Source organism: Ochotona curzoniae, unplaced genomic scaffold (genome assembly GCF_017591425.1).
Source record: "Ochotona curzoniae isolate NIBS_2020 unplaced genomic scaffold, NIBS_Ocur_1.0 scaffold_4953, whole genome shotgun sequence".
Classification (NCBI taxonomy): Eukaryota; Metazoa; Chordata; class Mammalia; order Lagomorpha; family Ochotonidae; genus Ochotona; species Ochotona curzoniae.
In genome coordinates, this window is record NW_024467127.1 from 4592702 (window position 1) to 4732704 (window position 140003).

The following is a 140003-nucleotide window of genomic DNA, read 5'->3' on the forward strand; positions in this document are numbered from 1 at the left end:
GGACGCGCAGGAAGTGGCGCGCGGCTCTCTGGGACCTGTAGTTGGAATTCCTCCTTGGGAACGGCGTTGCCGTTGCTAGCGGGACTGAAAGCGCTGCCTTCCGGGGGCGTCTTTCTTCCTTTTTGAAAGGACAGCTTCCGCTTTCAGGAGCTTGTTGGTGGCTCTGGGACCTTCCTCAGCTTGTTTGCAGCTCGGTCGGCGCCGTGTCTGAAGCAGCCCTTCTGCAGGGACCACTGCCTGCTCCCTTCGTCCGAACCCGTGGATGATGCTGGACCTTCGGATCCCTCGTCGCGGTCAGCTGACAGTGGGACTCTGGCCGCCAACAGCTAGCTAGAGAAGAGCACTTCTTTTTTCACCTGTGTGAAATTGTTCCTGAGTGCTGACAATTCTCACCATCATCTGTGGCGTCTTCCTCCCTGGCAAAGTTTAAGGGGAAAATATCTGGTCCTATCTAGGATAAGCTCCCAGTGACGATGATTGGAATAAAACCCGTTTCCTTTCCTTAAGACTAGAGGGAGAACATTCTTACCTTTTGCTTGGTGAGGAGGTGGAAGCAAAGAGTCCCCCCCCCCCGGAAGCAGAAATGTGCAAAAATGGGGTCTGTTATTGCTACAGATAGGTGATTTTGCTTGAGTCCTTGAGCATCAAAAGAGCCCAGAAATCCAGGCTCAGTGAGTGGAAACCCTGTTGGTAAAGACCAGGACCTCAGCCGTGAAAGTGGTTGGACAGCAGGCAGTGCGAAGGGAAGAGGGATAGTTCCGGAATTTTAACATGCAAACTGTCTGTTGCGGAACGGACAGACAATACACAGCAATGTACGGGGACCCCAGAAAGCCACCAAAGCTTCCCATCCACTTCTTGCACTTGGGAAATGGATGATTTAAGTTTGTGAGATAAGACAGACCTTCCAGATGAATCAAGAACCTTCATTACAGCCTGGAGCTCGTCCATGTAAACACAGCTATGGGAGAATTCCTCAGAGGCCCGTTGCACCAGCACGCTGTCTGTCTCTCGGGACTTCTGGTGGAGCAGCACAGATGTGGCTCTATGAGTGTCTTGGTTGCCTTGTGTGTGGTGAAGGTGCCTTCCCACTGCCCAGCCACGGCACACCTGGCCCAGGTGATGCACCCAACAGAGAACCTTGTCCCCATCCAGGATACTGAGGGCAGAGAAGAGGCAAGCTTGCAGCAATCCAACACTCTCCATTAACTGACGCCTACATGGAGACACTGAGACCTGCAGAACGTGTCAGGGATCATTGTATAGAAGGAACAGTCTGGCGCCCACTGAGCTGGAGTCGAGGGACTCAGGACACTACTTTCTACTCCTTGCTCTGGGCTTATTGTGCCTCAGTTTCCTCATGTGTCTACTGAGAGGGCTGAGTTAGATGATCTCCCTAAGCTTTGGTATTCGATGTCGGAGAAGTCTCATATCCAAGTCCTGGTCTTGGATTTTTGTGCTTGAGCCACTAGGGGGCTGTACAAGGGAAGAAATCCATGCAGTCAGCGCATTCTAAGTCTGCTGGGTGCAGAGTCTCACCAGGCCAGCCTCACAACTCAGCAGGGCACAGGCCCAGTACGCCCCATCCAGATGACTAGTAATAGTGAAAGTTGGGAGCCCCTTGAAAGCCTGTGAGTAGAGAATAAGGAATAACTAAACATCAGTACCATCATGCTTAAAGGGACCCTGCTGCCATGAAAGGAGCTAATGAATACATTCATAAGTGGAAAAACACAGGGCCATACCAGGCGATCAAGTCATCTGGTCTTACTTATGTGAACAATCAAAACAGCAAACAAAACTACACCAGGAATCTCTTAATGGCACTGTAGCTTAGCCAGTAAAACTGCCACCTGCTATGGGTGCCAGTTTGTCCCCATTGTTACATTACCAATCCAACTCTGCTAGTGTGCTGGGAAAGCCATGGAAGGTGGCCCAAGTTCTTGGGCCCTCATACTCATTTGGGAGACCTGAAACAAACTTAATTAACCTGGCGTCAAACTGGCCCAGCTCTGGCTGTTGCAACCAACTGAGCCAGCAAATAGAATATCTTTCTGTCTTTCCCTCTGTCTCTATGCAACTCTGCCTTTCACGTGAATAAATAGATCTATAAAATTTTTAAAATCGTTCATGGAGGAAAGAGCTCTTTCCAACAAGGGTTTAGAAGCCAAAAGTCACAACATAAAAGATTAAAAATATTTGACAAAGTGACATTTAAAAGATAAGGACAAATATATGTTCTCTCTGATATAAGGCAACCTTCTTGTAAATATAAGATAAGTAGTTATACAGCAAACATTTTTTTTTCACAGATGAACGGTAGCGTGGATACCAGCATACTGAGAAGTGAAGCTCTGTGCAGTATGCATCTCTACTCATGAAGAGGACTCCCAATAAAACTGTTAAATATACCTTGACAGTAGAATACTAGACTTTCTATTATTGTCTATACCTACAATCAGGATACACTTAAATAGAAAGATGGGCTTCCAACTTGCTGAAGGATTGTACTATTGTAATAGGGGGAAGTAATAGGGAGGGATGAGGGGATTGAAAGGAGAATCCCTATGCCTGCAGAACCATATCATGAAAAAAATTTTTTTTAATTTAGAAGACTTTCAAAAACTAAACCAGATATGCATTAATAAAAAGGAATTATGCAATTCATATCACAGGTCTAGGGCTGATTTCTTAGAAGTCATTGAGAAGACTAGTCGCTCTGGAACAATGGACACAAGGCATGAAAATTCACGGGAGAGAAAATGCTAATGGCTCTAGGGTAAATAGGCTACATCAAAAAGTTCGTGGAGATGGAGCTGATTTTGCTGAAAAGCTTTTTGAAACTGCATTTGTTTTCTTTTTTTTCACATTTTATTATTATTGCTACCATTTTATGATACAGTTCCATATTCCCTTATCCCCTCCCCAATTTCCTCCCCCCCACCTAGTTCCTTTATATCATTACTAACATTTAGTTCGTTCTTCATACTCAATCATATTTCCATCTTTGCGGGCATGGACAATGGCAGAGAGTCCAGAATCCTATTTGTCAAGATATAATATAAACAGTTTCACTGTTAAGTCCATCTTTGTCTGGAAACAGAAATGCATACTACAATGCATCCTCACATCTGGATGTTAGTCTCCATTACATAACTACTGTACATTCCCTTAAATGAAAAATCATGATACAAAATCAACAATAGAAAGAAAAATAGAAATTTACAATGCCATGAAGTTAAATGACATGTTACTAGATATGACAGTCTCCATTACACAACTACTATACATTCCCTTAAATGAAGAGCCACAAAACAAAATCAACATACAGGAGAAAAAAGAAATTAACAACACCAAGAAGTTAAACAACATGCTATTAAATGACTAACGTGTAGCTGAAGAAGTGAAAATCAAGAACCTTCTTGAAGAAAATGATGCCACTGCATGATCTACGAGTCATTGAATGATTTAATCAGAAGAAAGTGTTTTGAAGAGATAAAACCAACAGAAAACAACAAAATCCATGTGATAGAGTTTCTGCTGATCTTTGTTGGAGTGGGTCTCCTCCTGACAATAAACAGATGGGTTTTGTTTTTAATCCAGTCTACTAACCTATGATGTTTGATTGAGCTTAAGCCATTTACAGAGTTAAATATACATAGGTGGTACTTTGATCCTGTCATTTTAGGAATGGGTTGTTCGTTGGTTTAGTCTTCTGTTGCCTTTTTGCTGGGATGTTCTTCCCATTTGCCTTTGGTTTTGGTAGTTGCTATTCCTCTTCTCTGTCAAGAGAACATCTTGAAGTATCCTTTGTAGGGCAGGTTTGAAAGAGACAAATTTTTTTTAGCTTTTCTTTACTCTGGAAGAATTTCATTTCATTTTCAAAGACAAAAGAAAGCTTTGCTGGGTATGTTATCCTAGGCCGACAATTTTTTTCTTTTAGAATCTGGAATATGTCACTCCATTCTCTTCTTGCCTGTAGAGTTTCCTGTGAGAGATCTCCTGTGAGCTTAATTGGCATTCCTTTATATGTCAATTGGGTTTTTTCACGTGCACATTTAAGGATCGTTTCCTTATGTTCAATTGAAGAGAGCTTGATTGGCATATGTCTTGGTGAAGATCACTTTTGATCAAGCCTGTTGGGAGTTCTGTGCCCCTCCTGGATCTTGTTTCCCAATTATTTCTCCAGCTTAGGGAAATTTTCCTTGATTATTTCATTAAATACATTTGCAAATTCAGCTTCTCTTTCTGCACCTTCCGGAACTCCCATAACTCTTACATTTGGCCTCTTAATAGTGTCTTTCAATTCTTGAATACTTTTTTTGGCCTGATCCAGCTCTGCTTCCAGCTTCTTGTTTGCTTCCCCCTGATGACAGGAGATATCTGCCAATTCTGAGATTTTTTCTTCTGCTTGCTTCATTCTATTTTGGAGACTCTCCACTGTACTTTTCATTTGCTCTACTGTGTTCTTAATTTCTGATATTCCAGCCTTGATTTGCTTTACTGCTTCCTTAAATTCTTTGAACTCTTGCATGAGCTTCTCATTTTTGACCAGAATCTTTAAAATGAGTCTTACGGATTCTGTGTCCCCCATTTTCTCGATGTCTTCCTCAGTTAACTCTGAGGTTGTCAAAGGGTTTTGCTCCTTTGCAGGGGAGTGCTCAGTAATATTCATTGTGCCTTTGCTCTTGATCATTGTACTTCTGGTTAGCAGAGTCTTCTTCTTGGGGCAGGTTTCTAAGCTGTGTCACCCACAGGTCTACAATGCGATTTTACTTATTGCAGTTGGTACACAACTTTTTGCTTGCAGCCACTTGTGCTACAACCTCCGGTGAGTTCTAGGCCTGGATTCTTATGTCAGATATCCACCGTGGTCTCCACAGCCCCAGCTCTTGGCTCACCACTCTCCACCTCCAGTGATACCGTGCTGAGGCTGTACCGTTGTCTCTACAACCTTTCTCCCTCTTCTGGTTGGAGTGGGTTCCAGGGTTAGAGACACCAGGTGTTCTATATAATTAGGTTGTTGGTGGCGCTGATCTTGTTGGAACCTGTTGGACGTTAGGTCTGGGTGCCACACGGACCTATTTTGACAGGTATGATGCCACAATCAGTATTATTTTCCTGTGGGACCTCAGCGAGTTCCCATGAGCTCAGCACATGCGCAGTTCACTGTTGTCCCCTGTAGTCCCAAAGCTATTGCCACAGTGCACAAAATGGCGCCTGATGTGCTACCACTACAGTTCTTGATCTGCCGGCTGTCAGATCCAAGGGCTACCCAGACCTGCCCCGGATGGAACCCATAGAATGCTATGTTGTTGCAGTTCACCGAGTCAGAAATGAGCTCACTCCCCGCTCAGAGCATGCTCTGTCCTTTCCCTTGCCCTTGCCTCCTTAGGCAAAATGGCATATAGGATGCAACCATCCCAGGTGGTGCCTTAACCTGCCCGCTTAAGTTTCTTTTTAATAGCACATTAGACTTATTTTTGCCCAGGGTATATCTTTTGTTTGATTCTATGTAGTTTTGTCATTGTGGAGATTAATTTCCTGTGTCACCCTGACCAAGTGAAGGGAGAGGTGGAAAGCAGGTCAAGCTGAAGACTGGCATGTGCCTGAGAAGACTAGCTGTGGAAGATCCATCCCTGGGGTAGAACAGGCCCTTTCCAAGTGCCTGGGAACACAGAGAGAACACATCCAGAAGGGAAACTAGCTGCTTCTCCAGGAGCTGGTGTAGATTCTTTTAGAATGCTAGTCTCTAAGACTCACCCCAGAGGCCTCAACCATTATGCCATCAGCTGCCCTTGTTCTGAGACCCTCAGCCTTGGACTGAGCCACGCCACCTGCATCCCAGGGTCTTCATCCTGTGGACAGCCTGTCATGGGACTTGTCAGCCTCCAACATCACGTGATCTGATTTCCCTACAAAATCCATTCTTATTTATCCATACACACGTCCTGTTATTTCAGTCTCCCAGGAGACGCCTAACAAATGCAGTCAAGTTATGGTAGACCAAGTTGCCTTTACAGCCTCCTGACAGATTGAGCCCTGGTCTGACACTTGGGAGGTGTCAGCTTCTACGACATGAAAGGCCCCCCAGGCAAATGGGCCATGCTGGGCTGGCAGCTACAGAGCCAGACTCTGGGCAGCTGTGTATTGTGGATGCGTTTCCTGCCAGGGTGCAGCATAAGGCGCTTGCCATGGATGGCTGCACATATCTTGAACTTTCCAGTCTTCATAATTGTAAGCCAAAGGAAACCTCTTTTCTCTATCCGATGTCTCAGATATTTTGTTATAGTAATGTAAAACAGACTAAGAAAAGCCCATGAGGGTGGCTAAAGTAGTGTCTTTCGGGTTTAGGTTTTGCTTTTTTCCCCCACATTTAGCTCTTTTGAATTAAGTCCAGCTCCCAAAGGAGAATTGTGAAATTCTCTAAGAACAGTCAAGTGAAGTGGATATCGTGGTAAAGCTGCTTCTTGGGACAATGACGTCCGATATCGGAGTGCCTGGTTCAAGGCTCAGCTGTGCTCCTGATTCCATCTTCCTGCTGATGCACACCTTGAGAGGCAGGGTGCTCAAGTACTTGAGTCCCCCCCACCTCTGCAGGAGATCCAGAGAGAGTTCTTGAAGCAACCTGGGAAGACAATGATGTCAAGAGCAGGTTAAGGAGAAGCAACAATGGGAGAGAAATCTCTAATTATTGGTACTATGCAGAAATAAGTTTTGTTTTCAAATGCAACTTAAAGAAGCAGTGACTGTCTATGGACTGCTTGACCCTGTTGTAGGGCTCTGGTTAATACACACATCCCAGCACCAAGAATACATCCTGCCCTGCCCTGCTGGCTTGGAGCTGGCATGTAGCTGCCTCGCTCAGCAGGCATGGGGATAGCTCCTCCATACTTCTCAGATTCTAGAAGAAAGAGGGTTGACTTTGCCGCTCCCTGCCCACAGAGGGGCTGTGGTTTCTTTGAATAGAAAGCTAACATTCTGAAACAGTCTTGGTTAAGACAGTGTGATTATTAAAAGTTCACTCATTAGGGCCCAGCACGGTGGCCTAGCTGCTAAAGTCCTTGCCTTGAATGTGCCAGGATCCCATATGGGCGCTGGTTCTAATCCCGGCAGCTCCACTTCCCATCCAGCTCCCTGCTTGTGGCCTGGGAAAGCAGTCGAGGATGGCCCAAAGCCTTGGGACCCTGCATCCATGTGGGAGACCCGGAATAGCTCCTATTCCTGGCTTTGGATCGGCATAGCACCGGCCGTTGTGGTCACTTGGGGAATGAATCATCGGACAGAAAATATTTCTCTCTGTCTCTTCTTCTTTCTATATATATCCGACTTTGCAATAAAAATAAATAAATCTTTTTTTAAAAAAAGTTCGCTCATTGTCCAAGCGTATCTGAGTCCTGCCTCTGTTATTTACTAGCTGTGTGACCTTGAACAAGTTGCCTAATCTAGCTGTGCTTCAACTCTTTCATCTTTTAATTGAGCATAACAGAAATATTTTTCTAGAGTTCCTATAAGGACTAAGTACATGCATTTATGCATGCATGCACACTTACACACACACACACACACACACACATATATATGGGTCTTTAAAAAGCTCTTGGAAGAATGGACTTAGAATAGAAATCTTCCATGAATTTTTGGAAGCCCTCAGTTCACATTAGGGTTGGGACTGGAGGCTCTCTGGGCTGGGCTAGACAGTACAACCTGCCAGCATGAGCTGGAACTGGGGGCAGGCCAGGCCAAGCCAGACTGTAGCACCAGCCAGTGAATGCCAAAGTGAGGGGGGCCATGCCAGACTGGTCTATAACATCCACTGGCATATGTATACCTAGGCCGGGAGCCAGGGGAGAAGAATGGGAAGTGAGCCCAGTGAGGAGGCTCCCCTGCTGGGCTACTGTTCCCACCAGTGAGCATGAGAGCTGGGACTAGGGTGTCAGACCAGACTGGGCAGGGCTAAAAGCCTATTGGCCTGCATATAAGCTGGGTTATGGGGAGATCCAGGCTGGGCTAAGTGAATGTATCCACTGGAGTATGCATGAGCCAGAGTAAATGTAGGCTGGTTGAACTTTGCTGCAGCATCAGCTAGTAGGTGCTGGGACTGGGGGCAAGTCCTGTCAGGCTAGACCACTGAACCACCTGGAAAGTGCAAAATAGTAGGGAAATTGTGAGCACCCCCTCTGTAATGCTACACTTCCTACCAGTGAGCATATGAACTAGGGCTAGGGGCAAGCCTGGCTGGACAGGCAGTGGCAGCCACTAGCATGAGGGTGGGCTGGATAATAAGGTCAGTTGGGCTGAGCTAGGCTGCAGTACCCACTGATGTGTATAATAGCTGATTGGGATGCAGAACGGACTGGACCAGTCTGTTGCACATACTGGCAAGCACAGGCACCAGGGCTGGGAACAGGCCTAGTAGGGATTATTGGGGGTTGCTCTGACTAGGCTGTAGTTCTCACAGGTGTGCATGAGGGTTGAGTATGTGGTGGGCAAGGTTAGGCTGGGCCACAGCATTAACTGGTTTGAGTACAGGATGGGGCTGGGGATGGAACTGATCAGGTGACTGCAACCACCAGTGTGTGTGTAGAGTCAGATATGACTGATGGACTGAGCCAGATCCCACACTGGCTGGCACACACAAGAGTTAGGTCTGGGGTCACCTTAATTGATGTTTCTCTGGGGACTTCTGCAACTGGACCACTGTAGTCAGAACTCCAATCACTGTGAAAATCACAGGATCTGTGGTCTGACTATGGAGTGCCTATGTCAGAACTGGGTCTCCTTGATTGCTGAAGCCTGTGTAGCAGACAGTATGCTCAGATGCTCATGGGGGACATGACAACTAGTTCATTGAAGCCTACAGAGGACATCTAGTACCATGAAAGGCAAAACAAATTGGACAGCCCTCCCAGTCAAGCTTTGACAGTGAGTATCTGGACAAATTGAGACTCTGAGGTGGACTATGTCAGCCAAAGGACCTTGGAAAGATTTCCTCAACCTTAGGAGCAACTGAATCAACAGCATTTCAGAACTATTGAAACCACTTGAGCAGTACCCTCAGAATATGCTCTACTTGGGGACTCTGGGATGATATCAAGTGGTAGCCCTCATTTCCGGGTACTGATGTGGTTGGGTTGCTGGGTGCTACCCTCTTTCCTTCTCTCCCACTTTCCCCGGATACGGGAAGAAAAAAGGAGATGGGAGGCACCTGTCTCATCCACTTTTCCTATTCCCCAACTCCGCCCACCTCAATTGGTGGTCCACATGGGCATGCATCTTTTCTTTTATTATGTTTTTTTTTTTATTGGAAAGGCAGATATACAGAGAGGAGAGAGAGATAGGAAGATCTTCCGTCCGATCTTCCGTCCGATGATTCACTCCCCAAGTGAGCGCAACGGTCGATGCTATGCTGATCCGAAGCCAGGAGCCTCTTCCGGGTCTCCCACGCGGGTGCAGGGTCCCAAAGCTTTGGGCCGTCCTAGACTGCTTTCCCGGGCCACAGGCAGGGAGCTGAAAGGGAAGTGGGGCTGCCGGGATTAGAACCGGCGCCCATATGGGATCCCGGGCGTGCTAGGCGAGGACCTTAACCACTTGCGCCACTGCGCCGGGCCCGGCATGCATCTTTTCAACTATGTAAACATCAAAATAAAATGAATTTATTATTTAAAAAAATTTTTTTAGCATTTTTACTTAATTTGAAAGAAAGAAGAAATAATTCTCCCATTAGCTGATTCACACTCTGAATGCAAGCAGCAGAAAGGGTTGAGCCAGGCCAAAGCTTGGAACTTGGAGCTCCATTCCATACTCCAACATGGGTAGCAGGAATTGAAATACTTGAGCCGTCATCTGCTGCCTCCCAGGGTGCTGTCAGCAGGAAGCTGGAGTGAGAGCAGAGAAGCCATAGCCTGAACCCAGGCCTGTGACCCAGGATGTAGGCATCCCATATAGTGCCCTCATCACCAGGCTGAGCACTCACCCCAATCATCACTACCGTGAAGAATATGGTTTTTTTTAAAGATTTATTTTTTATTATTATTTTGTTATTGGAAAGGCAGATGTACAGAGAGGAGAGACAGAGAGGAAGATCTTCCATCCGATGATTCACTCCCCAAGTGAGCGCAACGGGTCGATACTACGCCGATCCGAAGCCAGGAGCCTCTTCCAGGTCTCCCACGCGGGTGCAGGTTCCCAAAGCTTTGGGCCATCCTCGACTGCTTTCCCAGGCCACAAGCAGGGAGCTAGAAGGGAAGAGGGGCTGCCGGGATTAGAACCGGCGCCCATATGGGATCCCGGGCGTGCAAGGCGAGGACCTTTAACCACTTGCGCCACCGCGCCGGGCCCAAGAATATGTTTTTATTCTAGCACCTGATTCATACTATCTATTTTTCCATTGCTAAAACAAAATACTGAAGCCAGTTACTTTATAAAGAAAGGGATTAATTTGGCTCCAAGTGTTAGGGGTTCAAGAGCCTGGCACCAGCATCAGCTAAGCTCACCGTGGCCGGCATCACAGCCAGCACAAAACAGAAAATACTGTGCTCATGGTGACACAGTGAACCAGAGAACATGCAAAGCGTTCAGCTTTGTGTTTTTTAACATCCTTCTCTAGAGAACTCACTCCAGGTCCTAGGAGAAGGACCATAACACATTCCAAGAGCAGCACCTGCAGAGACCAAACAGCTCCCCCAGAGGCGCCACTGCTCTGAACAGGAAAGCTTCAACTCATGAACTCCCGGAGGGAGACAAACCTATCCAGAGACCATAGCACAGCCTGTCTCAATACACTCCCAGGTAATCAGGAAGGGTCACTTTGAAAACGGTTTACACATCAAGAGACAAATTGTGTGTGTGAACCACAAGTGTTGTGGGTGAGGCTGGAGGGAGCTGGTCAGGGTACACTTCCTGGGATGGGGTGTTTAGGACTCTGGTACACAAAGGACAAAGGCAGATGAAGACAGGACAGGGATCATGTACAGCCATGGTAGATTTTAAGTCCTACCATGTAATCCTATTATTGTTACAGCAGCAACAAAACAAGCACCGTTGATTTTCTGCCTTGTCAGTGGGCAGCAGGGTCAGCCTATGCAGGAGGTGTGGTCACTCAGGGACCACACCACACCACACACAAGGTTTCTTCCATCTCTGCCCTTGTAGGGGACTTCAAAATGCACTACTGGCTCTCCTGCATGCCCAGAGCAGATGGGAGAGGAATGAGGGTACTGGATGGCCCTGGGTGGGAGTGGAGGGCTTTACCACAGACTCTCCTCCTGTGGCCACTGCTAGCTGGGAGTGAAGCTGGCAAGAGTAGCCCAGCTAGAGGGTTCAGAAGGAGAGGAGCGTGACATTGGTACACACTTCAGACAGGGCAAAGAATTCATCCCAGCTCATCTTCTCATGGAGATGGAGCTCTTGACAACACGAATCTGTGCTGCCCACCCTCAGCCTTTCCTGAGACCAGGCCTGCTTTGCCATCCTTGTCACAATCAGCGTCACTGACATCATTCACCAGGTCCGATGAGTTGCCACATGACCAAGTTTTCCTGGTTGTTCAGTCTCCGGGACAATCAGATTAATCATCAGGGTGCTATTAACCCTGGTCACGGGACAGGGGTCCCCTGTTTATGGCCAGCAAGCTGGGTTTAAAGCCCAGGGTCCAAAACTCAACTTACTAGCCTGGATGGCTCTCCAGGGAAAAAAAAAAAAAAAGGACTTGTTTTCTTGTACCTCCTACTGCTGGGCCAGACCTGGCCAGACCTCGGTGCAGGCCCTGCCAGAGAGGAGCCCTGTCTGCCCTGATGCTGTGGACACCTCCTTATCCCATCAGGACTTTGGACCAAGGTCCACCCAGTCCAGGAATGGTTCTGTCACAGCTGTTGACCAGGGATGAAGTTCCTGGGCTTGTATGATGACATGGTCCTTCCTTGGTGTTGCTGGGAACAAAGACCATCTAGAAAGCTCCAACCCAGCAGTGGCTGCCCTGCACCCTCCCTCTGAAACATATATGATTGCCATTTCAAGGATGGTCAAGGCCAGGGTCACCCCTCTCAGAGAGGCATCTCTTATGGGCTTTGCTGGTTTCTTCTTTCTCCAAGCTTTGCCTGCACCTGGGCCTATGTCCTACACACTTCAGTTCTCCAGCTGGGGGTAATTTTATCCTCCAGGAGACACTTAATGAAGGAGTCTGGAGACATCTCGATTTTGACACTTCTTGGGGAAAGTAAGGAAAGGGGAACATATAGTGGTAGACGCTGGGAGTTCTGCTAAATATATCCTACAGTCCACAAGATGTACTCATCCATTCTCCCTCTCTCCCAGCCCCCAATAAAAAATAATCCAAGTCTGGCATGTTGACTCAACTGGCTAATCCTCCACCTCAAGTGCCAGATTCCCATATGGGTACTGGTTCATGTCCTGGATGCCACTTCCTTCCATCCCTGCTTATGGACTAGGAAAACAGTGAAGGATGGTCCAAAGCCTGCATGGGAGACCTGGAGGAGGCACCTGGCTTCTGCCTTCTGGTTTCAGAAAGGCTCAGCTCCAGTCATTGCTGCCACTTGGGGAGTGAACCAGAGGATGGAATATCTTTATCTCTCCTTCTCCTTGTAACTCAAGTCTTAAAGGAAAATAAAATTATTTTCTTACTTGAAAGGTAGAGAGAGGAGAGAGAAAGTGAGGAGAGAGAGAATGAGAGAGAGATCTTCTATCTGCTGGCTTACTCCCTAAATGACTGAGTGCTGGGGGTGGGCCTGCCAGAAGCCAGGAGTCTGGACCTCTAAATAGGCTTCCCACATGAGTGGCAGGGGCCCAGGCACTAGGACCATCTTCTGCTGACGTCCCAGCTTGTTAGCAGGGAGCTGAATTTGACGGAGGAGAAAGGATCAGGACAAGCAAGTTGGGGAAACCTTGTCTCTGAAACCAGGGTGCCAAGTCTATAGTTGGGGAGGGGGAAGACGGAGCTGAATCCATCAGAGGTTGGTGCGACATAACTCGGGGCAATAAGCACAGACATCGAAATAGGTAGACCTTGGTGCAAACGTTATTGCTGCCACTTTGGACTGGTGACACAGTGTCACTGGTTCCTTCTGGTAAGCAAGAATAAAGAGCCCTTGTTTGCAGCATTTTTTGATGAGGATGGAGTGATAAGAGGGCGCAGCATGGACAACGCACCCATTAACTGCAAGCTCTTTTGGAGTTGGGGCATTCTGATTTGTTTTAACCTAGAGCTCAAAGCCAATGGCCATGCTAGTTTGTAGGGTTAATGGATAACACAGTTGCTGTAGGCTGGCCCAGAAGGTAATGTTCCTCTGAAACAAAGTGTCTTGAGGTTGCTAGGGGACGTGTTGGCAGAGTTGGAGAGAGGTATTTGCTATTTTATATTTCACTTGCTGTGGCCATGCGGCTGTGGGCTGGGTCACCTGATAGGATTTATCCAATGGATACATTTGCAGCTCAGAAGTACACTTTAAAGGCTGGCAGAACATTCTTGTCTTGGGGAGAGGGCCCAGCTTGGACTCCAGGGCAAACAGGAAGATTGTGCCATGCCTGCCCCCATCCCCTCTTCTCCCAAAAGAACTCTCAGCCTCTTTTTGTGCCCTGTCTACACACACACACACACACACACACACACACACACACACACAGAGCAGGCATGTCCCCACCATTATATGCACACCTGTGGCTGGTTGGGAGGGCTTGTCTATTTGAGAGGGAGTGCAAATAAACCCAGCCATGACTGTTTCAGCAAGTTCTTTTCTGAAAAATTCCTGTAATAACAAGATGTAAGCCAAGATGTGAGCACAGATTTGTTCATTGCAGTATCATGTAGGGTTGAAAAGGACTGGACACTTCCTGATGTCCACCAAATAAAGACAGGTTTACAAATGATGGCGCCCCTGTAGATGGTTTTGCTGTCTTTGGAGACTGATGGCAAGGCTAGTGTTGTGCAGCAGGCTAAGACACCGCCTGCAACCCAGCATCGCATGTGAGTGCTGGTTCAAACCCTGAATGATTGGCTTCTCATCCAGCTTCCCATTTATGTGCCAAATAGGAAGCCCCTACCTCCCATGTAGGAGACCCAGACGGAGTTCCTGGAGTTTTGGTTTGGTCATTGTAGTTGTTTGGGGGGTGAACCAACAGATGGAAGATTTCTCTCTCTCTCTTTTTTTTCTCTCTCTCTCTCTTTCTCATAAATAAGTCCCAACTCCTGGGAAAAGTAGCAACTCCAACTAGTTTTAGTTTTGCTGAAAGTGGCTCATAAGGGGGCTTCCCTGGTCTTTCTTCCCTCACTCCCAGGGGCTTCCTGTTCTGGTCTAGCCCTTCTCTGGGAACCACACTTCCCTTTGAAGCCATCCGTGTTGGCTTCGCTCAAGCCCAAGCATCAGCCCCGTCCACTCCCAGAGCCTCTAATTGCTCAGATGGCCTTTGGTTATGTCTCAAGGTCTGCTGTGACTTCAGGCATCTCCTATGTGTGTCTTCCTTTCTACTCACACACTCAGCACCAAAAACTGTGACTAGGCACCACCCAATTAATTATGCATTGGCACCAAGCCGTGTCCACTCCTGTTCCATGCTGCCACCAGGCACCTGAAGCCAGGTAAGGGGCTCGAGGCAGACAGAGTCTGACTGCACAGCTGGGGGCTCAATGCCATAGGACCACTCCTACTACATACACCTGGCAGGAGCCATAGGTTGCCACCCATGCCTCTCCCTGCCTGGCTGTGAACCAGGGCCTTGAACACAACTGCTGCCTTGAACTATGGCCAAACTGTGACAGCACTCCGGGAAGCACTTGAGTCTGCCCCGTGGTGCAGAGCAGCCACGCGAAGGGAGGCAGAGGGCGAGGCAGCCCCTAAGGTATCTCTCAGGATGTTACATGTCATCTCAGAGTACTGCATCCCAGGTCCTGCTCCTCTGCTTCCGATCCAGCTTCCTGCTAGTGTGCAGCCTGAGAGGTAGCAAGTGGCAGCTCAAGTGCCTGGGTTCCTACTTCCCGTGTGGGAGACCTTGATGGAGCTCCTGCCTTCTGGCTTTGGTATAGGCTTTTACAGGCATTTGGGGAATGATCTGTCTGTCTGTCTGTCTCTCTCTCTCTCTCTCTTATTCTCTCTCCCATTCAAATAGAATGGAAATAAATTTTAAAATTAGAAAAAAACACATTGTACACAATATATACATACAATTTAAAAATACCCAAACAGCTCATTATACTAGGGGTTGCTATCTGGGAGTCACCTCCATGGCTCACCCCAGCTGTTATCAGATAGACCCTTTAGTCCCCTTTTGGGTGATTCTAGAGGTTTTGGCAACTCTTTGAAAGGGAACAGGGCCAAACACATGAGCCTCCTGTTTGAATTCAGCTGCTGGCAGGTGAGTGTGTGGTAGGGCACAACTTCTGCCCAGGGCTCCCTCTGGGTGCTTGGGACACCTGGGAAGATTCTGCATTCTTGGGGTGATCAACTGAGTGTCATCCCGGAATCGGGCTGATGGCCAGAAGCAAACGTGCGCAGGGCACACCCTGACAATCTCCAGGGCAGGCAGCCTCTGCGGCCAGCGGGGCTGGGAATGAATGTGCCCAGAGCCCGAGTTCAAAGTCCTAGAATTAATTACGTGGGCCCAGAGCACTCAGCCATTTCCTTCTGGGCCTTCCGCCTCTTCCTCTGCTCCTTACCCTGCACACACTCAGAACCTCAGTGCAGAGCCTCCCTCCTGATCCGGCTCCTACAAGTTCTCTTCGGTGGACGACGGCCGGGGGCCTTAACTGACCCCCATCTCCGTCCTAGCAAGGTAAGGGAGCACTGGCAGCTGGGTGTGTGTGTGTGTGTGTGTGTGTGTATGTGTGTGTGTGTGTGTGTGTGTGTCTGCCAGTGGGAAAAGGCTCATCTTACAGGTTGCTAGGTGGGCACAAGTTAGGGTTAGGGTGTGATGCCAGAAACCCAGAAACAAATGGTGTTGGAAACAGGTGCTCTGCAGGGGTTTGGTGCATTGGCCTTCAGGGATGAGTTTGTGGGGCCAAGGAGAAAGAAGAAGGAGGAGAAAGAGGAGGGAAAACGGTGCAGTGGGAGTGAAGGGGTTCACCTGGTGTACAGGCTGCCCCTAGTCTCAGCCTGCCCACAGATGGGGGGGCCTCACCTTGTCCTGGGGCAGCAAAGGATCAGCCCAGGACTCCTGCCAGACATGAGCCGTGAGCCCCGGCTTACCTGCCTTGCATATCCTAGACAATTGCACACAGTCATCTCTGAGATTCCTAGAGGCCAGGCCTGAGCCAGCACTGAGGGTTCCCCCAAAAGTGCTGCTGGCACAGAGTACATACTGACAGCATCTCATAGAGGAGCAGGAAGAGATCTGGGGCCCTGGTCAAGAGGCACTGGCCTCAGCAACAGGTATCGGGACCCCTGAATTCTGTCGGGGGTTTCAGGTGGGAGAACCGGAGCTCTGGAGCCGCGCAGGTGTTTGGGGCAGTGGGAGGCCTGTCACCCTGTACTGCGGTCACACCCCTCAGAGGGCAGTGTGTTCCTTAGACTGTGGCCTCTAGGGACAGGTGGCCTGGCTGGGACTGATGATTCCTGGATTTGATCGATGACCTTCACTTTGACCATGAATTTCCTTTCTAACTCCATTCACATAACAAGTCACACAGGAAGGGGCAGCAGGAGTCACTGCACGGCTTTCACCCAAGGGAGAAAGCCCTGCTCAAGGTCACTGGATCCCACAGTGCTTTGAGTGCACGGCTGGGTCTCTTTGGGACTATGTTGTCCCTCTCCAGCCTCCAGGCAGGCCTTGGCACACACACACACACACACACACACACACACACACACACACACACACACGTACGTGCTGAAAGATTGGATGGAATAGCTGATGGCCTAAGTAAAGGCTAGAAGTGAAGCTGTGGTGGCCTTGGTGTCGGTCACACTCTCCAAGGGCAAGGTGGGGCTGAAAGGGAACAGTGACCAGGGCAGACCTCAGGGTTCGGTCGGGAGAGGCAAGAACCCCAGGCGGGCCGGGAGGGCATGGCTGGATGGCTTGGTTATGGTGGTCATCATCATCTTCTTTCTGTTGTTCTGGCAAAATCCATGAGACAGGGTCCTTTGTAAAGACGTTTCCTTTAGCTCACAGTTCTTCATCTTTATGTTTAATTCTGGTTTCTTTTCAAACTTATATTTATTTTATTTGGAAGGCAAAGTTACAGAGAAATAGAGAGAAAGGTCGTCCATCTACTGATTCATTCCCCAAATGGCTACTACAGCAGGGACTTGGCCTAGCTGAAGCCAAGAACCTCTTCTAGGTCTCCCACATGGCTACAGGGACCCAAGGGCTTGAGCCATCCTCCTCTGCTTTCCCAGATCATCAACATGGAGTTGAATGGAAAGTGGAGCAGCCAGGACATGAACTGGCACCTAAATGGAATGCTGGTGCTTGCAGGTAGAAGATTAATCAATTGAGCCATTGAGTCAGCCACTCTCTCCTTCCTTCTACCCCTGCCAATTCCATTCTCTCCAACCGTGTGTTGCAGAAGCCAGGACTAAGGCATCTGACCCTTCTCACAGTTCCCACAGTCCTAGAGGCTGCCAATTCAAGGCCAAGGTGTCAACACGATTGGGTTTCCTGCGGGGCCTCTCTCCTTGCCTTGCACATGCTGCCTGCACATGGTCAGCCCCTGTGCATGCCAGAGACCAAGTCCTCTGTTCCTAGAAGGACATCAGTCCTGTTGGATCAGCTCCAACCTAATGACATTGCTTTGACTTAATTACACTTTTTTTAAAAAAATTATTTTTAATGATGCTTACATAGTTGAGAAGGATGAATGTCCATGTGGACCACCAATTAGTGTGGGAAGAGTTGAAGATTAGAGGAAAGTGGATGAGACCATTGTTTCCAAATTTTCCTCTTCTTCTTCCCATGTCTGGGAAGAACAGGAGGCGGAAAGGGAAGAAAAAGGGAGAAGAAGCACCCAGTATCCCAACCACATCAGTACCTGGGATGGGGAACGGCCATCCAATGGCATCCCAGGGTCCTCAATGTGGAGCATGCTCCAAGGGTTCTTTCCAAGTGGTTTTGATAGTTCTGAAATGCAGTCGATCTCACTGATCCAAGGATGAGGAAACCCTTTCAAGGTCCATTGGTTGACATAGTCAACCTTAGAGTCTCCATTCACCCGGATATTTGCTGTCAAATTTGGCTGGGGTAGTTGTCCAATTTGTTCTGCTCACCATCTTCTGCTACGATACCAGATGTCCTCTGCAGGCCCCAATGGACTGCCATTTCCTCCATGCATGTGGGCATGCCATCTACTGCTCCATCTTAGCCACTGAGGAGGCCCAACTCTGACACATGCACTCCATGACCAAACCACAGATCCTGCAATTCTCCCCATGGTTGGAGTTCTGAGTCCAGCAGACTTAACCGTGTCTTTAAAGACATCTGGCCTAGTGGCGATTACATTAGTGTGCTGCAGTGAAGAGCCTTGGTTTGAGAACACACGATGTCCCCTGACGCTGTCTTCCTGCTAATGCAAACATTGGGAGATGGTGGAACGGCTCCCCAGCATTTACCTGGGAGGCCCAGATTGGGTTCCTGAGTCCTAGCTTTGGCCCTGTCCCACGACATGATCCATTGGCTTCCCAGACTGAGCAAACTTACTTAGAGAGAGTAAGGAGGAAGCCCCTGGTGTCAGAGGGCCAATTCCATCACACTTAGTTTATGTTATTGATTAGAAGTATATCCCAAAGCTGGAGACATGGTGTAGTGGGCTAAGCATCTGCCTGCAATGTTGACATCCCATATGGACATTAGTTCAAGTCCTGGCTACTACACTTCCAATCAAGCTGCCTGCTTAGGCCTGAGAAAACAATGGAGGATGGCCCAAGTGCTTAGGCTCATGTACCCATGTGGGATACTCAGAAGAATCTCCTGGCCACTGTGGCCATTTGAGGAGTGAACCAGTTGATGGAACACCTTTCTCTCTCTCTCTCTCTCTCTCTCTCTCTCTCTCTCTCTAACTCTGCCTTTCAAATAAGAATAAAAATAAATCTTTAAAAAAAAGGAGGAATTTCTGAGTCCACACTCCACCTAGGACTTTGTCTCCATCTTGTGAGGAGAGGTATGCCCAAGATTTTGTGGGGATATTTTAAAGCATACTAGTAGCAGATAAGACAAGGTCTGGGCAGAAGGAGCTGGAGACAATCAGTGTGGCTGTCAGGGAGTCCCTTCCCTGGGCTGTCATCCGAGCAGGCAGAGACACGGGGGAGTCATGGAGCTGCCAGCTGGGACGATTCCTTTCTTTCCAGTGGCGCAGCCCACAGTGTTCTGTGGAGTACAACAGGCTCAAGGAAAGCTCCCCAAGTATTTGTGAAGGCTGGAGAGACACACACCACGCTCAGCCCTGGGGTTGGGGCTTTGTGAGGGAACAGCAGGTGTCATTTACAGAGAAGAGGAAGTACTGACAGGAGAGTGATAGGCCAAAGGGTCACACACGGCTTGCACCCATCGCACTCAGTTCCCGTATTCTGAATGTGGGCATGAAACAGAACACTTTTGTTGGAATAAAGCATGGGAGGCAATTTCTGGGCTGGTTGGGGAAAGCACCTGAGGTTGGGGTACAGAGACAGACTGGGAACAGTGGGAAGATCATGCGTTCGTAGAGAGAGAGCAGTTCCTTTTGTGGGATGTGGCCGGACAAGAAGGGGCAGTGGGAACCCAGGGCCAACAGAGCGCAACTGTGCTGGGTCTGGGAGGATCAGGGTAAGCCCACCATGTGGGCACAGAGAACACCGGCATCTGAGAGGAGCAGCCATCTGGGGACCATGCCAGGACAGGGTGACTTGGGGGGCACCTGTAACAGGTTAGGGTTAGGGTTAGGCAATAGCATAGGGAGAAACACATGAGCTCCCTAGAAGCCACAAGCCATGGGAAAAAGAGGGCAGAGGATGGCTGGGCTGGAGAAACAAGCGGCTGGAAGTAACAGACAAAACAATAGCTCTCTGTGTCTCCCACTCGCTCATCCCTGAGCCACATCAGCTGAAAAGAGGGGCTGGCTACCTGGAAAGCCAGGGCTTGTTTCAAGTCCACATGTTTACACAGATTCTTCTCAAAAGTTATTGCTGACTTACCTGAGACAGTGACACTGACAGAGAGAGCTCCCATCTCCTGGTTCACTCTCCAGATGTCTTCAATAGCCAGAGCTGAACAGGGACTAAAGCTGAAGCTGGGAGCTGGGACTTGAATCTGTATTTCCCATGTGAGTAGCAGGAACCCAACAACCTGAGCTGTCACTGCCTTATCCCAGGATCTGCATGAGCAGGAAGCTGGAATTGGGAGTGCAGGTGGTATTGAACCCGACTGCCTGCTGATGCACTTGGGCTCAGGCTCCTAACCACCAGGATAGAGACCTGGCCATTGCGGCCATAGGATAAGTGAGTGGGCAGTGAGAAGAGCTCTTTCTCTCTCTCTCCCTCTCCCCTGTCCTATGTCAGTCAACATTCAGAATAAGCAAATAAAATTTTTTTTAAGTCATGGAAAATATATGCCATCATGGATTTACTTTGCATCCAAGCAAAACTCTTTTAACTCAATGTCCTACCCATTTTCTGAAGGAGTGGCATGTGAGGTGAGGAAGCACCCACCTTTTGGGATGCTGCAAAGTTCTGATACAGAGAGTGATACATCTGCAACTATGGCGGCTGCTTACCTGAGCTCTGGCCAGGGTGTATGCAAATAAGTGGTTCTCGGGGGTATGTCTGATCTACTATATTTGGGCTTGTGGGTGCCAAGGAAGCCCAGGGCTGAGGGCAAAACGGATGCCCAGGGAAGGTTAGAGAGGATGAAGAAGCTGAGCACGTGACCAAGGCATCCTTCCCTTGGGAGTCAGGCCCCGGGCCAGGCACTGGGTTGATGAGTCAGTCCAGCCCAGCCCCACCCAGTCAGCGCACTTGAGGCTCTGACTTCTGAGCTGTCTCTCTTTCTCTCTGTGCAGGTGGCATCCCAGAGCTGCTGACCCAGGATGTCCACATTCAGACTGGTAAGAATGGACAGGATTTGGGGACTTTCCAACATGGAGTGAAGTCACTGCCAAAGGCAGGAACCCTACAAGGAAAAGACCAGGGACAAAGGACAGATTCTATCATCCAGGGAAGACAAGTCTGGCCAGTGAACACGTGTCTGCCATGGGCCCTGGCAGAGGAGACACACACACATGCACTAACACACACACATCCAAACACACATACACACACACCAAGCACACAGACACACATGCACACACATACACACACATAGGAATCCATCACTCACACTCGGGGATTAAGAGCGCCAGTTTCTCAGAGCTCTCCCAGAGAAAACAGAAATGAAGCAGTCTCCACATTATGCTGCTGTCACTCGGCATAGCCCCTTATGTCCTGGTGGCCAACAGACGGCTCCTAAGACAGTGCTGCCTTAACTTATTGCATTAACAGGTGCAATGAGCTGCCCCAGCTTGAGAGGTCAGGACAGTTGACAGACAGGAGTTCAGGGACTCAGGGACCCCAGAGGAGAGCCCCCAACTCAGCCTGAGCAACCCCTCTACCCTCCATTCTTCTTGGACCGCCTATTATCATACACGTCCAGGACTGCCCCGCAAAATGCTCCTCTCCCGTGCAAAGCTACATAGCAGCCCAGTTGCTGCACCCACACTGCCAGGAGGAGCCCTGTGTTCACCCAAGAGCCTGGGACTTCCCCGAGGTCACATTATTTGATGTGCAGGGGCTGGTGTCATGGAAGACTCCAGAGAGGATGGCTTAAATGGCAGACACATCTCACACATTCCCAGGCAACAAGGGGGTTCTGGTGTCTGTACCCAGCTGGGTTCTTGTTCCATGCTGATGAAGAATGGAGAACACAGACAGGAAGAAGTGAGGCCAAAGCAGGTTTATTTATTTATTTATTTATTTATTTATTTATTGTTATTATTTTCTTATTGGAAAGGCGGATATACAGAGAGGAGAGACAGAGAGGAAGATCTTCCATCCAATGATTCACTCCCCAAGCGAGCGCAACGGCGATGCTATGCCGATCCGAAGCCAAGAGCCTCTTCCGGGTCTCCCATGTGGGTGCAGGGTCCCAAGGCTTTGGGCCATCCTCGACTGCTTTCCCAGGCCACAGGCAGGGAGCTGGAAGGGAAGCGGGGCTGCCGGGATAGAACCGGCGCCCATATGGGATCCCGGGCGTGCAAGGCGAGGACCTTAGCCACTTGTGCCACCGCGCCGGGCCCAAAGCAGGTTTATTGATAAAGAAAAGTTGGAAAGGACTTTCAGCACCTCTGAAACAGTCCTCTGGCTCACTTCCTTACCCAGTTCCACAAAGAATCTGCTTCGATTGGCTGGCTAAGATGTAAGACAACAGTCAATCAGGAGGCAGGGCAGCTGCTACTAGCTTCTGGCTGGCACTGCTGCACAGAGGGTCTCAGGCAGTAAGCCAAGACATGGGTAGGTATCTTTAGCCAGGTGCCCTTTTTGTGCTTCTGCCAGCTTGCTAGCATCCATGTACTCTCTGAGAACCAAGCCCTTGTGGGTGCCCAGCAAGATACAGCTTTTCATCCTGTCTACCTGCCCAGTTACAGCCCTTTCTGTCTTTCCTCTCACAGAGAAGTTTGCCTGAAGGTCAAGACAGATGAGCCATGATGAACAATCCTAAGAGGTCCCATTGCTTGGGGACCAGCCTGTAGGGGGAGTCACCCAGAGGAAGGCTTTGTTTGGGTGTGGCAAGCAAAGGGGCTGTCGGAAGGTTCCAGAAGGAGCTGCAGAAGGCTGGGCATTTCTAGGAGTGGGTCCAGGATGCAGAGGGCAGAACACAAACAACACACATCTTCTTGCACTATGAACTTGGAATGTGACTCAGGCTAGTGCCTTATCGCCTGGAGTTCAATGTGGCAGGTGCATTTTTTCTGGAGGACAAGCTCCAGTGAATAAGCTGGTTCAGACCATCTGGCTTCCCTTTGGCTCATGTCCACACTCTTGGTTACAAGGTCGGGACTGGCACCTGTCTTCCTGGCTGGCACATGTCTGTCATGTGGGTCTTTCTGATGTGTGGGGACAGAAGCAAGGAAGTCAGAGAGTGAAGGATAGACTCTGTCTCTTAAAAAATTCATTTTATTTATTTGAAAGGCACAATTACACAGAGAGAGAGAGGTCTTCCATCTGTTGGTCTCCCTCCACACAATGGCTGCAATGGCCAAGGTTGGGCCAATCCAAACCCAGGAACCTTGACCATCTTCTAGGTCTCCCATGAAAGTGCAGGGGCCCAAGCACTTTAGGCATCTTCTATTGCCTGTTCCAGGTACATTAGCAGGGAGCTGGATTGAAAGTGTAGCAGCTGAGTCTTAAACTAGCCCGCATATAGAAAGGATACTGATGTCCAGGCAGAGTCTTAACCTACTATGCCACAGATGGCAGTTTTACCCACTGCGTCATAACTCCAGCCTGGGATTACTTGTTAAAGCAATAGTATTTGGGGTAATAGTATATCGGGCTAAATATCACTCATAAGGTTGATGTCATTAAATCCTGTTTACTTCTGAAATGTGACTGCCAAAAGATTCTAAAGCTACACGTGTGGCTCATTCTGTAGGTGGATGGATCACCATTCATTTAGTCAGCACAGCAGCAGCAAGCAGAGCTACAGCACCACAAATTTTTTTTTTAAGATTTATTTATTTTTATTAGAAAAGCAGATTTACAAAGAAAGATATTCCATCTGCTGGTTCACCCCCCAAGCAGCTGCAACAGCCAGAGCTGAGCTAATGCAAAACCAGGAGCCAGGAATCTCTTCCAAGTCTCCCGCATGGGTGCAGGAGCTCAAGGCTTTCAACCGTCCTCCACTGTTTTCCCAGGCCACAAGCAGGGAGCTGGATGGGAAACGGAGCAGCTGGGATACAAAGTGGCACCCATGCACGATGGTGGCATGGCAGGTAAAGGATTTGCCAATTGAGCCATCATACCAGCTCCCACAAATGGTTTCTAATCTGGGTTTTTAGGAGTTTCAATAATGGTAGCCCTAATAAAGTAACTACCCAGCAGATAATCTATGAGCCACAAGGGCCTGCCTGGTTGTCATAGAAACAGATAACCGTGTAGAATATAGTACACATTATATGACCTGTAGGCCTAGACTTTGTATGTTCCAATAACAATCCATCTCTCACCAGTTTATGAGACAGTCCAACGGTCAGGCACCCAGGAAGGCCAGGGGCCCTCGGTTTCTATGCCAGCACATGGGGGATGCCTGCTGTGGTCACACGATGGACCTGACCTGGGGTTCAGACCCCAGACACCATGGCTGGGGATTTCTTATGTCTGCTGCAAGCACAGGGCCACCATTTAGCCCTAAGTGAGAGGAGAGAAGGTCATGGCCATGCGGATCCCAGAGCTACCCACCAGTAGGCACTAGTGTGACAGCACCTGGGGGCAGGGCCAGAGAGTGGAGAGCTGACTCTGTCCCGTGTTTGGATTTCCGGGTAGTTAGCAGTTTGTGACTCCCACTACCTTCTCTCCAGCATCAGGAATTCCTTGTCACCCAGGCCCACGGGGCTCAAGGGCTCTATGCCCTTTGGCCCTCCCAGCTCTACGCAGACTTGCCCTTTCTGCAAGCCTGAAACAGCCTTCGTGTCTTGTCTTCCTCCTGCTCTCCATGATTCAGCTGGCTTTGCAGTTACCTTTTTCTACCACTTCGAAAAGTTCATGGCAATGCAATCATGAGCTCAGTTGATCTGGGGGCAGATCCAGTAGCACAGCTGGTAGGACCATCCATTGATACATCCCACTCCACGAGCCCTTTGATTTAACTCTTCTGGCTGCTGCTGGACTAAGCCTTCCTCAATCAATCTGGAAATTCTCTCTCTCTCTCTCTCTCTCTCTCTCTCTCTCTCTCTCTCTCTCTTTCTCTTTCTCTTCCTCCTACCACTGGCTGATGCTCCCCACCTGCCTTTGACTCGTTATTTTGCTTTGGTGTTCAGCCAGCTGTCAGCACAGTCCGCTAAGTCGTCACCAGTTCTCACCCTGGTCCCGGAGCTGCTGTGTGTCTGAGGGTCCTCGTGCGCTCCTGCTCTGTACACTGCATCTTGTAGCAGCTGTGCCTTGCTCTGCTTTCTGCCTTCACTTTTAGTAAGTTGCACAGACGCATGATTCAAATCATCAGGTCCCACTTCCCTAGAGGTGACACCTGTTAGCACTTCTAGTGGATTCCTTTGCTGTTTCCTTGTGTGTCTCTAAAAACTCATCTCTTAAAAAACAAAACAAAACAAAACAAAAAAACAAAAAAAAACCCTCCTGTTTTACTTTGAGGCATTATCTGACATCAGCTCCTTGCTAATTGTTAAAGGATTTATCCCCAGCCCAACCCCAGTACTCCCTCTGTTGGTATCTGTTCTTTCATCCTACCAAGATGTTAAAAAGATCTATTTGAAAAGCAGAGATACAGAGAGAGATCTTCCATCTGTTGGTTCACTCTCCACATAACCAAAACATCTGGGGCTGGGCCACGCTGAAGCTAGGAACCAGGAGCTTGTTCCAAATCCCCCATGTGGGTGCAGGGGCCCAAGCAATTGGGCCATCTTCCATTACTTTTCCAAGAGCACTCACGGGGAGCTGGATGGGAAATGGAGCAGCTGGGACTTGAACCAGCACCCACATGGGATGCCAGTACCACACACAGTGGCTAAACCCATCTAGCGCCGGCCCCTACATCCTGCTTTTGCTCAGGGCCACAGGTAGGGTGTAGCTGATAAGAGTGCGGTACACTCATCCCCGTGTCTTCCTTTGCTGACTTTGGAACTGCCCTTTGCCCTGGTTTACTGATGTTGCTTACATGTGTCACTGCTTGAACCTGCAGCTTCCTCCCTTCCAAAGTTCCCAGTGGTTAGGAGTAATGTGAATTTCATCTTTAGGATGAAACTGCCCTCAGGTGGGGTGACATGCGCCATGCCTGGGCTCACCTGTCACCTGCAGGTGCCCATCAGTGTCACCTTGGACTTAACTTCCCTCCATGGACTCCGGGCCTTGCTCAGGGCCGGGAGCCCTGGGAGACCATTGTCCTGTCTCTGTCCTCCAGGGTGACCATGTGTGGCTGGATTCACCCTCCACCAACAAGGTCGGCGTGGCCATCGGCGGCGTCATCAAAGAGACTAAGCCAGGCAAGCTTCTGGTTGAAGATGACGAGGGCAAGGTCAGTGTTATGCACCCCTTGAACCTTACCCCTGTCCCCTTCTCCTACCTCCTGCCCTTCTCTGGGGCTGCTGGGCCAGGGTAGGGGTAGGCGGTCTCTGTGGTGGAATCTAGTCATGGTGGGCATTGCATGTACATTCTGAGGTATGCTTGGGGCCATGGGAGACCAGGACCAGGCAAACAGGAAGGAAGAGGAGTGAGAAGGCAGAAGGCTGGTGTGCAAAGGAGGTGAGGGGAGAGGGGTGAGAGAGGTGTTTGGAGAGGTGGAACCATGCAGATGAGAGGTGGCAGCTCAAGAACACTAGCACGGCATGCCCATTCATTGGGTAAGCAAGGTGAGCCCAGGGTGGGAGAGGGCTGTTGGAGCAGCTGGTGTCCAGGGAGTCACTTAAGTCCTCCTCTGACAGCCCTCCTTTCCTTCCCAGCCAGGAGCTACAAGACAAGGCATGTGCAGACTTGGCCTCTGTGGAGAAGGTTCTAGACTGTGATCTGGCATTGCCACTTCTGGAAGCCAATAAAATCATCACCATATCTGTTATTTGCATTCATTTTAACTGACATATTTGTATTTGAACCACCTACGAGGTCCTAAACCTGACTTCTGGATATAAGCCCCTCCACTGAGCACTGACCTGCCACAGGTGTCCCTTAGTCCTAGCCACAGGCTGAATCGGGCAGGATCAGCCCCAGGCCAACTGACATGTGGCCCCGCAATCTCTGTTGCTGCTGAAAACTTGAGGGAGAGGGTGACCCCTTTGTAAGCCGTCCCTCAAGGGCGCCTGCCTGCCCTTGTCGTTCCAGGAGCACTGGATCCGAATGGAGGAGCTTGGGGTCCTCAGCCCCATGCACCCCAGCTCCGTCGAGGGTGTGGAGGACATGATCCGCTTGGGAGACCTCAACGAGGCAGGCATGGTGCACAACCTGCTCATCCGCTACCAGCAGCACAAGATATATGTGAGTGTCAAGAGTCTGGAATCAGCTCCGCCGCAGACACGTCCAATCCCAGGCCCCATCCCCAGGCCTTTCACAGTCTCTGCCCCCCTAGCCCCATGTGCCTGCAGTAGGTGCTCTGCGTGAGGTCTCTTCTCACAAGGAGTGGCTGAGCAGCAGGGCAGAGTGGACACGAGAGGCCACCCATAGGGACAGCCTGCCCCTTCCTGGGCACGTTGTAGGGACAGAGCTACCAGATAGAACACTTCCCCATCCACTGACAAGAGGGCCCTCCTCCCCCTATCCGGCCCCACAGCACTCTGACCCCAAGCAGGTGTGGCCTGGGGGGAAGTGGGGAGGAGTCCCTGCCTGCCCCGGCCAATTGTCTGGTCAGCCTGGATAATCAACTCAAGTTGTGGGGTGAGGTGGGGGAGGAGGGGTAATCCTAAACAAAGGGGCGGGCTGCGAGGGAGAAACCGACGGTCCCTGGGCGGGACTCCCTCCCGTGTGGGCGGAGCTCCTGGAACTGATGCTGACCGGATACTGACTGATGGGTCTCCAGCAAGCAGAAGCACACGGCTTGGATTCTGGGGATCCGCACTCCTGCTGAATGCCCTGTCTTCCCCAAAGAGCTCAGCATCTCCCAGGCCCAGGATCAGAGCCCGTCTCTTCTCCTGAGGACCAGGCAGGGCAGCGCAGGACAGGACAGGGTGGGGCAGCCAGCACTAACCTCCTCCATTTCTTTTCCCAGACCTACACAGGCTCTATCCTAGTGGCCGTGAACCCATTCCAGGTGCTTCCCCTGTACACCCTGGAGCAAGTGCAGCTGTACTACAACCGCCATGTGGGCGAGCTGCCCCCTCACATCTTTGCCATTGCCAACAGCTGCTACTTCAACATGAAGAAGAATAAGCAGGACCAGGGCTGCGTCATCAGGTGGGCTCACCCCGCCACACACACACACACACACACCAGCCTTGGGTTCCACCCCTGAAACCTCTCCAGACCAGCGCACCTGACAGGTCCTTGTCACTTAGGGCCCTCCCTTCTTCGTTTAAAGACAGCGAGAGCAAGAGAGAGAGATCTTCTGTCTGCAGGTTCACGCTCCCAGTGTCCACAAGGGCCAGTGCTGGACCAGGCAAAGCTAGGATTCAGGTCTCCCATGTGTGTGCAGGGGCCCAAACACTTGGGTCATCCTCATCTGCTTTCACAGGCGCATTAGCGGGGAGCTGGATCAGAAGTAGAGCACCCTGGACATGACCCACATGAGATGTGACATGGCAGGCAGTGACCCTATCTGCTACACCACAATACTGGCCCTTTAGGGGCCTCCTTACTCCTCTGGAGTACCCTTCCCAATGCTCTTGGAGCTACTCAGGCTTGATAACTGCTGCGGCTGCACCCCCAATGACAATCCCTCAGATGCTTTTCTGCTTCACAACCTGAGTTGTCACCGAATGGCCTGGGCTCCAGTAAATGTCTCCTGAGTGCAGGGAGGAAGGATGGAGACAACTTCTTTAACTGTGGGGCACTGGTCATGCACTCCAGGGAATAGAGGTCAAGTTGGGGTGAGGTCTCAGAAAAAAATAATCTCAGGGGGTTGGTGTGGTGGTGTAGTATGCTAAACCGCTGCCTATAGTATCAGCATCCCATATGGGCGCCAATTCATGTCCTGGCTGCTCCACTTCCCACCCAACTTTTTGCCCCTGGCCTGGGAAAGCAGCATAGGATGGCTCAAGTATTTGGACACTGCCACACACATGGAAGCTCCAGAAGAAGTTCCTGGCTCCTGCCTTTGGATGAGCTCAGCTTTGGTTGTTGCAACCATTTGGGGAGTAAGCCAGTGGATGAAAGATCTTTCTCTTTGTACTTGCAAGGGGGAGAATTAGCCCACTGGCTCGTAAGCTGATCTTTGAATTCCATTTCCTATAGACTTTCTGAGATCTGCTTGTAATTCGCCAGGCACTGTGCATGGAAAGAGCCGGTTCTGTCCGGCAGAGCAGCCCATAGCTGCGGATAAGCACCACCAATGCCTTGTAAGACAGGGGTGGCCCTGCAGGGGAAACTCTGTGCAAATACACAGCCATCCCAGCCTGGGGAATAGGCGCCTCTGAAACCAAGGCCAGAGAGCAAGCCTGGTGGGCATTGGCAGGGGCCTGGAGGAAGTTGGGGGTGGGTATTGTTCTGCGATCTCACATCCTGCCCACATCTTGATAGTGGCGAGTCTGGGGCTGGGAAGACTGAGACCACCAAACTCATCCTGCAGTTTCTGGCCACCGTAAGCGGCCAGCATTCGTGGATCGAGCAGCAAGTCCTGGAGGCCAACCCAATCCTGGAAGGTGAGTGAGTGGTCACCCTCATCATCCTCGGTTCCTCGGATGGGAACTTCCTGTCGGAAGCATTCATGGGGATGGATGGGATGGGATGGACCACAGCAGGTGCCTCATGGTACCCAAAGGAGAAGTCCTGATGAATTCAGAAGCTGATATTACATATCCGTTCCACTGGACTATGGGTAATATTCCTTTTCAAAAAACATTTTATTTGAAAGGTATCACTAAAGAGAAAAGGAGAGACAGAGAGAGGTCTTCCATCTGCTGGTTCATTCCCCAAATGACCATAATAGCCAATGCGGGGCTGCTCTGAAGCCGGGAGCCAGGAACTTCTGCTGGGTCTCTCACATGAGTGGCAGGGGCCCAAGCAGGCAGGGGCCATTCTCCACTGCTTCCCCATACACGTTGACAGGGAGCTGAATCGGAAGTGGAGCAGCCAGAACTCAAACCAGGGCCCTGAAAAGGCATGTGGTCACCCTAGGCGGCGGCCTTACTCACTGTGCCACAGTGCCAGTCCCAGCAGCCCTCAACCATATATCAACAGGATAAGCTGTATTGTTCAATGACTGACAGCCTTGGGCTAGGTCACCAGGCTTTGGGACCACCCCAGAGACCAAGCCTGGGGGCCCAAAGTTAAGTTCCCCATGATACAACCTGAAAGAGCTCCACGGTAGCTTGGCGCAGACCTCATCAGGTCTGCATGGCGTCTTGCCCTCTGTCGTCCTATGCCCTCCCCTTGCATTCTTTTCTGGCCTCCCAGGCTGAGGCTTGGCTTGCACATCCCTTTTCCCACAACCCACAATTGGGCGAATTTCGACAAGCTTGTTATGTGATCATAAAACCCTCCCATCACCCCTAAACCTCTACACGCTCCTTTGTAGTGGTCCCTTCTTCCCCAGCCCAGCCCCGGCAGCCACTCACCTCGTCATGGGGGGTCACTCCCATTTTCTTCATGAGTGACTTTTCATGAACTTACTTCTGTTCTGTGTTCATCTCTGGTGAAGTATCTGTCTCAACCTTCCACCTCCTTATTAAAATTGCATGTATTGGAGAGTCAGATAGACTGAGCGGGCAAGCTCCTACCAGCTGGGTCACTCCCCAGAGGGCCTGCAAGGACCAGGTCTAGACCCTTCACCAAAGCCAGGAGCTGGGAAAGCATTGCAGGCCTCCCATCTGGGCAGCAGACACTTGCCTGAGCCATCACCACTGGCCCCCGGAGCTCTGTGTTAGCAGGAAGCTGTGGTGGAAAGCTGGAGCCGGGCATTACTCCAGCATTCACAAGATCTGTGTCCTTGCAAATATTTCATCCTAGATTGCAGCCCGTGTCTTCTCTCTCTTCACAGTGTCTTATACAAGCAGGACAGAGGTTTAACATTTTGATCGAGTTTGGTTCGGTATCATTTTCTTTAATGATGTTTCCAAACTGCGTCCCACTCACGCTGGGCCATAATATCGGTCTGTGGGAAGGAGTGAAAACAGCTGAAAACAGCCCCCCTTCGTTGCAGTCAGTCCAATCCTAGCAGTTTATGTGTGCACCTGTGTCCTGTATGGTTGAGCTGAACAACTGAGACCCTGGAAGGAGTAAGAGTTGAACTGGGAAGGGGTTATACCCCTAGGGTGTGCAGGCTCTGAGGGACCACAAGCACACACAAGATTAAGGCCAGAGGCAGCTTGGAACAGACACTCATGCAGGACAGTTGTTTCCAACAAGACAGTGACAATTCCAAGGTCCTGGGGCATGGCTGCAGTCAGGTTATCTAGTAGAGGCCATGGGCCAAGCAGGTGGCCCCTGCATCTTACGGGCTGCCCTAGGGAGCTCCAGTTTGGACTTTCCCTGGCAGAAATTCTTGTCCCTGGCCTGTGACAGCCTATACAACCATAGATCAGAGATCATACACCTCCTGGCTCTCTTTACCCGATGTCTTGGGTAGACTTTGGCCTTAACATTTGCACAACAGTTTGTCCTGGGTGGGAGTTCTCCTGCCACAGATCACCACATGAACACTTGCAGCCACAGCTCTTTGGAGCACACTGGGGATCACACTGGTCCCCAAAACACCTCCTGATCTGAATGCGTCCTCTGAACCCAAGCCTGGGCCGGCTCTTGCCCTGTGCCGGCAGACTCACCGCTTCTGCTTCCTTCCAGCCTCTGGCTCTTCTTTCTGAAAGGCAAAGCTTCCAGGCCTGGCTCCCGAGGCTCTGCAACTGCAACCTCCTCCTACTCTCCTCCCATGGTCCCAACCTAGGGCCGGATGTCTCATGGTCCTAACCGCTGGGTGTCTGCCTGCGCTCAACCTTCCTCTGGATGCCCTCGGCAGCTGTTCTAGCTCCCTGCCTGAAGCTGTAACAAAGCACCTGGAGACCCAGACAACCTAGAAAGAAAAGGTTCTCACTGCACTCACAGTTCTGGAGCCCACGCTCTGCTCTGCTTCTCTCCCCAGCACGCTCCTATGACAGCCAGAGCACCTGCTGGTCTGAGGGCAGATGGCTCCAGTCCCCACCCCACCACGGTCCCTCCCCCAGTCCTTGCACACACATATGCACCACTTCAGGTTTTGGGGGACTGGTTTTCTAGCATGTGAATTTAGTTGGGCGGGGGGGCGCACGTTCACAATACAGCAGCTGCCACCACTGCTATCCCAGAATGCAGCCCTACCCAGGTTCTGACCACCTCCTCTGAGAAGCCCTCCCAGATGACTGCACTGAGAGTTCATTTTCTCTCTTCTTTCCTCTTGGCTCCTACCATTGCCACTGCCCGGCTGTCCTCAGCCTTTGGCAACGCCAAGACCATCCGCAATGACAACTCGAGCCGCTTTGGGAAGTACATCGACATCTATTTCAACGCCAGTGGGGTCATCGAGGGGGCACGCATCGAGCAGTTCCTCTTGGAGAAGTCTCGGGTCTGCCGCCAGGTGAGCCCCAACTCACATGCCTGTGGTATGTGGTCAGGGCTTCCAAGAGAAACCACCTCCCAGGGGCATACCCAGCTCTCTGCAAAACAATAGGGTCTCCTCCATTTTCAATGTTTCATCAATACATTTTTTTTCCCCCAAAGATTCGATCTATTTACTTGAGAAGACAATCTTGTCTCAAATGGCTGTCATGAGCCTGGAACTCCCTCTTGGTCTCCACAGAGATGACAGGGGCCCAAGCACTTGGCCCATCCTGTGCTGCTCTCTCCGGGTGTATAAGCAGGCACTAAATGGGAAGTGGAGCAGCTGGGACTTGAACCGGGATTCTAATATGAGATGCCCACATCCTGAGCTGTGGCTTCACTTGCTGTACCACCATATCAGCTCCATTCATCAGTTTTCTTCCTGCATTAGTGCCCATCACCTCCCCTAAAATTAACTCAGGCTGGGTCAGTCCCCACCTGATGGCAAAATGTCTCCACAGTGCCACAGCGGGGTCACCTGTATGACCAGTGTCCAGAAGGCCAGTGGCCAGGAACTACCATGCCCTGTGGTCCCTGCTTTCTCTCGGGGCCCTATGCTCAGAGAGCCCTGTGCTGGGGTGATCATTTTGTGACTGCCTCACCCCAACTCCCAGGCTGTGGGTGTGGCTTCAGGTCACGGCAGCTTCAGAGATACCAAAGCAGACTGAGAAGCAGGGGCTGTGGGACATAGGTCCGGCTGGCCCTGAGGTTTGTGCCTGAGCCGCCCCTGGATGGGAAAGCTTGGACAGGTGGCTAGATGGCAGACAACGGGAGCCCCTTGGGAACCACCTCCCACTTACAGGCTGCAGAAGAACGGAATTACCACATCTTCTACTCCATGCTGATGGGCATGGGCGCCGAGGAGAAGCATCTGCTGGGCCTGGGGACGCCCTCTGAGTACCACTACCTGACCATGGTAAGCCAGATCCGTGTCTTTCTCAGTCGGGTCCCTTCCCTCCCCATCTCCTGCAAGCCCCTGCTAGAAAACACTCTGTGGTCTGCTCCATCCCCAGCCTCACTTCCCTCCAGCCCAGGGGAACTGCTGTCTCCTGAACCCATGGGCAGCACAACACAAGCGGCCTTCCTTCCTGTTCCCTAGCTCTCAGCCATCTCTCCCACATGAGCCTCTGTCCTGTGGACACTGTCCCATCCTCTCCTCCTCTCAGGGGTCCCCTGTCACCAGACAAACTTGGCCTTCGATCTTGCATCCTCCTGAGGCAGTGACAGCGGGAATCTAAGAGTATCACACTGCCCATGGCCATTGTCTCTGGTGTAGGGCCAAGTCCCTAGGCATGACATACTAGTCTCTAGCAGATCTGATTCTGAGCCATCTTTCCACCGTGCACTCCCACCCCAGCCTCCCAGCAGGCCTCTTCCCATTGGCCCTGCTGCTCTGAAGCATGGCCCTCCTCCAGGAGGCCCCTCTCACGCCTGGTCCCATTGAGGTCAGCCCTGGTCATTTGCCCTCACACCTATAAGGGTGCTCAGGAGCTCCCTGTCCGCCCCTCCTATGTGCTCAGCAATAGGCTTGCTCTTTCCTGAATTCCCAGAAAGAAGCACTAGGAAAGTGTTCATCTAACCACGAGCCCTCAGCATTCCCCACAAGTGAGGCAGGTTTGGTAACGGGTGCCTGGCGGGGGCTCAGAGAGGCCAGACAGCGGTTGAGTGCCAGCACTAGGGACAATGCCCAGCCATGCTGCATCTGTGGTTGTACCTCTCCAAGTTCCTTTAGGTGTCTTGTGAGCTTGGTCTTCCTCATGGGTCTGTGCTGTGTGAGCTGGCTCCAGGATGGGAGAGGTGGGGCATAAGTGACCACCTGTCCTACAGGGCAACTGCACCTCCTGCGAAGGGCTGGATGATGCCAAGGACTACGCCCATGTCCGCTCTGCCATGAAGATCCTCCTGTTCTCTGACTCTGAGAACTGGGACCTGAGCAAGCTGCTGGCGGCCATTCTCCATCTGGGGAACGTGGAGTTCATGGGTAATGCTGCTTCTGCCCAGGCTGCACCCCCAGGGAGGCAGCAGGGGTGCTGAGAGAGGAGGAGGAGGAGGAAGTCTCTGGGGGCTGTCACCGCAGGCAGGACCCCCAAAGTCGTTTGGTCCAGCCTGGTTCTGGAAATACTTCTGAAGATATTTGCGTTTGGAGACCTCATGGGGTTATGAGGAAGATGCCTAAGTTTAGGATCCCCCAAAAGTGGAAACCCCAGCCAATACACCCATTACTTTTAGCCAGGACCCAGTCCCAGTAACCAAGCCCATGCATGAACTTGCAAACTAGTGTGTAAACCTAAAGTTGCCCTGGGGAATAAGGTACCAGACTCATCAGCACTCTAAGCACCCAACAAGTCACTGGAAATTTTGGGAAGAAAATGCCAGCGACCCAGATTGCAGATGATTCCTTCAGCAATTTTACAAATACAATATGCACCATGCCGCTAGAAATAAACAGGAACAAGAAAACCAGACACCGTGATCCAGAACCTGCAGAAATAACAAACAATAGAAATAGGTAACACAAAGATGTCAGATGTGGAGATTGTTAGACCCAGGCAACAGAGCAGCTCTGCCTGCTGTGTGCAAAGAAAGAAAAAGCCATGCTTGAACGTGTCATAGACACGGACCTGGAGACTAGGAAAAGTAGTGGTCCGTGTCACAAGGGAACCACATAGACATTCAAAGACTAAAAAGAAAAACCCAAATCAAGATGTCAATGAGTGGGTGTAGCAGTCAACTTCAAAAGCGTTAAGGGGGAAAAATGTCGGGAGAAACTGTGAGCTCAGCTTGGAGATACCCAGAGTGCAATGAGAAGGGGCAACAGACTGCGAGTGGAGTCCCAAGGGGAGCGAGAAGGAGAGTGAGTCAGAAGCACTCTTCAATGAGCTCTTGACTGATTCATGAACCAAGTCACAGCACAGATGGGAGCGGACGGACTCCGCATAAGCTTCAGGAGTGAAGGGGTGTCTGCAAGCCAGCAGCCACAGCTGGGGTGACCTGTCCATTAGCCACACCCGGCACTTTCACCAGGGGAAGGCAGGTGCCAGACGTTCCAGGTATCACAGCACCCAAGAGTGCTGGACACCCGGCATGGAAGGACGGAAGCTGGCAGACGACGGCTGGTGGCGTGCTCACACTCAGGCAGTGTTTCTCAACAGGTGGAGTTCAGTTGAGAGAAAATCCAGGTTGGAAATGAGGAGGAAGGGCAAGTGCAGAACGTGATTGCCACAGATGTTGGGAGGGTGGTTGCCCTGAGCACAGGGAAAGAGAACCAGAGGGAGGACCCTCCTAAGAAGCCCTTGGTAGACAGAGGGGACGGTGGTCTGTGACAGTCACTCACAACCAACATGCCTGTGACTGGTGGACAGTAGGGACATCAGCCACCCCTGAGAGAGGACCCTGGGAGAGACAGACATGGGGGGGTGGGTGCAGCTGCCACAGGCCCAGGCCGTCCTGGGACTCTTGGTTCCCATCACTCCAGCCTCTTTTCCCACACTGACTGCTGATTTTCTCTGTAGCCGCGGTGTTCGAGAACTTGGATTCCTCTGATGTGATGGACACACCTGGCTTTCCCATGGTGATGAAGTTACTGGAGGTAAAGCGGGTCCTGGGGACCCATGCTGGAAGGACAGTCTACCCCCAATGCCTGGCTCTGAGCTGGACCCTGTGTCCTAATGTGCCCAGCAGACACTCACCCAGGGAGCAGGAAGTGGGGCTGGACCACAGGGGAATGAGGCAGCAGGGCTGTGTGTTCTGGGTCTTCCTGTACTCAGCACCCTCATGCTACACATGTTCATCCCTAACCTCCCAACCTGGGCACTCACCCAAAGCCCGAGAGGGTGACCCCACCCTGAGCCCTTGTCCTCTGGCAACCCCTGTGAGTTGTGCTGTTCTGAGAAATGGTAAGTGCTGTGGTCAGTAGCTCAGATCCCAGCTCCCATGGAGGCAGGGCAGCTGGTCCTGGACAGGGACTCACTTCCGTTCGGGGAACATTGCCCATTTTGCTGTCGCTGTTCTTCGTTAAGGTCAAAGGCCCTGTCTTAGTCTCCTTTCGGCTGCTGAGACACAAACCCCAAATCCAGTCATGTGCACAGAGTGGGCTTTGGTGGCTCATAGTTCTGGGGGCTGGGAGGTGTGAGTATTGGATGCCAGCATCTAGTGAGGATCTGTTGGCTGTGTCTTGGCCTGACAGAAGGCGCCCTGTGGGGAGACTGAGCTTCTTTTAAAAAAAAAAAACAAAACTGCCAATCCCACCACAAGGCCCACCTTCCAGATTTCATCCTATCCTAATCCCCTCCTCACCCAAGGTTCTACCACCTAAAGCATCACCAGGTGAATTTGGTGGGCACATTCAAGCAGGTCCTCAGACACCTCAGGAGTGCTTCCAGCTCCATTTCCTCGTGTGATGGGGTGAAGCCTGGCCCAGGAGACCTGCACACTCAGAGTCCTCCTTCCCATACCCCACCCCTGTACCTCAGCACTTCCAGGACCCTAGCCTTGGCACCCGGTCCACCCTCTGGTCCAGGGCTTTGGGCACTATAGAGGACTGAGCAGAAGCAGGCAGGATGCAGCCACACCTGCCTTCCCAGGTACAGCACCAGGCGCTCCGGGAGTGCCTGATCAAGCACACCATCCTCATCCGGGGAGAGTACGTCTCCAGGCCCTTGAACATCGCCCAGGCGGCAGACCGCAGGGATGCCTTCGCCAAGGTACGCATCTGCCGCAGCCCCACTTCCTGCTCCCTGGGTGAGATCACTCGCAGGTCCTGACCCCAATGGCTTCCTAGCCTCTGTGGCCAGGTGAACCTCAAAGCCTGGGGGCCTCCCCCGTGTCCTCCCCACACAGGCCATCTACGGGCACCTCTTCCTGTGGGTTGTCAAGAAGATCAACACCGCCATCTACCCACCTCCCTCCCAAGACCCCAAGCATGTCCGGAGATCCATCGGCCTGCTGGACATATTCGGCTTTGAAAACTTCCAAAGCAATAGGTAGGAGAGCATCCGTCCACTTGTTCTCCTAGTGCGAAAGGTGACGGAGCAAGCTGGAGGGTAGCTGCCCTGGGGGCTGGAAGCGGCATGCCAGGGGAGACCTGTGAGCAGGTCCAGGTCTCTGTGAGATGCCCGTGTGCCGGAGCACCTACAAAAGGCCGGGAGGCTCCCCAAGAGATTGAGATCCCAGAACGTGTCACCCCTCTTGAGCCACAGTGAGTTGTCACAGGGGGTCAGAGTGACTGTGGATTCAGCAGCTGTTGCTTTGTGCAGGAGCTGTCATAGGCGATAAGGAGAGCCGGTTGGGGGTTGTGGGGTACGGTGAGCAGGTGCAGCTCTGACTCCAGATTCTAGCACGCTGGACAGAAAACTGAAGATCTGGATCCACGAGGCAAGTCCCAAACAGCTGCCAGATGTGGCTGTGATGACAGCTGGGGAGTGGAGGTGTGGACAAGGTGGATAACAGGTAGTCTCTAGGTGGCAAACCCCTAAGGAGGAAGTGAGGGTCAGAGCCATGACAACAGGAAATGTTTTCATGCAATCCTACTCACCCAAAGGTCTTGATGGGGACACAACTTGAGCACACTGGGGTCCAGGAAGCAACGACCTCAAGGTACTGTGAGGGCGGGCCAAGGGGCTGGCCCCACCTTGGGGTGGCCCCTACCCAAAATCTGGTCAGGTGCAGTGTGCCCTAGGAGGGGGTTAAGAAGGCCCTGTTGGAGAGCCAGCATGGTGGAAACTCAGCCATTCCTTACATAAACATGTGTGTTGTTAGCCTCTCAACCTCCCAGGGCCAGCTCCCGCTGCTCATCAGTAGGGCTGGGGTAGGGCAGGCAGAACACAGCCCAGTGTCCTGGAGAGTTCTAAGGCCCAGTGGACACACGCAGCCTTGTGATCCGTAGATACTAACAAGAGACAGCTGGGCAAGAGAAACACACTTATGGACACTTGGGAGCTGGATGGGGGTTGGTTCCCAGGGACCTGGTTGTCACCTCCAACTGGGCTTGAGTGGGGGCTGGTGCTGGCAGAAAGTATGCAAGGTGCTGGAGGTGACCCTCGCTGGGTCTGTGACCTGGGCAGGGAGAGCACAGAGGACTTTGGTCCATCAGAAGGAGTGCCCAAGAGAGACCTGAGTGTGATCAGAACCAAGGAAAGGTGTCTGGAAGGCAGGAGGAGCCAGTAGTGCTCAGAGCTCCACGGAGAGTCCGGAACAGCCAGAGCTGAGCAAAGACAGAAGGAAGGTGGGTAGGTGGAGGGAGATTGCTGCAAGATCAAGATCAGGAGGTCAAGTTCAGGAGGGGAGTGGGGTTGGGTCTTGCAGCCCTGATGAATGGAAATCAAATTTGCACAGCAGGATGCTCCCTCTAGGGGTGATGTGGGGGATGACATGAAAGGCGAGGCCGGAGTCTCAGTGGGCTCAGGCAGCCTGGGTTGGAGGCAAAGTGAAAAGCAACCAGTAGCTGGGGGTGCTGAGGTAGAGACTGCGTCAGGCCAGCTTTGGCCTGGGGAGGAGGGATGGCGACAAGCCCGGCCCCTTGGCTTCCGACCTGAGTCATATCCAAGGCAGAAGGCCAAGAGGAGGTCCAGGTTGGAGGGCTGGAGATAGGGGCTGCAGGGGCAGGGATCATGCGTGGATGAGGCAGCCCAGCAGCCCCACCCTGAGTTCCCAGAAGCTCCATACCTAGGCCATGCACTATAGGATGGACAGCAGCTGTTCACACACAGCAGGCCCCACGAGGCTGGCCTGGGCCTGCTGGTCGGTAGGGGGAGCTTCTGGGGCTCATAAGAAGCTCTAGGTGGGGAACTGGTCATTGGCTGAGCTTTTGCTTTTCTTGCCAGGCAGAGAGGAGGGTAGAGAGTGGGAGGAGGCATGTGGAGAAGCATGGGCACCAGTGTGCACCTGGGCTGCATGCACGGGTGGGTAAACAGGTGTGGGGCTGTGTGCAGACCGCTGCGGGCTCTAGGGCCCCCTCCAGGATAACAGGCACCAGGCTGACTCCTGTCCATCCCCGGGCGATAACGTTGCCTTCGCAGCTTCGAGCAGCTCTGCATCAACCTGGCCAATGAGCACTTGCAGCAGTTCTTCGTGCAGCACGTGTTCACCATGGAGCAGGAGGAATACCGCATAGAGAACATCACCTGGGACCACATCCACTACACTGACAACAGGCCCACCCTGGACCTCCTGGCCCTCAAACCCATGAGTGTCATCTCCCTCCTGGATGAAGAGAGCCGCTTCCCGCAGGTGCCAGCCCGCGCGGGTAGTGGTGGTGGAGGGGCCTGCTCTGCACCTGCACAGGCACTCCGGGCATGCTCAGAGGGCTTACACCCCCCGCTCCCCACCCCCACACTGGGAGGGAGCAGCTGGGACCTCAGCACACACACGGGTGGTGTCTGGATTGTTCCAGGGCACAGACCTGACCATGCTGCAGAAGCTGACTAGCATCCATGCCAACAACAAGGCCTTCCTGCATCCCAAGAACATCCACGACGCCAGGTTCGGCATCGCCCACTTCGCCGGCGAGGTGTACTACCAAGCCGAAGGTGAGTACTGCTCTGCCTACACCGTTCCCCGTGCCGGCGTCAGTACCGGGGAGACCAGGCAGACGAGGCTGAGAGGTGGGGGCCGTTCCTCGCTAACGAACAGCGTGTGGCAGCTTTCCTTGGCCAGAGCAGGTGGACCGGGACAGCCGTTTCCGTTTCCCTTTTATTTTTCCTTTTTGGCAGTCACTTTATTGAGCAAGCTACAAGGGTACCTGAGAAAGGTCCAGGAAACATGGAATGTAAACACTTAAATCTATTCTGGTGCAAGACAGATGATTTGAAAGCCCTGTAGTGTTTAGCCCACGGATTCTCCATGAACTTTTTAAAGACACATAGCCCCTGACCGAAGCATAGATTTCAAAATGTTTTGCACCTAAATAAAATCTTTTTTTAAAAAAAGATTTATTTATTTATTGGAAAGTCAGATATACAGAGAGGAGGAGAGACAGAGAGGAACATCTTCTGTCCACTGATTCACTCCCCAAGTGAGCACAACAGCCGATGCTATGCCGATCCAAAGCCAGGAGCCAGGAACTTCTTCCTGGTCTCCCACACGGGTGCAGGGTCCCAAGGCTTTGGGCCGTCCTTGACTGCTTTCCCAGGCCACAAGCAGGGAGCTGGATGGGAAGTGGAGCTGCCGGGATTAGAACCCGGGCGCGTTCAAGGTGGGGACTTTAGCCGCTAGGCCATGCCGCCGGGCCAAAATAAAATCTTTTAATTCCAATATTTTTCTCTCCATGGACTTTTGGAAGTCGCTTCCTTTGTTTTTGTTTTTGTGGAAGTCGCTTCTTACAATTCACGCAGTGTGCACCTGTTCCAGGTGGGCAGTTCACTCAGTGGCTTTTAGAATAATCACAGTTATCCCAATGACTGCTAGTTTTAGGACCTAGAGTCTCCCCTGAGAGGTCACGCTCCACTCTCCCCGAGCACTAAGCACCAAGCAGTTTCTATCATTGTGGAGTTGCTCCTTCTGGACAGTCCACATCAAGGGCCTCCTGTCCATTGTGGTCTGTGCGACAGGGACCTTTCCCGCAGTATGAAGTGTTCGAGGTGTGGTCACACGTGTCAAGACCTAGCTCCTTTTTCTTGTGGAATCCTGAGCTCTTGTGTGGTTACAGCGTATTCTGTTCATCCCTTCATCCACGGATGGGTGACAGCCTGGCTCCGCTTCTTTGGGCCACTGGGACACTGCTGCTACCCCTGGGTGTGTGAACACCTGTTCCTGCTTCCTGGTCTTGTGGGCAAGGGCAATGTCAAGAGTGTTATCATGGTGTATGTCCATCAACAACATAAAAGACTTCCAATATCTCTCCACTCCCACAAGGCATATTCTTGGTCTTTTATTATTATTATTATTATTATTATTATTATTATAGCTACTTCCTGGTACATTTGAAGTTGTATTTCAATCTGATATTTTTTAAATATTTATTTATTTTTATTGCAAAGTCAGATATACAGAGAGGAGAAAGACAGAGAGGAAGATTTTCTGTCCACTGATTCACTCCCCAAATGGCTACAATGGCTGGTGTTGAGCCGATCTGAAGCCAGGAGCCAGGAGCTTCTTCCTGGTCTCCCACGAGGGTGCAGGGTCCCAAGCCTTTGGGCCGTCCTCAAATACTTTCCCAGGCCACAGGCAGGGAGCTGGATGGGAAGTGGAGCAACTATGGTATGAACTAGCACCCATATGGGATCCCAACATGTACAAGGTGAGGACTTTGGCCACTAGGTTACTGTGCTGGCCCCTCAATCTGATTTTGAGCTGCATTTCCTGGGTAACTAAAATGTTGAAGGACTTTTTTAAAAATATTTTTTTAATGGAAAAGGCAGATTTTACCAATAGAAGAAGAGACAGAGAGAAAGATTTTCCATCTGTTGGTTCACTCCACAAATGTTCGCAATGGCCAGAGCTAAGCCAATCCAAAGCCAGGAGCCAGGAGCTTCTAGGTCTCCCATGCAAGTGCAGGGTTCTAAGGCTTTGGGCCATCCTTCACTGGTGGGCACAAGCACGGATCTGGGTGGGAAGCAGAGCAACCAGGATATGAAGTGGTACCCATTGGGGTGCTGGTCCTGCAGGTGGAGGACTAGTCAGTTGAGCTATTCAGTGTGCCTGTTGAGGGACTTACCATGTGCATGTTGGGTCATTTGTCTTCTTCAGAGAAACTTCTGTGCAAAACCCTTTGCCCATTTTTTCTTTTCATTTTGAAAATGAGGAGACACACAGAGATAGAAAAATAGAGTGCTTCCATCTGCTGGTTCACCCCTTAAACGCCCACAACCACCAGGGCTGAGCACAGAGCCAGCGTCAGGAGCTGAGCATGCCGTCTGATCCTCCCAGGGTCTACACTGGCAGGGGCCTGGACTCGGGAGCTGGAGCTGGGACGTGAATCCAGGCACTCCCATAAGGTCGCAGGTGCCCTGACCAGCATCTCACCTGCTAGGCCAGGTCCTGCATCTTCTGTGTTTTAATGTGCTGTCATTTTGTTGTTGACTTATAAGAATTCTTTATGTATTCTGGATACAAGGACCTTACTAGGTAATTTTTTTTTCATTCCAAGCTCTGGTTTTGTTTGTTTGGTGTTTTGTTTTTTCATATTCCTGCTGGGATCCTTGAAAGTGCAGCTTTTCATTTCAGAGAAGTTAAACTCATTCTATTCCCTTTCATTGCTTGTGTCATGGCCGAGAGTACACTGTCAGACCCGAGGTGGTGAAGGCTTGCCCCTGTGTTTTCATCGTAAGAATTGAGTCATTTCATCTCTCGTGTCCAAGTCTTTGATCCCTCTTGAGGGTTTTTTGGGTTGCTTTGTTTTGTTTTGTTTGCCCCTGTCGAGGTGAAGTCTGTTGTGGTCTGCACTAGAAGAATCAAGGTGGTCAGCACACGGGTGTGTTCAGGTGGAGGAGCAAGGTGTTGTATAGCTGTGGGCAGGGAGGCTGCTGTCCCAGGCAGTGCTCTGAGGCTGGAGTGTAGGAAGGAGACAGAATGCTGTCTGTTTAGGCAGAGGCTGGGACCCAGGGATGAGCAGGGCTGATAGGGGAGAGGTCAGTTGAGGGCGGTTAGGGGAACATTTCCGTAGGAGCAGTGGAACGTGAAAGTGGCTCCCTCACAGTCCCTGCTAGATCCTACTTCTTCAGAAAGGCAGGGTCAGGGCAGGTATTGAGGTGCAGCAAGGGGAGCGAGCACATGGGGCCCCCAACTCTGAGTGGCAATTCAAGTCTCGGCTGTTCTGTTTCTCATCCATCTCCATGCTAACGTGCCTGGGAAAGCAGCAGAGGATGGCTCAAGTTCTCAGAACCGTGTGCCCATGTGGGAAACCCTGATGGAGTTCCAGGCTCCTTGCTGCTTTGGCCTGGTTCAGCCACCAGCTACTGTGGCCAACTGGGGAGTGAACCAGCAGATGGGAGATTCTCCATTGCTCTCTGTTGATCTTTCAAGTAACTAAAAAAAACAAAATCTTAAGAAAAGAAAAAAGAGGAAGGATGGCCACTGAACACAGAGAAGACACTGAGCTCATCCCCTAACTCCCAAGAATAGTTCAAGGTCAATTTATATGTTTAAAAGATCGTTTATTGAGTTCTTTATTTAATAGATTTGTTTGAGAGGCAGAGGGACAGGGAGCTCCTATATGCTGGTTCACTTTCCAAATGCCGTCACTGGCTGAGACTGCAAGGATGGAGCTGGGAGCCAGGAACTCCATCCATGTCTCCCATGTGAGTGGCAGGGCCCCCATCACTTGAGCCATCACCTCTCAGGATTTGCATTAGCAGGAAGCCGAATCAGGAACCGGAGGCAGGCATTGAACCCAGGGAAGCCAGGGTGGGACAGGGACATCTTAATTGCTTGGTCACACACACATATACACACCAACTTGTATTTTTTTTTTAAGATTTATTTTTATTGGAAAAGCAGATATACAGAAAGATCTTTCAACCTCTGATTCACTCCCAAGCAGCTGCAGTGGCCGGAGCTGAACCAATCCAAAGCCAGGGGCCGAACTTCCTTCAGGTCTCCCATGTGGGCACGGGGTCCCAAGGCTTTGAGTCGTCCTTCATTTCTCTCCCAGGCCACAAGGCAGCTGGATGGGAAGTAGAGCATCTGGGGCATGAACTGGTGCCCCTATGGGATCCCAGTGGATGCAAAGTGAGGATCTTAGCCACTGGGATATTGCGCTGGGCCCCTGTATTCTTCGAAGTAACACAAAATCTTCAGGTGTGCTAACGTTCCAGCAGCTTCTTGCTGGGTTCTTGTCACATCCTAGTCCCATGCGTCAATGCTGAGCACCTGTTGTGTGCTCCACCTCCTCTGACCGAGGATGGTCCCTTCCCAGGCTCTCTCTTCTCCATGTCCCCATGAGGCATCCTCTGCATGACTGTTCTAATCTCTCCTTACAAAGACACTGGCCATGGACCTGGACCAATACCTCAATGACTATAGATCCTCAACTTGCAAGTGCTGGGATCACAAAGGGGTACTGGTTCATGTGTTGGCTGCTCCACTTCCCATCCAGCTCCTTGCTTGCAATCTGGGAAAGTAGTGGAGGACGGCCCAAAGCCTTGGGACTCTGCACCTGCGTGGGAGAGCCAGAAGAAGCTCCTGGTTTCTGGCTATGGAATGTATTGGCTCAGCTCTGGCCATTGCAGCTACTTGGGGAGTGAACCAGCAGATGAAAGATCTTTTTCTCTGTCTCTCCTTCTCTCCATAAATCTGATCTGTCTTTCCAATAAAAACTTAAAAATATTTAAGAAATTAAAAAAAAATCTTTAAGAAATAAGAGAAAGGATACTGGTTATGACTGACTTCAGGCCACCCTGTTGACTTTGTTATACAGCCATCAGATGCAAAACTCCAAAAATGGGGTGGAATGGGGAGAGGAAGCTATGGCCCAGCAATCCGCTCCCCCACTGCAAGAGGCCTGGTCTTCAGGCCTCCCCAGCCAAGGCCCCAGAGGCAGAAGAATATCCAAAGTTTAGGCTACCAGGTTGCAGCATGGGCAGAGTTGGAGGGTTGAGAATTTAGATGGGAGAAACCATGTGGTGGGGAGTCATGCCTGGCTGGGGCGGGGGGTTGAGGGGCCTCCTCTGGACCTGACTGTCCCCATAGGTGGTGGGGATGGGCCAGCTCGGCCAGAGACCCAGCCCTGCCGTCCCCATAGGCTTCCTGGAGAAGAATCGAGACATACTGAGCAAAGACATCCTGACTCTGGTCTACTCCTCCAAAAACAATTTCCTCCGGGAGATTTTCAACCTGGAGTCGGCCGAGACCAAGCGGGGCCAGAGCACCATCCGACAGGCAAATCCCAAGAGCCAGTCCTTCAAGGTGGGCTTCCAGGTGCACACCCTCCCCGCCACACACCCAGCCCACGTCTCCTGGGTTTCTCAGTCCTGGCCCAAGGGCGCCAGGGAAGACTGACTTTGCATACCCCAAGACCCCAGCGCACAGGCGAGATCCTGCCTGCAGGAGACTTGTGCTGCTGCCCTCTGCAGCGGGTCCTTACTGTGCTGTGAGTCAGCCATGCCTCCAGCCCCACTCAGGCCCCATGCATTTGCCCACAGTCCACGGACTCCACCAAGAGGCCCTCCACCCTGGCTGGCCAGTTCAAGCAATCCCTGGACCAGCTGATGAAAATCCTGACCAGCTGCCAGCCCTACTTCATCCGCTGCATCAAGCCCAATGAGTACAAGAAGCCTCTGGTAAGGGGACAGGGGGAGACTGGGACACAGTGGTGGGTGACCATTCTGGTGGCATCGCGGGCAGAGTCACTTCCTTCCCCAGGGCTTGGCCAGCCCCAGAGCCATCATGTGCCCCATGTGACAGAGGAGGCTAGGTAGCCGCTGACCTGCATGTTGTCCTCAGAGCCCTTCTCTGCGAGCTGGGCCAGGCTTCAGCCTTCTCAGAGTCTTGGTTTTCTCCTCCCAAAGTATAATTCTTGTCTGCAGTGGTGCAGCAAGGGTGGGGTGTGACACACCACATCTCCCAGGTATGAACTGTGCTTGGCAGTAGCAGCAGGCGGCACTGGTACCTCAGAGGCTGGAACCACATCTGGGTGCCCGACACCTGTGGCAACACAGCCAGTGCCAACCAGCTGGATGTGGCGAAGGCATGTGAGCCCGGGAGTCTTGTCTCAGGAGCCTGAGAATCGCATCAGAAACTGCAAATACAGCAGCTAGGAAGTCAAAGGCAGGCTAGCCTAATGAGCAAAAGAGGCACACTTGGCTCATGGTTGCCTTTCCTTTTTTTAAAGATTTACGAATCTATCTGAAAGGCAGAGAGGGAGAGAATCTTCCATCTTCTGGTTCATTTCCCAAATAGCAAAGGAATCCAGAGCTTTATCCAGGTCTCCCATGTGGTGTGGTAGGAGCCTAAGTCCCTGGGCCATCTTCCACTGCCTTCTCGGGCGCATTAGCAGGAAGCTGGATTGGAAGCAGAGTGGTCAAGACTTGAACCAATGCTCTGATATGGGGTGCAGGGGTCACAGCCACTGACTTGACTGGCTGAGCCATGCTAGACCCAAAGCCCAATTCTCTGGAAGTTTACAATGCAGCTGACTCGGGTGATTCAGCCGCAGCTGACGCATCCTTGCTGGTAGGTCCTTAAGGACCCGCGTGCAATGGCATACAGCAAGAGACAGGAAGTGTCTGTCCATGTCTGCCATTGTATGACTCTCCTTGCCACCAGCCTTTCATCCAAGATGCCCCAACCCTAACCTGATTCAGTTTTGTCACCTCCCGGAGCCAACCTCCATTTCCACCCTGTGAGTAACAAGATATGGGTGACTCAAAAGCATCCTGTAAGCAACTGAGAATGACAGAACACGGAATTGTGTTCTTAATACGTTATAATAAAGTACTATTAATAAAGTGCTACTAATAAGTTATTGGTAAATTATTATTAGATGATTAATTAATTAATGTTCATAAATGAAGCACCTCTGAAAAAGCTAAAACACGATGAGATTGGGGTCATCCTGTGAAATGTGTCTTTCCTTGGAGTACAACAGGCCTATTGCTTAGTGGCTGGGCCACTGTCCTCACTGTCCCTAGGACCCTCAGGACACACCCACACCTCTGGAGCCCCAGGTACAGGTGGAGGCTCCAGTTCTGGGAGTGGCCCTAGCTGCTGGCAGCTACCCTGATGTTGTGTGGTGCCAGGCTGCAGGGCTCAGGGTTGAGCCCCAATTTAGCCATGCAGGAGCATGAACTTGGGCCTTTGGATCCTTGTCCTTAAACCAGAGCCAAATGCCCCCCTGCCACGTGGGGCTGTTCCAGCACAGATTTTGTAAATGGCAGCCGAGTTCTTGTTGCCACGTGGCTGGCACCCACGACTCAGCCTCCAGGGGCCACTGCTGAGCCCTGAAGCCCCATGGGGCAGCCTCAGGCCCTCCAAGCTGGCCCAGCTCAGCTCCCGAACAGCTCTGCTACCTAGAATCAGCCAAGCCAGAGAGGGGCTCAGGGGACAGGAATAGAGAGGGGCTCAGGGGACAGGAATGTTCTCTGCCACCCAGGAGCCTTCTTTTAAAAAAAAAAAAAAAAGATTTATTTATTTTTATTGGAAAGGCAGATTTACAGAGAGGAAAGGCAGAGAGAAAGATCTTCCATCTGCTGGTTCACCCCCCAAATAGCCGAAACAGCCAGAGCTGAGCTGATCCAAAGCCAGGAGCCAGGAGCTTCTTCCTGGTCTCTCGCGTGTGTGCAGGGTCCCAAGGATCTAGGCCATCCTCTGCTTTCCCGTGCCAAAAATAGGGAACTGGATGGGAAGTGGAGCATCTGAGACACAAATTGGCATCCATACGGGACCAGGAGCTTGGAGGTGGGGAATTAGCCAATCCAACCACTGTGCTGGCCCAACGAACCTTATTTCTAAGTTCCCCTGTGGTGTGGGAGAGACTACCCTCTCTGGGCAGCACCATACTTGGTACAGGCAAGCAGTGCTTAGAAACCTGTGATAGAGCCTGGGTAGGAAGCGACGGGCACACACATGCGTGACTGGCGATGATGGGAATACGCGTTCCTCAGGCTGGGCGTGCTACACCACCGGCTTTGCTCTCTGCCTCAAACTCTGGGACTTCCCGCCAGCTTACAGGACCCTCCTCACAAATGTCTTGGAAATGCCCTACTTCTTCCCAATGGGACCCTGGGCGGAGGGCAGCCGGGTCAGTGCACCCTATCTTGTCCCCAGCTTTTCGATCGCGAGCTGTGCCTGCAGCAGCTGCGCTACTCCGGCATGATGGAAACTGTGCGTATCCGCAAGTCTGGCTTCCCAGTTCGCTACGCCTTCGAGGAGTTCTCACAGAGGTTCCGGGTGCTGCTGCCCAGCGCTGAGCGCCTGCAGGTGCGTAGTCAGGGTCCCCACCGCCTGCCCTGGCCATGCCCCCACCATGCTACGTCACGCCCTCACCATCTTCAGCCGCGGCCCCTTCACACACCAGCCACACTGCCTCCTCGACTCCCAACCTGTGTGGATTAGCCCTGGACCAAGTGCGCACTTGGCTTGGAGGCCCCCGGGTCTCCTCCGAGACCTACGCCCTGAGCACGCTCCTCCCCCATCCCTGGACCCAGGCGCACCTTGAACTTTGCGCAAAGACATGAGAGCCTTGGATGGCAAGGCCCACGGCGGGAGGGTGGGATCCGGGAGATGCTGGAGGAGCTCCCCGTGTACCCTTAGCGTGCCCTCATCATGTCTGTCCTTGGCAGCTAAAGGACAAGTTCCGCCAGATGACACTGCGCATCGTTGAGGCATATCTGGAAGATGACAAGGAATGGAAAATGGGAAAGACCAAGATTTTCTTAAAGGTGAGTCCTCCAGAGCCGGCGGGGACTGACCTACCTGAAGCGAGTAGGGATGGCCAGACAAGGCATCCACTCCCTGCTCCCGGATGGAGCTGCTGAGCACATGCTCCGCCCTTGGGCACCACCCTTTCCCAGGTGAAGAGAAAGTGAGGCTGGATCTAGGGAGCCCAGGGGAGACCCAGGCCAGCAGGGTTTCCCCAAGAGGGGCTTCTGGGGTCCTGCTAGATGCCATAGCCAGCAGGGGTAGGACGTGCAGTCAGTGTGGGCAGTTGGTAGAAGAGCGGGGAGAGGAGAGGGTGTGCCTGTGTCCCTCCCTGTCCTGGCTGCTCCTGGAGGCCAAAGACAAGGACTGTCCACCTCTGCATCCTAGAAGACAAACTGCCTTTGGCCTGCAGGGGGCAGGCCTGAGCCTATCCCTGCCGCCAGGGCTGATCAGGCAAGGTGGGGAAAATCAACGGCAGGTGGGTACCGTGGGAGTCCGTGGGAGGATATTACAGCAGCTCCTGATTCTGAACCACGTCAGGGTGGATTGAGGGAAGTGTTTATCCTGTATATCCTCCTTGAGGGGCTCCCAGGAGACGGGCAGGGCATTGTGGCTGCAGATGAGGCTGAAGTCATTACAAGACACCTTGTTCCCTACCCAGGATCACCAAGACACGCTACTGGAAATCCAGAGGGGCAAGGCTCTGGACAGAGCGGCCGTGAGCATCCAGAGAGTCATGCGGGGCTACAGACACAGGTACTAGCCCTGGCCCAACCCCCAGCCGCCACCCCCACTGTGTGTTCCTGCCTGGAAGTACCTGAGCCACCAAGTCTCCCAAGGCCCTCCTGAGCAGGGCCACAGTGGCCGGAAGTGTCTAGTACATTCTGGGTCAGAAGTGGGAGTTTCGGGAACAGCATGAGCCACTGAGCCCACAAGCCACAGGAGCCAGGCAGAGGGTGGCCTGTGCGCAGCTGTGCAGTAACCTTGCCTGGGTCTGCTCAGTTTGTGAGGCAGACCTCCTGACCTTGCCTGAGGTCCTCCTAGTCAACAAGCAGTCTCCCCGCTGCTCCCCCATCAGCCTGTGAGTTGGTAGCAGACACCCTCTGCACCAGTGGCTCCATCAGATTCCATGAGCTAATGTCAGAGTTCGTGCAGCTGTGCTCCAGGAGGGCTCCAGGGAAACCAGCTCCCATGATACACTGCTCAGAACACAGTAACTGTCAAGCCACGCATGTCAGCCCTGCCAGTACCTGAGTCAGTCACGGCCATTTGCTCCCTGTGGAATGATCCTCCTCCTCTCCCTCCTCCTCCTTTTTAACATTTATTTCTTTTACTTGGAAGTTAGTGTTACATAGAGAGAGAGGGAGAGACAGCAATCTTCCATTTGCTAGTTCCTTCCCTAAATGGGTGCAATGGCCAGGGTTAGGCTAGGCTGAAGCCAGAAACCAGGAGCGTGTTCTGGGGTGCACAGGAGCCCAAGCACTCAGGACATCCTCCAGCACTTTCCCGGGTCATAAGTAAAGAGCCGGATTGGAAATGGAGCAGCCAGGATCCAAGCTGGCATCCGTATGGGATGCTGGTGCCACAGGCATGCTGAACCACAGCACCAGCCCCTCCGTTTCTACTTGTATTGCTCTTGGTTCCTTTTCTTCCTTCTTGCTTCGTCCAGCTTTGGGCGCATCTCCCCCTTCTTTTTGGGAGTTTGAATGATTACTTCAGACCTTTTCCTCTGTTCTGATGTAAACAGATATCCATCTCCCTCTTGGTGCCGCTGTAGCTGTCTTTCACAGATTGCAACATGCTGTGGCTTGTGTTCATTTTTTAAATTCTCCTGGGAGGTATTTACAGGTACATGGTTTGGATTCCAAGAGCCTGGAGCTTTTGCTGTTATCCTGTTGCTAATTTCTAGCTTCATCCCATTCTGGTCAGACATCGTGGGTAGTTGAGGTTTCACTTATGGGCTAAGACATGGAGGACGTCCTAAGGGTTCTTGGGAAGAATATGTATTCTGCTGTTCCATCAGTCATAACTGTTGGTTGAGAACAGTGTTGAGTTCTGTGTTCTTGTTCTTTGTCTAATGAAGTGTTGCATCTGGGCTGAGAGAGTGGTGTTGAGGTCTCCAGCTGTTGTTGGGTTTGCCTGTGTTTAGCTGTCAGCTTTGCCTTTGCATGTTTTCAGTGCTGCTGTCTGGTGCCTGCACATTGAGCACTGCTGTCTCTTCTTGGAGGGTTTAACCTTTCATCATCATGTGATGTCCCTGTCTGTCTCATGCTGTTTTCCTACTCTGAAATCTACTTCATCTGTTACTGATAGAGCCCTTCCTGTTTTCTTTTTGTTACTCTTTGCGTAACAAATACTTTCCATCCTTTTACCTTCAACCTTGCTATTATCGGTATGAATCAGGTGAGTTTTCCATAGTATGTGGTTGGATCACAGTCTTCAATTCATGTTGACAATCTTGCTCTTTTCATTGCAGTACCTAGGCCTTTTACATTTAGTGTAATTGTGCATGTGTTAGAGCTGGACAGTTTGAATAATGTTGTGTTGTGGAACTGTGCATTGTAGGGTGTGCAGCAGAAAACCTGGCCTGCATTCACTCCCTCTCCCACTCCCTCCATCTTTGATGACAACCCAAATGTCCCCACACCTTGCCAAATGTACCCCAAAGAGCAGTTACCAACAGTCGGGAACCTCTAGTGTAAATATTGGAAAGGAGACAGTTATCTTTGTTCTTAGAGTATTCCATTGCTTGCTTTGGTTACCTGTTAGAATCTCGGGGGAGTTTGTGCGTGTGTGTGTGTGTGTGTGTGTGTGGTGTGTGTGTACATTCTAGACCCAGCAGCAAACATTCTAACTCCCCCACACACCCACAAAATTGGTTTGTATGTATTTGAAAGGCACAGTGATAGAGAAAGAAAGAGAGAGAGAAAGAGAGAACTTCCATTCACTGATCCACTCCCCAGATAGCCAAATCTCCCACCTGGGTGACAGAAACCCAAGTGCTGGAACCATCTTCTTCTTCAGGTGCATCAGCAGGGAGCTGGGTTGGAAGCAGAGCAGAGTACTTAAACCAGTACTCTGATGCAGGATGCTGGTGGTTTAGCCCACTGTCCACAAGTTCTGACTTCATTGGAAAGGCATCAATAAATACTGAAGTTTTCCAGATGATTTTGATATAGTTGTAATTGTTCTTTAAGCCTAAGAAAACTTGAAAACTGATTGGAAATGGCAAGAAAACACAGTGCAGCCTACAATAGCACCACACCCATCTGCACCAAGCTGACCTGGAGGCATGTGCCTCGCCAGGGTCCAGCCCCAGGTTCTCCACTGCGTCCCAGCCCTGAGTGGGTGGCCAGAGGAAAGGAACTGCTTGTTTCCACCAGCGTTTTGTTGGTCCCACCCTAGGGTTCCTCTCTCGTTTGCCTTCCCCCTTCCAGGAAGGAGTTCCTGAAGCAGAGACAGTCGGCTGTGGTGCTGCAGGCTGCATGGCGAGGCTACTGCAGCAGGAAGAATTTCAAGCTGGTGAGAGCTGGGTCCAGGGGACCCCTGCACAAGAGACGAGTGGCCTCCCAGATGCTCTCCTAGAGGTGTCCTCGGGAATCCATGGGCGCCCCCTTCTCTGTGTCGAGCACCACCTCTTGCTTCTCTTCCCCACTGGCTGCTCAGCAAGTCTCTGTAGCCATGACCTCCACCTTGAAAAATAAGCCCAGTCAGTGGAGCTGGCACAGATTCCACACACTGTGCAAACCTCCAACAGGTTGACTGAACTGACCAGGAGGCATGGCAAGCAGGGCCTCTGGAGTCCAATGGCCTGTGTGAAGTGTAGGCCAGTTCTGTCTATTCATGGTCCCTGGAAAACCATCATATTGCTCATGCTAGTAGACAGGTGCTGATTCAGCACTTGTTTGCAGGGTGGGCTCGATTTCATTGATGACGGTGAGGGAGGGTTGGAGCCAGCCCTTTCCCAAACAGCAGGTGACTGTCACGGTCGTCCCGTGGGGAAGGGACTTGTCCCTATGTGTGAGCCCGGCTCCATCTTGCCTCCATAGATCCTCCTGGGCTTCGAACGCCTGCAGGCCATTGCCCGTAGCCACCTGCTGACCAGGCAGTTCCAGGCCTTGCGACAGAAGATGGTGCAGCTGCAGGCCCGCTGCAGGGGCTATCTGGTGCGCCAGCAAGTGCAGGCCAAGAAGAAGGCAGTGGTCATCATCCAGGCACATGCCAGGGGCATGGCTGCCCGCCGGAACTTCCAGCGCCAGAAGGTAGGTGATTGCCCTGGAATGTGCCTCTGGCTGGAGTGCAGCAGGGTATGAACAAACAGGAGGCAGGACAGTTTCTCAGCAGAAATGGTTTGGTACCCTAAAGGGCACAGAAAACCTAAACCACATGAGAGAAAGGGAGACCACAGTTCCCAGGAAGAGAGCAAGGGTGCTGGAGTGCGTGTGAGTGCTCAGGGGGCAGAGACATGCCAAGGGCAGCCATGCAGGGCCTGGGAGATGAAAGGCAGGGACCAGTGCGTTGGCACCCAGGATGCGCTGCTGCATAGGTGGTACCCGAGACTCCACTGCATCCCCATGTACATGGCTCCAGATGCAGAGGTGATAAGGCAGGGGCCTGGTGTAGCATGATGAGATCTTAGGGCTGCGCAATGAAATGGCACCGGGAAGAGCATGTGTCAGAGAATCAGACAGGGAAGCCCTCAGCACCTCTGCCTCAAGTCAGCCCTGCCTGGCTTCAAGACAGCGAGTGCAGGTCCCAGGACTCTCCCACCCTCTGAATGAAGAGGGAGCCTGCATGGTGGTTTGCAGCTGGATTCTGGGGTCCCTCCAACGCTGATTACTAGCTAGCCACCATAGCTGGCAGAGATTGCTATTCAACAGGACAATCCACTGATGGGGACAAAAGTGCAGGATGAGGTGCACTTGGCCCCCGGGAGGGGCTGGCTGTGGAAGAAGAATAGACTGGGCCTATTGGTACCCTGCCCTGTGTATGTGTGTGTGTATGTGTGCAGGGCCTGGTGGTCACCCCAACTGGGAAGCCCAAGAATCGAAGCCTTCCCCCTGCCAAGAAGCGTGCATCCATCTATGACACTGTCACCGACACCGAGATGGTAGAGCAGCTGTTTGGCTTCCTCCCTGCCATGATCGGGGGCCAGGAGGGTCCAGCCCCACTACGCTTCGAGGTAAGCACAGTCCCAAGCTGAGGTTGGAGGACTACCGAGGAGGAAGGCAGACAGCCACGTTTCTAGTCCCTGGGTGTGTGGATGGGGGAGGGCCACCTTGAACAGGAGCCATGCACCTGACAGCTGACTAGACAGACACTCCCCAGGCCCCACATCCCCAAGGGCTGCCCCCCACCTACCCATCAGCAACACAGGATAGCCTGGCTGGAATGTGCAAGGACCACTGATCTCTGCCCACCTAGGACCTGGAACCCAAAACCCAGAACAAGAGCCAGGCCCAGAAGCTGCCTGAGATTGACCTGGATGCAGTCCCCATGCTGGAGGAGCCCAAGGAAGATGAGGACGGCCTGGCCGAGTACAGCTTCCCCAAGTTCGCAGCCACTTACTTCCAGAAATCAGCCAGCCACACATACATCCAACGGCCACTCCGCTACCCGCTGCTCTACCATGAGAGTGACACTGACTGCCAGGTGCCGTGCACGTGGTTCTCTGGTGGCTCAAGCCCCAGAGTGGTGCAGGGCCAGACGGAGTGAGGAAGGGGGGCTGGGGCTGCTGTGGACCCTGTGGCAGGGAGCTGGGCTCCATCCAGCTGCCTCCTCCATGTCACCTTCCAGGCTGCGCTGGCCGTGTGGACCATCATCCTGAGGTTCATGGGCGATCTCCCGGAGCCCATGCTCTACGCCAGGAGCAGCCTGCACGGTGGCTCCATGTTGCGGCAGATCCATGATGCCCTGGCCGTGGATGGCAGTTTGCGGGCTTCACCACATGCTGCATCCTCCCTGGTGAGCACCTTGCTCTCCCCACTTCTGCTACCATCTGGGAAGCTGCGCAGGAAGGAGAGGATGGTCCAGACCCCTCTCTTGGGCTGTCACCATGCACAGTCTTTCATAGGGAGTGCCCTGGGCTCTGACTCAAACTGAAGTGAAATATATCTAATGAGAATCACAAATAACCATTAAGACAGTAGCTGTGCGCCCCTGCTTCTCCTGTAGTGGCACTCCGGGGCCCCCATGGACTGTCCTTTGCACCGTGTATGGCAGGATGGGGTGGAGAAGTCCTGCAGGGTAGGAACCGTTGTGTTTAGCTGTAGCCCAAGATGTGGAGAAGCAGAGCTATCCCCCGCTGCACCCCAGTGGACACCTCTGTGGGAGCTGGGCTTGGAATGCATTCTGCGGAACTGACCATGTTGTCTCTGCTCTCCAATAGAAGCCAAATTCCCACTCGTTTCTTCTTCTTTTTAAGATTTGTTTATTTGAAAGAATTACACAGAGTAAGGAGGAACAAACAACAGAGAGAGAGAGAGAGATTTTCTATCTGTTGCTTCACTCCCTAGATGTCTGCAACAGCCAGGGCTGGGCCAGGCAGAGAGGGAAAGATAGAGAAAAAGATCTTGCACGCATCTACTGGGTTCAACCCCCAGGTGGCTGCAGTGGCAGAGCTGGGCTGAGCTGAGCTGAGCTGAGCTAGAGCCACCAGCTGGGAGCAGGGGGACTATTGCTTGAAGGGACTCTAGGAGGAAAGAGACTGGGGGAAGGCAGACCGGGCCTCCTAGAGATGGGATCTTGCGTCTTTGTTCCTGTGCATATTGTCAAGGGACCACAGTTCCCAAAGCAGGAGGCCACGCAAGTACCACCTGCCCCTGCTGAGCTGGCCAGCTGGTGCATTTCACAGCCAGTCCCAGTGCCACAAATCAACCTCCCCCAGCCAGCAGCAGGTGCCCAGCTCTGGATCCAGGCTACTCCCCACCCAAGCCCATTCTCACTCCAAGTCCTTGATTCATCAGCAAATTCTTACCGTCACAATGAGGCTTAACATCTGCCTGGGAAGCCCAGCAGACCCCCTTCCCTCCCCACCAGCTTTTGCAAATCAACCCAGGAAAAGAGTGGATAAGACAGGGAGCCTGCCAAGATGGGAGCTGGTCCCAGCCCAGGTGCATGGGGACCAGCATCCTTAAGACTCCACCCACACTCACCAAAGCCTCTGGAACTGTCTCCCCATCACTCTGGCAGGGTCACAGGGACAAAGGAACAAAAGACATATCCTCCATGAAGCTGAAACGCTCCTCCCGCATCACGAGCCAGGTGAGCCAGGGCCAGGGCACCTAGCTCGGGGCTATAGCCTCACTCCCCATACCCCAGTTTCCTCCTCCAGGGCAGACAGGAAGAGTCAAGGATCCTGACCATTGCCTTTGGGCCTCCAGGTGGCCAGCCAGTTGAACACTGGGGAAGATGCCTTGGACCCTGACGGCCCCATCTCAGACAGACCCATGTCCAACCTGGAGAAGGTGCACTTCATCGTGGCCTACGCCATCCTGAAGCCCGACCTCAGGTCAGTCCCCACGGTCACAGCCTGCCTCCACCCCAGAAATCTCTCTTCAGCCCGCTGCCCGCCTCGGGCCATAGATTGAGGATTGCTCCAGAACAAGCTTTAGCACTGAACCCTGGAAGTAGAGCAGGCTCCTAGTTTGTATTGTATGTATTCTGCCCCTGTACCATTCACTTTAGGAGAGTTTTGTCTTCATCAGCACTGGCATGCATTCTCTCTCATCTGTCTCACTCTGTTCCTTCAAACTCTAACAAAATCTGTGTGATACTCTTCATTTTTCCTGTTTGCTCTCCTCTTCTCTAGGTGGAGTCATTCCTCCTGATCTTTCAGTCTCCCCAATTTTACGGTTTCAGGTACCATATTTTTCAGTCCCAGAGTTTGCCCCTGCATCTTTTGCATATTTGATTCTCTACCAAGATTTTTGATCTGTTCATTCCCTGTCAGCATGATTTTCTTTATGTCTTCAGAGTTCCAACAGTTTTTCAAGTCTTTTGTACAAAGCTAACATGTGCATCTTTGGGGCCAATCACTATCTCTCCTCTTTAAAAATGATGGTGTGCTCCTGGTTGCTTAAAAGTATAACATTCTTGGGCTGTATTCCAGACATCGTGGTTGATATGTCTGCGCCCAATGCACAGAGCGCAAGAGCCCAGAGCAGCATCCAGGAGTCAGGGGTTGATGGGGCAGCTGATGGGGTTTGGAGATGAAGGAATGAGAGGGCCCAGGCTGGCTCTGGGCATCTGGTTAGGAGTGACCAGTTGATGACAATGCACACAGACCATGGGAAGAGGAGATACAGAGCCTACAGTTCTTGAGGGTCCTGTGTCCAGTGATGTGATACTAGCAGCCTGTAAAGGGCCTGAATGGTGAGATTTGATATGTTTATTTGAAAGACAGGTTAATGGGGTTGGGATAGGGAGGGAGAGACAGACAGACAGAAAAGGGAGAGAGAGAAAGATCTTCCATCTGCTGGTTCACTCTGTAAAGCTGACCAGGGCTGGGCCAGCTGAAGCCAGGAGCTTCCTCTAGGCCTCCCACTGTAAGTACAGGGTCCCGAGCACTTGGGCTTTGCCACTTTCCCAGATGCATTAGTGGGGAGCTGGATCAGAAATGGAGCAGATGGTACTCAAACCATTACTTATATGGGATGGCAGTGTCACAGATAATGGTTTAATACAACATGCCACAATGCCATACTCTGGTGGGAAGATTTGCAACACTGGAATTGGCTAATGAACGGAATCTGGGCTTCCCCACCCCGGAGGGTTGGCTAAGAAGCATAAACCACTAAGTATTAGGGCAGACACTGGCTTCTGGGTGTGGGGGCTCTGAGGGGTTACAAGCTGATGGAGGCTGGAGCCCATGAGGAAGGATCCCTTACCCAAAGGAAACAGAGAAGGCAGGTTCCCGAAGGTGGGGGTGCAGGAGCTGGCCAGGAGAGGAGGGATGGGATGCCGACAGGAGCCTTGCTCAGGAGCAAGGATCCATGAGTGGCTCCCGGGGCTAGGAGAGTCCCAGGGCTGGAAGAACTCCCCTGTAGAGGCCCCCCATCCACCCAGGGATGCCTGGCCCCAGCCTGCCTTCACAGCTCCAGCACTCTATGTCTCTCAGGGATGAGATCTACTGCCAGATCTGCAAGCAACTATCAGGGAATGCCAAGAAGAGCAGCGTGGCACGGGGCTGGATCCTGCTGAGCCTCTGCCTGGGCTGCTTCCCGCCCTCAGAGAGGTTCATGAAGGTGGGGGAAGAGGCTGGCATGGGGGCCGGGGGCCAGAGGGCAGCCACAGCAGGTGCATGCCTGGGTTCTCCTTCACATGCAGGCGGTCTGGGCTTCTCCCAGCCTCAGTCTCCTCATTTGTAAAAGAGAGCTCCGGGTATTTCTCTGAAGAGCCCTTTGGCCCCAGCTCAGTGGCACTAGGGCGAGAAGGCAAAGGGAGTGAACTGTGAGAAGGCAGGTGGCCAGTGGGGCTCCAGCCCCAGCACCTTCTTCTGGCCCTTTCAGTTCCTTTCTGGAACCGGACATGGAGGTGCAGGCCAGGAGCTTCCACAGTTCCAGGCTTCACTGCCCTAGTTCAGGACACTTTGAAAGCCTATGGGAAATTACATTGCAAGTGTACTCATGTGCAGAGAAAAAATATTTTTAAGATGTATTTATTTTTGCTGGAAATGTAGATTTATAGAGAGAAGGAGAGACAGAAAGATCTTTCATCTGCTGGGTTTGCTCCCCCTGTGGTTACAATGGCCGGAGCTAAGCCAATCCAAAGCGAGGGTCCAGGAGCTTCTTCCGGGTCTCCCACATTGGTGCAGGGTCCCAAGGCTTTGGGCCGTTCTTCACTGCTTTCCCAGGCCACAAGCAGGGAACTGGATGGGAAGTGGAGCAGCTGGGACATGACCTGGCACCCCTATGGGATCCTGATGCATGCAAGGCAAGGATTTAGCTACTAGGCTATCACACACTGGACCCAGAAAAAAAAAATGTTTTTAATTTCATGTATATGAAGGGTCTTCCAGAAATTCATGACAAATATGTGAGAGGAGTATGCATGGGCTTGACATTTTATTTTTGCTCCAAGATGAACTCAACTTTTCATTCTATCTTTCACAGAATTTTGATGCCCGCTCGTTAAAAAATATCCCTGGGAGATTTTTTTTTTTTTAGGTTTGTGTGTGTGTTCAATAGGCTGAGTCTCTCTCTCTCTCTCTCTCTCTCTCTCTCTCACACACTCACACACACACACACACACACAGAAGGAGAGAGAGAGAGGGGGAGATAAACCATACACTATTACATTCCACCAAATGGCCACAACAGCCTGGGTTGGGCCAAGCAAAAGCCAGGAGCTGGAACTCCATATGGGTCTGCCTCCTGGGTCCAAGGGCCCAAGCCCCTGGACCATCTCTGTTGCCTTTCCAGGCACATTAGCAGGGAGCTAGGCTGGAAACAGAGCAGTCAGACTTGAGCTGGCTTAGTCTAATATGCCACAGCGTTCCCCACTTAACAAACTTTGGTTCTGATGAGTAAAACATGAGATTTTAAACCATCCACCCTCCCCATAGTTGCACCACTTTGTCATCTCAACACACCTGTGTAGACTGGGGTGTCTGATGGTCAGAGAGAGAGATCTGCCTGCTGGCTTACTCCCCAAGTGCCTGCAATGGCCGGAAGCCAAGAACCAAGAACTCAACCCAGGTCTTCCACATGGTTGGCAGGAACGCAATCCCTTGAGCCATTGCTGAGCCTCCCAGGGTCCGTGTTAGCAAGAAGCTGGGGTCAGGAGCTGGAGCCAGGCATCACACCCAGGCACTGTGACTTACCCCTATACACCCACCCCTGGTTGTAACTGTCCAGATCGCCCTGGACAGAAAGGCGAATAAACCTTCACAATGAGCATCCACCCTGCCTCTTCCCCTTGTCACCACCAGTACCTGCTGAACTTCATCAGCCAAGGGCCGGTGGGCTATGGGCCTTTCTGTGCGGAACGCCTGCGCCGTACCTGTGCCAATGGAGTACGCATGGAGCCCCCCACCTACCTGGAGCTGCAGGTAGGGTCTGGCGGGGAGGGGTGGTATGGGGCTCCTGTCTGCAGGGTACTGTCTTCTGTGCTCCCCATCTCCACCATGGAGCCTTCTAGTCAGTGGTCCCTGTCCATAACCACTGGAGCTCAGTCTCCCCATTGACAAGGAGAATCCATGCCTGCTGATTGCCCTGCTGCGGCCCTTCCTCCGACCCATAAAGAGGGGGCGGTGCCCACACCTAATCTGTCCTCATCTGTGGTGGCATTGGCCTTGGGGGCAGGTGTCTCCTCTCCTTGTTTTTTGGCAGCTTTGTCACCTGCTTGTTCTCGCCATGTCTCTGGGAGAGGTCGTGCAGGACAGCTGATGGGGGAGGGGGAGGGAAGGAGCTTGCACCCAGCCCCACCGAGGCACTTGCCTCTGTTGTCCTCCCCTGGGGTTCTAGATGGGGGACCCCATTCACCCCTGTCCCTCCCAAGGTCACGGGGCACCCTTCATGACCTGGAATAAAAGGGGAGCTTGTGGCAGCTGCACGTGTCACCGCACTGTCACACAAAGGCAAAGGAGCATGGGTTCCCAAGAATGGGATCCAGAGCCCTTGAACGTGTGGGAGTCCGGCCGTGAGACCCGATCAGGCTGGGCAGCCACTGGACCAGAGGAGCAGAGCCTTCCCGTGGTCCATCCCCTCCCTCCCCCCACCAGGCTGTCAAGTCCAAGAAGCACATACCCATCAACGTCATCCTGATCAACGGAGAGAGCCTGACGGTCATGGTGGACTCGGCCTCCACGTCCCGCGAGATCTGCCAGCACATCGCCCAGAAGCAGGACCTCAGAGACTACCTGGGCTTCTCCCTCCAGGTCGCTGTGTATGACAAGGTGAGGGTCGCACCCGTGTTCCACCTGTGGCCTCTCATCCGCAGCCAGCCTGGGCACCACCTGCCCCATCTCCCTTGAGGGTGCCCATCCACATCACGTGAACTTGCACACATCCAAAGGAACAGTCACTCCAGCAGGCCTGCAGAGAAAGACCAGAGAGTTTGTTCAGTCTCTAAGATGAATGGCCAAGACAAAGGACCCAGCTAGCTTTTTATTATCTCAAGCTTGTGGAACAGCCACTTCTGTATACGTGCAGGGAGAAGCAGGCAAGGCTTTAATATATAACTAGTTGTTTGGCAAGACATTCTCAAGATGAGATACACATCTTTAATGTCTACCCGACATTCCACAGTTTCCTGGGAACTTGTCCTAGCTCACGTATTCACAAGCTCGGATGCAGGAATTCACATCTGGGTGTGGACTCTGTGTCTCAAGAATTCACCTCACTGTCCCGCTGTTCACACCTGTCCTGATCACTCCTGACTTCCTCCTCCTCATACCTGTCCATTTGCACACACCTGCTGCCCTGCTGCCCATTCACAGATGCAGCCAGAAGCTGTGCCCCTGCCTCAAACCTGCCCGTCATTCCCCAGCCAGACCCACACACAACATTGAGCATGCACATCAGCATCCCAACCTGCCTCTCTCGTGCCTTGAAAGCTGTAGATGCCTGCGCTGGAGACATCTACATCACACCTGCACCTGAGGTGCCCAAGCTGAAGGCATCCACATTGCACCTGCACATTGCACCTGACCAGGCCTCTAAACCCCAGCACCCCCGTCCACTGTATGGAATCTCTGGCCGCAGGCTGGGACCATGGCACCAGCAGACAGCACAGCACATGGCCATAGACCCACTGACCTCTTTTGGGAGGGGCTAGGCAAGGCGGAGTCTCCGTGGGGCTCAAGGGACTCAGTAATGTCCACTCTAGGCTCTGAGGGTCCTGGTCCCCCGTATGTGCACATGGTGGGAGGAGGAACATCCTCATGCAGGCGGGAGCAGGCATGGCACAGAGCAGCTGCTCACTGCTACTCCTGCTACTGCTTCTGGCCTCAGTTCTGGTCCCTGGGCTGTGGACGTGACCACCTGATGGACGCCGTGGCCCAGTGTGAGCAGCTGGCCCAGGAGAAGGGTGAGAGCCAGCGCCAGTCGCCCTGGCGCATCTACTTCCGGAAGGAGTTCTTCACACCCTGGCATGACTCCCGGGAGGACCCAGTCAGCACTAAGCTCATTTACCGCCAAGTCCTCCACGGAGTCTGGTCGGGCGAGTACGGCTTTGAGAAGGTGAGCGGGGGCCTAGCTGGGAGGGGAGGGGGCGTGAGGAGGGCTGGGGCCAAGGGCAGCAGGGGTGCAGGTCCAGGCCTTTGCTTCCTTCCAGGCCAGTTTTACAATTTTGCAGCTTTGCCCAAGTCTCTGGGGCCTAGGGTGCCAGTATCAGGCAGGGACAGCCTCCCCATCAGCCCCAGACCCCACTGATTCTCTGCAACAGAAGCACGTGCCCGAATTCCAAGTCCCATTATCCCACCCCCCGCAACTCCCACCACTGGGGCTCCCCCATGTCTGAAGGTGTGATCTACCTGCAGCTTGCTGGGGGACCAGTTCTGGGCACCTGCCTGGAAGGGACACAGGTGGGGAACAGCAGTGCTACAAGCCTCTGGCCTCCCAGAGAGAACAGACTGGCTTGCATCCCTCCACAAGTTGGGCCACTCAGGTGCCTTGCATTCTGAGCTCTTCAGGGCCACGCCTGGGTTCTACACTAAAATTCAGTCAGGGGCACAGCTTAGCCTCAGGCTTCAACTGCCCAGAGCAGGCCTGAGCTGCTCCAGCTCCCGTATGCATAACTGCCCCAGTGCTGAAGGCAGGAGCTGAGCCGCTGGATGGGCTTGCTGAAGGAAGATCAGCTCTCACACAACCCTCCCCTCTTCCCCCTCCTCTCCCCGACTGTCCTGTGTGTGCAGGAGGAAGAGCTGGTGGAGCTGCTAGCCCGCCATTGCCACGTGCAGCTGGGTCCCTCTGCGGGGAACAAGGCCATCCAGGAGCTGCTGCCTGGCTGCGTGCCCCTCAGACTGTACAGGACCAAGTCCCCTGAGAAATGGGCCAGCCTCGTCATGGCCGCCCAAGCCAAGGTCAGTCTTTAGGGGAGAGGGGCAAGGTGTGTGGAGTAAGCAGATCCATCCGTCTGCCCCCACCCCACCCCACCCCAGCGAGCTTAGGCTCCCCGGCAGATTTAGAGCCTGCTCTGCCCAGCTTCCTGTCACAGGGCAGGCCACCTACCCCTGCTCCAGAGAACTGGGACTCTGCTGGCATGTCTTGCAGCCTCTGGACATCAGGGGGCGTCAACAGCTCCTCACCCTCAGCCACACTCTCCCTCCCCCGAGACTCTCCGTGTGCCCTCGCTGGGCACAGGGGAAATCCCAGGTTGCGGCTGAAGGGCATGGACAGTCTAAACAACAGATGCCCAAGTGGCATGCATGCAGATTTCCCCAGACAGGAAACAGCTGCTAAGCCTCCCACCTCCAAGCCAGACTGTGGCCATCCACTTCAGGGCCACTTCCCCCCACCAAGAGTGGAAACAAGAGAATCAACACTGTATCCGTCCAGCTGGACATAAAGGCCCATAGGGTGTGACAGCAGGCACAATCCGGCAAATGTGCGGAAGATGTGGAATGACGAAAGTTTTTGAAACTTTAAAAAAATTATTTGAAAGGTAGATTGAGAGAGAAGAGCCAGATTGATATCTTTGTCCACTGTTTCACTTGCCAATTGTCTGCAGTGGCTAGAGCTGGGCTGCTCTGAAGCCAGGAACCAGGAGCTTCTTCTATGTTCCCCATGTGGGTGCAGGGGCTCAAGGCTTTGGCCCATTCTCTACTGCTTTACCAGGCCATAAGCAGGGAAGCCCCACTGTAGCTGGTTCGTACCAACACAGCAACAGCTGAGGCAGGAGAGGCTGCAGGCACAGCCCAGTCAGGAAGGACCAAAGGAAGAATGGAAGGTGAGGAGCTGCAGGGAGGCCCCTGAGTGGGCAGAAGAAGCAGAGAAGAAAGGTGCCCAGCGAAACACAGACTCACAAGCAGGAACCGGCAAATCCAAGGCCAATCAGGCCCGCAGCCATCACAGCCCCCTGTCCAGAGATGCCCCACAACCTCACTGCCCACAAACAGAAGGACTTCTTCCCTTCCCAGCACCACCCGCAGGTGCAGGAGGGACACACCAGGCCCCCGGAGGTGCCATACCCCACCTGCCACCACCACCACCATCGAGCAGCCCTTCCCAGGACGACCCACCAAAGCATGCCCCAGCTTGTTGGGTGGGTGAGGGAGGTACACTAAGGGTCCTCCCTCTCTCCAACAGGTGCAGGACACGCCTCAGGCGGTGCGGGAGCAGGTAGTGGATGCCGCCCGTCTGCAGTGGCCACTGCTTTTCTCTAGGCTCTTCCAGGTCATCCCGCTCTCTGGTAATGGCCCCCTAATAGGGCGAAGACAGGAAGGGGCAGGCCGGGCACCCACCAACCCTTCCCCGAGGCAGGGGCCGCAGCCCTCACTCTGATGTCCATCCTGGCCAGGTTCCCACCTCCCCAAGGCGCAGCTGGTCTTGGCAATCAATTGGAAAGGCCTGTACTTCCTGGACCAGCGTGAGAAGATACTGCTGGAACTGTCCTTCCCAGAGGTCATGAGTCTGGTCACCAACAGGTGGGCTGTCTCCTGGCAACCCTAAGTGTCCTAGGGTCTGATGCATCTGGGGAGGGAGACCTGGAAGCGATGCCGGGGTGAGGGGACCAGGCCCAGCTTGTCCAGCAGCCACTGCACCGGGGTACCCCAGTCCTGCCCCCAGGCTGCCTGTACTCCCTGAACCCTCCGTGTGTGTGGTCTTCTAGGCACTCAGTCCCTTAATAAGCTCCCGCCTTTATTTATTTATTTATTTATTTTTTTGACTGAGCGCTGGTCCCACAGAGAGTGCAGCTGCTCTTGGCACAGGGTCCTAAAGGGGCTATGTCTCTGACAACCTCTCCGCCTGGCTCTGCACCACTGGGAACTTTTCCACACCCTTGAGGAAGAAGGCTCCACCGATGCTACACCACAGTCCCTCAGCGTGGCATTTCTGGCACACACACACATGACCAGCAGGCAGTTCCAGACTCACCCAGCCACCCCTCGTGGAGGCTAAGCAGACAGTGTGCTGTGATGTCCCTACTATGCCAGCATCGTCCATCTTACAGATGGGCAAACTGAGGTACACAAAGGCTAGATGGCTCATCAGGCTCCCAGAGTGGCACATGATCTCAGCCCTTACATGTTGTACAGTAGCCAGGCAAGTCTGCCACTCCAGTGCCTGCCCAGAGCTGTCCCAACGAACAAGGGCAGGGAGCCACCTACTGCCTCCAAGCCCCCAGAGGCACCCTGAGCTCCAGCCATTACCTGTTTATCTTCCCTGGCAGGGGAGCCTGAGCCTCAGGCTTACCAGGCTCAGACCCCTGCCCCGCTGCCATTCCAGTCTGCACCTTGGCAGGGTCACCTGCTCCAAGACTGCCTGGCATTGTCGGGAGGGTTGGTGGAGGTCCATGGTCACACTGCACCCTGTGTCCCCTCAGGGAGGCCCGGGGCAGGCAGAGGCTGCTGCTGACCACCCTGCATGACGACTATGAGTTCGTATCCCCCAGCTGTGTGGCCATCGCCGAGTTGGTGGCCCTGTTTCTGGAAGGCCTCAAGGAGAGGTCCGTGTTCACCATGGCCCTGCAGGACAGGAAGGCTACAGGTGCTTGTCCGATGGGAGGGACCATTCATGGGGGGCGGTGGGGAGGGGTCTTGTGGGGATCCACCAGAGGGAGGGTATCTCAGGCAAGGTATGGCCTTTCCAGTCACTCCCTCCCTCCCACTCTGCAAAATGAGGTCCCAGACCAGCCAGAGCCAGCCTCGCCCAGGACGTGGAGTGGGAACTGGGGGAGTCCAGCCACATCAGGCCCCTTGCACCCTGTTCTAGACATGGAACTGGAGGCGCAGGGATGCAGTTCCTGTGGGTGCTTGGAACGGGCAGGTGCTAACTGGGATGCAGAGGAAAGGGCAGGGCATGAGGTTTGGGGTGCAGGGAGAAGTGCCTGCCCAGTAGGCAGGGCCTAGCATCTGGATCTATGCCTGGGTTCCCTCACCTGTGAGAAGGCAGTACCCTCCTTCCTCACTGCGCATGGAGCCCCGCTCCCTGCCCCCAGCCAACAGTTCTCGTGGTCCCTGGGCCCGCAGAGGATGCCACCCTTCTGTCCTTCAAGAAAGGAGATTTGCTGATCCTGACCAAGAAGCAGGAGCTGCTGGCCTCCGAGAGCTGGACGCTGGGCCAGAACGACAGGACTGGCAAGACGGGGCTGATGCCCACCAACTGCCTCTATATCATCCCCACACTCACCAAGCCCTCCGCGCAACTGCTGGTACCTCCCATGCTCCTTCGTTCACTCAACCCCTGGGCACCCACAGGCCAGGCCGATGGGGAGGCCAGCTGCTCTCCTGCAGATGGCCGCTGGGAACCTGGAAAGCTCAGCCAGCCCCTTAAATGTTCCGGGGGCAGGGTGGTTGATTGTTAGCCTGGCACCTCAGGAATGTTGGATAAACTGAGGCTCTATCCCACTCAGGGGCATCCTGGAGACAGACACACCCCTTCCCAGCTCTGCCTCATTGAAAGCCTGACTCCCGGACAGCCTGCCCTAGCTGCCCCTCAAATTCCAGCCAGCCTCATGCAGGGGCAGGCCTTCTACATGCACATATTGAGTGGCAACTGTATGCAAGACAGGGCAGGGGTAAAGGGGAGTGTTGAGCCAGAAAGGCCACCTTGTGGTCCCAGGGGAGGTGGTAGGCCTGGGCCTTCCCAGCCCTATGGCATGCTCCAGTGCCAGCCACAGGGAGTGGAGGAGCCCCCTGGGAAGGACTTTACGAGCAGCAGCTTCCAGAGGTCATAGGCCTGCTCGTGTCCCACAGAGCTTGCTGGCCATGTCCCCTGAGAAGCGGAAGTTGGCAGCCCGGGAGACAGGGCGCATGGAACCGCTGGCCGAGGAGCCACCTCAGGAAATGCTACACACCCTGGAAGAGTTCTCTTACACGTCCTTCAGGTACCCCTGCCCAGCCCGGACGCTCAGCCTCCCCTGGCACACCCCTGGGTCCACAGGAGGAGGGTGAGCAAGGCCTCATGCAGACCACTGTGTGACCCCACAGGGCCCCCGAGAAGGAGACGGTCGGCAGGGCCCTGCCCTCCCTGGCCCGCATGCGGGGCCACCTATGGGCCTACTCGGCTGAGCCGTTGCGACAGCCACTGCTTAAGCGCGTGCACAACAACGTGGAGCTACGGGATGCTGCCTGCCACTCCTTCCTGGATATCCTGTCCCAGGCTACCACCAGTCACACAGCCCCCAGAACCTCCTTCCCACAGCTGTCCCCCAGCAGCACCAGGCCTTGCGCAGAGCATGGCAGAGCTGGTCCAGGCCAACATGGGGCTGCGGTCAGGACTAGTGTAGGGCCAGGGGAAGGGTCAGAGTAGGCTCAGGATCAGGGGTCAGTGTGGGCTCAGGATCAGGGGTCAGTGTGGGCTCAGGGTTGGGGTTAACGTGGGACCAGGTCAAGGGGTCAGTGTGGGGCAGGGGTCAAATGTCACTGTAGGGCCAGAGTCAGGGGTCATTGTGGGGCTGGAGTCAGGGTTAGTATGTCAGCAGGGTCAGGGATAGTTCAGGGCCAGGCTCAGGGGTATGTGTATGGCTGTGGTAAAGGGTCTGTGGGATTGGGCCAGCACCAATGTGGGGCTTCGGTCAACAGTTAGTGTGGGATCAGGGTAAGGGGTCCATGTGGGGACAGGATCAGAGGTCAGTATGGGGCCAGGGTCAGGAGTCCATATGGGACCAGGATCAGAGGTCCATGTAAGACTGGCACCAAGGCCAGTGTGAAGGCCTGGTCAGGGCCCAGCCAGAGCCACCCTTGTGCCACTCTCCTTAACATGGGCACCCATCCTTAAGTACATGGGCGACTACCCCTCACGGCAGGCCTGGTCCACCCTGGAGCTCACCGACCAGATCTTCTCAGGGGCCTTGCAGGAGGTAGCCCTGCAGGACGAGGTCTACTGTCAGATCCTGAAGCAGCTGACCCACAACTCCAACAGGTCTGCCCCTCTCTGGACCAGGACCTCACCAACCACACACACCCTGGGCCAAGGGATCTTGGGCTTAACCCCTGCCCTCTGCTGACCGTGGTGGAGGAGGAGGCCAGCTCCAGACCCTCCCTCCAGGCCTTGCTGGGCCTCGGTTTCCCTCTCCCTGGGGTACCAAGCCCGGGTGGGGCTCCTGGCTCTGCTCCTCCAGGGGCTCATTCTGATGCTGTCACCACCTGTCCCCGCCACCACCACCACCAGGTACAGCGAGGAGCGTGGCTGGCAGCTGCTGTGGCTGTGCACAGGCCTCTTCCCGCCGGGTAAGGCACTGCTGCCCCACGTCCAGAAGTTTCTCGACACACGCAGGACCAAGCCTCTGGCACCCGACTGCAGCCGCCGCCTACAGAGGGTCCTGCGGTGAGACCTTGCCCCTGTGACTCCCACCAGGATCTGGCTTCACCCCTGTGTGTATCCCGGGTCGTCTGGGACATTCTGAGAACCAAGGGTCACCTCAGGCATGGTGCACGTTGGGTTGGGGGAGGTTTGGCTTTGCTCCTGGTACCTAGTTGAGGGCCCTCTCAGGGTTTGGGAGCTGGGGCAGGGCTGGGGGCCGCATCTTCAAGGTGTGTGTTCAATGCAGGACAGGGCCCCGGAAGCAGCCGCCGCACCAGGTGGAGGTGGAGGCCGCCGTGCAGAAGCTTTCCCGCATGTACCACAATGTCTTCCTCCCCAACGACACGAGCGAGGTGAGTCCCTGCCCTGCCACACCTGGTGCCCAGCCCTGTGGGGCTCCAGGGGTGAGGGGCTGTCACAGCTCACCTTCACTCCCTCCCCTGAGGTGCCCCAAGTGGCACAAGTGCAGAAGGTGAGGCCGCTGTTGGGTTGCTGGTAGGAGAAGTCACCCCAAGGTGCAACACTGGGGACAGCAACAAGTGGGCTAAAACAAGAGGAGGCTGGCGGGGAACAGGCGGCCAAGCTGAGTCCCAAGGGCTTGCCAGGGTACTGGTGGGCAGATACCAGGGTTGGAACAGAGCCTGCCCCTCTGCTGGTCCTGGAGAGGTAGGCAAAGGGCTGGCAGGAGGCAGGAGATCATCGGATCCAGCAAGCGCTGGATCTGGGGGACCTGGGTGGGAGCGGTCCTCATAGCCTCCCCAAGGCACCTGGTAGCTTTTGTGGCTTTGCAAACAGCCACGTCCCCACCGGCTGGCTACAGGGCAAGTTCAAGAGGCAAGGCCTTGGGGCAGTGAGTACTGAAGTTAACTAAGTAGAGAGACATATAAACCTCCTCTGGGCTGCACCTCAGACTGCAGCCAGGCCCTGGGCCTCACCCGCTGCCTCCCTGCACGCAGATGATGGAGGTGGGCAGCAGCAGCCGAGTGCGTGACGTGTGCGAGGCCATTGCTACCAAGCTGCAGTTCGCCTCCTGGGAAGGCTGCAGCCTCTTCATCAAGATCACAGACAAGGTGTGGCCCTGCCTGGAGCCAGGGAGGAGGGGTGAGGGCAGGGAGGGGATGGGGAATGGGCTCCAGGCCCAAGTAGACCTCAGCCTGCGGGGCCCTGGTTGGCCGCTGGACCAGACCTGAGCTGATCCATGACACTGGCCTGGGCGCCCCACCCACCCACCCACCGCCTCCCCACGGCCCACCAGGTGGTCAGCCTGAAAGAAGCAGACTTCTTCTTCGACTCCTTGAGGCAGATGTCAGACTGGGCAAAGAAGAACAGGCCCCAGAAAGAAGGTGAGGGCACTCGCGATGGATGGGTAGAGCTGCCCAGCAGGGCCACTCATTGCACACCTGGCTCTGTGTGTCCCCTGGGTCGTCAGATTGGTCAGGGACTGAGGGCCCCTGCCTGGGGACACCGCCAGCTCAGCTCAGCTTGGCGAGGGTGCAGGAACGGCCCAAGCAGTTGGATGCACTGCATAGGGCCTGACCCCTGCCCCAGGGAGGCCCAGGGGAGGGGCAATCTGAGGTGGGCAGCCCCTCTGCTGGTCCTGGAGAGGTGCCAGAGGCCAGGAGGAGAGGGGAGGAGGGCGTACAGGTGGGGGAGGCTGCAGGAGCCCGGGCGGGGGAGGGGACCTCAGGACCTGCTGGGACTGGCTCAGTGCCCACTGTTGCCCCTTGCCCAGGGGCCCCGGTGACGCTCCCCTACCAGGTGTACTTCATGCGGAAACTGTGGATCAATGTGGTCCCAGGCAAGGACATGAACGCAGACAACATCCTGCATTACCACCAGGTACCCTGGGGTGCCCACCCCCATCCCATGCCCCCACACTTGTCCCAAGAGGGGGAGGCAGCAGGGTAGCCGTGGCCACCAAGCCCCTGGAGAGCTAGGAGCCACTGAGGGCTTTCTGTGCTAGGAGCACAGCAGAGCCATGTTTGGGGACAGCACCTGCATCGTAACTGGGGGTGTGGAGGGGAAGGCCACTGGCCCCATAGCAATATCCTCCATAGCACCCCCTCGGCCTCTCCTCAGTGGGATGGGTTAGCTCCCCAGACCCCCAGTACCTGGGTACCAAGGGAGGGAGTGGGAACCAGTGGGGCAGTAGCCTGAGGCCTGGCACATACGCCCTCTCCACTCCACTCAGGAACTGCCCAAGTACCTGCGTGGGTTCCACAAGTGCTCGCAGGAAGATGCCGTAAACCTGGCGGGCCTCATCTACAAGGCACAGTTTGACAAGGACCAATCCCAGCTGGCCAGCGTTCCCAAGATCCTCAAAGAGCTGGTGCCCATGAACCTCACGCGCCTCATGTCCACAGAGGAATGGAAAAAGGTCCTGCCCGCTGGGGGTTGCACCTGAGGCTGCTACCCTTACCAGGGATCTCCCACCGCCACTGCTGCCCTGGGTCAAGGAGCACCTCGCTGGGCTTGGGGGCTGGCTGGGCAGGTGCCATGACCCTGCCCAAGCCCTCACTGGCCCTCCCCTCCCCTCCTCCAGAGCCTCCTGCTGGCCTACAACAACCACAAGAGCAAGACGGTGCAGGAGGCCAAGGTGGCCTTCCTCAAGTGGATCAGCCGCTGGCCCACCTTCGGGTCCGCCTTCTTCGAGGTGAAGGTGCGTCTCGCCCCTGCCCAGGCTGCCTCCCCAGCCAGGGTCCCTGGCACCCAGAGCCTCAGGGTGGGGCCGCCACCACGTTTGTATGTGTGTGTACATCTGCATATGTGTTTCTGTGCACTTGAATGTGCATGTGGGTGCATGGGTGTGTAAGTGTGAGCGTGCACATGTCCGTGTGTACACTCCAGGTGAGCTTTACAAGTGGCTACCTGGCCTCCTAGGCTGGGTTGTGACCAAAGCGCCCCCTCTATCTTTCCATCCCCCTTACCCCACAGCAAACCTCAGAGCCCTCCTATCCAGACATCATCCTCATCGCTATTAACCGGCGTGGTGTTCTACTGATCCACCCCAAGACCAAGGTAGCAGCCGGGTCTTGGGCAGGGCAGGGCAGGGAAGGACAGGGCAGGGCAGGGCAGGGCAGGACAGGGCAGGGCTGGGCTGGGCTGGGCTGGGTTGGGCTGGGCTGGGGCTGTGAGCTTTTACTCCCAAGCAACATACCGACCCTCCCCACCCCACTCTCCCATACACGCATGTGTGGGCCTCCGCTCTGGCCCTGCCCACCTTCCTCTCTGTCCCTAGGAGCTGCTCACCACGTACCCTTTCAACAAGATCTCCAGCTGGAGCAGTGGCAGCACCTACTTCCACATGGTGCTGGGGAGCCTAGGCCGGGGCAACCGCCTGCTGTGCGAGACCTCTCTGGTGAGCCCAGTTCCCCGCCCCCCTCCATGATCCAGCACACACACAGCCCCAGGAGACACCAGGGCCTGCATGTCTGACCCTGCCCCCCCCCAGGAGGGCTCAACTTGGGCCAGCGGAGCACCTCGAGAGAGGTCAGGTGCATTCCCAGTGCCAGCCAGGCCTGGCTGTAGGACTCCCCGGGCCGCCAGCCACTGCTGAGCACAGGAGCCTTGGGCCCGGCAGAGCAAGGCCAGGACCCCCCTTCCCCATCCCCAAGTCCAACCCCTCCCCCTCCCCCAGCCAACCCTGCAGCCATGACCTCTAACCCCAACTTGTCCCCATTCCCAGGGCTACAAGATGGACGATCTGCTGACCTCCTACGTGCAGCAGCTCACAAGTGCCATGAACAGACAGCGGGCCCCTGGGACCTCAGCCCTGGGCAGCCCATAGCCGGCAGTCCAGGTCCTGCCCTCACCCACCCCGCCATGCCCCAGCTCCCCTCGGCCCCTCTCCATTAGACACAGACCACAAAGCCCAGAGAGATACCCCCCCAACACACACCAAGAATGCATAATAAAAACTCATGGGTCCACTCAAAGGAGCGGGTTGGTGGGGTAGGGGCCTCGGTGGGCAGCACACAGGCCTGCAGTTTCTGTCCAGGGAAGCTATGGCAGCTGTGTCCTCTTGCAGCCAACTTCTTCCTCTCTCCCATCCCTCGTCTCAGGCCCAGGAGAGAGTGTTCACCAACCGTAATGTGTCTGTTCTCCCGTCCTCTTGGGACACCTGGGTGTGTAACGTGGCCAGGAGGGCCAGGCAGAAGCCCGAGGACCAAGCCAGGACTACATGATCTTGTGCTAACAGCAGCCTGTACTTGCCCCCTCCCCTGGTACAGGGCCTGGAGGCTCCGGGCTCCCCACACCTATCCCTGACCATCCACTAGTACAGCCCACGTGCGCCTGGCCATGCAGACCTGAGGCTTCCTGGTTGGCCGGTGTCCGGGTCCTGGTGACAGCCTGACCCAGACCAGGGCTAGGACCTGTCATTTGGCGTCTGTCCCCACACCCACCCAGCAGTCACCAGCATGAAGGCTGGGACTCCCTCGCACCCCCACAAACCACACAGAGCTTTGTGCTGGTATGAGTTGGCCTTCATTGTGCAAGCGTGCACCCCAATACCAGGACTGCTCAGGGCATGGAGGGAGGGGTGTCCCAGCAGGGTAAGGAGGATGCCACCCCTGACCTCATCTCCTGTTGGGCCCCACTCCCATTTAAAGCCTCAACACAGAACCTAGTATGGGGTGGAATTCCAGGAAGGCAGCAGAGTGGCCAAAGTGGCGGGAACTTGTCCCTCCAATGGCCTGAGCATGGGGACGTTAGGAGATAAGGGCACAGCGTGAGCATAAGAACCCCTGCAGGGTTGAGTGAGTAGTGGAGGGTTCGCTAAGTGGCCACCCTCAGGCTTCTGTCTGCATGGCCCTGGCCCACAGAGCCCCAGGTGCCACTTGCACAACGTGGGACCTCATAACGTGGGTGCTGGGAGGGGTCCATGGGTGGTCACAGGCTGCCCACCTCCCAGGCCCTGCCTCCTCCCCATGGGAGTTAAGGGAGGTTGGAGCAAAGGGGAAACCAGGAGAGGGATGGATAAACTGGGGGGTGGCAGTACCCAGTGACCAGAAGAGCAGGACAGGGGCGAGCTGCCTGAGGGGTCCCGATGGTGAGGGACGGATCCCAGCGGCCAGAGTGGGGGTGGTGGTAAGGAGCGGGGCCTGCAGGAGGAGGCGGGGCGATGGTGAGGGGCTGGCTCCTGCAGAGTGGGGGGCCATGGTGAGAGGCTCCACAAGCCTTCAGGCTGAGTTGAGATCCACCGCCTTGGGTTGCGCCTTGCGGGAGGTTAGCTCTGACAGCTTCTTGAGCCGCTTCTTCAGCTCCAACGGGAACTTCTCATAGCACCTCTTGCACACCGGCTTCATGTCAAACTCCACAAACTTGTTCCTGCCGACCAGGCCCAGCCTTCACACAAGCCCCTGGTGCCCCACCAACCCCGACCACAGCCAGACAGGTCCAGTCCTCTGCCCTACCCCTCCTGCAGGCCCAGCCCCACAGTTCTCCCAGGAGAGGAGCCTCAGGCCGCCCTCCCTTCCGCCATCACCCTCTGTGGCACCCAGCTGTCCCCCGACCCACAGGGGGCTGCGATGCCCCTCATTCCCCAGGTCCCCTGTGGGTGTTGCCCCTGTGTTGAGTGGAGTGGGAGAGGGCAGTCTGACTTACTTGAGCGTGAGCTTGCTGTTGCAGGTGGAGCAGCAGAAGCAGTTCACACACCAGGCCTTGTTGAGGGCCGACACCACTGTGGGGGCGGACAGGGGGCTGAGCAGGCTCTGCCTAGAGCAGCTGCCAGCCCAGCTGTGCAAAGCCATCACCAGCTGGGCCTGCAGCTGCAAGACACCCAGCCCTGAGGCAGGGCAGGAGGGCAGACAGGCAGGGGCAGGGGAGGGAGGGAGGGGCTCAGGTCTCAGAGGCCTCACCGTCTCCCTCGATCACGTGGCTGCAGTTGTAGCAGACGTCCCCAAAGAGCTGTGGACAGGGTGGGCTGTCAGAGGATGGCCTGGCCTCAGTGACCCCCTGCAGTGTGGGAGTGTCCCTGGGGAGACTCCCAGCCACCCCCTCAGCCCAGTCGCACCTGGTTGTAGTGGGTCTCGCAGTAGGCCAGGCCCTTCTTCTCATAGTGCCGGTGCCCCAGGAATGGTTTCTCACACTTGGCGCACACAAAATGCTGAGGGAGAGAGAGCATGTGGGGGATACCCCGGGAGACAGGAAGCAGGGACTCATGGCCTAGGGGGAGTGGAAGACTCCCAGCTGGGCACAGGGCTGACACTTCCCTCCTCCTCTAATGCATCCCCGTGGAGTCCAGGAGGGTGGGGAGTTGTGCAAGTTGCAACAGCCTTCAGGGTGGGGTGCTGTGAGTATGGCACTGCAGGAGGGAGAGAGGCAGGGTGCCCACTGCCTCCCACAGAACCCTCTCAAACAGGCCACCTGAGGCACAGGTCTGCACCCTGCACCATCCCCCAAGGTTTCAGACTTTGAAATCCGCTAGAATGCTGGGAGGGTGGCTGAGATGGCCTCACCATGGCCTGCAGGCTCAAGTCTCACGTGGACAGCTGGCCCATTACAGTGAAGGGGACCGCTGCTTACTGGGAGCCAGCACAGCTGGACTCCCTGACCCTGTGGCCACACGCCCACCCCCAGCTCACCTCCACGTGCCACTGCTTGCCCAGAGCGTTGACCACGCGACCCTCGATGGGCCGGCGGCAGGCCCCACAGATGGGGACGCCCATCTTGTCGTGGCATGGTAGGCAGTACAGTTCACCCTTGAGCTCCCGGGCCTCAGCCGTCAGCTCCTTCCTGGAAGACAACGCCAAGCCCCTAGCTGCCATCCCTGCCCCCACACGCCCACCACAGCCCCTGTCGTCCCTCTTGAGCCCCCTAGCAGCTCCCTCTGATCTGGGCTGCCTTGGGGTGTCCTTCCTGTGAGTGTCCCAGACAAGTCCTGGAGCAGGAAATTAGTGGAAGAAGGAAAACCCGGGTTGGGGTTGAGGGGGCAGGGGTCCCCCGAGAGGCAGGTCTTTTCTTAGCTTGTGTCTGAGATGGGCACAGAAGGGGCTGGCAGAGGGTCAGGATTGGGGCTGTGCAGGGCAGTGCCAGCACCTGTGCCTCTTGGACATGCAGTCCAGGTACCAAGCCCTCCCTGGCCCCAGAACCCTGCAGGATTCCCACTGGGACTTCTTGAGTCCCACTCTGCACCCCTTCTGCCTCATCCTGCTCACAGTTGAGTGTCCCCGCTGTCTCCTTGCCAGGTGACACGGTGGCTCTGGCACGGCCACCTACCCGCAGTGGGTGCAGCTGAAGTGGTCAGGGTGGTATGCGTCATTCTTGAACATGAGGGGCTGCTCGTCGATGACCAGGTGGCACCGCTGGCAGATGTACTTGCCCAGGCCCTTGGCTTTCTCACGGTTGTGGCACGGGCGGCACAGGTGCCTAGAAGGGTGAGGGCAGGTGCTAGAGCAAAGGGGCCCCTCCTGTGCCTTCTCCCACCCCACCCGCCTTTCTGGGGCCTGGGACCCTGGAACAGAGCCAAGCAGGGACTGACACAGAAGAACTGTCAGCTTTGATTTCTGAACACACGTGAGCCGCAAAGGATGCTGGCCCAGCAGCCAGCCATGCCCGTGCCGGGGCGGCGTGGCAGCTGAGTGTATGGGGGGTTGGGGGAAATCAGCTCAGCCCCTTGCTTCGGGGCCTGCTGGATAAAGAGGGGGCCCCAGCCTGCACAGGCGTCTTCTGTCTGTAGCACAAGTGCGGCTGTGTCACACTCAGGCCCCCCAAACCCTGAAGCAGTCGCCACAGAGTCCTTTTTGTGACATTGATTTCTGATGTTAGCCCCCTGCCTTGGGCAAGCAGCTGTGGGCTCCACTGACAGCGAGATCAACATGGTATCTGTTTCCTGGGCTGGGCGGGTTGGGGCAGGGTGGGGGGTTACTAAGATACAGGATCCCCAGAAAAGAGGCATAAAGGCCTGCATCAGTGCCACAACCCCCCACACCAGCTCCCTAATTCCCACCTGCTGCCCCAGTCTCAATGCATTCCTCTTGCCTTTGAGCCCTCCCTTACCAGTACTATCCGCCCCACCAACACACACTCTTTCTAGCCTCCCCAGAGACCCGACACTACTGGGAATCCGACACAAGAGACACACTCATAGTGCAGGTGTCCCATCACCAAGCACCAAGGATGGATCCAGGACCAAGGCCCCTGCTACCTCTGTCGGACTGCACCCCATACCACCATGAGTGTCCGATTGCCCAGCACTTGCTAAACTGCTGACAGGCTCCGGGCTATGCCCCCTGGACCATCGTGCCTCTCCGCTGCACCCCACTCTTGTGAGTGGGCAGGAGAACTGAGGGACAGTATCCAGCGCCTCCTCCCTTGGTCCCAGCTCGAAGCTCTACTGGGGAATTCCAGAACTTTTTTTTTTTTCCCCAAGTCGAGTTAGTTAGGATGGAATCCAGGAATTCCAACAATAAAAGGCACAAAGAACAGAGCCCAAGACTGAAGTCACAGCCCCAGTTCTGCCGTGACAGCATGTTTGCCTCTAAGAGGAGTCATCTCCAAGCCTCAGCCTCCTGGTCTGCAGAATGGGGTGATCACTCTATGAAAAGACAAACCCCTCCACCAGACACTTCAACACAGGCAGTCCCAAGAATCTTAGAAAGTGGGGTGCCAATTTGGCCCCCTCCCCCACACACACAACGCCCCACCTCACACAGACAAAAACAAACGTGGTCCAGGAGGAGTCCTGGGACTGGTGGCCAGTGGCCATCCCGTGCAGAGGAGGAGCTTCCTAGGCGGCGGCCAGGCTCCGGGCAAGACAGACAGCACCCCATTATGAGGCATCCTGCAGCTGGGCCCCGCGCTAGATAAAAGCAGTGATTTATCCCGCACTGCCGAACGCGGCCTCATTATACGGGGCAGGACACAAGGACCCTACAGCAAGTGTCCTGACAGAGTCCCCTCTCATGTGGCCAAATGCAATCCTCTCCCCCTCCACTCCAACCCACCCAGGCTTTGGGAGCAGGAGCCCGTTGCCATGGCAGCAGACCCCTCAATACCCCCCACCACCTCGGGAGGCAAGCATCCCCTTGTGAAATGCCCTGTTGTGTCTCCGTCTCGACCAGCCCTCGCCCACTCCCAGACTCCCAAGAACGGCCACACACTCAGCCTCTGTGCGTGCAGGCTGGGGACAAACTGGAATATTCACGGTCCCCGTGGCACCACGGGCAGCTAGAGGAGCAGCCCACCCCACACGGGACCCCTCCGGAATGAAGCGGTCTTTGAAGGTTGCAGGATCTGCAGCGTCCCTCCTCTCCTTAAATAGCCAGCCTTAGAGGCTCCAGGAGCCTGCCGCCGCTGTCGCCTGAGCCACCGTCCAGGGACTGCAGCCCACCCGCTAGCCCCCAACACCCACCCCTGCCTCCAGGAGAAGCTGGGAGAGGTAAGGGGGCAGGGCTGGGTGGGGCAGACAGACAAACAGGCAAGCAGGCATGTAGGCAGGATGCCTCTGAGCCCCATCGCTTTGGTAACAGGACAGCCTGACCCGCGTGTGTTGGCCTCAGTCTGACCTCATGGGCAATCATACAAGGAATGCAGCCCATAGTCCAGGCCACACCAATCTAGGCCACTGCCACCAGGCACCAGGAAGTGCTGGGAGGAGCAGGTGCAAGGTACCACAGCCCCTCACCAAGTCCCAAGCCCAGTCCTCTGATGACTTGATATTGCTGAGACACCCACCCCCCACTTCCAGCCCCGTGACAGTCTTAATGGAGAGCGAGCAAGGAAGCAGGCAAGGCTGGTGTCGCTAGAGGACTAGGGAGAGGCAGGGGCGAAAGTCAATCTCAGTGCTCTGGAACGGGCACTCGGGGGACCAGGAAGAGTGGAGGGAGAGACCCTAGCCAGACAGTCCAGCACCCACGTCCCTGGAAGCCAAGCCAGCACCCTTCCAGCCCCTCTAGCTCCCTGGCTCTCAGGCTGCTGCTGGGGCAGCGGGATGCTCAGGATCCCACACATCCTTGATGGGAAGGTGGCCATCTGGGGTGCATGCCATCCCCTGCACTGCAGGACCTCAGCTGACCAGACTCAAGCCCGGGTCCCAGAGGAGGAGGAGGAGGAGGAGGGCCCAGGGGCCTAGCCAGGGCTGACGTGGCCTGGGGGGAGGTGTGGCTGCCACAGGCCCAGGGTGGGGCCAGTCAGCCCTGCTCAGCTCTGCATACTTCCTCTGAGCCTCCGCTCCCACCCCAGGGGCTGAGTGCTGGGGCACCATCCTCCAGGTCCAGACACCCCCTGCGGATCCTTGGGGCAGCCCTGCAGCAGGTAGGAACGCCCGGAAGAGGGGTCACTAAGGCTGGGAGAATCACTCAAAGTCAACTCACCCCAAAACAGCTCCCAGCTGCTCAGCGCAGAACGCGGCAGAATACCCAGGTGAGGACCCTGACTCCCCAGCGCTGTGCTGGGATGTGGGGGGTGAGCAGGCAGCTGGGATGCAGGCTAAAGCCCAGTGGCTGGGGATGACCCTTCCCCATCCACAGGCCCGGGGAAAGAGGCCGCAGGCTCTTGAAGTCATCCCTTTCCTACTCAGATGCCTAAAATCATGACAGGCCGGTTTCTCCACCTGCTGGAGTGTATCTGTGCAGGTAGCTGGGTGTCTGGTAACTGAATACCAGGGCTCTGGACTCAGAACTCCATGGGGGCACTCCAAGGCAACCTCCCTGAGAGTCCATACAATCCCAAGGGAGACGTCTCCAAGGACCCTCTCCTGCGCTCCTCTCCCACCAGCACCTCTTCCCCAGGCACCAGGGAACCAAGTAACCTTTGCCACCCTGGGCAGGCCCTGGCCTTCACTGAATGCCCAGAGAAGCCCTCCTGGGTGGCTCAGTGCTGTGGTCACCACTAACAGGGTGGGAGCAGTGAGATGGCAGGCAGGGACAGAGGGGAGGGCTCAGGGGCCAATCTCCACCACACTGCTCAGGACAGTCACTAAATAGGTGTGTCGGGGGGGTGCGTCTCTGGGCCTCCCACTATCGTCTTCCTCCTCCGGGCTGGGAGCTGTCAAGCTGAGGTGCAGGATGAGGAGTGTGGTCTGATTTCTGAGCCTCCCCGTGCCAGCCCCAGACCCTGGCCTGCTCCCCAGGGAGGCAGGTGTACAGTGGGCAAGCTCCAAGCTCCTGTTCAGGGTTTTGAGTTGGCTGGAGTGGGGATGCCTTTGATGCTGAACCACCGCCCACCTCCAGAGAACATAGGGAATGCTCCTGGGGGGGTCTCTGGGGAGCCCCAAGTTTGGAGCAGCTCTGTGCAATGTGGCATTTCACTAGCCAGGACTCCCTGTGAACTGGCACTTGTCCCCCACCAGGTTTGTCTGCAGCCACAGCATGAATGGGCTCGAGGCCACCTCCTCTTCCCCCAGTCTGCCCGCCAACGCCTCTTTGGCCATCCTCGGGGAGTGCGGGCAGGAGACGCCGCTGGAGAACGTGCTGTTCGCCTGCTTCTACCTGCTGGACATCCTCTTGGCTTTCGCGGGCAATGCCCTGGCCCTGTGGCTGTTCATCCGGGATCACAAGTCGGGTACCCCAGCGAACGTGTTCCTGATGCACCTGGCTGTGGCCGACCTGTCCTGCGTGCTGGTGCTGCCCATGCGCCTGGTCTACCACTTTTCCGGCAGCCACTGGCCCTTCGGCGAGATCCCGTGCCGGCTCACCGGCTTCCTCTTCTACCTCAACATGTACGCCAGCATCTACTTCCTCACCTGCATCAGCGTCGATCGCTTCCTGGCCATCGTGCACCCAGTCAAATCTCTCAAGCTGCGCCGGCCGCTCTATGCCCACCTGGCCTGCGCCTTCCTCTGGGTGGTGGTGGCCGTGGCCATGGCCCCACTGCTGGTGAGTCCGCAGACCGTGCAGACCAATGGCACGGTCGTCTGCCTGCAGCTGTACCGGGAGAAGGCCTCACACAACGCGCTGGCTTCGCTGGCCGTAGCCTTCACCTTCCCCTTCGTCACCACAGTCACCTGCTACCTGCTGATCATCCGCAGCCTGCGTCAGGGCCCCCGCGTGGAGAAGCGGCTCAAAAACAAGGCGGTGCGCATGATCGCGATGGTGCTGGCCATCTTCCTGATCTGCTTCGTGCCCTACCACGTCCACCGCTCCATCTACGTGCTGCAATACCGCCGCGGCCACACTACCTGCGCGGCCCAGCGCGCCCTGGCCCTGGGCAATCGCATCACTTCCTGCCTCACCAGCCTCAACGGGGCCCTGGACCCTGTTATGTACTTCTTCGTGGCTGAGAAGTTCCGCCATACTCTGTACAGCCTGCTGTGCGGCAAGAAGCCCGGCGGCCCGACCCCGAGCTTGGAGGCAAAGACCAACGAGAGCTCGCTGAGCGCCAGGTCCGAGCTGTGAGCCGGGGGCCCGGTGCGGCGCGGGAGGTGGCGGGGGACGGCTGCTGCGGGACAGTCGCCTTCTCCCAGCCCTGTCCGCTCCCCCAGGCCCGCGCTCAGCATTCAGTGATGTCATCGGCAGGAAAGGGGAGGGGAGGGGGGGCGGCGGGAGGAACACTCCTTGGACAATGCGGGTCTTTCTTCCCCAGGGTTACCCCTCACCCCAGCCCACCATCTCCTTCCCACGACAGACAGAATCCTACAGAAAGCGAAAAGCGCCACAGGCAAAGACGGGCCTGGGGATCTTGTGAGGGTGGGGCAGGTGGGGTTGTTTAAATATTGCCTTGAAAGCAGAGCAAGGTATCCTGTGTTCCTTATGCGCTGCCCTCTTGCCAGACGACCCCTGACTGAGTCAGGGACTCAACCTTTCGGGCTGGCCGGCTGACCTCTGAGCATCAGCTTTGCTCTGGGAGCCGAGTTCCTGGCTGTGAACCTGACAACCTGACAACCCTCCTAGGGAGTGTCTCAGCAGGTGCTTGGGGGTGAGAAGGGTGGTCTCACGGGGTGGGAGGAGTCATCCAGCTCCAGGACCGTCAAAAGAGGCCGACCTCAGCCAGGAGGTGAACAGTGAGCCGTCTCCCACTGATCCAGCCCTGCACCCTCTGAGGGGCCTCTGCCAAACCAGCATCACCCTGGCACATCCTCTTGTGTGCCTGTCTGTAGCGATCCTAAATGGAACCAACTGTGGCTTTCAGAAAACTGCTCAGCAGATACAAAAGTCACTCCGCTGTTTCCTGTCCAAAGCCCGGCGGGCAGGGGGCAGTGATGGGGGCAGCCAGGGCAGCCAGGGCTGGGTACTACAGTTCCAGAGCCAGCCTGGCTGGGGGCCTGGGAGGCTAAGCAAGACTCTCCCCTATCCCGTGGCCATCTGTCCCCACCATCACAGCTCCTGTGCCTCTCCTTCAAAGTCTGCAAAGCACTTTTAGCTTCTCAGCTATCTTTCCCAGTCCGGGCAGCCCCCCTGCCTCCTCCCTTTGCCCTCATCCCCATTTAGATAACCTGCTGGATGCCAGGCACTGTGCCAGTCCTCCCTGTAAGCCGGCAGATGGACACGATGGGTGCTGACCACATTGGGAAGGGACGGAGGAGATATTTAACAGACAGCCCTGAGCCAAGCCATGAGTGGCCAGAGGGACCACTCTGGGAACTCTGCCTTTTCTGATGGGACAGGAAGGGAAACTGACTTAATTGTCAGAGGAAGGAAGTGTGGAGCCCCTGGCGTCGGGACAGCTGGTAGACCTCAAGTGGAACTGACACACGCACACAGCTGAGAACCTCCAGGGAGAAGGCAGGTAGGGACTCCTACCCTGTCCAGATGTGAAGTCATCTAGGGCTCTGTCCCCGTCAAGAGAAGCAGGTTAGGGGACACGTGTAGTGGTAGCATGTTAGCGCTGTGGCTGGGGACCCTGCCATCCGCCCTGGGACGTGTCCAGGCCCTCACCTGCCTGCGTTCTTCACGAAGCCCAGGTCAGCCAGCTCCACGTCACACAGCTCACAGCGGAAGCAGCCCGGGTGCCAGTTGCTGTTCATGGCCTTGATGACACGGCCGATGATGAACTCGCCTGGATGAGGGCAGGTGCCTGTTTGCCCAGCAAGGCCAAGTCCCCTCCCTGACCTCTGGCAGCAGCAGCAAGGAACTTGATGTCCCCAGAGCCAGGGCCCCTACACCCCAGCGCCCCTCATCTGCCCTTACCACAGGAGCCACAGCACGGGGCAAACAGCATCTGGAAGTCATGTTCACAGTACTTCCGTCCTTCAAACTGCAAACACGGGTCACAAAGAGAAGTCAGGCCAAGCCCCCAATATTCCCACGAGCCGGCCTGGGCTGGAGTTGACTGGAGCAGGGGTCTGGCCCTCTGGGATAGGACGGCTAGAGCAGCTGAGGTCAGTGAGGCCGAGGTCCTGAGAGCCAGTGGGGGTGGGGCAGGAGCTCGAGCTGGGGCAGGGTCAGGTATTTGGAGCACTCATCCTGCTTCCTGTGCTTCTCTGTGTGATGAGTCCACTCCCTCGGGGGGCTGAGAGGGTCCCCAGGGGAAGAGCCAGAAACAGGGAACCCAGGGAGGGCGGGGGCTGGGTCGTGCGATGAGCAGGAGCCAGTGAGCTCACCCATGGCAGTCACTGTCAGACTGGCAAGGCCCACAAGCATAGCCCAGGCATGCCTCCTCAGCCTTCACAGCTTTCTTTTTTGAAAGCTTGGTTTTGGGGGGCAAGCACAGGAGCATAGCACATTGATCTGCCTGACGAGCTGGCATCCCATGTAGGCACGGTTCGTATCTCGGCAGCTCCACTTCCCATCCAGCTTCCTGACTATGGCCTGGGAAGGCAGTGAAGGATGGCCCAGAGTTCCGGGACCCTACGCACATGTGGGAGACCAGGAAGAAGCTCCTGGCTACCGGCCAGCTCAGCTCCAGCCTTGTGACCACTTAAAGGATGAACCAGTTGATGGAATCTTTCTCTCCTCTCTCTCTATTTCTTTTTCGGTCACATAAATCAATCTCTTTAAAAGCAAACTTAATTAGCATTATTCTCTAAAATGAGTGTTTTGGGGTTAGTGCTGTGGCACATCGGGTTAAGCTGTTCTTGCGATGATGCCATCCCAGATCAGAGTGCCAGCTGAGATCCTGGCTGTTTCAGTTCCTTCCCAGCTCCCTGCTGATGCATCTAGGAAAACAGTGGAAGATGGCCTAGGTGCTTGAGCCCGTCACCCATGTTGGAGAACCAGAAGGGTTCTTGGCTCGTGGCTTCAGCCTGGCCCAGCCCCTAGTCATTGTAGCTATTTGGGCCTTTCATATAAATAAAATACATCTTTTAAAAAAATGAAATCAATAAGTGGCTAATTTTGAGTATTATTTTTGCTTTGAATTAAATTTTCCATCCTCTTGTTCACTCCCCAGATGCCCACAAAGTTAAGGCTGGACCACACTGAAGCCAGGAGCCATGGATTCCATCCGGGTCCCCAACATGGAGGCTATAGCACTTGGGCCAACATTCACCACCTCCCAGTTACAAAACTGGCTCTCTAGTTTAGGATGCTGGCCGCCAAAGTGGTGGCTCCACCCACTGCTCCATGACATGTACCCTGATTGGAGATTTGTGGGGGCCAGCCCAGCCCCTTCACTTTCATCCTTGTCATCCCATTATAGCCCAGCTCCTGGTCTCACTTGCTCTCCCAGTTTTATCCTTGGCCCTCTTATGCAACATAGAGACTTCTCTGCCCTACACCCTGGGAAGCCCCAAGGTCCAAGGAGAGCCCTTCCCTGCTCGGTCCTCCTTGCCACTCCCTGGCTCCCTTGTGTATGCGTGGCTTCCCTCCCCTGCTCTCCCATCTCCCTTACTTAGCAACCCTACAACCACCACCATGAGGGACCCCGTGGTCACTGTTTACCATCCCTGCAGAGAACAGGTGCCGCATAGCTGGGTCTCCCTCCCCCCAAGGCTCACCCAGTGTCTGTCTGCCTGGAGGGCACTGGATCCTGGGCTCCTCGTGCCATCCACACTTCACCCAGGTGGCCAGCCGGATCCTTATGCTGGGCCAAAACCAAGGCCATGACCCTGGTTCCCAATGGGCCGACTCAGATCTGGGTCTGAGAAAGCCACCTAGTGCAGGGTCCCCAGAGCCCCCTGCCCTCCCTCCACTCCACCCAGCATCCTCACCTCATAGAAGAGCCCCTCCGGGAACGGGCGGAAGCACTGGGCACACACGAAGCAATGCTCATGGAACAGCTCCCCGTTGCTGTTGACGATGCGCTCAGCCGGGGCGAAGCGGGCTTGGCAGCGCTGGCACACGGCGTTGGCCAGGGCATCCGACATGTTGCTGGAAAAAGGAGATGGGGACAAACTCCCGTTGGAAAAAAAAGGCAACATTGCTGGGCACAGGGGTTGGGAGAGGAGGCAGAGGGAAGGCATGGGCACAGAGCAGCACGGCATAGTAGTTGGGATGTTGGTCACAGCCAGGGACTGGCTGCTGTGTACAGAGCTGGTGGCCTTCAAACACAGAGACAAGACCACGGGCTGGCACTGTGATACACATGGTTAAGCATCTGCTTGCCACGCAGACATCCCACAAGAGCACCAGTTCAAATCCCATCTGATCCACACTCCCTACTCATGTGCCTGGAAAGGTAGCAGAAGAAGGCTCGTGTACTCGGGTCCCTGCATACACATGGGGTATTCGGATGGAGCTCCTGACTCCCAGCTTCAGCCTGGCCCAGCCTCAACTGTTGCAGTCATTTGCAGAATGAGCCAGACGATAGAAATCTCTAACCCTGCTTTCAAAAAATAACAGGACCTGACATAATGACTCAATTGGCTAATCCTCTCCCTGTAAATGCAGGGATTCTATATGAGTGCCAGCTCATATCCCAGCCGGTCCACTTCCCATCCAGCACCTACTTGTAGCCTAGGAAAGCACAGGAGGACAGCCCAAAGCCTTGGAACCCTGCACCCATGTGGGAGACCCAGAGGAGGCTCCTAGCTTTTGAGTCCTGGCTTTGGATTGGCTTAGTTCCAGCCATTGTGACCATTTGGGGGAGTGAACCAGTAGATGGAAGAGCTTTCTCTCTGTGTTTCCTTCTCTCTGTAAATATGTCTTTCCAATAAAAATAAATAAAACGTGTTTCCTGGTAATCAGACACTCTAATAAGAGTCAATTAATGACTAAGGTAGAAAGTCTGATGGAAAGATCTCTCACCACTTCCGGCAGCCTTGGCACTGGAATGGCCCAGCCATACAAGGTCAGGCCTGTGTGCTGAGGCTGTAAGGAGCCACGTCAACTGCCCGTGCCTCACACCACCCCTCCCTAAGCAGGTGGCTGTTCTTGAAGCCCAAAGGCAGCCCTGTGGCTATTCCTGTTGTCACTGCCTCCAATAGGAGAAGCCTAAGGCTCAGACAGGTTAAGCCACTTGCCTGGACTCAACCAGCACGTGACAGAAGCTAGACTGGAGTCCAGACCAGCCAGTGGCTCCTGCCTTGGCCTCACAGGCTAGATTCAAACCAGTACAGAGCCAGGCCCACACTCCCTGCAGTCTAGGGACCGGGGCATGGCAGGGGAACGGAGTTCCCACACCAGCGCCTCCCCAGGCCTTGACGTTCTTGGTAGAAAGGTAGCCAACAGGCCCAGCGTCTCAAGCATCAGCCCCGCTGGATCTGTCGTGGCTGCCTGGAGGAGAATGGCCATGTCGCAATAAGGGGTGATGTGAACACTAAGCAATGTCTGCCTCGGGCATCATGTAGGACACACAGGATGCTGGAGGTTCCTCCCCGCCCACGATGCCTCCAGGAGAGGTGGGGGTGGGGGAAGCACAGGGTCCAAGCTCCATGGGCAGCTGTGGGATGGGCAGGGTGGAGGAAGAGGCTGAGCCACTCCCAGTGTCCACTCTGCAGGCCATTGGCCAGCCCTGCCACGGGCACTGACCTTGTGTAAGCTTCACCTTGCTCTCAGGTATACCTGGGAGACCATAACCACCCAGGTAGGCCAGAAGTGGGGACAGGGGCAGCAGGAGTCCGATGGAGATGCCACACCCAGCAATCACTGCCCACCACTACCACCGGTGCCCACCGGCTCCTGGCAGGCCACTGGAACTGCTAGCCCTGAGCCAGCCTAGAGGGCCAGTCGGGCTGTACTTGGTCAGCCTGGGCAGGCTGTGGCTTTCTTTCCAGAGGACACTGGCATACACCCAAGGTGACAGGGCTAACATCCCCAGCGCCTGGCCATGGATGGGGCGCTGTGACAAGCTCGGAAATGAAGAGGAAATCCTGTGCTTCCCGGTCTGAAATTCCCCCCATGCCGCCACGCAGCCTCCAACATCCCTGACACCTCTGCTTCCCCAACACCCCCACCCTCCGCTCTGAGAACTCGGAGACAAAACCACATCAGAGCTCAAGTGCGACTCTCACCCAGGGCACAACAGCACTGGTCCCATCTCTTCTCGCCCCTCACAGACCCTCAGCCTCTGTCCTCAGGGCCCCTCACTCTCCAGAGGGTCTGACAGCACCCTTCCCCCAACACCTCTCTCTTCCCTTCTGTACTGACTGTCCCTCCTTTCCCTGCTGGCCGGAGGACTTCCCGGAGGCCGCTCCACTTTCATAGTCAAACCCCATGTACAACTCTCTCCTGTTACTCCGTGGGCCTGGAACATGCGTCCGTCATCCTAACAGCAGCTGGGCACGTCTCCACCTTCGCGCTGGCACCTAGTAGCTGACCTCCAGCCACAGAGGCTGCTCTCCTGGCTGCTGTCCAGCTTCTGCCTGGGCCTCGGGGGTGGGGGGTGGATCTCTGCTCAGGGATATTGCTCCCTGTCTTCATGTTTGCCCTCCCTCTAGCCCCCGCAATGTCTCACATGAGCCTGGCACAGGCAGGCAGGCAGGCCGGCCGCAGCACCCACAGCTCTGTGACTACATCCATCTGTACACAGCCCCACTTGGAGCACGCCCTTAGCAAAGGCAGAAGGAGGGATCGACAGGTGCTCTGAGCACCTCCCCGGGTGCTGGATCCAGGCATCCACAGGCCAGGCAGGAAGAAGAAGCAGGTGGTCTCACAGGGCAAGCAGGGACCCCAATCCCAACAGCCTAGCTCCCCCAGCAGTGGGACCTTGCTCACTGCACCCCAAGTGACAGGGAGCTGGGGAGATAGCCGAGCAGTGCAGAGCAAATGCTGGCAAAAAGGAGCTGTTGCCGGTCAGCGACACAGAGAGCTGGCCAGAGTCCCCACACCCCGGCCAGGTCCAGGGCAGGGCCCGAGGCAGCCCGCCCTCCCGGCAAGACCACAGAAGGTCAGACACTTGGCATTCCGTGTCCTCCCGCATGCGTTCCTGCCAGGAACAGGGAGCATCAAGTCAGCCCTCACCCCACCCCCAGCAGGACACACCACCACTGGCCCCAACCACAAGACGCACCCACACAGACCCAAGGCACACCCCGGCCGGCGCCAAACTCCAAAGCTGGGGATCGTGTCCCTGCCGCAGCATCCCCCAAAGCACACAGCAGCCTGTCACTGGGGCAGGCCAATCTGTCACCCACATGTCTCTGAGCCTTAAAATGACTGGTAGGCCCTGGAGAGTGGGGAAGGGGGCAGCTGTGACAACCTCTGGGCAAGGATGGCTGCTGGTTCCAGCTGGGAAGACACAGACAGAATCTCACTCACGATGGAACACACATTTCCTGCTGGCCCTTTCGGCTCCCATGACTCCAAAGGGGCACAGCCATTCCCGATCCCCACCTGCCTGGGACCAAAAAGACTGGGGAGAGGCAGTAATTGGCACCCCTGGTCCACCTGGGCTAGCAGCCCAGTGTGGTCTTCAGCCAGGGATAACAGCTCCTTAGCTGTGAGAATTGCAACCCAAATCCTCAGAGCCTCAGCTTGCTCATCTGCAGAATGGGTCTGCAGCAGCTTGCAGGGAGGCCGGGAGAGTTAAGTGAGGCCACGGTGCCCTCTGCAGGCAGGCCTCAGTGGCCCTCCTGACCACCTGGGACTGGCCATGCACAGTAAACAGGAACTGACCCACAAAGGTGGCACTTGGCACCACTGCCCACTGATGCCAGGCAATTAGCTGAGCACCTGGGGCAGCCACACAAACCTGCCCAGGGGAACACCCCACACTGGGGACCTGCCTGGAACACCCACCAGAGCTCACACTCCCTGCGGCAATGCCTCCTCCTCAGCAGGCACACTGGAGCATATCCCACCGAGGATGGAGAACTGACCAGTGGCACAAGGCAGAAGCTGGCAGGGGCCATGTGTGCAGCTGTGGGTGTGTACCCCCCTCCAGACTCCCACCACCATGCCAGGTCCCCTGTGGGCCATGGGCTGTGTGCACCTGAGCCCTGAACAGCCCATAGACTCGGAGGCTTACTCCACCCTCAGCACCTATAAACCCTCCTGGCCACCTACAACCTAGTACAGTGGTTCACAATGCAGAGGGTCAGTGTCAGAGGTGGGGGCCTCTCACTTTATCTCATCCTGTCTCAGGTGGGCTGCTTGGCTCTTGGGCCTCAGGCTTCCCACCAAGCAATGGGTTCATCCTGTGCCTGCAGCTCCTTTTCCCTAGCCCCGTCCTCTCTTCCTCCAAGGACGCCTCGAATGGTTCGGTCCTCACTCCCTTGACCTGGACACACACTGTAGCGTGGCTGGTCTCCATCCCAGGCCCTCCCTGTCTTCTTGGCTCCCCAGCTTCTCCATCCCCACCTGTCACTCTGACCCCCACCACCCCAGTTGCCCTAACTGGGATTTCTCCTCCAAGTAGCCCCTGGGGCCACCTGACCAGGAGCCTCTCTCCCACCCCTCCCAGGGGTGCCGCTTGCACTCTCCCCACCCCAAGGGGGAACCCTGGAGAACCATCCTGAGCCCTGCTCTAAGGAAACGGTGGCTGGAACAGCAAGTGCCTGGGGCTTTAAAGTTGCCTGAAAGTCCAGGGGACCCAGGTTCAAGTCACAGCCTAGCCTGTTGAGTGGGGTCCCTCAGGGGGCAGGCGCTGAGACCAGCCCAGGCTGAAAGCAGCCACGCTGATGACCCAGGACAACTTCGTCCCAGTATCCACCCTCGGGGCTAAGACCGCATCGACCCCTTCCCACTTTCCTGCTCTCCAACCCAGACCTCGCGGGCCCTGGACGCTAGCCCAAGGCCGTCGGAAGGCCCCGGGTGGGTTTCCAAGGCCAGCTCTGCGGCAGCAACCTTCCGGCCATTGTCCCTGGCCACCTACCCGGGCGCGGAGGCTGGCGGGCTCTGGCGGTGCTGGCGCCGCTGGTACAGCCCCGACGCGGAGAGCGCGCTCAGCCGGGCGGCCATGGCACGACCGGGGCACCTCGTGGGGTGGACGGCGGCGGCCAGGATGCGAGGGTCGGCGCACGGAGAGCGGACACCGTGACGCGTCCCGGTCCGGGTCCGGGCTTGGGGCGCGCGCCTCCCCTGCGCCAGGCGCTCGACTTACACACCGCCGCCGCCGCCGCCGGAATCTGGGAAGAGCCCGAATAGAAAGGATATTGTTCGCGCCGCGGGGGCAGTGAAAGCTGAGGCTGCAGGCTGGGCTGGGGAGGCGGTGGGGGGGACGGGGACGGGGCTGGGCAGGGACTGAAGAGGACGAAGGTGAGGTCTGCAGTGACCAGGAGGAGCAGGCCCCGAGCTCAGATTGCCACCTGCGCAGCCAGGACCCCCATCCTGCCAACTCCCTGGGCACTTGTACGAATTCAAGAAACCTAAAGCACTGGAGAAACTCCGGAGGAGACCCACGCCCACGCCCTGCTTGTCCCTTTCCTGGACTGCTAGGCGCCAGGAAAGCTGCCTGAAGAGTCAGGGTAGTCCCTGTTCCCCCCGGGGGATCCAGAAAGATCTCTACCGTTAAAGGGGTCACAGCTGGGGAACGGGGTGGGGATACCCCCGGGCCTGCCTGGGCCAGGGGAGATGGAGTTGCCAGCAAGCAACTGAACTTGGCCGGTTACCTGGGCTCCAAGGGCAAATGCCCAGGGTCAAGTCTGGGCTGTGGCTGCTGCTGACTGAGCGGTCTCAATGGTCAGCAATCAGAAAAGGATCCAGAATTCGCCAACACTCAGGCCATTTCCCTGGAATCCCTGCCCCATCAGCTCAGAAAGTTTGAGCCTGCCTTCCCCGAGGTAGAGCCGGGGGTGGTAGCCATCATTCCAGTCAGCAGGGTGCCGAGGACTTGGAGGGGACTGCCCTTCTGAGGCCAGGAAAGCACGCCACGCCACACCACGAATCCCAACAGAGGCAAGTCTTAGCCAGCCAGCCAGGCGCAGCTGTAATGTGTAAGCTCAGCCCAATTCCAGAGTTACCTAATGCCGATCAATAACGAAAACAAATACCGTGTACATGCGGCCCCAGGCACCAAAGGGCAGTCAGCGGCTTAACTTGGTGGAGCCAGGATCAGGGACCCTCCCCATACTCTGATGTGGATGGTGCCCCCACCCCACGGTGCTTCCTGTTATTACACCCTTGGCTTCTCCTCCCTTCCCTGGCTCAGTCCCTGCCGGGGGCGCACTCCCCCAAAGGGAGGATGTTTAAGTGCAAATGGGGGGGGGTGGGGAGGGCGGCGGGGAACAGATTTTAAGCCAGGCTTCTGACCTGAACAGGAAGCCATAGCTGCAGGTGCTTTGCACAGCTGATGTGTAACTGAAGTTCAAGGTTAGCCAGGTACTCATCAATTCACTAAACACTGACTATTAAAAGGCAACACTGGTGGCTAGAAGCTGTGAGCAAGGATAGGGTTCAAGAGAGCCCCAATCTCCACACGCCCTGGCACCCACCTACAGCCTGTCCGGCCACAGGGAGAAGTGGGGCAAGGGCCGGGCTGAGCTCCCTCGCTGGCTAGCAGTCTGGCTCCAGGGACTCCAGTTGGGAAAACACAGGAAGTGAGATCAGCAAAAACAGGGAAGCAAAGCCCTCTAGGAGTTCATCCCTCCATAAAAGCAATGTGAAAGCCAGCAGCGTGAGAACGAGCTTCCTCAGGACTCCATGAGCAAAAGCGACTACTCACACATACGCAGGAGTCTGAGCAAGGATGTGGAGCTTTGCAGTGTTATCACTTACTCCACTCCCTTTGCCCTGCTCCCCAGCTCCCCAGCTCCATGGCTGCCTTGCAAAACAACAGCCCTCAGGGCCAGCATGATGGCTCAACTGACTAATCTTCCACCTGCAAGCACAAGCATCCCATATTGCACCGGTTCTAATCCTGGCTGTTCCACTTCCCTTCCAGCTCCCTGCTTGTGGCCTGGGAAAGTAGTCAAGGATGGATCCTGCACCTGTGTGGGAGACCTGAGGAAGTGCCTGCCTCCTGGCTTCAGATCGGCTTAGCTCTGGCCATTGAAGCTACTTGGGGAGGAGTGAACCAGTGGATAGATCTTTGTCTCTCCTTCTCTGTGTAGATCTGCCTTTATAATAAAATGCAGGGAAGAGAGAGAGAGAGAGATTGAGAGAAACAGTCCAACTAGACCAGTAACTACTGGTCATGTTGGAGTGCCAGTTTGAGTCTTGGCCGCTGCAATTCCACTCCAGTTTTCTACTAACGGGCCTAGGAAGGCAGCACGTGGGCCCTGCCCACCCAGTGGGAGACCCAAATGGAGTTCTAGGTTCCTGGCTTCAACCTGGACCAGCCCTGGCTATTGCAGGCATTTGGGGAATAAATCAGGGCTGAAGATAATTCTCTTTCTGTCTCTCTATCTCTCTGCCTTTCATTTAAATGAATAAATTCTTTAGGAAACTTACTTCAGAGTCATGATAACGAGGACAGTGTGGGACTGACATAGAAGTATCAATAAGAATCAACTTCTACATAAACAGAACAGAATTCAGAGTCTTTCTAGAAGCAACCCATACATCCACGGCCAATCCTTTTTGACAAGGGTGCCAAGAACACTACCCTGGGGAGAGAACAGCCTGACCAACTCCTAATATTCCTGCAGAAGAATGGCTTTAAACCCTGACTTCATACCTTATATAAAAACTGTTGGTGCATTGGCTAATTTTCCCCTTGCGAGCTTTGGGATCCCACATGGGTGCTGGTTCATATCTAACTGCTCTACTTCCTACCCAGCTCCCTGCTTGTGGTCTAGGAAAGCAGTTGAGGACAGCCCAAAGCCTTGAGACCCTGCACCCACGTGGGAGACCCAGAAGAAGCTCCTGGCTCCTGGCTTCGGATCAGCTCAGCTCCAGTCATTGCAATCACTTGGGAAGAAGTGAACCAGTGGATGGAAGATCTTTCTGTCTCTCCTTCTTTCCATAAATCTGCCTTTCCAATAAAAATAAATAAACCTCAAAAAAAAGAGAAAGAAACTGACCCACACTAAATCAAAAAACTGCATGTGATAGCTAAAACCACAAAACTCCTGGAAGAAAATAGAGGTAAATCTTCATGATCTAAGGTTATACAAGAATTTCCTATTTGTGACTAAAAAAACAACCACAGAAACAAATTAAAAAAAAAAAAAAACTCAGTAACTGGAAACTCATTAAAATAAAAATTTCGGGCCAGAACTGTATCAGGCAAAACAGGTTCAATCTTCCCCCGCAGTGTCAGCACCCAAGACAGATGCTGCTTTGAGTTCTGGCTGCTACTCTTCCAATCCTAGCTCCCTACCAACACACCTGAGAAAGGATGGTCCAAGACCTTGGACACCTGCGCCCTCGTGGGAGACCTGGTTAGAGTTCCTGGCTCCTGGCTTCAGATGGGCTCAGCTCTGGCTGTTGTGGCCATCTAGGGAATGAGCCAAATTGAAAATTTCCCTCTCCCCGCTCTGTAATGCTGTTTTCAAGTAACAAATAAATCTATCTTGAAGAAAATTTCTAACACTCTGTGCATCAGAGGACATTATGGAGGATAGGAGGCATACGTTTGCAAATCATCTCCCTGATGTCTCACATTCAAATGCGTAAAGAACTCACGATATTCACCAATGAAAAGACAACACAATTTTTAAATGGACAAAGAGTTTGAGCAGACATGTCTCCCAAAAAGATACACCAGTGATCAAGAAACACACCATGCAAAGACGCTCGGTATCTTTAGCCAGGAGCAAAATGGAAACAGAGAACCTGATGCCAGTGCAGGCATCTGGCCCAGTGGCTACCACGCAGACCAAGACACCCACATCCCGCATGAGAGCACCTGGCTCACCTCCCAACTCCAGCCTGATCCCCACTTCCTGCTGGTATGAGCCTGGGGCCAGCAGGTGTGGCTCCAGAAATGGGAGACTTGGGTGGAGTTCGCAGCTCCTGACTTCGGCCTGGCCCAGTGCTGGCCTTGGAGGGAATTTGAGGAATGAGCCAGCAGATGACACTGTTTCTCTCTTCTCTCTCACAAAGAAATAACTCAAAAAGAAAAAAACTCAACCACATGGAACATCATTTCCCATAACTAAACCAGATGAGATACGTTAACAAAGATGCTAAGTTGAAATCGTCACTCACACCTGTTGTAAAGTTGTGTCAATAAAGTATGAAATCATAAAATTACTGGAAAAATCATTTGACAGTTCTTTGGAGTTTAACATAGATTTGCCACAGGACTCAGCAATGACAGGCTTAGGCACACACAAAAAGGAAAAAATATGCATTGAAGCAAAAACATGCATGAGGATTTTGCACAGCAGGGTTATTCAAACAGCAGTCAAAAAGTGGAAACAAGTCAAAGGTCCAGTAACAAAATGTGGCACAGCCACACAGTGGCCTACTATTTAGCCAAAAAAGGAATAAAGTACGCTTTCACAGTACCATAAAGATGAACCTTGAAAATATGATGGTAAACAAAGAGAAAGCAAAAAAAAAAAAAAAAAGGAGGGGGAGAGTGAGCAAATAATTTGAATAATGTGCAGTTCCATTTACGGGAAATAAGCAAGGGTGGCCCAGCATGTTAAGCCATTGCTTGGTATGCCTGCAGCCCACGTGGAAGTGACTGGGGTGAGTCCCACCTCGGTTTTCACTCCAGCTCCCCACTGATATACCTGGGAGGCAGCAGAAAGTTTTGTAAGTACTTGGGTCCATGCCACCCAGTTGGGAGACCCAGACAGAATTCCAGGTTCCTGGCTTTGCTCCAGCCTGCTCCAGACTTTCCTGCGGCTATGGGCATTTAGGGGAGTGTGGGGAGGAACTGGCAGACGGAAGGTCTCTGCCTTTCAAATAAATAGTCAAACTGTTAAGGTGGATTTGATGACTGGGGAAGTGGACAGTACCAGTGAGGGATGCACAGCTTGCTAAAGGCCCCTGAGTCAGGCTTGGAGCAGTGCTGCCTCCCCCAGGGAGTGCTAGCCAGGGGCAGCCAACGCGCACAGGGTCAGCCCCTGTGTCCAGCCCCTCCCCAGGCAGCCAAGGACAACTCCAGGTCCTCTGGCATGCCCCCCAGGAGGGACATGTACCCCACCCCACAGAACAACAGCACTCAGCCATCAGGGCGGGCCTCCATCCGCTCTGACACACACAGTGTACGCGTTCCCCAGAGCCCACTGTGTTGAGAACACACTCTTCAGCGCCATCTGGGCTCATAGGCAGTGCCTCTGGGATGCGATGAAGTCACAAGGGTGGAGTAAAAGTCAACTTCTTGGAAGGGCAGAGAGAGAGAGAGAGTTGGAGAGACAGAGGGCTTCCATTGGCTGGTTTACTGGTGTCCCTCACTCTGAAACTCTCCCTTCCAGATAAATAAATAGTTTAAAATATTTAAAATTTGTATTGGAAAGGCAGATTTACAGAGAAAAGAAGAGATACAGAGAAAGATCATCCATCTACTGTTCACTCCTCAAATGGCCGCAATGGCTGGAGCTGAGCTGATCCGAAGCCAGGAGCCAGGAGCTTCTTTCAGGTTTCCCACATGAGTGCAGGGGTCCAAGAACTTGAATCATCCTCTGCTGCTTTCCCAGACCACAAGCAGAGGGATGGATCAGAAGTGGAGCAGCTGGGATTCAAACTGGCACCGATATGAGATGCCAACACTGAAATCAGAGGCTTCACCTACTGATGCCACAGCACCAGACCAAATAAATATGTATTTTTAATATTCTTAAAATTAAAAAAAAAAAAAAGCAGCGATGCCCTGTGCTGTGCTCCCAGGCAGGAGCTGGCCCTGCCCAGACGGCAAGCCGATGCCAGTTCCACCACTCTCCCACATCCTAGCCTCCCATGCCAGGAGCCCAGGAAGCCCCTAGGCCTTGTCAGTGTCACCCAGCAGTCAAAGAACCAGGGGTTTTCTGTTTCTTCCCCAGCTCGAACAGCCTGCCTCAGCAGCCACAGCAGACTCCACACCCAGGCTGACATCCCTGTCTGCAGCCAACTCCACCTCCCAGCCCCCTGCACGCCACCCCACCCCACTCCCACCGCCACCCAGGGGTGCCTCCCTCCTTGCTGGGGTCCAGCCCAGTTTCCTGACCCTTGTCGCCTGATCACAGCTCTGTCTCCACTCAGCACCTGGGACACCATGATCAATTGTAGGCCCACCCGCACCACTCCAGGCCACGCCCCTACGGCCTTGAGAGCTGGCAAGAAGGGTGCTGACCGTGTTTGGGCTGTGGAGAGCCAGGGAGGGGGTAGGGGACAGGAGGGGTGATGGGGGTGGGGCACTTACGACACAGTCATGATTGGGCACAGGTGCCGCTACGGGGACAGAAAGACCTTTCCCCCCCTCCAAAAGCCAGCTCGGATGTCTAGTTCCACTCACTGTTGGGCCATGTGGAGGGGCAGGTGTCAGGGATGGCGCTGACAGCTGGTGCAGCCACACACTTCAAAGGAGGGTGCAGACCGCAGCAGCAGCTGCATGAGACTGAGGAGGAAGCGGAAGGGCTGGAGAAAGGCTCCACACTGCTCTGCTGGGCAGCCCTGGCAGCAGCAGGGGGTAAGACGGCGAGCTCCTCCCAGGACCAGAGCCTCTCCCTCCGCCCTCCTGGGCCTGGTGCACCCTCCTGCCTTCTCGGGTTCTCTCTCTGGCTCTTGGTGGCTGAGCTGGCCACCTCCATCGCCAAGGAGGGACCCCTGGCCCCGGAGCAGAGCCTCCTGGGACCACAGTGACCGCTGACCTGGCTGCAACAGGTGGCTGGGCCTTAGGTGAGATCTTTCCTGTGCTCAAAATCACGACCTCTGGCTCCCTCTCCTTCCCCCACCCCAGGCTTATGGCTGTCCCCCAGGGTCCCCTCCCTTTCCCTCCCCTCTCCTGAGGCTGCAGAAGACCCTCGGCGGGGGTCAGTACCTCAGGGTTGGGGGGATCCCAAGTCAGGGGAGCTGATGGGTCTCCAGAAGCTGGGAAATAGGGACTGCTATGTGGCCTAGGCGGCAGGACACCTGCTATTTGAGGCTTCTGGGGGCCTTCTCCCTGTCTCCGTGAGACTTGGAACCAGCACCCTGCCCTGCATGATCCAGGTTCCTTGCCAAAGAGATGCCCCCAGGACACAGGCTGCTGCCAAGGGATCCCTCCCAACCAACATTTGTACCCAGTCGCTGCCAGGAAGGACCACTTCACGCTGCAGGACAGAGGCTCGCTCCACTGTCAAACGGATACTGGCGCCTGGCCAGGCTGTTCTGCGTCCCTGACCCAGCCCTGTGCTGGGGCCCGACTCCAGCCAAGTCCCCTTCTGTGAGCTGTAGATTAGAGGACTATGAGGGCTCCCGAAGTGGCGGACCACCGGGCGGGGGCGGCTCTAAGCTCAGGCGGGTTGGTGGCTGAGCAAGCTTAGTTGAGGCACCCGCACCCCTACGTCCCCAGGGAGGGGACAGCTAACCCGCCGTCAGGGGAGAAGCGGGAAACCCGCTCTGGGCTCCTCCACCTGCCGCCGCCCGCAGCGGACAGGAAGAAAATGTGCAGACGGCGGGATGGGACCCCAGCCCGCACGGGCGCTCCTGCCCGGGGCGGGGCGCGAGTCCGAAGGGTCAGGAAGCCAGGGCGAAGGCGGGGTCAGGTGCAGCGGGGAAGCCGACCCGAGACCAGCAGCTCCCGGACCGGGGAAGCGGGCGCTGTTACCTTCCCGTCATGGTGGCTGCGCACGCTGGGCCGGGGTCTCCTCCCGGCTCGCTCCTCCGCCGCAGCCGCCAGCGCGTCCCGGGAGCCGAGCAGCAGGGAGACGCCCAAAAAAGGCCAAGAGCGGCTCCACCCGGCCGGGAGCGGGGCGAGGGCCGAGGGCCAGGGCGCGGGGCGGGGGCGGACGTGCGGGCGGGGGAGGCCCGGGAGGGCGGGCGCGGGGCCGGGCACCTCCCGGATTCCCCGCATAGTTTTCCTTTTAAAGGGAGTGGAGGCTCCCCCGAGCGCCCGAGCGCAGCCCCCGAGCGCCCGCGTCCCGCGGAGTCCCTGAGCCCACGCTCTCCCTCCTGCCCCTGGGAAACTGCGGCCAAGGGCGAGGCCAGCGACTGTCCCCGGACAAGCTCCCGCCACGGAGTCCACCCCGGACTGAACCAAACCCTAAGCAGGGCCAGCCCCGCGGAAGAAGGGCGACTTCTTACTCTCTGGGGCAGCCATCCTGTGCACCGGGCGGAGCGCGCGAGCCCAGCCCCGAGTGCACGCCGCGCGCCCTGATCACAGCTCGGCCGCATAGGATAGCAACGTGCAACCCTCTGCTCGCTGCCTTCAAGCCTGGCAGTGGACAGACTATCCAGAAATGACTGGGCAAGCAGTCACTGTGGACGGTGGAATCCGGGCAGACCCGAGGCGTGCCCCTGGGGGCCAGCCTGGACAGGCACCTGTGGCTAAGTGGTTGGGGTCGGCCGCGCCGCAGCTGGCAGCAGCTTTCTCATGCGAGTTTGTTCTGCAGTTGGGTGGGTGGTTACAGTCGAACTTGGATTGATTTCTCCATGAGTCTACCTGCACGGGGAGGAAACACCTTCCGTGGCTGCTGGAGCGTGCATGCCTTGCGGGGGTTGCATCTTTCAACTGTGAGGTACCTGCTGGAATGTTGGGGCCCCCGAAGGCGCGTTCTCCTTGGAGGGGACCGCCTTGCCGACGCCCAGCTCCCAGGTCTCCCTTTGTAGGATTGCTGAGTGCCCAGGGGGTACCTCTTGCTGCTCTCACCCCAGAATTCCTGGCTGTAAGCCAACTTAGAACAGGCTCAGCCTGGCTGCAGGCTGATGTTGGGCAGGCTCAGCCCGCTACAGAGCAGCCAGTCGACGGGTCTATAGGAGGGAGCAGCCACAGAGGTTTCCTAGAATTGAGTCCTTTCCACATTCATTCACTTGGTCCCCTGGTACTTCAAGAGCATTTATGCCACACGGGCACTGGATGGGGCAGCAGGGAGCCGGCGCTTGGCACAGGCAAGAAACCAATAGTGGAGACAGCGCCACGTGCAGCCAAGAAGGATGCGGTGTCAACAAGTCAGGGGCCACATGTGAGCTGCAACCTGAGCAAGGGAGAAGAAAAAGTGTGAGAGCAGCAAGAGCAGCAGGTGCAGCTGCCCAGAGGCAGGATGGGAAAAGGGGTCTAGAGGACAGGGAAGGGAGGGAAGAGGAGGGGGAGGAACTGGGGAAGCTGAGGCCCAGTTTACAAGAGTGGGAAGGCTGCACTTTGGCCGTGACCCAGGGCTTCTGTGTGGCTGATTGTCCTAAGGGAGGCAGAGGTGAGCTTGCTTCTGGGCAGGAGCTGTCACCAGCAGAGGGTAGTGCCTCAGGCCAGCAGGCAGCAGGGATGGTGAGAAAGGTCTCCTTCAAAACCATCAAGACCTGCTGAAGGTTTGGATGGAGTGGGCAAGGCTGTGTTCCTAGGGGCAGGATGGGTGTGGTGGCCAAAGTGACACACAGGCGTCCTTGTTTTCAAGGCAGCAGCCAAGCTGGGACACTGAGGAAGCCTCCATGCATGGCAAGGGGAGATGGTGGTGGGGAGGAAGGGAGATGGGGATGTGGACATGGTGAAGTCGGAGTCCAGGTCTGGTGCACATTGAATGTGAGCCCTGAGGCATGAGAGGGTCCGCTAGAGGCACACAGCCACAGAGGGGAGCCGGTGAGCTGGAGACCAGAGCTGCCCAGAAGCCCAGAGGGAGGAGGGGCGCAACAGCTCCTGGACCTCGATCATGGGAGAGTGTGGGTTTGGCCTGGACAATACGGACAGACCAGGGGAGGGCAGTGAAGGTCATCCAGAGGGCAGTCAAGGTCAGCCAGAGGGGGTCAAGGTCAGCCAGAGGGGGCCAAGATTAGCCAGAGGGGATCAAGGTCAGCCAGAGGGGTTCAAGGTCAGCTGCAGAGGGCAGGAGGTGCCCTATACAGCCCCACTCTTGGGCCCCCCCTTGCTGTGGTCTGTGCAGATGTGCTGTTGGCATCATAGGGGACAAAGGGGCAGTGTTGGGGGCAGGAGGGTGGAGGGTAGGGAAGCACTCAGAGAGCAAGGCTTGGATCTCACCCTGAATGCTTTCTTCAAGGTCAAGTGACTGGCAGCATCCCAGAAGGCAGTCAGACAGGCCAATGCCCTCGGGCGCCACAGGGCAGATGCCCCTCACCAGCCCCCTGCCCCCCACACTGCAGCCCCTCGCCAGGGCTCCTGGGACAGAGGGAAAAGCCTGGCCTCCCCAGGGGCCTGCCTGGCCCATCAGGAGTGCCAAGAGGAGAAGAACCCACAGAGCCTGCTGGGACTCCCTGGATCTGGGGCCACAGCCCAGTAGGACATGGTCAAGGGCCTCCCCAGAGGGCAAATGGGATCTATACTGTGCCCACGTGATGCATACTTGCCCTGGCAGCCTTTCTAGCCAGAGCCCTGCCACTGAATTTTTTTTTTCTTTTTTGAAAGGCAGATTTACAGAGACAAAGAGCGTCCATCCCTGCCCCAGCTCACTCCCCAAGTGGCTGCAACAGCTGGAGCTGAGTAGATCCGAAACCAGGAGCCAGGTGCTGCTTCTGGATTTCCCACGTGGGTACAGGGTTCCAAGGCTTTGGGACATCCTCTACAGGGAACTGGATTGAAAGTGGAGCAGCTGGGACACAAACCAGCAGCCACATGGGATACTGGCACTTGCAGACAAAGAATTAGCCAAGTGAGCCATTGCACGGAGGCCTTTTCCTCCCTGCACCCACAGCTCCTGGAGACTGGAGCCCCTGGTGGCTGGCGAGGAACCCCGGGAATAATAGGGATGTTTCTGGCCAAGCTGCCCCAGCTGGAGCAAGACCAGGGTGGGGGACAGCCCGGCCTCTGGCACCCACAGCCTTGGGACACCCGCTGGACACCACATGGTCACCTCCCCCCCTCCCTCTGGCCCCTTTCCTTGCCTCCCTTGACCCCTTCACCCCCTCTGGCTGACCCCTACGTGCTGCCCTGAGAGTTGAGTTTCTCCTTCCGCAGGAAAAAGAGCCCTGGAGTGCAGGGGTGCTTCCAAATGCTGATGGGGGGGGGGGGTAATGGGTTTGTTGTGCAGTAAGTTAAGCCTCCACCTGCAAAGTCAGCATTGCTTGTGAGAGCTGCTTCTGAACCAGCTCCCTGAAAATGCACCTGAGAGAGCAGCAGATGATGGCTCAGCTGCTTGGAGCCCTGAGCCCATGTGGGAGACCCTGATGGAGTTCCAGGCTCCTGGCTTCAGCTTGGCACAACCCTGGCTGTCGTGGCCATTTGGTGAGTGAACCAGCATGTGGAAGATCTCCCTCTCTACGTCTCCCCTTCTCTCTCTGTAATTCTACCTTTCAAATAAAAATAATAATATTTTTAAAAAAGAAATGCTAACATCTATGCATATGAACAGCCCTCAAAAAATGGATGAAATGCCCGTTGTGAAAAAACCATGCATGGATTTCAAAAAGTTTTGTTCCCAAATAAGCGTATCTCTTCCAATGGTTGATGTTTCATCACCTGTCGGCCGCCCTCAGTCCTGCGATTGGACACGCCATCGGTCCAGCACAAAGTGGCCTCTCGGGGGCCACGAGAGCCCAGGGGAGCGTGTCGGTGAAATGCTGACCTGCTCATTCTTCCAGCACACACACAACACACAACACGTGACCCAGATGTCCTTGTCATTCCAGGCCACACTCAGAGCCCAGGGTGGGGCTGCTTTGGACCTAGCAGTTGGTATAGCTATTGGTACCTGCATCCCGTAACACAGAGCCTGGACTTGACACCTGGCTGTGGCTTCTGACTTCACATTCCCTCACTACGGACCCTGAAAAGCAGCCGTAATGCCTCAGGGACTGGATCGCTCTGGTACCGATGGCTGCATTTGAGTTCCCACTCCCGGCTCCAGTCGTGGCCCAGCCCCATCTTTTTTGAGCCAGTGAATGGGAGCTCTCTCCCACTGTCTTCTTTAATACACTAATTCATTCATCAGTTTGTTTCTGAATCTATTTTTTAAGGACTTATTTCATTTTCATTTGAAAGGTAGAGTTACAAAGAGGAGGAGGAGATAGAGGTCTTCTATTTCACTCCCCAAGTGGCTGCCATGGACAGAGCTGAAGCGATCTGAAGCAAGAAGCCAAGAGCTTCTTCCAAGTCTGCCACATGGGTGCAGGGGCCCAAGGACTCAAGCCATTCTCTGCTGCTTTCCCAGGCACAGCTGGATCGTGAGTGGCTGGGGGCATGAACTGGCACCCATATGGGATGCCAGTGTTGCAAGGACTAGCCTACTGAGCCACTGCACCAGATCCTCCATGTATCTATTTTGAAAGATCTATTTTAAGTACTAAAAGGCAGAGTGACAGAGAAAAACAGCTTCTATCTGCTGGTTTACTCCCCCAGATAGCTAGGTCAGGTCACAGCCAGGAGCCAGGAGCCAGGAGCCAGGAACTTCATCCAAGTCACCCCACATGAATGGAAGGGTCCCAAGAACTTGAGCCATCCTCTGTTGCTCTCCCAGTGACATTAGCAGGGAGCTGGATCAGAAGTGGAGCGGCTAAAACTCAAATCGGTGCCCACAGGGGATGCCAACACTACAGTTGGCAACTTAACCTTTGGCAACAAACTCAGAGCCCCTCTTTTTTTTTTAAGAACACCGTCGGGGGTGGGGTAACAGTTGGGTCCCAGCATCTCCAGCGCAGCCTGCACAGCCTTGGTCCTGCAAGGGGAAATGTACTGTGCTTTGGAGTTCTTGATCAGTGTGAGATTTGCGGCATACAGATTCGTATCACAGGGTCCAGGAGCACCCCAAAGACAGGAGTGGGTTTGTCCACCTCACACTGTCACCTCTTTGGTTCTCCAACAAGAAGCACCCGCCCCAGCCGCCGGGACCAGCCCTCCCAGCCTCAGGCCTATTTCCTGTTCAGACTAAGGTTTGGTTTGTTGCTTTCCCAACCAAGCCCCTCCTCTTGGCATGTCCATGGCCCCTGTTCAGGATAAACACTGGCTACAGGCTCTGGGTGTCCACATTTGCCCCCAACACACCAACTCTGGGGAGAAGGACCGTGCTCAGCTGAGGCGGTGTGGGTCTGCAGCCCTCTGATGCCCTTGGCAAAGAGGACATCAACCACACCAGCATGAGCTCACAAAGGGCACAGGGACAGGGCAGGTCCCCACGCCCAACACAGCTTCCGTACCTCGGTGGCAGAGGCGCTGTCCCGCCTCCTCGGACACCTCCTTCCCAGCAACTCCTCGGGAACTCCAAAGCGGCTGACCCGCCCGCTTGGCACAGCCGCACTCTGGCACGGGACTGGGCAACAGCCACCACCAAGCGAGCCAGCCAACACTCCGGCCTCACTTCTCTCTGGGCATGAGGCTGGGCTGGATGGCCAGATCGGCAGGGCGACGCTGGAGGCACCTTGGGGTCAGGTCAGGACTGAGGAAGCCGGGGGGCTGGGAGGGGAAGGGGGCAGGAAAGGCGGGCCTCCCTGAGGGAGCAAGGCCCACAGAACAAAGGGAGCTGTGGCTCAGAGCCCCCATAGCGGATGGAACCACTGGAACAAGCGTTTCCTGAAGCCCACAGCATTCAGGATCCCCTTAGCCAGCCCTACAGCTCCCTGGGGGTCAAGAACCCTGGGTGCCCACTTGACTTGGCTGCACCCTGCTGCCTGCCCAGGAGCTTCGTGGCCAGTGACCGGTTGTTCCCAAGGAGGACCATCTCAGTGGTACCTACATGGTTTCAAATGAATCCATTCATTATCTCCTGCTATAAAATCTCCAGGACACCAAGAAATTCTCAGAAACAGCAGGAAAAAGTTGGCCATGAGTTTCTGCACAGAGCCAGGTGCATGTGTCACCCGATTGTGATGATTTGTAGCTTGCAATTTTTTTTTAAGATTTATTTATTTTGTATTGAAAAGGCGGATATACAGAGAGGAGAAGAGACAGAGAGAAAGATCTTCCATTGACCGGTTTACTCCCCAAATGGCTGCATTGGCTAGAGCTGAGCGGATCCAAAGCTAGCAGCCAGGAGCTTCCTTTGGCTTTCCCACAGGTGTAGGTCCCCAGGCTTTGGGCCATTCTCTATAATATTTCTGATTGCTCTGCCATTTTGCTCCTCCACTTCCTCTTGATTAACATAGCCATTATTGTCAACAGCATCTTTAGGCATTCAACCTCCCGCCCTCTGTTCAAAACTGGCTACATCCCCTCGGCTGGAGCTGCAAGCTCGTCATCTGTGGCTTCACTGTCCCCCAGAGAGACTCCGTACCACCACACAAGACTCACGTTGGGGACAGAGACCCACTGGCCTCAAGATGACATCTGCACTCTGCAGGTGAGTGCTGGGATGACAGGAGCACGGGTTGATCTTGGTGTGCTTGGGCTTTCGCATCCTCCCGAGAGACTCAGAAGCAGCTCCTGGCTCCAAGCTTCAGACTGGCCATCTTTCCAGTGGAGAGAAGATCTCTCTTGCCTTTCGGATGAAAACATAAATAAACAAGTTTTTAACAACCCTGTGAACTTTTCTTCTTTCTACTATGATAAATATCAGCAGTCACCGCCAGAAAGCAAGCTGCTTGGTTGAGACCAAAAGAACTTTGTTTAAAGAACAAAACACACTCGGCTTGATTTTCCCAAAGCTGATTCTACTGAAAATGCAGACAGTCCCCACTTGCCAATGGTTTAAATTTTCCAATTTTTCTTGTATTGTTTTCTGTTACTATAATGAAATACTCGAGGCTGGGTCACTTTATTGAGAAAAGTTGTGTACGGCTCACACCTTGGGAGGGTCAAGGATGGGGTGCTGCCATCAGGTCAGGTGTGGGGGGCGGTGCCTGTGTTACTGGGGTAACAGCAAGAGGTCAAGTAGCCAGACAGGAAGCCAGGGTTGGGGGAAAGGTTTTTGGCGCTCCAGAGAACTAACTCAGGTCCCGGGAGAATGTTCCCGACTTCCCACTGGGAAGCGTTTCACAGGTTTCTCCCAGCCCACTTCTCAACCTGGCCACACTGTAAAGCTGGCATGGATGGCCATTGGAAGGCACCAGGCCTTGCTGCAGTGTTCCATAGTCCACACTTTCTAGTAGGATCGGCTTTGCAATGGATGGTTTTGTCCAACCCTAGGCAACGTGAACATATTCTGGAAGTGTTTAAGGAAGGCATAATCCCAGCCAGGGGTAATAGGGACTAAATGTATCTTATTCTCAAAAGGTATTTATTGGGTCCAGTGCAGTGGCCTAGCAACTAAAGTCCTCGTCTTGAACGTGCCAGGATCCCACATGGGTGCTGGTTCGTGTCCTGGCTGCTCCACTTCCCTTCCAGCTCCCTGCTTGTGGCCTGGGAAAGCAGTGGAGGACAGCCCAAAGCCTTGGGACCCTGCATCCACGTGGGAGGCCCAGAAGAGGCTTCTGGCTCCAGGTCAGCACAGCACAGCACCGGCTGCTGTGGTCATTTGGGGAGTGAATCATCAGACAGATCTTCCTCTGTCTCCTCCTCTCTGTATATCTGACTTTGCAATTAAAATAAATACATCTTTTTAAAAAGGTATTTATTTATATTAGAAAGGCAGATTTTCAGAGAAAAGGAGAGACAGATTTTCCATTCTCTGACTCACTTCTCAAATGGCCACCAAGGCCAAAGCAGAGCCAATCTGAAGCCAGGAACCAGGAGCTTCTTCCAGGTCCCTCACATGAGTGTGGGGGCCCTAGGACAAGGGTCAACCTCCATTGCTTTCCCAGGCCACAAGCTAGGAGTTGGATCAGTGTGGAGCAGCCGGACACACACTGGTGTCAGTACAGGATTTTGGCACTTGCAGGAGGATTAGTCGATACACCTATCATGCCAGCCCTGATTAAATGCCATTTTCAGCTTTCAGTGGAGTTTCAGGGATGCAGCACCATCACATGCGAGGAGCACCTGTAATCTAAACCACATGTCAACTGAAGAAAATAGCATTTTTCCTTACTAACCTGAGAAACAGAGAATGCCCAATCCCCTGGCTCTCTGCACAGAGGCCGGCGACACTACCAGCCCCATGCTGGCAGCTCAGTCCAGCTTTCCCACTCGGGTTGCAGGAACCCAATGACTTAACCCAACCCCACTTCCCACAGGGCAGGCATCCCGGGGAGCAGAGCCAGACACCAAGTCCTGGTATTTTCTTTTACATATATATTTGATATATATATTTATATATATATATTTGATATATATATTTATATATATATATGATTTATTTATTTTCATTGGAAAGGCAGATAAATAGAAAGAAGGAGAGACAGAGAGAAAGATCTTCCATCTGTTGGTTTACTCCCAAAGCAGCCATAATGCTGGATCTATGCCGATCCGAAGCCAGGAGCCAAGAACTTCTTCCAGGTCTCCCACACGGGTGCAGGGTCCCAAGGCTTTGGGCCGTCCTCCACTGCTTTCCCAGGCCACAAGCAGGGAGCTGGAAGGGAAGTGGAGCAGCCAGGAGACGAACCAGCACCCATATGGAATCCTAGCACATGCAAGGCAAGGACTTTAGCCACTAGACTACTGCACAGGGCCCCAAACCCTGGGATTTTGACATGGGATTCAGGCATGTGTAAGTCAGAAGGCCAAATGGCTGCCGTGCAACAATCATTTTTTTTTTATAAGATTTATTTTTATTATTTTTTATTGGAAAGGCAAATATACAGAGAGGAGAGACAGAGAGGAAGATCTTCGTCCGATGATTCACTCCCCAAGTGAGCGCAACGGCCGATACTATGCCGATCCGAAGCCAGGAGCCTCTTCCGGGTCTCCCACGCGGGTGCAGGGTCCCAAAGCCTTGGGCCGTCCTCGACTGCTTTCCCAGGCCACAGGCAGGGAGCTGGAAGGGAAGCAGGGCTGCCGGGATTAGAACCGGCGCCCATATGGGATCCCGGGCGTGCAAGGCGAGGACCTCAACCACTGCGCCACCGCGCCTGGCCCGCAACAATCGTTTTTATGGATGCCGTTACCGCTGGCTCAGAGCTAACTCGGGGTGGCAGCCAGCCTTTGGCTGTCACACTCCAACAGGCTGGCGCAGACATACAAAGCTCGCAGTGCCATGACGCACGACTTCCTGCCGCCACACGCCAGACGTGGACACCCCTCAACATGAGCCAGACCAGCACACTCATTTTAAACCCAAAGGGAGATAGCCCCAAAGCAAAACAAATCGAAATGCAAAAGAACACAAAATTATAGTTTTCCATAGTGGCCAGTGTTCCCATGTGCTTTTACTTCAACATGATCTGGGCATCTGATAAAACCCATAAACTCAGCGTAAGAGAAGTCCATATTACTTATGTATGTAGGTAGGTATTTTGAAAGCCAGAGTTGGGCCCGGCGCAGTGGTTAAGGTCCTCGCCTTGCACGCCTGGGTTCCCATATGGGCGCCGGTTCTATCCCCGGCAGCCCCACTTCCCTTCCAGCTCCCTGCCTGTGGCCCGGGAAAGCAGTCGAGGACGGCCCAAAGCTTTGGGACCCTGCACCCGCGTGGGAGACCCGGAAGAGGCTCCTGGCTTCGGATCGGCATAGTATCGGCCGTTGTGCTCACTTGGGGAGTGAATCATCGGACGGAAGATCTTCCGGTTCCCTCACATAGGTGCAGGGGCCCAGGACTTGATCTATCTTCTGCTGCTTTCCCAGGCCATGAGCACACGTGGATGCGGAGTGGAGCAGCCAGGACTCAATCAGTACCCATACTGGATGCAGGCAATACAGGTAGAGTGGTTATTCACTAAGCCACAACTACAGACCAGATTTTAAAAAAAACTTCAAATAATGTTGCAAAGGAGGAAACAGTGTATCTGCTTGTTTCCGTCTAGGTGAAGGGACCTTGGAGGTTTCATAGACCTGGCACCACTGAGTGCTAAGAGGAGGCACGCCAGGAGAGAGCCCAGCAACAGTACTGAGAAAAACAGAATTCATCACCGTGACCACACACACATGCACAGAACTTGCCACAGCAGACTGTTCTAGAAACACACAGGCTCATAGACAGGAGCACTTCAAAACTGTATTGGAGCTGGCACGGTAGCTCAATGGGCTAATCCTCCACCTACAAGTGCCAACATCCCATGTGAGCACTGGTTCATGTCCGGGCTGCTCCACTTATGATCCAGCTCCCTGCTTACGACCTGCAAAAGCAGCAGAGGATGGCCCAAGTACTTAGCACCCAGCACCCACATGGGAAACCTGGAAAGAAGCTCATGGTTTCGCACTGACCCAGCTCTGGCCATTTGGGAAAATGATCCAACACATGGAAAAGAACTCTCTTCCCTCTCTCTGTAGCTTTTAACATTCCATTAAAATATGTGTATTTTTAGAAAATCTCTAATAAAGAAAAACTTTTCTCATAAGTCAAGAATCGATACGTTACCAAGCTCTAACATGCATGGGTATGTGGTGGCTTTTATAAAGGTCACTGGAAAAAATGCTTGTGATGCAAAAACCACAGGGATGCCAAAAGGTTTTGAACCCCAAATGAACAGATCTTTTAATTCCTTTTTGCCCCAGGAATTTTCCAAAGTACCTAAGCGGCCCACTTGGCCCATGCCGGGGAGGGGTTGGGGGCCTCTATCTTGAGAAGCCAGAGACTTGCCCTGCCCCTGCTCAGATGGCCTTGACCAGCCAGGCCACCCGTGGACACAGCAAGCCCCACCCGCAGTCATGCGCTGTGGGCGCAGTGCTCGGCTCCCAAGTGCCCTGCTTCCCTGGCACAGCACTCAGGAGGCAGACACCTGCGGAGACAGCCTTGGGACGGGGGCAGGTGACAGTGTGGCCTCGACACGCTGCACTGATTAACGCCCACAGCCAGCAGCGCCCCGGTGTGGCCACGGAGGGAACCGGCTCTGAAGGAAGCCGCCAAGTCAGGGGACACACGCAGTCCTTTGCTGGGCCAGCTCCCACCAGCCTGAACAGCCTGCAGCACACGCTTAATCCATCCCGTGGTTCTCCGGCCCTGGAGCTGCTTCGTTTGGTCCCACCTCTAAAGTTTGCGCTGTTTCTGAAGTTCTTGTTTTGTCGGAGGGGCAGAGATAGTCGGGCTGCTCCACCTCCCATCCAGCTCCCTGCTGAAGAACCAGACTCCCCCCTGCACCTGTGTGGGACATCCCCAAGTGTGTCGGGGAGATGCTCCTGATTTCAGCCTGACCCAGCCCCCTGCTGTTGTGGTCATCTGGCCAATCAGACCATTTTCCACTGCTTTCCCAGGTCCTTCAGTTGGCAGTTAGATGGGAAGTGGAGCAGCCGGGATTAGAACTGGCGCCAGGTGTGATGCTGGCCCAGCAGCTTTCTCTTTTTTTTTTTTTTTTTTAAGATTTATTTTTATTGGAAAGTCAGATATACAGAGAGGAGGAGAACAGAGAGGAAGATCTCTCTGATGATTCACTCCCCAAGTGAGCGAAACGGCCAGTTGCTGTGCTGATCTGAAGCCAGGAGCCAGGAACCTCCTCCAGGTCGCCCACGTGGGTGCAGGATCCCAAGGCTTTGGGCCATCCTGGACTGCTTTCCCAGACCACAAGCAGGGAGCTGGAAGGGAAGTGGAGCTGCCGGGCTTAGAACCAGTTCCCATCTGGGATTCTGGCACGTTCAAGGCGAAGACTTCAGTCTCTAGGCCTCCGCGCTGGGCCCCCAACAGCTTTTTTAATTGGAACATGGGGAATGAATGAGCAGATGGAAGATCTTTCCTCTCTCTCTGTAAAATCTGCCTTTCCAATAAAATAAATAAATAAATCTTTAAAAAATAATAAACTAAAAAATAAAATAATGAAACAAGGAACTTGCTGAGGCATTGCTGCTGCCAGCAGTGTTTAAGGCATCGCCAAGCTTGTGTGAGTCACAAGGAAGGACCTAGAAGCAGAGGTTGTGTGGGGCACAGGTGTGGCAGGACGGGGTGCGGGAGGAGCCCTGAGGGGGGCCTAAAATATTTGGGCCGGGTGGGAAGAGAGGCACAGTTGGAACTGAATCTTCAGGAGTCTGGGGGAGGCGCTGGAAGATGCTGGCATCAGACGTGACCAGATTTCTGTTTTACAAAGGCGGGATGGGCACCAGCTGACCCACCACACAGCAGCGTGGGAGACCTGGGTAACAGAGGCCATGGGGGGGCGCAGGTGTGAGAGAGGTGTGTGCCAAAAACCTAGGCCCCAGGCAGCCTGGGGAAGGCATGTGGGGGCTCCTGGCCCCACCTCTTCTGCCAGCCAGTGCCACCCTTGGTCACACGTTGAGGCAGAGGCCTTCCCAGAGGCAGCTCCTCCCCTGATCTTGGAATTGCCCGTCTCAGGGCTGTGAGCCAAACACACCTGTTGACCATCTGCCCAGGGTGCGGGAAGCCGTGCCCAGGGTGCCCAGGGTGCCCAGGGTGCCCAGGGTGTGGGAAGCCGTGGTGGGAAGCCGGGTCTGACCAGTATGGCCACCCAGCTACCCTCAAGCAGGCAGAGTCCTTCTGCAGGAAGAGCTGCCCCAGGGGGAGGAGCGGGGAGGATTCCACATCACAGGAGACCCCTGCCCATGGGACCCCAGAGAGCTAAGGTCAGGTTCAAAGAATACGCTATGGCCTGCAGGGCCCTGCTGCCGCCCTAGGCTATCTGTGTGCCTGGTCAGTCCACAGCTGGGTCAGAAGCAAGGATTCCCATCACTTTGTTTGCTTTTTTAATGGCCTTAGACATTAGAAAAACCACAGAAATTTGTGGTGGGATCCAAGAACAACCCTGACACCCCCTCAAAAGGCGGTTGTGTGTACAGAGCAGGAGGAGCTCTCAGGGCGGAGCAGGAGGAGAAGAGGAGGTCTGTATCCTAGTCCCGGAGACCCCCGGAGACCTTTCAAGTGCATTCGCCATGGAAGTGATGGATACTTCATGGAGGACTGTCAGTACGGACACCGAGAACCGTGAATGCCCTCGGAGGCTGAGCGCTCTGAGGTCACTCATTTCCTATTAGATTTCCCACACGGGATGGTAGCAGCCCCAAACCCTCTCATAGGGTCTGATGACATCGGAACTACAACCAGGAGCCCGGAGTCAGAGAGAAAAGGATTGTAAATTTCCTTCTGGACTCAGGAGAGGAGCTTCCTCTGGTCCTTATCTAGTTCCAGCCTCGGCTCCCTGCCCTCTCTCACACTGACCATCAGGGGTGCTTGTGCGCCTCAAAATTGTGCAAATAGAGTTGATATCAACTAGGTCAGCTAGTTGACAATCACTCAGCTTGTACCTTACTGATCAGGCTTCCCATTTGGCTTTTCAGAGACACTGATACAGAAAGTCTGGAACAGCCAGGGAAAAGGCCAACTAGCCTATAATCGCTCAGCCTGTACTTGCTGGTCAGGTCCCTATTTGCTTCTCCTGGACTTTACCAGGTAGGATGTAGAGTTCAATTCTTCCCCAGTCACTAGGTTGTTGGGGATTTCCTTGCTCACCTGCCTAAAACTTTTCTATTCTTCAATTGTTAAAATGCAAAGTTCTGTAAAACTGTGCTTAATCAGGATACACTGCAAGGTTTAAATTGTGGCTTAAGATTCTCCCCAAAAAACTTTATCAATTTATGATTGTTCATACTAAACAAGATGTAACTGCATAGAAACTTTGATGTTAAGTTTGTACTCGGCTGTTATATATGATGGATGTTAATGTTGATCTTCTCACTGTTCCTGTGCCACTGATTTAGGTTAAACTCAAAAACATGTCAGCTTGCGAGGAATTAAAAAAAAAGGTTTATAGCAGCCGGTTATGTATATACTAAAACTGAGATGCCAAGGAAGTGGTTATAGGTTGCGGTTAAGAACTTGCATGTTCTAACATATTGGTCACTCAATACCATGTTAATTTCATGATGTTGTAAATTTCCATGTTTCTTTCAGTTGTTGAAGTTGTGTTGTGGCTTTTCATGGGAGAGGATGATATTCTTTTTTTTTAAAAGATTTATTTTTATTATTGGAAAGTCAGATATACAGAGAGGAGAGACAGAGAGGAAGATTTTCCGTCCGATGATTCACTCCCCAAGTGAGCGCAATGGCCGATGCTATGCCGATCCGAAGCCAGGAGCCTCTTCCGGGTCTCCCATGTGGGTGCAGGGTCGAAAGCTTTGGACTGCTTTCCCGGGCCACAGGCAGGGAGCTGGAAGGGAAGCGGGGCTGCCAGGATTAGAACCAGCGCCCATATGGGATCCCAGGCGTACAATGCGAGGACCTTAACCACTGCGCCACCGCACCGGGCCCGAGAGGATGATATTCTTCCAGCTCAACTTTCAGACCAGGGATGGTCTCCCAATGAAACTGTTGAATTTATCTGGACAATAAGATGCTGGACTCTCTGCATGGTCTATACCCGTAATGAAAGAATCATGACTGGTTATGATCTGTACCACTGTAACAATATGGAGGAATTCAATATGGGGGGAGGGTTTGGGGAGGGACTGGGGGAATCCCAGAGCCCATGAAACTGTGTCATAAAATGATATAAAAAAAACAAAAATAAGATTTCCTTATTTATTTTGAAAGTCTGGGTTACAGAGACAGAAAGAGACAGAGAGAGAGATGTAGAGGGTGGAGAATCTTCCATCTGCTTATTCACTCTGCAGACAACACCAACAGCCAGAGCTGGGTCAGTCCTAACCCAGGAGCCAGAATCTTGCTCAGGCCTTCTTTGTGGGCTCGGGGGTGGGGGCCGAGGACTTGGCATATCCACCTCTGCCCTCCCAGATCATGAGCACTGAGCTCGATCAGAAGTGGAGCACCTGGGACCCAAACTGGTGCTCATATGGGATGCCGGCACCTCAGATGGAGGATTAACTTATTTAGTCACCATGCCAGTCTCCCTCCCAGGCCAGGGCATTTTCAAGGCACCTGTGGGGGTCGAGGAAGAAGTGTGATGGGTTAGCTGGAAAGCTGCAGGACAGAGCCAGGGAACCCAAAGATAGAAGGGACACATTGGGGTGCACAACATTTCAGGGTCAGGAGGAAGGGCATGCAAGAGAGAGAGAGAGACAGGGCCTGATAGCTGATAGCGGGGAGGGGGCCGCTGGGAGGGGGATCAGCAGGTCGACTGGTCTCACGCTGAGGGAGGGAGCTCTAGACAGACCTAGCTCTGGCGAACAGCGGGGGTGTGGACCAGGCAATGGTTCTCCCATTCCAATCAATAAAACCTTTTTTTAAAAAGAGGAGGGCCAGGCATGGTAGCCTAGCAGCTGAATTCCTCACCTTGCATGCTGCTCCACTTCCCATCCAGTCCCTTGCTTGTGGGCCTAGAAAAACAGTGGAAGATGGCCCAAAGCCTTGGATCCCTGCACCCATATGGGAGACCCAGAGGAAGCTCCTGGCTTCAGACCGGTTCAGCTGTAGGCAGCGCAGCCACCTGGGGAGTGAACCAGCAAAGATCTTTCTCTCTTTCTGTAAACCTGCCTTTCCAATAAAAAATAATAAATAAATGAATCATTGAAAAAAAAAGTAGGAAGGAAGGAAGGGAGAGAGGAAGGGAAGGAGGAAGAGAAGCAGGCAAGGAGGGAGAGTGAGCAAGCAACAGAAAGGCGAGAAAACGAACTGTTCCCCACCCCGGGCGCAGAGGCGGTTGGGAGGCTGGGTGCAGATTCTCCCCTCTCCCCTTCCCCCAGGTACAGCAGGAAAGAACATTTGGAAACAACGCTCTCTCCCACTTTCCCCTAACCCTCTAGTCTTTCCACCCTGATCAACTATGTAAACATCCTAAAAAAAAAAAGAAAAGAAGTGAAGCCAAAATCAGGCCCTCAAGCCCCGCCCTGTTGCCAACAGTTCCCTCAGGTCGGTTATTTTTCCCGGAACTTTGGCCTCTGCAATGGCACCTGCCGGTCCTACTTCAGGGCTGCATGACGATGTGGCGTCACTTCCGTCTGCTCACCTGTGTCCATCCTTAACTGAGTGAGAAAACATCCTCCCCGCCCACGATGCAACTCCACCCACATCCACGTCTCCCATTGCTTGAGCTATCCCCTGGAGATGCTCCAGATAGGAGTCAGGAGACGGCGCCGAGAATCAAACCCGGTGCTCCAAGGTGCGGCACAAAGCCCTTTTTCTTCTCTTCAAAGACACTAGTCTTTGAATCTTCCATCCACTGATTCACTGCCCAAACAGCCGCAATAGCCAATTCTGAGCCAAGAGCCAGGAGTTTCTTCCAGGTCTCCCAAGTGGGTGCAGGGTCCCAAGGCACTGGGCCGTCCTCGACTGCTTTCCCAGGCCACAGGCAGGGAGCTGAACTGGAAGGGGGGTAGCTGGGAAATGAACCGATACCCCTATGGGGTGATGGTGCCAGCAGGTGGAGGATTAGCCTGGTAGGCCATGCCAGCCCCCCGAGGAACACAAAGTCTTAACTGTTCCCCATCCCCTTTGAAACCCTGTTTTATAAAGTTTCCTAGTGTACCTGTTGGTGGATGGCGTGCATCCCGAAGGTTCTGCTCCTGCTAAGTGACTGTGGATGGTCACGGTGACAACCAAATCACAAATCAGATGTGTTTGCAAAGTACTAGAAAGAATTCATCGGGCGGGGGTAGGTGGGTAACTGGTTCCCTGGGTCATGGCAGAAGGGCTGGGAAGCCAACAGCCCAAAGCCGATGGCCCGTCCCCCTCTGGCACAGGATCTGGGTGCTGTGAGCAGTGCCAAGGCTGAGAGCGCACGCTGTCTCCTCAGCAGCGCCTCCCTCCGGGACCGGGGCCCGGCCGCCAGCAGCCTCCCCACCCCCGACGCGGGGACGGCAGGGGCGGGATGGCCGACAGGAAGCCCACCCCTTCCGCCACGCCCGGCCAACCGCCGCCCGCGCCCAGAGCAGGAAGATGGCGGAGCTGCACCGCCAGCTGCAGGAGTACCTGGCGCAGGGCCGTGCGGGCGGCGGGGCGGCCGTGGCCGAGCCCCTGCTGGGCGCGGACGCGGCCGAGGAGCGCGCGGCCACGGGCGGGATGGCCGAGGCGTGGCTGGGCCGCGCGGGGCTGCGCTGGCCGTGGCCGCGGAGCCCGGCCGAGCCGGCGGCTGCTGGCCCGTCGTGCCTGCCCTCCGTGACGCGCGCGCAGCGGCTGGCGGCAGGCGGCGGCTGCCTGCTGCTGGCCGCGCTCTGCTTCGGCTTGGCCGCGCTCTACGCGCCCGTGCTGCTGCTGCGCGCTCGCAAGTTCGCGCTGCTGTGGTCGCTGGGCTCGGTGCTGGCGCTGGCGGGCGGCGCGCTGCTGCGGGGCGGCGCGGCGTGCGGCCGCCTGCTGCGGGGCGAGGAGACGCCGTCGCGGCCCGCGCTGCTCTACGGGGCCGCGCTGGGCGCCACGCTGTACTCGGCGCTGGGGCTGCGCAGCACGTTGCTCACGGCGCTGGGCGCCTGCGCGCAGGTGGCCGCGCTGCTCGCCGTGCTGCTGGCCGCGCTGCCCTGGGGTGGCCTCTCCGCGCTGCGCCTGGCGCTCGGCCGCCTGGGTCGCGGCGCCGGCCTGGCCAAGACGCTGCCGGTGTGAGCGCGCGGGCCCGACACTGCGGGACGCGCGGGTGTGGAGGGCTCCGGGCCCCGGGGCGTCGTGGACGCGGAGCGGCGTCCGGGACTGAGACTGGAGCGGCTTGGCTGCGCCCCGGAGCGCGCGGTCCTCCTGAAGATCCCCGATTGCGCCACTGAAGACGAACGCACTGTGACATCGCTGCTGAAAGGAACTTTTTGCATCCACCGTGGTTTCGGACTGAGTTCTTCGAAATAGCGGATTTCCCGATTTTTCTCAGGTTTACCTTCTAAAAACATCCAGCGCTATTTGGCTGTAGCAGCTCTCTGGTTTTGTTTTTGCTATACCTAAGAGTTGGACAGTTGTTATTTTATTATGCAGTGTAAATCCAGAGGGTATCGGATTAAGTACCAGTTTAGCTTAAACATCGGATTTAAAAAATTAAGACTGCTTACTGCAGATTTTCTTTGGCTAGGGACATTGTAACATGGAAAGTCCGCTTTAGATGACCGAACACAGTGAACCAAAAAAAACATTTTTATCTCAAGACTGTGTTGTGTTGTGTGCTGACGGTGTGTGGAAATGCCTGGAGCTGGTCTCCACAGAACTGGGCTGGGGGAAATGCCACACTCGTTTCTCCAAGCCCTGATGACCGTTTCCAACTTGGCTGTCCACCTTGCAAATCGTCGTGTGCAGTTGGCCGGCTGACCAAGGCGCTTGGAAGGCCAAGCATTCACTTCCACTGACCGATGGCAGTTCCTTGTGGATCCTGCCCAGGATCGTGACAGGTGCAGGACACCCCAGGATTTTGTGCAGCGTGTTTAATTGGAGGATCCTGCCCAGGGTTCTCCTCTTGCTGTGTGTCACAGCTGCCCGCAGACCACTCAGAACTTCATGTGCCTGAAGGGCCTTAACAGGGTGTGTGTTGGTTGATTGCAGTACAGAGCACTACCTACCTCATCCTCCATCCTCAAAGTGGAAGTTTCTGGGTCGCCATCCATGCCATAAGCCCTTCCCCAAGAAGCAATGCCAGGGACAGCAGGGTGCATGCTGGGCTTACAGCTCTAGGGCGTCCCTTCCCGGCTCCCGCCCAGGATCCCCTTGGTGGCCCATCAGTACTTAGGTCCCCTACCTCAGGGTGGCAAGCACAGTATTTTCCTGGAGTCACTTTGTCAGCTTTGTACCATTAGCTGCTCTTTCTGCCACCCCCGTGCTCTCTGTTCTAGTTATATTCAAATAGTGTTGAACACATTTGTCTGTTGACACTACTCTTGTTTCCTAAATCAAGATTTTAATGTGTTTTTTTTTGCAACATTATCTCCAAGAAGTCAGTTTGAAAATTTATAAAATTCAAAAGACAGTATCTTGGGATGGATTTCAACAGTGCCGTTTTAAAATGATATATGCATTTTCTAAGAATTTAATAAATGTAATAATGTTTCTTTACAGTGTATTTGTTCTTGAGAACGTGACGTGGCTGTCTGCTGACTGAGGTACTAGTAGGTTTTTAAAGCTGAAACCTAAGCCGTTAACAGAGTTCTGTCCTAGGAGCCCGGTTGCTCTGTGGGTCAGCTTTCTCTCCACACGGCCTCAGTGTGTGCTCCTGGTGGGAACACACAACGACGAGCCTTTCCTTGTGAAGGAAAATTTAAGAACACTCCCTTGGGAGTCTCTAGAGCCACAGAAATAATAACCAGGGCCATTTTATTTTTCCACATGAATATAGAACCACATGAGTTTGGATGGACTGGCCTGACTACATAAACACCGCTTTCCTAAGGCAACCACTGGAACATCCAGGTAAACTCACTGCTACCAAGCCAAAGTGGGCAACGGATGGGAGGGAATGTTAGGGCGGGCCGTGGAGCTGGTGTGGCATGCAGGATTGAGACCCGTCCCAGCTGTTTCACTTTCCATCCAGCTCCCTGCTGATGGCTTGGGAAAGCAGTGGAGGATGACCCAAGCGCTTGGGCCCCTGTGCCTATAGGGAAACCCACAGGTAGCCCTGGCTTTAGATCGGGCAGCTGGGGCCACCTGGGAAATGAACCAGTGGATGGAAGATCTCTGTCCCTCTTTGTAACTGACTTCCAAAATGAAATACATCTCTTAAAAAATTGTTTTAACGGTTAGTGCATAGAGTGTCATGTGATATCTCAAACTGAGTTTTTAGCTGCCAGACCAAACTGGACGCAACATTACAAAAGCGGTCGGCCATGCTCAAGAACGTGCTGGCTTCCTACCAGTTACAACGACCCACTGTATTCACTGCAGGTATTTCCATATGGCAGCATGGCTGAAGTTTGGGAGAAGTGTGTCAGGAGACACATGATGTAATATGTGGAGTGACTTACACTTAATCAAAGTAAACATGTACTCAATTTCTCTGTTAGAAATTGATCCTCTCTCCATTAAAGCCTCAAGTGGAACTACCATGCGGTACCCCCCCACCCCAGGGGAATGTGTGTTTTACACAGTATGTCATTCCACCCACATGTCTATGGCTTTGAATCATGTTGGATTGGCTCTAAGGTATTCATCACCCGAACAGAACAAGTGCGACAGAATGCACGTTTATGGATGAAGGCCACTCGGATGATGCAGGGGTCCTGCCAGGTGTGCCCAGGAACGTATCCCCCTCAGCTGCCATGGGAACCGAGAGCTTCCTTAAGGCAAGCACTTCACAACTCACTGTTTTCTGTTAATTCTTGCATAAGTCACATTCTGTATTCATACAAAAACAACTTAATGTTTTTCTCTGACAAACTGTACATATAGAAATAAATTTCCAATTGGACAGGAATTTAAATTTGTGGAGGTGCTCCATGTCTCGACACTAAGGGAAGGGAAAAAAAAAAAAATTCCAGCTTTTCTCTTCACAAAACGTGAGGGTTTGGGCGATGAGGGCATACAGGACGAGACGGGGTCGGTCAGCTGCACGTCGGAGCCCGTAGCAGTCTCCTCATCTTGAAGACCTCTTGGGTGGGACGGGGCTCCTGGGGTGCAGCTGCCCAGGACAGAGCACGGGGCCCCATGGGCGCAGGCTTCCTTCCCGAGTCCGCAAACACTGTCCACTCAGGCTGGGGTCCCGGGCCGGCCTCTACCGACCCCGCCCTCCACCCCTCGAGGAGCCTCGCCTTGGCGGGCCAGAGTTCATGCTGCTTCCTCGACCCCAGTTACTGCTACTCCGGACACCTCGAGAAGGGGTGCCACTGCCTGGAGGGCCCCCAAAAGGTTCATCTCTGTGGTATCCATCGTGGTGGTCTCCATCCAAAGAGCTGGAACGCCCGGATTTTGGCACTCTCTGGGAAGGTCCTGGGCCCCCGCGGCCTGAAAGAAGACATGGATTTCCAGTGTGACAGTGTGACTCTGTGAACATACTTTCACGACAGCACCCCCCGCCCCTCCCCGACTCTGTGGCTCCTGGCCTGCTCCCGGGCATCACTGAGAGCCATGCCCCCGTGGCTGGGTGACACAACGCTCACAGAGACACAGGTGCAGGGCAGGCTGCGGAAGGACATCCATCCTGCTACCTCTCCAGGGTGCTCTGAGAAGCGTGAGCAGGAAGCTGGGCTCAGAACTGGAGCGAGGACTCTGCGGTGTTTGAGGAGGTTTGAAAAGCAGTGACTTAATTCTGCCAGTAACTGCACGAGCTGTAGCAATGGGAATGGCAAGGGACCCCACCAGGAAATCGCCACATTATGTGGCGCTGTGTCTTCCTTTTTGAGTTAGTGAAGTAAAATGTTTCTTAAAAAAAAAGCAAAAGCATAACTGAAAACGATCGGCATTGGTACTGTGGCATAATGGGTTAACATCCTCCTCTCAAATGGGCACCAGGCCATGTCCCAGCTGCTCCACTTCCCATCCAGCTCCCCGGTAATGCGCCTGAGAAAGCAGCGGAGGATGGCCTAAGGCCCTGGCTTTCTGCACCCGTGTGGGAGACCAAGATGAAGCTCCTGACTTTGGATCAGCTCCGGCTGTTGTGGCCACTAGGAGAGTAAATCAGAACGTGGAAGATCTCTCTCCTGTATGTAACTCTGCCTTTCAGAAACAAGACAGGGCAAAACTGGTTTTCTGAATTATTTCTTCCAAGGATAACTTAGTTTGTTTCTAACCTAGATCTACAATTGTCCAGGTATTATTAAAATTCTATCCTTTAAAACCTTCCCGGGTGGGCACTGTGGTACATCATGTTAAGCTACCATCTGACATGCCCACATCCTATATCTGAACGCCGAGGCTGGAATCCCAGCCTGTCTCCCATTCAGCTTCCTGCTAATGTAGGCCGCGGAAGACGACTCAGGTACTTGGGCTGCGGCCACCCTTGTGGGAGATACCTGAGGTGCGCTCTGAGCTCCTGGCTCCAGCCTGGCCCACACCTGGCTGGCGGATGGGAAAAAAAAAATCTGTGTTCCCTCCACTCTCAAATAAATACAAATAAAACACTTTAAACATGTGAGGATTCAGAGTTTCTGCTTGTAATTGGCTGCCCCCAGAAACATCAACTCGTGGCGTCTGGAACGTGTTAGTGCTGAACAAAGCACAGAACACCCGGGGGCTCCGAGCACGAGCGGAGGTGAGGCCAGCAGGGGGAGCTCATCTCCGGGGTCAGGGTGCAGGGCTGAGTTTGCAATCCGTGAAGGTGCTGCCTGCACAGCACCTTCCCAGGCACGCGGGTGAGGCCACACGCAGTGGGCAGAGGAGCCCTCCCACGGCCCCATGCCCCCTCGCCTCCCTTTACCTTTGCTTCCTCGGTCTTCAGAAGGGGCGTCCATGTCTCGGTGCTCTGAAGTGCCAGGCCCATCGTGCCAAGGGCGCTTGCGGGGCGGTAGGGATGCCATGTCCATGCCTTGGAGAGAAGAGGAGCGTTCTCTGCTGGCTGGGGAATGACCGTCATGAGGGGGATGATCAGGGCGGGGAGCGTCACGGAAATGTTCATGACCAGGCCCTGCAGGAGGAACCGTGGGGGCATGAAGCAGAGAAGCTGACGGTGCCCTTCCGACAGCGTGAGCGGCAGGCGTGGCAGCTGGCAAGGATTCTGCTGGGAATCTGGGATCGCCAGGGACTTGCCATGACAAAGCCCACTCCAAGTCCCATGACATATGGGATCCTGCTTACAGAAGAATCACATCTCACCACTGGAAGACCCTCTGGCTGTGGGAAGAGACAGGTGGGTCCCAGGGAAGTAGTTCTCTCAGAATCTGGTCTTGGGATATTTTAAGGATTGCTGAGATTGGCTAACCCAAATTCTCGCTACTAGTGTTTATCATACCAAGAAAGTTTGAAATGGGCTAACCTGATTACCCAACCATGAAACACTGAGCAAGTGTTGTCACACACGGCTGCCTGAGGAGCCAGTTGAGGTCTCCAATGTGCAGTTACCAGGGGCTGCAGGACAGGAAGTCCAGCGGAGCCCACCCGTGCCCACCCCAGGCCCCCTCACCTGGCTCTCGGTTTCCATCCCAGGAGTCTGGCTTGCGTCCATCAAAGCGTGGGAACTCGTCAGGAGTCGGGAGCAGACCCTTCCTTCCTCCTAGCGATGGGGCAGAGAGCGGGGGTCTTACAGACTGCCAGGGACCCCCTGGCTCTGTCCCGCCTCCCAAGTGACTGACCACTCACCTCGTGGGGTGCCTCGGCCTCGCCCCCGGAGATCCCGGCCTCGAGCCGCTTCCTCAGACACATCAAAACTCTCCTCAGGACCAAAGTCTTCAGGCCCAGGGAAGCTGTCCCTCCCCCTGGGGGGAGCGCGGCCCTCGTGTCTTGGGGGGGCTCCTCGCCGAAAGCTGCAGGGAGAAACGGCAGAGTCCATGTGAGGGGTACCCAGGGAGAGCTGACCAGGATGCAGCACGCATCAGGATCCTGGCAGCAAGGTACCGATGCGGGGCAAGACAGGCCAGAGGGCTCTGGAGCAATTCTCAAGTGCTCCCGTCACACCAAGGGCTCTCTGCCGGATGTGCCCACATCCTCCTCCCCACCACCGCGTGAGGCTGAAGCTGACTTCCTCAACAATCCCGACCTCCACAAGCCGAGGCTCCCAAACTGTGGGAAGAGATTTCAGGCTGTACCCCAAGTGTGGGTTGCAATGTGAGCACAGGTAGCCTTGAACCCCCCCCCGCCCAAGTATTTTTCATGACCAGCAGCATTTTTTTTATGAAGTGTACTTACTACATAAGCAGAGGAGGGGGAGGGCTACAGACATCATGCCTTCCACCTGCACTAGACTTGCTCGGGAATCCAGCTCTGCCAGCTGCCCTGGCCCACGGCCAGCCTCCACCCCGGGCTGGTGTAAGCAGTGAGAGCTGCCTATGGACAGGCAGCTACCCTCCGGCTGGCCCCTCTGCCAGTGCCCTGTCCTCGCCCAGGCCTCCCAGTCAGTTACTTCGATGCCTGACTCCGACAAAGCTGTGAGAGCCCAGGAGCGCCTGGGGATCCTAGCCTTCTGCTGTGTGTGTTGCGGCTTCTCACCGCCCGTCTGCTTACTGCAGACAACATGATGTCTCGTCCCAGCCACCTCGGGATATTTCTAATAGCAAGGAGGTTCCTCTATGTAGCCACAATCCCATTCTCCTTTCAGGAATACACAGTCCAACTCAAGTGTCCCAAGTGTCCTGGCAACTGGACTTGCACAACAGAATCCTGTTATTGTCACATGCTATCATTCGTGGCGATGTCTCTCTGTTCTCTGGTCACCTCAATCTGTCGCCCCTGTAGTGCTGTATTCCATGCTGGACATGCTGAAGACTCCCACAATCTCCATGTGTCTGCTTCCTCGTAACTGGATTGAGTTTTGGCACCATCTGTCAGCGTGATGGATCAGTAGCTAAATCCTTGCCTTGTACATGCTGGGATCCCAAGTGGGCACTGGTTTGTGTCCTGGCCACTTCATTTCCCATCTAGCTCCCTGCTTGTGGCCTGGGAAGCAGTTGAGGACGGCCCAAAGCCTTGGGACTATGTATCCGCATGGGAGACCCAGAAGGAGATCCTGGTTCCTGGCTTCGGATCAGCTCTAGCTGTTGCAGCTACTTGGGGGGGGGGGGGTGAAGCAGCAGACAGAAAATCTTCCTCTCTGTCTCTCCTTCTCTCCATAAATCTGTCTTTCCAATAAAAATAAATAAATCTTTAAAAAGTTTTGGTGCCAAGAGCTGCTTGGATGTCAATCTATCTCAAGGTTTGTGACGTCAAGGCAGTGCAGCACCCAGGGCTTCCATGTTCTGCTTTGTGACCAACACCTGACTGCACTGAGGGTGCAGCTGCTCCCCCACAGTGTGCCCCCAGCACAAGCAGAGCAAGAGCCAGAGAAGGGGGCACAGGAGGAGAGCACTTCCACCCGCTGCTTGCCTTGCCAAAGCGGCTGCAACAGCAGAGGCAGGCTGAAGTCAGGAGCCACGAACTCTATCTGGGTCTCCCATATGGGTCACAGGCACACCAACATTCAGGCCATCTTCTGCTGCCTTCTCAGGCACGTTAGCAGGAAGCTGTGTCAGAAGCAGAGCAACCAGGACCCAAACTAGCACACTGTTACGGGATGCTGGCAGGCAGTGGCTTAAGTCGCTGCACCACCCCTTCCCCAATGGTTTTAAGCATCCTCTGCTGACCCTGACCACGGAAGCCAGGATGCTGACTGCTCATCAAAGAGGTGATTTTTGAATGCTACCCTCCTCCTACAATTATCACTTGACATGCTGTAAAAAGGAGCTCTGCTGTGCTCTACCACTGTGTTTTTGTGTTTGTTTTGAGAGCTAGAGACAGAGACACATACACATAGAAATCCTATACACATGCGTGTGATGGCCCGAAATGGGCGTCACAGCAAAAGCTGTGAGCTAAGAACTCCAGCCAGGTCTTATCTTGTGGGTGGCAGGAACCTCAGTTACTCAAGCCATCACCACTGCCTCCTAGGGTCTGCATTGGCAGGACACCAGAGTCAGGAATCAAACTCAGGCACTGCAGCATGGCACTCTCACACCATAACCATGGTCTCACCTAACAGGACAAATGTCACTCCCAGCTGCATTTCCAATAACCTTCTTAGTCCTCAGGTAGTAGGCAGCATGTGCGGGCCACTGGCTGAGACAACAAGCAAGAGCAGTAGGGGAGTAGCTAGACAGAGGAAGGGGCAGGTGGGCCGCATGGAGTCTCAGCTGGGAGCCATTTCTCTGGGAAACAGACAATTTCATCTATCCTTAGCAGACCACATTTCTGATAGGACTAAATGACTGCACTGCCCCTAGAATGTGTATGCCAAAGCCCTAACCCCCAGTGCGATGGGACTTGGAGATGGGGCCTCTGGGAGGTAAACGGGGCCGGCTGAGGTCATGAGGGTGATACTCTGGTGATGGGATGTGGCTCTTCAAGAGATACCAGAGAGCACCTGCCATCCCCGCACCACATGAGGGTGCAGGAGGAGGAGGCAGGATGCCAGCCAGGGATATGGTCCCCACCCCTACGCTGCCCCGTGGGTGATGGCCCAGAACTTGGAGAAAAGAGCTTATTTCTGCAAGCTCTGCTCGCCAGGGGCTGCTGCTCAGTCACCTCTGCTCATGATTTAGTGCATGACAACTGAGCACCTGCAGTGGGCTGCCTACGCAAGGCCTCCACGAGGCTACAGCGGGGAAGGTGACCGGCAATGTGGAAGTGCGCAGGTTTCTAAATGCCAAGCTGGACTAGGAGCTAGGATGTGACAGAGAGCCAGGGGAGGACCTGGGTGCAGCAGGAGCAGGGAATGCAACCAGAGCAAGCCACAGACATCTGGCAGAGAGAAGGCAGAAGGAGCAGGTGTGGTGTGAGCAAGAGCAGCGCAGAGCTGTGACTGCGTAAGCCCAGGCTGTGCCTTCACTGTCAGGTGCAATAAGTACAAATCCAGACATGGATTTTGCCCGCTGATTTGAGAAAACAATGACAGTTACAGTGGTGCCAAGCTCTTATAGACAAAAAGCTGTCTTGAAGAGAACGCATGCGCATCATCGAGAGGGCCCCTCCCCAGGAGACTGGGAGTGTAGGTATTAATACCACATGCTGGTTTCCTTTGCTGTGGATACACAGCCAAGTGTAGGACAGCCAGATCATACAGTGGCGCTATGGTTTAACAGTGCGGTATTTACGCAAAGTGGGATACTGTTCGGCCACAGGAAGGAAAAGAAATCCTACGTTTGCTGTCGTCACTACAGTCAGTGAAGACAAACTAGACAGAAGGAGACAAATACTGCACCTTGTCTCTCGAGTGTAAGTAACAGAAGGAGGCTACCCAGCCAGGGAGAGAGAACGCACGGAGCGGTACGGTGCCGGCAGCAGAGAGGGCGGCTCTGGCTCCACATTTTGGCAGTTGCTGGAGCTGAGGCGCTCACAGCTGCCCAAGTGAGGGAGGTCCCACGAGTGCTGAGCGCACTCACACCCTGGTCTGACCATGCACATGACCTGAAATGCCACACCACGTCCTTAGACATGCGCAAGGTTCATACGTGAGTGGAGCGGTTTTTAAAGAGAAAGGAAGAGAAAAAAAAGTCAGGAGCCCTCCATCTTGTTTTCAAAACCTCAGCTAACACCTGCTCCCTGAGTCCTTGCTATCATCCCCCACTTCCTGGTGATGCTAACAGTTGGTCTGTTCCAACACATCCCCCAAGGACGGGGCAGCCACTCCCTGACCCATCCACCCACCCGCTGGCAACAGTAGTTAGGAAAATGATGCGGAGACCCAAGGCGGAAGCCTGGCTCCAGCACCCAATACTGCAAGACCTCGGCAAGCCCAGCCCCAGCCCTGCTTCTCCATCCGTCTACTCCCTTTTCCAGAAGACGCTGCCTGTAATTCCTGTCTCCTACATTCCAGGGGCCAGCACCTGGCACAGACTACACGCTCGGGTTTCGCCACCACGGACTGCTCTGAGAGATCGCTAACACCCATCAGCCTCTGCCTTTCACGTCTCAGGCAAACTAGGTCCCAGGAAGATTCATTCTTGGCTGGCCCCACAAACCACTGGCTTCCAGTCTAGGTCTGTGCCTCCTCTGTACCAAGAATACGGGGAGAGGGGGGGCATCTGCGGGGAATTCCAAGACACCTTCAGGGCACACTGATCCTCTCAGCTTTTAAACAGGACTGCAAAGCAAGCAAAGAGAAGGAGGGTTCTCAACTGCGGAGATACCAAAGAACCCATGGGGCAGTTAGATGGCATCAAGTGTTCAGAGCTCAGGGGCGAAACCAAGCAAGGAGAGGGCTGCCGTTGCCAGCAGTCCTCGCTCCTCCCCAGCACAGCGGGATGGAAGCCTCAGTGGCAGAAGAGGCAGAACCCTCCGGGCAGGCGGAGCAGGCCCGCATGGTCTCTGTCCCACCTTTCTTCTCTGCGCCCTCGAAACCGCGGGTCGTCGGGATCTCGGGGGAATCGCTCGTCGCCAGCTCTGCGGCCTTCCCACGCCCCGGGGGGGCCTCGGGCTGCACTGCGGCCGTCCCCCTCACTGAATTCCCTGGGGTCAGGAGGGAACGGAGGCCCGGGACCCCCTCGCCTCCACTTCTCTTCTTGTGGTACAGGTCCTCCTCGCCCCTCAAATTCTCGCAACCGGTGGCCAAAGCGCTTGTCGGGGTGAAAGTCGTCTGGTCTGCTGAAGTCATCGGGGAAGTCGGGGTGAGGGCCGCGCCTATCAGGGGGACCCCTGCAGTCCTGGCCGCCCCGGAAAGGCCCCCTCTCAGGCCCGTGCTCGGGGCCGCCGCTCTGCTCATGCCGCCTCTCTGCCATCGAGCCCATGTGATGGTTTGGGGGGCCGCGGGAGTCACCTAAAGGAAACAAAGCTGACTTTTACCAGGGCTTCCAGGAAACCTGCCCGTCCAGGTCTGCTCTCAGCATCACCAAACCTCAGAACACATCCTTTCATTCAAAACGTTCTCCCTCCTCGGTTCTCAGTGCACTTAGAAGGCAGGGCCCAGGGGTGTCACTCAGCGGTTTGGGGGGTGCATATGTCGGTGAGGGCAGACTAGGAGCCTCCAATGAGGGGGGTGCAGCCTGCCTTCCCCGTCCCTGTCCTTCAGTGCTAACACAAGGGCTCAGCTCTACCCTGCTGCCCAGGGTGGCGGAGATGGAACAGAGAACAACAACAACACTACAGGCTGGAAGCCAAGCACCAAGGACTCACCTCTGCACCTGTGACAGCCACAAGCCACTGACAGGGTACCAGGTCGCATGGCTGCCACCTACAGTGCTTACCTCACTCTGAGAGCAAATCTTCACAAATCCCCGTGAGCCACAGGGAGCCAGGGACCTCTCTAGTAACTGCTGTCCCTTCCAACAGGCCAGCTTCAGAACTGCACTGAAGACAGAATGTCTGACTCTGGACTACAGAGTGTGGAACAAAAGTGTTCCCTAGCTCCTGAAAGCATACCTATTTTGTGTCAATATATGTTTTTAAGTCAAGCATTGAGAGAAGCAATGGGATGCTTGCTTCTCAACAACTACAGCCCACTTGCCCAATGTCACCGCCTGCTACTTTTCCTGAGCCCGTGGACCAGCAGGTGGGCCCCAGCCCTGACTCCTCCCCTCCAACAGCACCCCCCTGCCCGTCTTGTCTCTTTTCATCATTTCAGCTCCTCACCATTCAAAACGCATGAAAGGCTTGGAAATCCAGTAAACTCCATGCCATGGCACAGGCCCCTCTCCCTTCTGCCTCCCAGCCAGTGCTGTCCATGCCCAGCAAACCTCTCCAGAGTGGCCGGCCCCCCTACACAGGGTCCTTCCCGTGGCCAGTTCTTCTCCTCTCTGGGGGAGCCTGGGCCAAGGGCTCCATCACGGGCTCGGTGCTCCTTGAACTAGTGTAACCTGAGACCCAGCAGCCCTGTGAACATCTCCCTCTGAACTTACCTGCTCTGCCTCCACCTCCTTAAAAGGGCCCTGCCCTTCCCAGGAGAGAAGCCCACCATGCTAATTATGGAGGGGCAGCAGCAGCAGCTCATCCCGAGTGGGTGGCAGGCTGCTTTCTCCCTTCTCCCTGCGTTCTCTGGGGGGGAGGATGAAAGGAAGAAGAAATAGAAGGAACAAAGGGTATAAGAAGAAAGGGAGGCGAGGAGGAGAAGGAAGGAGGTGGACAGTGCAGGGACAGGAGGCAGCCGTCAGACAGAGTGGTGGCACCTGCAGGCCCCCAGCACCCTGCAGCCTCTCGCGGTGTCTGCTTCCCGTGGCCACCGTCTTGCTTCCATCTGCACATCCTGTGTACCCACTCCCACGCGAGAAGAGGGCAGTAAATGCCAACTCCTCTCTCTCTTTCGCTTCTCTACCTGAGATCATGCACATGAAATCAAGATTGAGTTTTCCATTTCCAAAGTCCTACAGTTGGAAAGGCTGACAAGGACTTGCCTGATGTAGTGTAGATGAGAAAGCTAACCAGCATCGCAGAGTTGCCGCGGGCTCAGCCAGAAAACGGCGCAAGGCTTTGTGAAGTGTGCACCTCACAGTCTCATCTCTGACTCCCTCCTGTGGGGGTACAATCTCTAAAATGTACTGACTCCATCTCTTCCTAAGGGCCCTGGCCCACACTACCACAACCTGCCCCTCTAACTCTCCATCCCACAGCTCCCGTCCACACCACTGGGCCATACAAGGGCCTCTGGTGTACACCTGTCTTAACCCCTGGACCAGTGCTCCTCTTTCTAGACAGGGCTGCATCCAAACACGGCAGATTCTCATCTCAACCACACAGTGGTAGACATGTGACTCTTCTTTTCAAACAGTATGACAACTGGCAGAAGAAGGTGCTGATAAACTTCAGCTCTGCAGGATGATAAGCACACAGACTAGCAGTCAACAAGCATGGAGTGACATTCACTCCAAAGCAACAGACAAGGCCAGCCTGCAAGGCAGGCTACAGCCACATGAGTCCTGCTGCTTCCCCGGTGTCTGCCAAGAGCAGCTTACCTCCTGGGGCCAGCACGGTGGCCCATCTGAACCAATCACGATCTAAAATGCCTGCTCCCTAATGTGTCCCAGTGGTTCAAAGGGCTCTTCTATCAAAGAGTTACAGGGAAAACTGTTCCCTGTAAACCGCCCATAGAGGTGACGCATGCCACCTTTTCCTCAGCCCAGCAGACACTCACCTTTGTTAGGGCCAGGTCCCGGTCCAGGGTTCAGAGGGGGAATGCGGCCTTGTGCTCCCTGCTGCCCTAGGCCTGGGATCAGGGGTGGGGGGCCTGCGCTTTGGCCGTCCTGGAAAGATAAGAGTGAAAGTCCGGTGTGAAACAACAGGCTGTGCTTCACCAACAGCAACTGCATTATGTGATAAAACAAGAACATCAGCTGCCCCTGGTGGGAAACATACCCCAGTGACAGCACAGCACAAAGCAGCACCTTGTCCCTTACACCTGCTGACCACAGACCCTATCTAGAGCGAGCTCCACTTGCAATGTGAGGCAAGAACGTCAATGTAAAGTCGGGCACTGTGGCCCAGTACCACCACCACTACCCTGGCCCAGTGGAGGAACTTCTGGCTACAGGAAGGTCCAGCAATCTGCCCAGACAACTTGGTGGTCCAGCCCAGGACCCCTGATAGAGACAGAAGTCAGTCAGGGAGGGTCTTGAAAAGGGGGGAACAGGCAAAATGAGAACAGGGTCCCATTTTGCTAGAAGATTCTACAGACCTCTCTGATTGGGAGGGTCCCCTTTCCCAGGCATTCCACTGCTCAGACCTATTTAAGTCAAGCTGGGGACTCAGGTTCCGGCTGCTCTAATCCTTTCACTCGTCGCCCAGTGGCCCTGACTTAGCCCTAGCTCTACCAGTCTACATTTTCATCTACCTATGTTTATCTAAATACTGATTCCCTGAAGTCCAATGATCTTGGCTCAGGGCTCTTGACAAATAAGCAAATCAATCAATCAAGTCATCAAAAACCGCAACTGGTGAGCAGGCATTGCAGTGCAGGTTAAACTGGCACTTGGACAACTGCCTCCAGCCTGAGCTCCAGTCTCATCTCCTCTTCCAATGCAGCCGGCTAATCCACCTGGAAGGCAGCAGGTGACGGGCCAACTGCTTGGGTCCCTGTCACCAGCACGGGCCACACAGATGCAGTTCCCAATTTCCAGCCTCGGCCTGGACTGGATCTACTGCAAGTACTTGGGGAATAAACCAGTAGATGGAAGACCTCTTCCTTTCTTTTTTCTCTTTCTCCTTCTCTGCCCTCTAACTCACATCACTCTATCTTTCAAAGATATATAGAAACTTTTAAAAGTACATGTAATAACATTTCCTCCTTGCAGAGTTTCAAAAGCACAATTAGCAAAATGTCTTTCCTTTCCCAAACTGGCCTTGATGACAGCCGCTCTACTGAGTCATTCACTTGATGGCAGTAACTTCTATACCACTTTGGTGCCTGCCCCGTCCACTCAGTAATGCTCTACCAATACTTTCCATGCTGCTTTTTCAGTGCCTTGAATCAAATTACTGAAGTAACCAATGAAAGCAAACTGTTCTTTAAAATTGGCCTGGTCAAAGTATAGGAAGTAAGGGATTATCTTACCTAAAAACTGAGCATTAAGTTTCCAATGGGCAACTTTTGAGATTTAAAATACCCTATGAGATATTAAGCTTTCAGCCTCCTTGTAGCAATATTTCTACAACTTGATTGATTAAAAATTTAGAATGAATTTTTAATGCTTTTCCTCTGTATTTGAGAAGGTACAATATAGATTCTTAGTGAATGATTCCCAAAACTCAGGTCTACCCTCTTGATTCTGGCATGTTTATATTTTCAAACATCTCCCGACTGAGAACCAGAGCAAAGGGTGTCAGGTTCGACACTAGTGCTTAGCTGGTCTTTTGTGGCTCACTCCTGATCAACCACGCTCTCCTGGTCTCAGCCACGAGTTGGGAGGAATAAGCTATAAAACATGGCTAACAAAAACCCAGTCCTTGGAGACTTGCAAAGCAGCGCGAGTTAGGCTACTGCCCATAGGCCCATATTCCATGTCGGGCTGCCAGTTGGAGTCCTAGTTGCCATGCTTCTGATGTAGCTTCCCAAAGATGTGCTTGAGAAGGTAGTGAAAAACTGCCCCAAGTTCCTGGCCCCTAGCTTCAGGCCTACTTGTTGCAGACATTTGGGGAGTGAATCGGGTCAGAAGATCTCTCTCTCTCGCCCTCTCTCTGTCACATGATCTTTTCACAACCTTCCAAAAACCAAAATACAAAACCCAAGGCCCTGAAAACAGATGAAGGAACTTTCTACAGAAATACACCTCCCTGCAAACATTCTTCTGTGTGAGCTGAGAACAGTTTGAACAGAATTTTATATGCAAGCCCAGCACTGCAGAATGCTTGATTCTGGTTCAAGGAAATGAAAACAGAGGAGCACAGCCTGCAGTGCACCCACACGAGCTAAGCACCCCTCACTAGCTCTAAATGGAGAGTCAGCAGACAGACAGGCACAGTGGCTGGCAGGCCCACGGGAGCCAGCAGCAGGATGCAGGAGGGCACAGTGGCTGGCAGGCCCACGGGAGCCAGTAGCAGGATACAGGAGCCACAGTGGCTGGCAGGCCCACGTGAGCCAGCAGCAGGATGCAGGAGCCACAGTGGCTTGCAGGCTCATGCACATCAGGCTATCAGGTAACGCCTCAGAGCCTCAGCCCTGGGGTCGGTCCAACCTGCTCCTAGTCCAAAGTTCTCTTTACTAAAGGAACCACCTCCATCACACACAAAAAATAACGAAATGAGAAGATGAGTATCTAACAGCAGTATAACCCATCTCAGCACTCCTAGCATTTCCTAGGATGCTAATATTGTGAGCCACCACAACAGGTGCATCAGTGCACAGTACAGTTTTCCCAGCGTGTTACTGTCATGAGTTGGAAGTAAATAGTACCTGATTGAAGGGGGCCCGGGGCCCATCACCCAGCAGAGGTGTTTTCTGTTGCTGGAATGGTATTGGACCTTGAGAAGGATGTGGTCCTCTTGCCGGGTTCGGCTGTCCCTGAGGTCCAGGAGGCCCTTGCATGCCACCCTGGGGTGGAGGTCCCAAAGAGCCCTGGGGCGGCCCCTGCTGGCCTTGTGAGCCGGGAGGCCCACGCAGTTCCTGGGGAGGGCCCAGCATGGATCCTTGTGGGGGCGGCCCCTGCATGCCCCGCATTTCCTGAGGACCTCTCATTTCCTGAGGGCCGTGTCCAAGAAGTCCGCTTGGAGGATGAGGTCCTCTCAGCTCTTGAGGCGGGTGGCCCATCATCATGCCTTGGGGAGCAGGACCCTGGTTCTCCCGGGGGCCAGGAGGGCCTTGCATTCCTCTGGGATTCAACCCCATCAGAGGTCCCTGAGACACGGGGCCCGGGATCCCCTGAGGCCCAGGCCCGCCTGGCATGGCATGAGGGTGAGGGGGCCCCTGCATTCCCCTGGGACCAGGTGGGCCCTGCAGACCTGGTGTACCAGGAGGCCCTTGGGGGCCCATGTGACCCTGCGGACCAGGAGGCCCCTGGGGGCCCATGTGACCCTGCGGACCAGGCGGACCCTGAGCACCCATGTGACCTTGAGGGCCGGACCCCCCCTGGGGGCCAGGTGGTCCTTGAGGCCCCAGAGGGCCATGAGGTCCAGGATGCCTCTGCATCGGCTGGGGCCCGTGCAGGTCCTGAGGCCGTGGCAGTCCCTGGGGTGGGCCCTGCGGCCCCTGTGGTCCCATGAATCCTTGTGGCCCCCCACCTCCCTGGTGCAGTGGGGGGCCCTGCGGTCCGGGGGGTCTAAACTGTCCTTGTGGGCCTGGAGGCCCCATCTGCGCCATGTTCATTGGCATCTGCTGAGATGGATGGGGCTGCTGGAAACCTTGAGGAATCTGCGACATCGGACCTTGTCCTGGAAATGGCTGGGGTGCGAGGAGAGGGGTCCCAGCTGAGGGAGGAGGTTGAATTTGCTCAGCCTGTTTCTGTGCGAGTCTCTCAATTTTGAGTTGCTGGAAAGAAAAGGGGAAGGAAAAAAGGACAATCAATTAGCTGGCACCTTTAAGGATGACAAATGTGCGAACATTCCAGGATCCTCAAAATGAACAAGAAACTGCTCAGTCTCCTGATGTCTCCAGAGAAATCTGCAACCATGTCACTCCAACTCCCCGAGCAACACAACCTCCCAGCACCGAGGACTGCTTACAATCAACGCTGAGCAGGGACACCCCAATAATTCCCTAGTGTTCTGTCACTCTGGATAACTCTCATGAGGAGGAGAAAACAAAAACAAAAACAAAAAACAAGTCATCTGCTCTTCTGGCTCCAAGGGACAATTGTTACTTGTGGAGAAATGAATCCAAACTAAACCAACACTGGCCTTAGCTTTTTCTATCTTATTTTACTTAAGCTCACTGATCTGATCTTAAAAAGCTAAGACAAAGGACACTTAGAAACGCGGAGCCCAACACAGCGGTCAGACGTGGCATCCCCACTCACCTCCAGGAGCTGGGGGTTGGTGTACTGCAAAGTAGCCATCTCCTGCTCAATTTCTGCTTGTGTTTTTTTCTTCTCTTCCAATTTAATGTCTTCTTTTCTATCATTCAGCACCTCGTTTGGAGCAGGAATTGGAACTTTATTTTGCATCCAAGCCTTGTGGAAGAAGAGAATATTTAAAAACAGGGAAAGTAAGAAGATTATCATCGAAAGACAAAGTCATTCCATAAAGTCATCTGTTCAACCCCACTTGTCGGACTGCCTTCATTTCTGTTATTAATTCTTAAGTGGCAGGACGATGGGGTCAGGTGGTATAACATCAGACAGAAACTATCAGGATGACCGAAACTGGAAGATATTGCATTCTGCTACACTGAATGTAAAGCTGATGAGCAGATGGCTGAAACAGAGAATAGACAAAGAAGGGAGGAGCCAGCACAGTCTGCTCAATGTCCCACTCCTCTCCTTCCTCTTACACGGAGGATCGACAGTACACGTGTCAGGATGAAACAGGAAGCCGGATCCAAGGCCAACTCAACATACTGCAAGCAGCAGATGGGAACCGTCTAAGAATGAATGAAAACATGCAAAGAACACGCCAAAAAAGAATCTCTAGTACAGAAATACCTTCAACAGATGAGACAAGCCAAGGGAAATCTATTTCTGCTCATCCAATGAGCAAGGCAAGCACACCCTCCGGGGTCTGGAGGTAGGGGAGCCACACGTGGTCACGCACCTGCTGGAACTGAGCCGGAATTGGTTTTGCATATGGGACTTTCTTCTGAGGTACTTTCTTCTGATCCTTTTGCATCACTTCCTCCATTCCCCAATCTAACCCAGGAATCGTCATTTCGATTTCACTTGCTTCATCTTTTCCTATAAACCATAACGAAAAAGATACAGCCCTGTGAATGAAAAGAACTAGCCACTTGTTCAATGAACCTACTTTTCCAAACAAGAGATTTGTAAGTATTTCAAATCACTTCTATCAGTACTTCTCCACATAAACAATTCTGGCTTTTCCACATAGTTTATCATGAAGATAAGAAACAGATATCTACACATTTTATAAAGCATAAAATGTGTATGTGCGTCCCCTCTCTTACCCATCTGTTCTTGCTCCATAGCTAATTTCAGTTGTTCCGGTATTCCCATTCCCGGAATTACTGCCAGGCTATTAGGTTCAAGGTCGTCTGTAAACAGCAACACATACATTGAAAACAGAGATTTTATAAAAACAGTAGTCAACACGATTAATGCCTCTTAGAATAGCATCGTATCACTAGTGACTTCTGGATTAATAAATTAAGAAATGAAATGTCTTCTATTATCTTCCCAACCAGCACTTCCCTACTGGAGTATCAGATTTCAGCTGTGTACGAGCCTCACCGTATTCTACTCCATCTTCAGACATTCCAGGTAACAGATTTAGATTATATCGATCTCGCATCTTGTCACCCGGTCGATTTCGAGTCCAGAATTTGCTGTCAAAATAAAAGTAATGAGGGGGAGAAGGAAAGAGCATGATTCCCTTGACAAACACAATTTTTCACAATGCCTTTCTTACAAAACTTTCAAATATGGACCCGGCACCGTGGCCTAGCACCTAAAGTCCACGCCTTGAACGCCCCGGGATCCCATATGGGCGCCAGTTCTAATCCCGTTGGCCCTGCTTCCTATCCAGCTCCCTGTTTGTAGCCTGGGAAAGCAGTCAAGGACGGCCCAGAGTCTTAGGACACTGCACCCATGTGGGAGACCCAGAAACAAGTTCCTGGTTCCTGGCTTTGGATCGGTGCAGCACCAGCTGTTGCGGCCACTTCGAGAGTGAATCATTGGATGGAAGATCTTCCTCTCTGCCTCTCCTCCTCTCTGTATATGTGACTTTTCAATGAAAATAAATAAAAATCTTTAAAAAAACCCAAACAACAAAAAAAAAACAACTTTCAAATATGGAAAGGCTGAATCAAATCAGAAGGCAAAAGCAAAATCAACTAACCAAAGTTATATGCAATACACAAAGTCCTTATGGTAACACAACTTTGAACCACTATAAAATGTTTCCACAACATTAGAATCAACTTACTGCATCAATCAAAACATGAAATAGATAGACACAACATTTACTTTCTGTTGCTCCATGTGAACAGGGATTCCCAGCTACTTTTAAACTTACCTGGTGTGATCGTTTGAGCCCGAGCAGAGAATGTGTCCAAGAGGATGCCACGCCAGACTCCAGATCATTCCCTCGTGTGCCATCTCCATCCCACCCACTTCCTTCTCCACTCTGCAATGGCACCCAAGAAAGAAGTCTTAATAAAAGTTAACATTTCTCCCTTACCTGCAAAAAAAGACATTCTCTTCTAGCTTTAAAACAAAACTACCAAAACCTGTTTCTTTGACTCTACTTTCTGTATGTATATCAAAGATACTTGGTTTGTCAAAAGAAAGATATTCTTTTATCCAAAGAATGCTACAAAGGGAAAAACGCTTCTAGAATTACTATACCAATAAGGAAATAGGAAATCTATTTTATTTGCCTTTAGTGAATGCAGATCCAAGTGAACAAGTGCTACATTTTCTAAAATGAGACACTCAAACAACTCAGAAACACACACGTGTCTACACAATTAGGTGCTCTCTTTGCACAATACACCACCCTTGTACATAAAAAAAAGTTACATACCCAACATGCCAGAATAACAAAGAACCATCAGAGCCTCCACTGGCAAAAAGTCCTTCATGAACAGGATGCCAGGCCACAGCTGCCAAAGAAAGACAAGATTACGAACGTCTGAGAACACTCTTCTAGGTCACTGTCTTTCTGCGCCCCTCAGATCACAACTACCGACCTGTGGCTTCTTTCTTATGGCCTCGGAAGACTTGCAGCTCTTCTTTCAGGTTTCGGATGTCAAAAAGTTTACAGAGATGGTCACGTGACGCTGTGAGCAGCCAGTTGCCATTGAGGTTGAGCTTCACTTCCATGACTGTGTTTTTATGGGCGTGACTACAAACAGAGCACCAAGACAGCAGTCTGTGAGAACCGAAAGTGAATATAAAGCAAAGGTGGCCCTTTGTGTTGAGAAGTACAGGGGCTCAAGTTGGCAAGACTTGCCTAGGGGAAGAAAAGCATGGGACATGACAGGAGCACAGTTACAGAAATGGGTCAACAACAGGAATGCCCACTATCAAAGCACAGGCCTCTCCAGCCAGTGAAGGTAGCAGCAGATCTGCAACTAGACAGAAAGGCTCTCTGAAACAGGGGAAACATTTGAACAAGCAAACTAATATTCAGCAAGGCTCATTATATTTAGGAAAGCCAATGAAGTTTCTCTCATTAAGGCAAAGAATCGAAATGACCACTGCATAGTTTGAGGGTTAATTTGAAATGAAGACAACGTACCACCCAAGGCCTGCACAATGTAAACCTCCAGGGAAAAGCACCTAAAGGTGCTGGGCCGTGGCTGTGGCTCACTGGATATGGGTCCCTTCCCTATCAGAAGATCAGGTTACAACTGCTTGATCCAAACAACATTGAAACATATTCACAAGTAATTCAAGGAGAAAATTATATTACGTAGCTGTATTGTAAGTAAACACAGCAGTCATAAATGAGAATAGCTTGAAAATGGAGGACAACTTCTTTGCAAACAGAAATTTGTGGTGAGATGGAGAAGGCATGGCTATTCATACATCAACTTCAAGCAGTGACAAAAGGCACTCTAATGAGGACAGGCAGTAAGCTGCACCAGTAATAACCACCTCCTCTTCTCTACACCCTACAATAACCAAATTAAACTCAGGGTTGTGCAGCAGGGCAAAAAAAAAAAAAATATCAAGTCTTTAACTTGATTCAACTTAGAGACAAATCAAAACTGATAAGAAGTCTACAGATACATCTGTTGCTTAAACTACTTTCTGAGAAACACAAGAGAACAGGAAGCTGAACATGAAAGAACGCAGTCTGCTCCGTGAGCTTGCGTTGGGTCACCCAGACGGGGTCTCCTCTCACTTACAGTGTCGCAAGACTCTGCCCAGTCTTGGGGTCCCAGAACTTGATTGGTTGTTGACTGTCTTTACTTCCTGAAACAACTAACCCTTTGGTTGGATGCCAGTCGACACACTTCACATCAGCACCATGCCCTGTTGGAAACAAGTCAGGATAAAGGTCCAATCAGTCATAGGCATTTAAAGCAAAAACCAAAGAAATCTATTACATGTTTCATCCAAGTGTTCAGTTCACTCAGCCTGGAAAAGACACTGGCTGGTGGCTACAAGTCTCCCGGACACAGCAGCCTCGTCTCCTAAGCCACAAGGGACCCGTCTGTATTGCTTGGAATGAAGCCTGTCTTGTGCAGCTCTCAAACTCCTGTATATTTGCCTTTCAGACTTTTCATGCTGGCCCTCATTGTCCTAACTACTCAGTACAATCCCATCATGCACTTCAGTCTCCCCACAATGTGGGAGTACTTATGGTTTACCTCCAAAGCCCTCAACTCGGCTGAAACCAGCACTTTCTAAATGTGAAAGCAGGGAAAGTCTTCCCGTTTTTGCTCCTGTTGGTCTCTGAAATGCAGAAGAAATTCAATCCCTGTTTGATTTACATGTATTTTGTGAGACTCAGATGGGAAGCTAAAAGATACGTTATTGAATACATACTGTGTATTAGGTAACACACTAAGTATATAGAAGGACTGCCTTTTCAATGATCACATTTCCACTAATTCATTTCACAAGTTAAGCAGCAGTAGGTCTTGGGGGAATAAGTAACAACCTCTAGTCTCTCTAAAGCTCGTCAACAAGAACAGGACTTGAGTTTGGAACAGCAGCTTCTAGAGATGGTGAGTGCAATAATCCTCTGTGTTATAGCAAGGAGGTCACAGCACCCACTCAGGAAAAACCACAACATGAGCACAAACACAGAGCTGAAGGAAACGGGTATCGCTTTAGAAAAGTTGGGTATTATGCAGAGTCCCGATCATAATTTTTATGGCATATGTCTTAGCAAGCAAAGAGTGAGAGCATTTGAAAACAGGTGCCTTCTCCAATCTTGTACCAAAGCAGTTTCTGTGGGATTCTGAGTTGGGTAAGAGGCAGGATACTGAACGAGGGCAGGGGGTACAGATGGTCTAGAAGTATTGCAAGCGATGGGCACCAGTGCAAGGAGGAATGTTCTCACATCTAACAGGCCTGTGTACACAGATACCAACTACCGGAAATGTGACACCATGTACCAAAAGCATGAAAACGTGTATATTCAACACCATAATACACACTGCTTTTAACACTAAGATCCAGGTTTTGAACATGAGAAAAACAATCTTATGCCCAAAGGGATTAATCTGTAAGAATGTTTACTAGTTTATTTTTTAAATATCTTTGAATACAATGCAAATGTAGTTTGTGACATATGTATACTCAATGAAAAAAATATACCTATTGTAAATGATCCCATAATCATGATTAAAATGTCCAATTTAGCTTAATTTAAAAGCAATCAGTGTACACCACCACTATAGGAAATAAACAAATCAGTAACAAGAATAACTACACATGCATGCTTACATAAAGAAAAAAGCAATGGTCCATATGCCAGCCCATTATGAGAAGCAATGGTAAGATGCACTGGTGGGGCTGCGGTGGTATTAAATTGAGTCTCATTTCCCTGTGTCTTCCTATTTTCTGAAATGAATGCATTTGTCACAGAAAAACAAAGGCAAGGAAGGAGAAGCGAGATCTTGCTGTTACTTTAGCAATTGAGACAGCCACGTCCCACACTGGAGTGCCTGCCGTGGAGAGTCCACAGCCACTTCCTCTTAATGCAGACCCAGGAGGGCAGCAAGAGGACAGGTCAAGTGGTCCCTCTGTCACCCACATGGGAGAAGTACCCTACTCTCAGCGTGAGCTCTGTCCCTCCCCAGCCACTGCCTTTCAAATTAGCTTTTAAATTTATTTTTGATGATGCTTACATAGTTGAAAAAGATGGACACCCATGTGGAACACCAATTAGGATGGTAAAGGTTGAGAAATAGAAGCAAACGGATGAGACAATAAAAAAGAAAAAAAGGAAAACTCAGTAATCATCGCACAAGCTTAAGCAATGTTAACGTTATGAAGGATTTGACCTTAAAAAAATGGTACCCAGGGATTTTCAAACTTCATGGGCTACTGCTGGCTAAAATGAAAAATATGTATTACTATGTATGAACTTTAATTAGTGGAGAGGCCAGCTTTGTGGCACAGTGAGTGAAGACACTGAATGAGACGCAGCATCCGGCATCATCAGAGGGCCGGTTCTGACTCTGCTTCTAATCCAGTTCACTGCTAATGCACCTTTGGATGTCCCCAACCAGTGGGAGATTTGGCAGGACTTGGTCCCTGCCTTCTGCTTGGTCCAGCCCCAGTCATGTGGCAATTTGGGGAGTGAATCAGTGCATGGAGTCTCTGTCACTCTTTCAAATGAATAAAAGATCTTTAAGTAAAAATAAACATCAGGACCTGCCAAAGTAGCCCAGTGGCTAAAGTCCTCACCTCACATGCAATGGGATCCCATATGGATGCCAGTTTGTAGTCCAGCTGCTCTACTTCCCATCCAGCTTCCTGCTTGTAGCCTGGAAAAGCAGTGGAGGACGGCCCAAAGCCTTGGGTCTCTGCACATGCGTGGGAGACCACGAAGAGGTTCCTGGCTCCTGGCTTTGGACCCAGCCCCGTTCCAGCCACTGTAGCCACTGGTGGAGTGAACCAGCAGATAAAAGATCTTTCTGTCTCCCTCCTCTCTGTATACTTGCCTTTTCAATAAAAATTAAATCTCTAAAAAAAATTAACCAGTGTAGCCAAGGACAGATCTCTGTCATCCTGCACTTCAAATAAGTAAATGAATCCTACTTTTAATACATTTGGAGGATAGTATTGTGGCACAGTGTGTGAATTCACTCCCTGCTATGCTGGTATACCATATCAGAGAACTAGTTCAAGTCTTAGTTGCCCTATTTCCTATTCAGTTCCTTGATAATGAGTGGGAGAAGTTTTAAGTCTTGAACCCATGCCAGACGTGTGGGAGACCAGATGGAGGTCCACACTCCTGGCTTTGGCTAGGCCTGCCCCTGGGCTTTGCAGCCACCTTGGGGAGTGAATCAAAAACAAAAAGATATTGCTTTCTCCATTTCTGTCACTCTGCCTTTCAAATATAATGAATTTTTCAAAAGAAAATTTCAAACAAATTTGCTTATAAAAAATGTATGAGAAAACATGTTCCAATTATAATGCACTATGTTATAAGACATTCTCAGGAGTTACCCCTACACACCTTTTCTGGGAAACTTATATAACATTTAAAAAGCATATCTGGGGCTGGTGCAATGGCACAACTGGCTACTTTTCTGTCTGCAAGTGTCAGCAACCCACATGGGCACTGGTTCATGTCCCAGCTGCTTCACTTCCCATCCGGCTCCCTGCTTGTGGCCTGGGAAAGCAGTTGAGGATGGCCCAAGGCCTTGAGACCCTGCACCCACATGGTGTTAGATCAATTCAGCTCTGGCCATTGTGGCCATTTGGGAAGTCAATCAGCAGATTGAAGCTCTATCTCTTCTCTGTACATCTGCCTTCCCACTAAAAGTAAATAAATCCTAAAGAAAAAAAAAAAAAAAAGCATGTCTGCTTAAAGCTATAAAGTTGTTCCTTAAAAGCTATTTGCAAAGGGCCTGGCGCAGTGGCCTAGTGGCTAAAGTCCTCACCTTGAACACCCAGGATCCTATATGGGAGCCGGTTCTAATCCCGGCAGCTCCACTTCCCATCCAGCTCCCTGCTTGTGGCCTGGGAAAGCAGTCCAGGATGGCCCAAAGCCTTGGGACCCTGCACCCGCGTGGGAGACCCAGAAGAGGTTCCTGGTTCCCGGCTTCGGATCGGCGCAGCACCGGCCGTTGCGGTCACTTGGGGAGTGAATCATCAGACGGAAGATCTTCCTTTCTGTCTCTCCTCCTCTCTGTGTATCTGACTTTGTAATAAAAATAAATTTTTAAAAAATCCATTT

The 140003-nt window shown here is 53.9% G+C and overlaps 5 protein-coding genes across 7 annotated transcripts in view; 3 read left to right on the top strand and 2 right to left on the bottom strand.

Moving 5' to 3' along the window:
• The first annotated feature begins 21001 nt into the window (after positions 1 to 21001).
• On the top strand, positions 21002 to 71876 carry MYO7B (myosin VIIB). The gene is made up of 47 exons (XM_040971203.1): positions 21002 to 21019; positions 26080 to 26193; positions 26994 to 27146; positions 27874 to 28058; positions 29340 to 29461; positions 32225 to 32367; positions 33193 to 33306; positions 34218 to 34371; positions 35903 to 35979; positions 36974 to 37093; positions 37230 to 37372; positions 39407 to 39617; positions 39781 to 39916; positions 45067 to 45230; positions 45467 to 45604; positions 48090 to 48242; positions 48605 to 48703; positions 49345 to 49439; positions 52121 to 52205; positions 52733 to 52945; positions 53695 to 53865; positions 54108 to 54335; positions 54480 to 54647; positions 55875 to 55946; positions 56066 to 56193; positions 57802 to 57928; positions 59614 to 59733; positions 60406 to 60579; positions 61637 to 61864; positions 62539 to 62706; positions 63911 to 64034; positions 64143 to 64269; positions 65169 to 65332; positions 65815 to 65996; positions 66541 to 66671; positions 66775 to 66932; positions 67555 to 67708; positions 67958 to 68113; positions 68337 to 68442; positions 69046 to 69159; positions 69345 to 69432; positions 69822 to 69928; positions 70281 to 70466; positions 70632 to 70748; positions 71024 to 71107; positions 71328 to 71447; positions 71775 to 71876. Exons 1-47 carry the CDS (start codon positions 21002 to 21004, stop codon positions 71874 to 71876), a joined length of 6441 nt encoding a protein of 2146 aa, XP_040827137.1.
• A 1362-nt stretch (positions 71877 to 73238) lies between these two features.
• LIMS2 (LIM zinc finger domain containing 2) lies at positions 73239 to 96993 on the bottom strand. 2 transcript variants are annotated; one of them, XM_040971169.1, is made up of 10 exons: positions 96905 to 96993; positions 84117 to 84276; positions 82156 to 82222; positions 81904 to 82024; positions 75308 to 75457; positions 74674 to 74824; positions 74103 to 74195; positions 73948 to 73996; positions 73694 to 73769; positions 73239 to 73417 (listed from the first exon to the last, which is right to left on the bottom strand). In XM_040971169.1, exons 1-10 carry the CDS (start codon positions 96913 to 96915, stop codon positions 73270 to 73272), a joined length of 1026 nt encoding a protein of 341 aa, XP_040827103.1. In that variant the 5' UTR covers positions 96916 to 96993; the 3' UTR covers positions 73239 to 73269. The 2 variants fall into 2 exon arrangements, with proteins under 2 accessions (XP_040827103.1, XP_040827102.1); XM_040971168.1 differs by lacking the exon at positions 96905 to 96993 and adding an exon at positions 89159 to 89244.
• Positions 79399 to 80424, top strand: GPR17 (G protein-coupled receptor 17). Its single transcript, XM_040971171.1, has one exon. It carries the CDS (start codon positions 79399 to 79401, stop codon positions 80422 to 80424), a length of 1026 nt encoding a protein of 341 aa, XP_040827105.1.
• Positions 96994 to 113969: 16976 nt separating the features above from the next.
• On the top strand, positions 113970 to 116616 carry SFT2D3 (SFT2 domain containing 3). Its single transcript, XM_040971197.1, has one exon. The coding sequence runs from the start codon at positions 113970 to 113972 to the stop codon at positions 114624 to 114626; it is 657 nt and encodes a 218-aa protein (XP_040827131.1). The 3' UTR covers positions 114627 to 116616.
• A 688-nt stretch (positions 116617 to 117304) lies between these two features.
• Positions 117305 to 140003, bottom strand: part of WDR33 (WD repeat domain 33) — an 87484-nt gene continuing 64785 nt past the window's right edge. The window contains exons 8-22 of one of the 2 annotated variants that reach the window (XM_040971196.1): positions 135991 to 136117; positions 134827 to 134981; positions 134661 to 134739; positions 134151 to 134261; positions 133367 to 133461; positions 133084 to 133170; positions 132714 to 132853; positions 131981 to 132133; positions 130423 to 131493; positions 127669 to 127777; positions 124923 to 125361; positions 120219 to 120382; positions 120043 to 120132; positions 119341 to 119478; positions 117305 to 117929 (exon numbers count right to left, since the gene is read on the bottom strand). In XM_040971196.1, coding sequence (XP_040827130.1) covers positions 117700 to 117929; positions 119341 to 119478; positions 120043 to 120132; positions 120219 to 120382; positions 124923 to 125361; positions 127669 to 127777; positions 130423 to 131493; positions 131981 to 132133; positions 132714 to 132853; positions 133084 to 133170; positions 133367 to 133461; positions 134151 to 134261; positions 134661 to 134739; positions 134827 to 134981; positions 135991 to 136117 — 3188 coding nt within the window. In that variant the 3' untranslated portion in view covers positions 117305 to 117699. Of the gene's footprint in view, positions 117930 to 119340; positions 119548 to 120042; positions 120133 to 120218; positions 120383 to 124922; positions 125362 to 127668; positions 127778 to 130422; positions 131494 to 131980; positions 132134 to 132713; positions 132854 to 133083; positions 133171 to 133366; positions 133462 to 134150; positions 134262 to 134660; positions 134740 to 134826; positions 134982 to 135990; positions 136118 to 140003 lie in introns of both variants that reach the window. The other variant, XM_040971195.1, reaches the window with a different exon arrangement.

Excerpts from the sequence above, each read along its gene's own strand:
- LIMS2 (XM_040971168.1), bottom strand. The coding sequence starts at position 89,244 with ATGGCCGCCCGGCTGAGCGCGCTCTCCGCGTCGGGGCTGTACCAGCGG. Across the intron at positions 84,277-89,158 it reads CCGCCAGCCTCCGCGCCCGG|CAACATGTCGGATGCCCTGG; the intron begins GTAGGTGGCCAG and ends TCCTTTTTCCAG. Across the intron at positions 75,458-81,903 it reads TTCGTGAAGAACGCAGGCAG|GCACCTGTGCCGCCCGTGCC; the intron begins GTGAGGGCCTGG and ends TCACCCTTCTAG.
- MYO7B (XM_040971203.1), top strand. Across the intron at positions 55,947-56,065 it reads CCTCCCGCATCACGAGCCAG|GTGGCCAGCCAGTTGAACAC; the intron begins GTGAGCCAGGGC and ends TTGGGCCTCCAG. Across the intron at positions 69,160-69,344 it reads TCATCAAGATCACAGACAAG|GTGGTCAGCCTGAAAGAAGC; the intron begins GTGTGGCCCTGC and ends ACGGCCCACCAG.
- GPR17 (XM_040971171.1), top strand. The coding sequence starts at position 79,399 with ATGAATGGGCTCGAGGCCACCTCCTCTTCCCCCAGTCTGCCCGCCAAC.
- SFT2D3 (XM_040971197.1), top strand. The coding sequence starts at position 113,970 with ATGGCGGAGCTGCACCGCCAGCTGCAGGAGTACCTGGCGCAGGGCCGT.